This window comes from Lutra lutra, chromosome 9 (assembly GCF_902655055.1).
Source record: "Lutra lutra chromosome 9, mLutLut1.2, whole genome shotgun sequence".
Classification (NCBI taxonomy): domain Eukaryota; kingdom Metazoa; phylum Chordata; class Mammalia; order Carnivora; family Mustelidae; genus Lutra; species Lutra lutra.
This window is the reverse complement of record NC_062286.1, coordinates 63,034,837-63,179,015: the sequence shown is the minus strand read 5'-3', so window position 1 is coordinate 63,179,015 and position 144,179 is coordinate 63,034,837. Positions and strand designations below refer to the sequence as shown.

Below are 144,179 nucleotides of genomic sequence, written 5' to 3'. Positions count from 1 at the left end.
TACCTGAGCACAGAGATGAAGAAACAGAGCCAATTACCTTAGTGCATCTGACAAGCTTCCTTCCATGGACATTCAATGTGGAGCCATCTTTATCCAGAGGAGTAATAATATGAGGACATACAAGAGATGGCTGAGAATATCCCATCCTTTCTAGAAGAGCTTGCATAATATTAATGGAAAAAATCTCCCCATTGCTGAGAAGGAATGTGGGACAGATACGTGGGTTTTTCTGTTTTCCTTCTCCTTGGCTGAATTCACAGAGGAGCCCCTGCCCTTCATCTCACATGCTGTTGAGAAACTACAAGAGGTTTCCCAAAACTTGAAGCATCGTTGGTGGCCGCGAAGAGCTTTTTAAGAGTTTAGTTCCAGAATTTAAGCTACATGCCATGGAAGCCTCGTTCAGCCCCTGGGTGCCACCATGTGACAACACACCGAAGTGTTCAGACAGTACTGGGAATAGGAACAAGGTGCAAGATATACCACAGAGTTTGACGTTTACTGAAAGTTTCACCTTGCTCTGTCCTTGGAAATAATCATCTCTCCAGATCTACTGACTCTATTGAGATTTTGGACTAGTTAAGTCTTTGTCGTGGTGGTGGGGCAGGGGTCTGTCCTGTATGCTGTAGGGTGTTTAACAGTTCCCCCAGCCTCCACCCCCCGCAGAAGCCAGGAGCACTCCCCCAGTTGGGACAACTGAAAATTTCTCCAGACATAGCCATCTAGGGATGGAGTCAAAATTGCCCCCTCATTGTGAGAAACTCTGCTACGTACTCCTTGAGCTCTTTGAGCACAGAGAGCATATCTGATTCATCTTTATAACCCTGTGTCTAACACTGGGGAAATGCCGGACAGAGAGTAAATCTTCAATGAAGTTTTACTGCAATTATGTAAGAGTAGAGAAGCAAACATGACCAAGGTTGGAAGTGACTTCTTTAACTCTACATCTGAAAGAAGCTAAGGTTGCCTTTCTCTTCAACCATTCTGGCAGCATTCATAGAAAGACCGCCATGAAAGATCTCTCCTGTTTGTTTAAATTAAAACACCACTGTCACTGTCACTGTCCCTGAGAAGTCAGCTCAATAAAGACAGAGCAGGGGGTGCTGGGACAGAAGGAAGGGGGAAAAAGCACATAGACAATTTAATTGTGATGAAGTTAAAAAAAAAATCTTTGCCAAGTAATGAAATTATTAATTGCAGTTCGTGTCAGTTTTTGCGACAGCCATGTGAATCGATGGACAGGCTGTTCAGCAGTATTCCTGGAAGGAATTGTACATTTTAAAAATGAGGCATTGCTGGAGGAATCCTGTGTGCGGGGATCTGCAGAAGCATACACCCCTGTAACTTCACGAGGCCGTAACAGAGGAGCTGCCGTACTTTTAGACCAGATGTAGTTTATGGATCAAAAGGGCATCACGTTCACCCATGTCATTGTCCTCTGGAAGATCAAACTCTCATTATATGCCTGATGCAGTATCTCCTACGTGAGGCAGTTTACATATTTCTCTCTTCAAAAATATAGGCAGCTCCTTCCTTCTTCCTACAAATGCTCTTATCGGTTTTGAATTACAGAGATCTATTTTGAGATGAACACATTGAACAAAACCTCCATCCGTGTGTGCGTGTGTCTGTGTGTGTGTGTGTTTTTATTTCCCAACATGGCGGTAGGAGCTTATGCCCGCTATCTGCATAAGTCTTTTGTGTATTGCTAATGGAGTGCTGGCATTGTAGCAGCCCTGAGCGGGGAATACATGTGAGCAACAATATGCTGAGAGACCCCTCGGCGGAATCGAATCTGTTCCAGCTCATGCACTCCTCAGAAACTATTTAACTTTCATTAAACTGTGTTTGATATCAGCTAAATAGGATGCATACGGCTCCAATATAGCTCATATGGTCGCATTCATTCGATCACAGCAGTGCTTTTTTCTTATATTTCCCCCCACTTGTGTCAGTACCCAGTATAGCTGGGTAAATAGGAGACCTTTGAAGATGTAGTTAGTACTCAGATTTCTTTATTCTTTTGTGCTGGTTTCTTAGTGTTGAAACAGTGATTCATGTATGTCGCAGACAGCCTCCATTAATTTCATGTAATGTAGCTTTTATCTCGTAGCTGGGACAACTATCTTCAGCATTCTGTCGCTCTAGCATCCCGAGCTCTGTCCCAAGTCCCCTCTGCATTTCCTGTCTCCCTCCAGGTCCCCAACACTCTCCATAGCTCCTCGTTCTTCATGGAAAATTATGTTCATTTCCAGCCACATTTTCCCCCACCCCTGGTTGTTCAGCATAAGGACAAATGAGTAAACAGGTTAAAATAAGTAGGAAAAAGGAATGAGGGGTGAGATTTCCAGTCTGGGTAACCTTTCTGTCTGAAGGGAAGAAAGAAAAGCTACGGGGATGAAAACATCCATCCAAGCAGGAGAACAGTTTATGCCCCCATCCCCCCTACACACACACACACACACACACACACACACACACACACAGGCATTCTCTCTTTCTCTCTCCCTCTCTCCCTCTCTCTCAATCTATTCAGAGGACACTAATTTGTTTATGAATACAGCACAGTAGGAGTGTGTAGTTTCCCAGTTTCTGGGGAGGAAAGGGCCAGTGGATTTACAAACTGGAGCTGTTGAAAAGTTTTAATGATCAAGTATACATAACACACACACACACACACACACACACACACACACACACGGGGTGGGGGAACTGGGCATTTTACCAATATGCTATCAGCCAAGTAAACATCATTATTTACTTGCAAAACATCTTTTCTCCATAATAATGAGAAAGTGTTGAGAATTTCACCTTTAAAAATATTAAGGGGACATGGATATCTCTGTTATTCTCGCTGATATTTTTTCAATTATGTTTTATTAAGTCCAAAGGAATAATCACTTTTTTTTTTTAGATCACTTAAGAGAAACTACATGGGGTCTTTGGTACAGGGAACCCAATTATTTAGGATATTATTTTGTGAACCTTTTTCATTTTATTAGTATACCAGAGGGTTTTCACATTCTCAAGGAGAATCCAGCTATTATTGCTTTTTTGGAAGAAATGTCTCACTGGGGCAATTAATTCTATACATTAACACCAGTCACAGTTGTGCTGTATATTATTAAAATTATAAAGGCAAAACCCCACATTTTATCATTCAGTTCAGAAAGCGGTCATTTATATGTGTGTGTATTAGAGAATAAGCGGCTCCATGTGTAGCTCTCACTGCATAAGAACTTTGCAAAGCCCTGTGCTGATCTGGGTACGTTCTTTCCACAAACGCTGACCGCTCGCAGCCTCGCAAAATGGGGCTGAGAAAGGTGAATGCGCAGGCGGCTTCAGAGCCTGCCTCTGTCTGGTCTGTCTCTGCCACAGTTGAGGGATGTTATCCATTTAACTTTGTTGATGAGCACATGTAATTAAGACGCTGTGCCTTAATGTTTGATGCTGGGACTTGAAAGGGTGATTTAAAAAATTTATTTAGATAAGCATATTGACATTTTTAGTATATATTATTAATCTTATTAATAGTATTAACAAAGGCTAATTGAAAATGCATCATCTATAATTATATTAGTCTTCATTTTAGTACATTTTTGTCAGAGTAAACTAGAAAGGAGTAATTAATGTGCCACTGTTATTTACCCCTGTTTGTATTAAAGCTGGTGTTACACAATGTTAGAGATGAATATAGCCTGATTTCACTGAATACCACAGAGCACAGCATTCAGAAGCAGTAAAATAAGCAGCTGTGTTTTCCTGTACTTGAACCTAAAAATAAAATCAACTTCAGGATCGCAGGATAGGTGTGCAGGAGAGGAAGACAGGAAGTCTCGAGACTACACTAGCCCGTGCTGCTAACTCTAGGCTGCCCTTTTCCTCCCCTCAGTGGTAGGCTCAGGGATCCATGACCGCTCAGAATCTAGAGTCCTTGCATCTTAACAATTGAAGAAATAAATATAAAAAAGCATGCCTCGATGCTTTTGATCCTGGAGGTCATCGATGCTGATTCCTTTGGGACAGGGCAAGGAAAATGATTTTACATTCTTCAAGGATAAATTCACTAACCTTCGTAACACATTGGCTCAGTCTTTACAAAGAGAAAACTATAACAGTGGTTATCAGCGGATATCAGTCTCAAAAAATCCAATTCCCAAAGTTAGACCTGACCCTTGCAAGGCCCATACCCTGCCCCTGCCCGTCCGCCCCCCCACCACACACACACACCTTCACACAACACGAACACACACAGGAGTTTCCAAGCTACACGAGAAAACAGCCCCTTTTGGCTACCATGTACAAAAAACAACGAGACAAAAAAAAACCCCTAAAAGCAAGCAAGCAGGGAAGACTTAAGTTAATGTGGAATTAACCACTTGAAAGTTTTCTCCCACCCTGGCTTTTATGCTTGGCTTTCTGAGGTCAGCTATATCCTGAGGCAGGCAGGGTGAGCACAGCACGGGGCTGTGAGACGGAGGTGTGTGGGGCTGGCGATGAATGGCGCATCTTTTAATCAGGTAGAGCCAAGACCGTGATGGCTGGGATTCCAAAGCTGGGCTCTGGGCTTTCTCCTGAGCTCTAATAAAAAGCGTGGCATATTGGTTGCACGGGCTGCCAAGTGCTATGTCCGTGCCCTCTCCACAGTAGCCAACCACAAACATGCTAGCTAGAAGCTCTCAGGGGGCCCCGTGTGTGCTGTTCCTACACGGCTAACATATGTATTGACACCTGAAAGCTACAGCCTGCCACGTCGCCAGGACCCCACTCGCCTACCTTTGCTCCTTGGTCACCAAGGGTTAATTTTCTAATGGCTGCCTTGCCGCTGAAGCTGGCCAAGTTTTTCATCGCCTGCAGAGCACCACAAGCTGTGATTTGGAGCCAGAAAACACCATTAATTTTCTAAATAGGAAGGATCACATATGTAAACTGTCTGGTTCTGTAACGAGTCGGGCAGGTAGAAGATGAAGGAGGAGGAAGTGAATTTTTCCAGACACAGAGGCCAAACAGTCCAGGCCAACGGGCAGCACAGTATGCAGAACTTTGGGGGCTGTGAGGGGGCGAGGGGGTGGGGAGGAATTTCCCTCCCATCTTTAAATCGGTTTCCCCACCAACCTTCAGTGCTTCCACAAAAGGTCACGTTGGTGATTTATTGGGCAGTGTCAGGAATTTTTACATTAGACATCACAAGAAACTTATTTGTAAATGGAAGGAAAGATTAAGCAAAGTGCACCAGCAAAAAGACCACATAGGGGCTCAGGAGTACAAACTAGTGTGGTTAACAGGCCCTGGGTCTTCAGGGGACAGAGAATCAAAAATTCCCCAGATGGAAATTATTTAGGTAGCCACTAACCTGGATGTTGTAGACATTTGAAAAATGCATTTTTGCAGATTTTCCAAATCCACCTCCCACCTCCAAAAAGATGCAAAATCCTCCACTTGGGATTTACATGTATACCTGTGTGTGTGTGTGTGTTTGTGTGTGTGTTTATGTAGTTGAGGGGGAGAGAAGAGGGAGAGAGAAAGGGAATAAGCATAAGGAGTGATAAAAATGCCTTCCTGAGTTTTAAGATTCATTTTATCTGCCATATATATGTATCTCTTTCCAGGGTAATTATCACTGTTATCTTAGATACCAGAATAGTTCTAGACCTGAACCTATACGGTGGGCCTGAACAGGACACGAGAATGTTTTTCTGTCTTACGCTCTCCAGGATACCAACACTGAACTGCCCTCTTTCTGGGACCTTCTCTCTAAATGTCTGGTTAAAGAAGAACCTTCTCTCTAACTTCTAACATTCTGGTTCCATTCTTCAACTGCTTAAAAACAAACAAACGAAAAGCCAAAAACAAAAACAGAAATATCTCTAGCTAATGATAATATCTTCGTTCCCTTGTACCATACTTTTAGGCAAAAAATGAAAACGGGAGCAGGGGTGAATAAATGAATCTGGCACAGCTTTTCTGCTGCCTCATAGATGGAGAGCTGAATGCTGCTCCTTAATTCATGTCCCAGGAGAGCTCCTCACTCAGCAACGACTTGGCAGATGGGGTGTTCCCTAAGAAAGTAAAAAGGAGGCAAAGAAATTCGGGTAGGTTCCTGGAGTCCCAAAGTGTAAGTGAAGGAGAAATGGCATAAAGGGCTGTGTGATCTCATTTATGTTTGTCTGCAAGATGAGTAAGACATTTCCAAGTTTTCAGGAAAAAATGACCCTAACAAGGACATATTCAACTCCAGGGTTTTGCCATGCCAAAGTACCACAAGCTGGGTAACTTAGCCAATAGAAATTTATGGTCCTTTGTAGTTCTGGAGGCTACAAGTCTGATATGAAGGTGTCGCAAAACTGGTACTTTCAGAGGGCTCTGAGGGGAGAGTCTGCTCCAGACCTCTCTCCTTGGCTTGGAGATGGCCATCTCCTCCCTGCCTCCCCACATGCTCTTCCCTTTATGCACATCTGTCTCTGGGCCCGAATTTCCCTGTTGTATAAGGACACCAGTCATATTGGATTAAAAACACCCCCTTCTAGTGACATCTCAACTAATCGCATCTGGAAATAAGGTCACATTCTGAGGTTCTGGGGTTAGGACTTCAAATCTGAACTGGGGAGGTGCAATTTAACCTGAAACACAAGGTAAGAGAGAGAACTTCCCCAAGACTCAGCCAAAATTCTCATAATGCTTATCTAAGGCATATCCAAAGCAATGCTAATTTGCATTTGCTCACCCCTTTACAGACTCCTGAGTATTCTTGTTTCCAATAATTTACTCCAGTTAATTCTATCTTGATCTTGCCCAGGTTCTGCATCATCCCCCCTCTCCTGGTGGGGAAACTAAGGCTTTGAGAAGTTAAGTCGCCACTAAAAGGTTATCAGGTTCAATTGTCACACAGCCTCAGAGCTGAGGCTTCAACTCAAGGCGGTTCCTACCCCAGTGTTTTGCCCCCTAGTCTATACTGCCTGCTTTGTACTAACACACTTCACCACCAACCATGTAGATGGAGTCCTCCCACTAAATCACCAAGGAAAGTGCTCAGCTTACTTCCACAGTTTCTCTACCTTATTTCCTCCAAGCAGTTGGGGGAGAGGAGACTTAGTTCCTGTATTATTTTGTGTTCAAATAAATCCTACACCCTTCCATTCTGAGAAGGACAAAAACGGGCCTGAATCCACAAAACTCCATCGGATAGTTTTACTTACAGATATACATGTCCCACTTGGGGAGCCACACAGACACCAGGGCCAAGCAAATGACTCTAGAATTGGCCCAAAGTAGGCCCAAGCTGGGTGTTGATGTTGGCAATAGCCAAGCTGGGTGTAGAACAGCCATCATTTTCCAGCTCATTTTCTCTTTTTGCTTCCTCCCTTGCTCCAGGTAGAACATTGTTCATTACGAGCGCTGCAGAGCTCAGTAGAGCTCATTCTCGCCGAGATCGTCTCTCTGATCTTCTGAAGCCTTTAAAAGGGAATGAGCCTTGGCCTCCTTTTTACGGGCTACATTATGACCTGGCTTCAAAGTGTGAAAAGAGGTTCCAAGATTCCCTTTGTGCGGTGGAGTCTCTTAATTGCACTTTTAAACACAGTGTAATTTTTGTAATTAACATTATGGTTTCAGAGGGCAGAGAAGCCTGCACCATGCTAATTACAAACCCGCGTCTTCAGAGTGGGGGAATTTCCAAGGCCTCTGATATTGGGGTGGAATACAGTTTTTATGAAGGATTTCAAAGATCCTCTGTGGGCTGCGTTCTGAGTCATCATTAGCATTTGATAACATAAAGAAATTTTACAACATATGACAGATTTCCTATGTGAAGATTTTACCTGGTAACTGGAAAATTTGCATAAAGAGCTTCATTAGGTCTCCTCTCACATTACCAAAAGAGTAAGAAGTATGGTGCACTCTTTCCCGAAGATTGTTCTTAGAAGCCAAGGAATTGGTGCTTTATAATAAAATTTACAGTATATTATGAAGAGAAGTTGTAATAATCTTCAATGATGTTGAAAATCAGAGCATACGTGCCTTTTAAGGAGAGGGAGAGAATATGTATCAGAATTACCGTGTAACTAAAAACCTTGCAGTAAAGGTATATTGTACTGTTCTTTGCCATATAAAAGATCTAGTCCTGCTAGGCTGCCGAGTCAAGGCGAGAGCTTCACATATATAACACCCGGCGACAATAAGGTGTAATTTTTTCACTCTGTGAAGTCTGTTCACTGAGAAAAATTATCATCCTCTTATTGCAGGGGCAAGTTTATCTTACCTTTATTTTTCAACCCCAAGCTATCAACCAAATTGCATGTGTGCATGTTTGTGTAAAGATACACACACAGAGGCACACACAGACACAGACACACAGACACACACACACAGAGACACACACACACACACACACATACACACTTCCAGAGAAGCGGTGTGCCGTCTATGTGGGGTATTCCCAGTTTCTGCAAAGAGTAACTGGCCCTTCCCAGACTGATGCTGTCAGAAATTGTACTGTGGAGTAGGGACTGAGTCTCAAAGCCTTCCATTTGCTGAAATCCTTTCACTGAGCATGGATCAATTAAGCCAGTAATAGTGATAATTTCAGGAAAGCTTTCTGTCATGATGGGAACAAGAATTCATCATTATTCCATGCTGTCTTATTATTTCAACACCATACATGTGCCGTTGGATGTATAGCAGTAGCCCGCGGCATTATCTCAGTGGGGCGCATTTTCCTTCATGAGAGTCTTTTCCTTGGCGATTATGCAGATAATGCATAGCATTGTAATGACATCATAAATAGAGCCCAAAGTCCTAAGAAACAATTAGGGAAGTATATCAATACTTCCCTTGTAATCATAACATCATCTGACTTCCAGTGGGATGCCGGGCTAGCTCCCCAAGTTCTGTAATCATGTATGAGCATTAACGCCTGCCTCACCATCCATCCTGGAGTCACAAATCCTGGCACTGGAGGCAAATTAATATGCATTTTAGCCCACTGTCAAGAAGGGAAATCACACTGGGACTTTGATCACAGAGCCTAGGGTGAGATCCAGGCAAATAAAACCCAAGCCGGTACAAGCTGGACCCTCTGTATACTGACCTCCGGCAAAACCAAGAATAGACTAAAAAATAGAAAAGCCAATATCCTCTAAAAGTGACGGACCAAAGAATCCTGGCAGCAGATTGTTACGCTTTCCTCCTAATAACACTATATTTGCAGGTAGATTTTTATATCATTTCCCCATCCCCCCCACCCCATGGGGTTATTTTTCCCATGCAATGTTCCCCCCTCCGCCTAGCTGAATTCCCCTTAAAAGTAAACATGTCTCTTGCATGGGAGGGAAGGGCCGCTTTCTCTAATTGGTTAGAGACCTGTCAGTCACTTCGCCTGCAAGGGGTGCAGGGGTGCAAGCGGACCTTTAAAACCACATGGTGGATTTCACAAGTTCTTTTCACTCCTGCTGAGGGGACTGGGGCACAAGGAAGGTTCAATTAGCATTCGGAATGCCTTTCCCAATTTTAGGAAGGGGACAAATCTTCTTCTCTCTTAACTCTTATAGCTCCCAACACGCAGAAACGGAAATTTTAGATAAATGATCAAACTTACGTGGTATATAGCTTTTATTTTTACAAAATATTTGCTTCCAGCAGAGTGTATCTTAATTCACAAATGCAGAAATCTGTCATTAAGATCTGACCCAGCTGCATGGCATTGTCAAATGCAATAACGTATCTTTTAATAGTTTTATATCAAGTAAGGATATAACATATCATTAGTTTAAATGTATTTGCAAGCAATTACCCCCACCAGGATATTTGAGAATGCTCATGCAAAATTGATGAAATTCTGACATGCTTAAACATTGTTCATTTAGCTCAATTCCTTATGTATAGAAAAAATAGAATAAATAATTCCACTGCCATTTGCAAACTACTGGTAGGCATTTTTATTCCACTCAGGGCTGCAGCGCTGCCTTTAAACTATAGCCTTTGGTGATCATTTGAAAAAAAAAAGAAAAAACAGTTTCATATATGTTTAATTTTAAATAATGGACTAGATTTTTCATTCTCCTTATTATTGTTCAATGTAGTAATTTAAATATGGAGTAGATTTACTGCATGTCAGCTGCCTTTCTTTTACAAAAGGGGATAAATTATTAAATGAGCAGAGATTGTTTGACAACCAGTTTTCCCGTACTACACAAAAGAAAGGCCTGTGACATTCAGCTGTCTTTTGAAAAGAATAAAGTATAAATCAATTAAGCCACTATGCTGTGGATCAGAAATGCCATTCTATGGCATGGTTTTGCTTTGCCTCTCAGGTGACTTTCAGGCAGCTCCACCACCATATGGGGAACAGAACGACAGCCAGGCCGAGGCCCTCCGGGGTCCCTTCTGGGTTGCTAAAACCTTCTTTGGCTGAAACACACCCCACAGAAACATCAGACGGACACCAGAGCTAACAGGTTCCTTTCTGATTCTTTTTGACTACGCTAGTGAATATTATTTACTAATGACTGATGAAGAATTTTTTTCCCCTGCTTTTGGATCTTTTCTGCAATTTTTAACATGTTCACTGCGCCAGAGTAGAGAAATCTTGTGGTGAACATCTCATCATCGTTGATGCAAGCCAGGTGAGAAATTGCATTTCAATGCTTTTCTAAGCTATCCCTCAATACCATATTAGCATCTGTGTAATTAATAATACTTTGAGCTCTGTCAAAATGAAATCACTTTTATTCTTCCCCCAAAGAGAATCAACTATTAACTATGTGTGATCCCCAATACATTTTTCTTTACTAATGTCACTAGGAACTACACTTTCTGAAATATTAATCTATCTATCCAAGCCATAAAGACTGGTCAAATTAGTAATTTTTTAAAATCTATCGAATCATGGTGAAAAGCAGTCAGCCTGGTTATGTGGAAGGTCATGTGACAGGTACTTTTAGGTACTATTTCTGAGCATAGCACTGCTATGAGGCAGATTGAAACAAAGGAAGGAGGGCAAAACAAACAGATAAAAGGGATGGTATGGTCTCTCCTCTGAAGAAAATTAGAATCTAACTGAAGACAGAAGACCAGTGAGTTCACACAGAACAATTAGCGAGGCACACAAACCATCCATAATTGGGCTAACTGACAGAATATAATCGTAGTGGGAGGTTAGAGAAAGGAGACATCAGTAAGGACTGGAAATCTACATTTAGAAAAGCTTCATGGATGATGGGTCTCATACAATGAAAAGATTTAAATGGCTGGAAAGAGGGGAGGAGATTCTAGGTGAGGTGGTAAAAATTCTTTGAATATGCAAACTGTACTTTAAAAATTCTGAAGCAGAAGTGTTCCTGGAAAGTGATAGGAAACTAAAATAAATACACTGGATGATATCTACTTTGGGAACAACCCAGAAGTCAGTACAAAAGAAGCATTTAGACGGGTTACCTACATTAAGCAATACCAAGCCACTAACTCTTCTTGAGCAAGGATGGCCAAGAGGTGTGAAAAGAGGCAAGCGGGCTGGTTATCAGGCTGTTGGAGTAATCTAAGATTGGGTCAATAAATTCCTAGGATATGACAGGAAAGTGAGAACAGAGATGCTTTCCAAGACGCCTGTGAGCCAACAGATCATAGGGCATGGAGGTGAGGGAGGTACCAAAAGGTACTGGCATACAGTGAGTCAGAGGAAGCGAGATACTAATTGATGATGCTCCCCACAGGTGGATCAATAAAAGGGCCATTTCCTAAAGCAAATATAGGGAGAGGGAACGAAAAACTACAATTATTTATTTTTTTGGTCTTTTCAACCACTTATTTGGACACCACGCAACTTGGCAATATTGCCACTGTACCTGCAAACGCTCATTTCAGCATTAACCGCTGAACTTCACGAACCTCAGAATCCTTCTCACCATTGAATTCTGGGCAGCTACTGCAAATAAATCAGAACTAGTTTGCACATACACACGCACCCATGCATGCACGCACACACATGTGCACGCGTGCATGCACACGCACACAAATATTCCATGCCTGATTCAGAAGATGTGGCTTGAAACCACATTTAAAATGGAAGTGTACACCTTACTGTGATATAATATTTAGGAATAGAATGAAAAACAGAGAAAATACCTACTTGTACATGCACATTTTCACACACACACACACACACACACACATACACACAATTTTACCAGCAAGTCCTCTGTAGACACAAAATGCTTAAAGACTGGGGGGCTGCCTCAGTTAATTCAAGCTGATGAAAGAAATTCTAGTATAATTAGAGACCGAGCCCACCAGAAAATGATGGCCCGAAAAGAAACACAAACCCGACCGTCATTTCCCAGTACCACCACCATTAGGAAAACATTCAATGAGGATTCCAGGTGGCTTCAAGAAGCAAGCAGCTGGAGAGAAGGACCTAAAGGCAGAAAGAAAAAGGTGAGCAGAGAAAATAAGTGGGAGAAAGCTCCAGTATCTGTCTAGAGAAGAGGGGATTCTGAGGGAACTTAATAATGGCTTTCAAGTGTCTGAAGAGTTACTCTGCAGGGACTGCTGACCAGCTGTTCTCCATCTTTATTCAGGGCAGAACAAAAGGAGATGCACTAAACTGCAGGACGAAGGATTTAATTTAGACATAGAAAGAGTGCCTTGATAATGAGTGTCATTAGGCATTGCAATCAGTGCTGAGGTGGCCCTGTTCTTTGGAGGGCTTGCAAAATGAGGGGGATCTTCGCACAGGGCCTCGGGCCCAACGGAGGTGGGCATGGCCGGAAGGTGGTCGTTTAGGCCCACTTTGCTGCCCTGTTCTCCGCCAGCCCCAGCATCTAAGATTGCACCCCATCCACCCAGGTCTCCCAAATCACTCGGAGCCATTCCCAGGAACAAAGAGAAAGTGGGCCGCTCCCCAGCATGTAAACTTTCAACCATGTTTAACAAGGTGCCAGGAAAAACAAGCAGCCTGAGCATGGATTCCCAAGCCTCCTGCCTTGTTAAATGCAGTTTATGGTTTACACAAAAGTGCTCTGTCTTAATTTGCTTCTTTCCTATAAATGAAATGGGGTACATTTAGTATTCCTACGGGGCTGGTACATTGGCCAAGTTCATTCTGCCTATGGATTTAAAAAATGCCAATGCCAAGCAGAGATACCCACACTGAGAATCCTTGGATAGGGAGAGTAAGGAGCCACAGGCCCTGGTAACAAGTGTGCTACTGACATATGCCCCGTCCTTTGTCTTCTCCCCATCTCTGTTTCTCTGGCTGCCACTCCTTGTAAGATCAGGGATAGCCCTACATTAACTGAACATGAAATTTGAAATCTGCATTAATTTTTGAGACTCTCTTTTCCTTATGTAGTCCAAACTGAAGTTTTCTATTTTTTATGTTTAAAAGTGAGAAACTACTAGTATGTTCTAGTATTTCTTAATATCATACTTTGCACTTTTGGGTGTTAAATGAATGACTAGGGGCTCTATTTTTCACTCCCACACAACCCATATGAAAGGTCTCCTATTGGACAAGTACTTCAACAACTTTGCTCGCCTTATAAGATGAGTCACCGTTCTTCCCAACATCTGAGCTGTTCTCCTTTCATCAGTGAATAATCAGATGTGGTCAAGAACAGAAAAAAGCCCCAATATGTTATGCAGAGCTGGACGTGTTCTTCACTCCCCTTGAATGCTAAGGTCAGTAACAGGATCCCCTTCCTCTCTATTCCCCAAATTGTTTTACATAATGCTTTGGACATAAGGAATTTCATAAATCTCTGTTAGACAAAAAGAAAGAAAATACACAGAACACAGTGAGGAACCATAGTGGTTGAAGGCATGGTCTCTAGAATTAGGTTTGCTTTGGTTCACATCCCAACTCTGCCATTTATTGACTATGTGGCCTGAGGCAAAAATCCTTATAACTTCTTTGTGACTCAGGTTCCTCATCTATTCAATGGGGACTGTCATATTACTTACCTCATGGTGTTGTTAGGAGGATTAACTCTGTTGATATCTATAAGGCGCTCTGAATAGTATCTGATAAGTATTAATCAGCAAAGAAATGTCAACATAAATAAAAGGATGTTGGGGTTCAGGGATACACTCCCTGGATTTGTACCCCAGATCTACCAGCTGGTTAAAGCATTTAGCAGCTCTGCTTGATGTCATGTCTGTCCTTTCCCCCAAACCACTACAAAGACAATGCATGTGGTGATGGTAAGTCCCATGCCAGGTCATAAATGGTAGAAATGCTCTGAAAGTTCATACTGGAAGCAAGGACAGGAAGAGAAACAATGATTTGGTTGAGTAAACTTGAAAAGATAAACCAAAATGATCCACTTTGTCATTACTGAATGTCTACAGGCCTACTTGAAATTAGGATCAGAGTCTTTCATTTCCCCAGTAAGAAAGAAAGAAATGCTGTTCCTATTGATTAGCTCTGATTTCCATGGTGGACCTATGAGGTGAGTCCAAAAGGATCCCCAACAACAAGCTGAGCCTCAGCTCTCAGACCTGGTTTTGAGGTACGCATTGCAGCATCAGCAAATAAAAGACACATGCTTGCATCCACTCTCTGTGCAGACATGGTCCTCTTTCTCATTGGGCTTAAAAGCCTCTCCCTGTGCAACCCAAGGCCACAGGCAGACCCTGCACATAAACTTGACTTGGTACAGAGAGGAGATAAAGGGTTCAAAGCTTTGTTTCCAGACCCACAAAGTAATGCGGCAGCCGTTCTCAGACACCAAATAGGCCCATGTCCAAGGAATAAGAACCATGTAAGCTTTCTGAACATCCAAGACAGGAAATTCTGCCCCATTCTTATTGCCTGCTTATTAGAGACTATTTCTCCTCAGATGTAAATACTACTATTTCTTAAGACACCGTGTCAAAATGTGTTGATTTAACCAACCGTATATTCCTACTACTGTGCTAGGCAGAGTGTTAGGTTCATGTGGAGTTTCAGCAAGCAATTGAAGTCCTCGGAACACTTACAAGCACGTTGGGAAAGCAACATTTAGATGAATTAAAAATTTTTAAAAATATTCCAAAATAGTAAATGGTAATAAAATATAAAACTTTGTGGTTCAGGCAGGAACAGATTTTTAAGGAATGGAGTTTCATGAGGGCCAGATCAGAAAGGGAAGTAATAAATGTTACCAGGCAAGAAGTGGCCCATATGTTAGGGCCGAGATGTGGACTGGCAAAAGGGGAAAAGCATAAGCAAAATGCTCAGAGACGGAAGTGACAAGCATAGACATGAGGGACAGATCTGAATACTTCCACCAATGACCAGTTCTGAGTTTCCTATTATAAAAGTTCTGACAACACAAAAGCTTCCAAGGACCAGAAGGCCCCACAAGAATGCATTCAGACAGAAGGGTGAGTCTCTTCAAGGTTACAGAAAACTTCTACTGACCACAAACATCCACGCCAAAGAGTCCTCAGGAGTGGAAGCACGAGAAAGGTCAACCAACCAGTCTCAGTTATACAAACTCCTTCAACTCTGTTTTAAAGTATTGCTTCAAGAGAAAAGGTTAAATGAGGTTTGAGTGCAGTGTAATAAACCTTCACTGTTCATAAAGCGCTGAGTGATAAATGTATGTATGGTTACTGTATAAAAATATTGGGGTCAAATGCCAAAGATTTCTGAGGTTAAGGTTTTTTTTGCATGGATAGGTGAAGGGCCCCAAATTGTCAAATCTCAAGAAAATGGCAGCTTGTCAGTCAAAGACACAATCTGCTCCAGCTCACCAGAGAAGCCCATTCCCAAACTCCACTCAGCCAGACGTTATAAACATTCCAGCTGTGATATACAGCCACGATGGCATGTAATTTGTTTGGTTCCAAGAGACTAAGACAAGGGTTTGGAAGGTTCACTGCATTGTAAAAGAGATATGCCTGGCTGCAGGTTTTCACATTTGTAAATAAAAAATACCCTATTCCTCAATCGTACGACATCCAATGAAGAGGCATGAGTCGGTATCCATGGAATCGCTAAGAAGGAGAGATTTCAGCAGCTGCAGTGCACACCAGCGTCCACAGGCAAAACAAGAAGGACCTGCAACAAAGTCCTGTAAAGAAAGGCAGGGGTCTGCTTAGGAGTCACTTTGGCCTATGGCATAATTTGTGCCATATGTTTTTAAACAGTAAAACTTGGACTCCTGCAGCAGTGAGGGAGTCGTGCCAAAGTATCACGGGGCTCGTCACTTCTGCACAATGGAGAGCCCACTTTTACTTTAGATCCAATCCAGGCCTTGTCTTTCTCGGTAAAAACAAAAACACAAACAAAAACCCAAAAAACACCTTGGGTCACACATAAACCCTCTTCTTTGTACCACGGAGCTGTTACAGTAAAGGGGGTGGGAGAACCCAAAATCCATACATACCAAGGGAAAGGGAAAGTACCTTCAAGTAACTGACAGCCCAGAATGGGCAGAACATGTATTTAATAAAACCAAAGTTCTCTTTAGAAATCCATGGCTAAGGAATCTAAATTTTGAGCCCTTGCTGTTTCAAAGACTAAGAAGCCCTTGCAGGTAACAACAAAGTGTCTTGCTAACACATGAAGGGTCACCATCTCTGCATTCAGTCCTCCTAACAGCCTTACAAGGATCTCCCCTTTTTCCTCAACTGGGGAAACAGGAGCAGAGACTTGCTATGTACCGCCCACGTTTAGGCAGTTGGCAAGCCCACAGCTGGATTCCAGAGGAAGCTGTCTGACCCCAGAGCCCCGGTTCCCATCATGCTTTCAATCGTTTCGGCGGAGTGGTTGTATCAGCATGCGTTAGCAATTCCTCCAGCCCTGGCATGGCGTCCGAAACACACGCAGGATCTAACCAATGAAAGAGGAGTCAGAACCACAGTGGAAAAGACAGAACAGTCCTTAGCCTCAGCTGGCTACAGTTTTCATTAAATCCTTAGAGTTAGGTCTGGAGATAAACATCGTTATCCAGTATATTGTTTATAGATTGTTGTATGGATTTATTCTTATATTTACTACATAGTAAAGCAAATATGGTTCAGGGTTTCCACAGTCATCTCCAATTCTTCCTTTTACTGTCTTTATAAAGTCTCTCAAATAACTTAGATATTGTTATAGAGAGACACTGCAGAGTCTCTACCGTAACAGAGTCCACTATAAAAGTGGACTCCCGCTGACTATTTAAAATCAAGATCTAGGGGCCTAAAGTGAGATGATCAAGTATCACACTTTACAGCTGGTTTCACACTTTTGAGTTTGTTTCTGGCTGTGTAAAGCTGAGCCCAAAATACTTTTAATTAATTTCTGCCTACCCACCACAAGGTCATGAAGAAATTCCCCTATGTTAGCTTTACCTCTCACATTTAAGTCCACAAGACACCTGGAATTGATTTTTGTATGTGGTATGCTGTAGGAATCAAGAGTCTTTTTTTTTTTTTTTACTTACGGATATCCAAGTGACTCAGTACCACTTATTGAAAAGACAGTTATGTTCCCCACTGTATTGTCATGACATCTTTGTTTTACAGTAAGTATAATAGTAAGCACACTAACTCTTGATATCTGATAGTATAAACCTTCCAACTTCAGGATTTTCTTGGCTATTCTTTCCATGTGCATCTCCATGTAAACTTTAGAAACAGCTTATCAATTTCCATTAAAAAATCTGTTGAGATGTTTACTGAAATGGCACTCAATCCATAGGTTAATTTGGGAAGAATTCACGTCTTCTCAATGTTGAGTCTGCTAATCTAAGAACATGATAGGTTTTATTTAATTTCTCAATAATATTTTAGAGTATTCCTCATAGAGGTCTTGCAAATATTTAATCAGATTTACTGCTAAGTAATTGATCATTTGATGATGCTATGTTAAGTGGCACCACTCTTTACATTTTAATTTCTAATGGTTTGTGGCCATCTGCCTGGGATTTGACAATTTAAGGTCCTTCACAAATACACACAAGAAAACCTTAACCTCGGAGATCATTAGCATCTGATTCCAACATTTTTGTACAGTAACTGTACATACATTTATCATTCGGAACTTTATGAGCTGTGAAGGTTTATTATATTGCATGTAAAACTCAATTGATTTTTGTGATATTCACTTATTAATTCTAATAAGTTGTCTTTAGTTCTTTTAGATTTTCTACACACAAAATCATGCTACCTGTGAATAATGGCAGTTTTACTCCCTACTTTCTAATTATTATGACTTCTATTTCTTTCTTGCCTTGTCACAGTGACTAGGTCCTCTAGCACAATATTGAATAGAATTAGTGAGAGCAGACCTCTTTGTTTCATTCCCAATCTTGGTGGCAATCTTGCATTATTTCACCATTACATATGAAGATTTATGTAGATGTTTTGTAAATACTCTTTACTAGAATAAGGAAGTGTATTTTATTATCATGAAAGGCCGCTGATTTTTTCTAATGCTCTCTCTGCATCTATTAAAGTGATCATATGATTTTTCTCATTTGTTCTTTTAATGCAGTGACTTACATGGATTGATTTTCAATTGTTAAACCAACATTGCTTTCTTGAGATAAACCCAAGTTAGTTGTGACGTATTTTCCTTTTTATATATTAATCAATTCAACTTGCTAATAGTTTTTTTAGGAGTTTTGCATCAACGTCCAAGATACAAATTGGTCTGTAATTTTGTTACCAAATTTACACTGGCCTCAGAATGCACTGAAAATTGTTCCATTTTTTTTCCCTCTTATGCCAAAGAAATGATGTAAGATTGATTTTATTTCTTCCTTAAACAATTGGTAGACTTCACCCAGAAGCTACGTAAATCTGGATCCCTGGGCAAGACTATTTTCAACAATATATTCGATTTCTACAATGGATCTAGTATTACTCAGATTTTTTTACTTCTTCTAGTGTCAGTTTTGGTAACTTGGTAATTGTGTTCTTCAAAGAAACTACCCACTTCATCTAAATTTTAAAATTCCATGCCATAAAGCTGCTTCTGCTCAGCCTGGACACATGTAGTTTAGAGGCCCTCGCCAATGCCCATTTTGCAGCCTGACGAGGTCACCCCCAGAAACTGCAACCCAAAGCGGAATTGCCTTAGATGAGTTATAGGCCAATGAACAAAATGAAGGTCTTGTTTGATTCTGTGCTTGCTTTTTATGCAATAAATAACCAACGTGCAATTTATGTTCCACATAATTAATCCTCTCTTCAATTTATCGAATCTTCTTTGAAACCTCACTTTATTTTTTTAAAGATTTTATTTATTTATTTGTGAGAGAGAGAGTGTGAGCATGAGAGAGGGAAGGTCAGAGGGAGAAGCATATCCCCTGCTTAGAAGGGAGCCCAATGTTGGGCTCTATCCTGGGACTCCAGGATAATGACCTGAGCTGACAGTCGTTCAACTAACTGAGCCACCCAAGTACCCTAAACCTAACTCATTTTAGAAATTGTATTTATCTGTTTTTATATTTCTATTTGGCACTTTTTAATATATTCCATTTATATGATGAAAATCTCCATCATGTCATCTATTTTCTTGAATACATTAATCGGATTTTTAAAATGTCTTTGTTTAATCATTACAATACTGAGGTAGGTATGCTCCCATATTTATAATCTTATTATGGGATATAACTGATATAAAATAAAGTATACACTTTGAAAGTGTACAACTTGATAAGTTTTGACAGCTATATACTTCTGAAAAACCATAGCCATGATCAAAATAATGAACATATCCATTAGTCTGAAAAGTTTCCTCTTGCCCTTTTATAATCCTCTCTTGCTGTCCCTACCCATACCCACTCCAAGCCCCAGAAACCACTCATTTGATTTCTATCAGTATAAATTAGTTTACATTTTTAAAAAACCATATAGTATATACTTTTTGTCTGGCTTCTTTGACTTAGCATAATTATTTTGAGAGTCATCCATGTTGTAACATGTATCAATAATTCATTTATTTAAAAAAATATTTTACTTACATATTTGAGAGAGAGAATGAGAGAGAGACCATGAGCTGGGGGTAGGGGCAGAGGAAGAAGCAGGCTCCCCGCTAACTAGGGAGAATGATATATGATATGGGGCTCCATTCCAGGATCCTGTGATCATGACCTGAACCAAAGGCAGATGCTTAACCAACTGAGCCACCCAGGTAACCCTAGTTCATTCTTTTTTTTTTTTTTTTTTTGGATTCATTATATGGCTATATTACGGGTTTTTTTTTTTTTTAATTTTCATCTACTGATATGTATTCAATTCTAATAATAGTGTCTACTAGAGAACAGGAGTCTTTTTCGTTGTTTTGCTAAAGTCCAACTTGTCAATATTTTTATGTACCATACTTTTGGTATTCTGTCAAGAAATCTTTTTCTAAACCAAGAGCACAAAGATTTCTTCTAGATTTTCTTCTACAAGTTTTATAGTTTTAGGTTTTACATTACTCATTTGGGGTTAATATTTGTATATGTATGGGGACATGGATTAAAGTTCTTTATGCATATGGATATTATATCACCATTTGACTATGCTTTCTCACAGAATTCCTGTGTATCTTTGTCAAAAATTAGTTGCCCAGTATATACAGAGGTCTTTTCTGACTACCTATTCTGTTCCATTGATCTTTTTGTCCATCTTCATAGGGGGGTCAGTAAACAATGGCCCACAGGTTAGGTCCACTGCCTATTTGTGTGTATCTGCAAGTTAACAATGGTTCTCGTATTTTAAAATCGTTGAAAAAAATCAAATACTTTTTCATAACATGTAAAAATTATATAAATTTAAATTTCAGGTCTTTAAATAAAGGTTTGTTGAAACAACCACATTAATTCTTTATGTATTACTTATGGCTCCATCTACACTACAAGAGCAAAGCTAAGTAGCTGTGACAGGAACAGTAGAGCCCACAGAGCCTAAAATATTTACTATTTGACCTTTTACATAAAACGTTTTCATATTTCTGCTTTATATCAATAACATATTGCTTTAATTACTGTACATGTTTTGAAATCATATAGTGTTAGTTCTATAACTTGGTTCTTTTTTTTTTAAAGATTTTATTTATTTATTTGACAGAGAGAGAGCACAAGTAGGTAGACAGGCAGGCAGAGAGAGAGAGGAGAAAGCAGGCTCCCTGCCAAGCAGAGAGGCTGATGTGGGACTCGATCCCAGGACCCTGAGATCATGACCTGAGCCGAAGGCAGAGGCTTAACCCACTTAGCCACCCAGGCGCCCCGGTTCTTTTTTTTTTTTAAGATTTTCTTTTAGAGAGAAAAAGAGTGGGGGGAGAGGGAGAGAATCCCAAGCAGATACCATGCTGAGCATGGGGCCTGATGTGGGGCTCAATCTCACAACCCTGAGATCATGACCTGAGCTGAAAGCAAGAGGCAGATGCTTATCCAACTGAGCTACCCAGGCATGCTGCCCTTTTTTTTTTCAAAGTCGTTTTGGAAATTCTGGAACCTTTAAAAATCCATATCAAATTTAGAATCTACACTTCAATTTCCATTAAAAAAAACCTACTGTGATTTTAACTGTGGTTGAATTAGATCTATGGATCAATCTGGGGAGAACTGGCATCTGAACAACATTGAGTTTTACCTATGGGCACAGTGTATTTCTCCTCCCACTGGGTTTTCTTTTTCTCACCAATGTATGTAGACTTTAGTGTACAGGTGATTATTAGCAGGAGTACTCCTATTTTTCCAAGTATTCTAGATCTCATGAAAACCAGCAGCAGATTTTCCCTATGATCTATGCTCGTACATGTATCTCCCTCTTTCCAAAAGTTAAAAAAAAAAAAAGTCAGAAAGAATAATGGATTCTTTCACACAGTTTGCAAAGTTTTTTTTTTTTCTTTTGTTTGAGTCTAACCACAAAAGCTAAAACACATGAGAACTATAAAGTTCCTAGAATCAGATATAAAATCTCAAGGCATGAAATAAAAGCATACTGTTTCAAATGTCGTCTTCTTTTCTAAGGTGTCAAATTTTTTTTTTTTTTTTTTGTATGGCAAATAATGATCCTCACTGAGTGTACATCATAGGGGCCACCCATATCCTGGTTAATAAAGACATTCCACCAGTCAGCCAGCCACTGTTTAGAATGAAGTTGTTAGGACTCATATCAATAAATTATGGTCATAATGTAAATAATTTCTTTCAAAATAGGTTGTTGTTATGATAAAGGGTTATTTTCCTGGGGGAGATCATCTTGTGTTTCACCTCTATTGTCAAGTAGCAAGAGAGGTACGAGAGGTGCCTTCACATTTCTGGGTGCCCTGTGCAATTCCTCTAGATGCCTTTGAAATTCATGTCACATCTAATAATGGCTACTGGACAAAGTAGCCTTGGAGGCAAAGGACTTCCTCCCTGTGTGGATCAAGGACTGGCAAGGTCGGGATCTGGCTGTCTTACAGAGTGTGATGACCAGACCTATTTGGAGAGACTCCAAAGTTTGGTCTTTCACCATTAGGTGACTCTTATTGAAGGAAATTGTTTTTTTTGATGTTCAGCTCAAATTATCCCCTCACTCAGTTTCCTCTACTATTCCTAATCGGATCTCTTCAAATAATTCCTCTTCCTTATGGAGGGTTTTCAATCTCTCAAACCTTCTTGAAAATTCTATATTCCTCTTAGCTATGGCTAAATCAGGTTATATAGATTTATCCTTGGCTTAGTAATAAAAGAGTTGATAATATTTGTCTTACAATCATCAGGAAACTCCTTTTAAAAGCATCTCCTGGTGGCTCAGATTTGCAACATTCACATCAGATTTCAGTTTGTGGACTCCAGACTTCTAACTTTTTTTTTTTTTAAGATTTTATTTTTAAGTAATCTCTACACTCATCATGGGGCTCAAACTCACAACCCTGAGATCAAGAGTCACATGCTCTACCATCTGAGCCAGTGAGGAACCCCCAGGCTCTTGGCTTCTTAAGGAGATAAGAGCCACCTGAAACAGAAAGCCCTGCAATTTGACCTGGATGCCTGATGCGATCTTAGCAAAGGAAAAAAGTAATATAAGAAATGAAAAAGACAAAGAACAGTGTTAATATATTGTTAACCTGCATTGTGTAGACACTCCATCTAATTAACATGTAGCTCTCATCTAGGACTATGACCAGGACCATGAAAACCACACTGGAAAAAAAAAAAAAAAAAAAAAAAAAAAAAGAGTGGAGTACTACACCTTCATTCTGGTACTTAATATCTTAGGTGACATTAGATGACCAATTTGATAACTTGGGGTCATCTGTCTTCTGTAGTTTTCCTAGACATCTTACCAGGAGTGGAAAACTTAGTTAATAAAAGGGGCATTCTGTCTGTATGATCATACAGAATATACCACAATGAAATGAGGTGACCTGCACGTTGTTTGTAGCTTCCCTTCCCCAACGCATCCCATTTGCAGTGGTTTCCACTGCTGCACGGAACCAGAATTGGCCTACCTCTCTCCATCACTGTGGCCACACCCTTGTCCAAATCCCCTTCATGTCTCCTATCTCTCCTGCACAACTGTAACAGGCCCCTTGCTAAGTCTCCCTGTTGTCACTCTTGCCACCTTCCGATAAGGAATCCAATCAGAAGTCCGAGTGTTTTTAGGATTTAAAAGCATAAGTCATGTCACTTTCCCATTTAAAATGCTAAAAAGCTGCTGCATTGGACCTCTTGGTCAGTGGTGGCTACATGACTGAAAATCCTCATTACATTTGGGTAACTTTCTGTAGTAGAAGACCTACCTTTCCCAAGAGAGAATTGAAAACCAATCAAACAAACAAACAAACAAAAACCCCCCAAAAACAAAATGAAACAAAACTTATAATCCCAGACTCTCTTGCAGCTGTGGGAGTAACTTGGAGTCTACCCATCAAAACACACCTGTTGGAGACATGGTTTGAGGACTGAGCAATAAGAGAAAGAGCTCCATGCAGAGACCAATCCCCTGGCAAGCAGTGGGAGTGCCTGGCTCTCTGACAGGGAATGTGGCAGGACTTCTGGCATTTAAATCAAGCATTGTTGGTGCCAAGGGGAAAAGAAGTTTTCACTGGAGCAGTAAAAACTGCTCGTCTGTTTGGGTGTGGATTCCCATGGCATGGGTTCAGGGCCTAGCTCCCTAGCCTTCCCAAAGTTCTAGAAGCAGTGCCACCTTTAGACCTGGCCAAATGAGGCCTCTGTCTCAAGCCCTAAATTTCAGAGACATCCATGTTTTAGAAGACAGCTTTCATCCTGACCACACAAAAAAATTAAGATTAAATAAAATATGAAACACGTACACACAAAAAGTAAATGAATGACATCACAATCAAGCATATGTTACCTTATTTGGACAGGATATGGAAATGTGTGAAAACATCTAAATAAGCCAGCCAGTTATCCTGGATTAGACAAAATAGTTACCCATTTCAATAGCCCCAAATCCTTATACATAGTTAAAAATCACAGAAAAAAAACTTCATACATCCAACAGGTCCCACTTGTCCTACGTTGTCATCTAATTGACTAAGTATTAATATTTGCCTAGGGCCCATACTCCCTAGGGGTAGCTCTAAGAGCTACCTACTGTGTTTTTAAAACACTTCTTTTCTGCCTAAACTAGCACGAATGGACCCTTCTGTTGGCAACACAGAATCTAGATAGATACCATACACTATACGTACGTACGTAGTCCTCTAAGACTACGTACGTAGCCCTCTAAGACCACAGAATCTAGTACATGCTTTCCTTGATTCCTTTTATCTCATCCACTCATCCCACTGTTCATTCATTCATCCAACAAGAATATATTAAATGCCTACCATGTGCCAGGTCATGATTTAGAAGCAGACAATACCAAGTGGTCAAAACAGACATTTACTCTCATAGACTTTACACTGTTGGAAGAAAGAAAGTGAATAAGTGAAAGACTGAATGAAGCAATAAGTTAATCACAGACAGAGATAACTTCTGGGAAAATGATAAAAATCAGACTCATCACAGGGAGTACTTTAGATAGTGTGGTCAAGTTAAGAGAAAGTTTCATTGAAGCAGAGAACTAACTGATGGACAGGAGCTAGTCATGTGAAGAGTGTGAGGAAGAGTATTCTAGGCAGAGGAACAGAACACACAAAGGCCTAGAGGCAAGAGCAAGGCTGATCCGTCCAAAGAACAGAAAGACAATTGTGTTGCTGGAGTCTAGAGAATGAAGGAAAGAGAGACAGGACATCAGACCAGAGAAAGAAGCAAGGACAGTCCTTGCACGTATTTGCTCCCTCAACTAGATGGACCAATTCACTGTTTTATTATAATTAGAGCCATCATTTAGAAGTAATTTCATCCTTTGTGCTCTGGAGGACAGTATCCTCCAAACACCTGAAAAATTCCAAGAATCAAATGATAATGATACATTCTTGATTTCATGTTGACTGCCCTTCCTTGTGTCAAAAGCTGTTATGCTCAGTTTTCTGAAGGTCTTTTTCTTCTCCAGCTTATTCTCAGGAGGCAAGTCTGGACCCTAGAATTTTTCACTTCTACCAACTTCCATGAAGGATATTGGGCCTCAGACCTACTTAAGCTAGCTCCGTTGTAAAGTGAAAAGAGTCCGTTTTGGATCCAGCCATGGGATGTTGCCAGGGAAGCACATAACAGGATACGCAGTATCAAGGTACAGGAAGCAGGAGCATGAATAAAAGGACCCTATATCCCTTTCCTCCTCCATTCTTCCTCTTTACTCTCCTTGTACACATTAAAGAATCAAGGGGGAACAGTCTTTGAGAGAACTCTGGTTCATACCAAATACAAAAGCTCTGTTCTATCGTTTATTTTAGATTAACTTACTTACTTACTATTTTTAAAAATCGAATGTGACTTGAGTTCCCGCTATGTGCTAGGGATTGTATTAAATACAGGTACAGAATGGGGGACAAATCAGAGCTGGTTCCTTCTTTCATGGAGCTTATGGTCTCTAGTTAAGGGAAAATATTAAACCAGGGATCACAAAAATAAATATTCAATAATACAGGGGAATAAGGTAATGAAGCAAAAATAGACAAACTATACGGACAGTATATTGGGGGCAGTGGTTGTAGAGGAATAGTTCTTTACTCAGCCTTTCCAAGCAAGACCAGGCTTCAGTTTCTAGTCACCAGCTCTGCTATACGACCTTGACAGGCCCAGTTAATTCTGGAGACTTGAGGTGGTTTAACATACATCATTCTGAATATCACTCAGGTTCCCTTCAGTGGGGTTTTAGTGAGAATTCACGTGCAGCTCTATGGAGAGAGCAAGCCCCCTGCCTTATCAAAAGGGGTCCTCTTTGGAGAAGACTGTCTATTCCAGCTACCACTGCATTTTTTTTTTTTTTTTTCAAAATGTTTTACTAGGTTCATCCAAACACATCCCCACTGGCCAATTTCCCATCCACAAGCCATATAAGTGATAATACTAGCCATATAAGTGGGCTAAGAAACAGATAATTAGAACATTTCTGCTTACCATGAAAAGAATAAAGTAAAAAAACAGGCAACTCTGTCAAAGTACAACAAAGTCTTGCTCACATGCAAAGGAAAAATCTTAAAAGGGTCACCATTGTTTGAAATGACAGAGTCCCACCCAACATACTTTCAGTGGTAACCCATGGATGTGCAATTAGCAGTGCATGGTACATACTTCATATTTAAAGCCAACTGTTTTGATGCCTCCATTTTGAAAATGAGATTGGGGGTGCCTGGGTGGCTCAGTGGGTTAAAGCCTCTGCCTTCGGCTCAGGTCATGATCCCAGGGTCCTGGGATCAAGCCCTGGGATCAAGCCCCGCATCGGGCTCTCTGCTCAGCAGGGAGCCTGCTTCCTCCTCTCTCTCTGCCTGCCTCTCTGCCTACTTGTGATCTCTGTCTGTCAAATAAAAAAAAAAAAAAGTTGAAAATGAAATTGTTTTGACTTCCTCTCCCATACCTCCTGTTTGCCTTCTCCTGTTTTCCTCCTTTTTCAATATCCTTCTCTTCTCCACTACCTTTCACTTTGTCTGGTTTTCTGTTACCATCCCCAGTCTCCTCATGGCCTGTGTTATTCTCCTGCCCTTTCAAAATGTATGCGCTTATCTTTTTTGTGGGTGAGCTAGGAAATAAATACAAAATGTCATCACTTATAATGAATATCATGAGAAAAAATAATCAGCATAAAATAAAGCATAGCAGTCAAAAACACACACATAAATCTTTTTTAAAAAAACAAAACAAATTTTGATAGAAAAATCAATACTTCATGAAATATGAAAAGTCAGACTTTGGGAAAATGAACTTAACAGAAATAATGCTCATAAAAGAAGATCCACTAACATCTGGCACAATTGTTATGGATACAAATCTGATCAATAAATCAAATCTTCATTGTAAAATTTAAATGGAAAAAAGAATTGATTGTGATGAAAATAACTTCAATAACATGAACATTATAATGGAAAGAATGGAAAATGGTTTAGATGGGTCTTCCAGAAAATTGATCAACAAATTAAATTCGCTGAATGGAATGGGTTCCCTAAAACTTTCTCAACAAAATTTAATCAATGCTGACAAAATTCCAATTTGAATATGTTTACTCAAAATGGTAGTATCTCCATGTCCTTAGGATCCAAGTGGCAGAGTCAACATGGCACTGTGAAATGTCCTGTATTAATCCTAACAATTGATGTGGAGGTACGTTAACCAGTTTAGTTCACAGTAGCAAGAATTTTCACCTTAATATCCTAAAGAGACCCAAAGAGTCTAATAGGATTGTTACACAGGAGAAGGTTAAATCTTGGTCACTTGATATAACTTCAGTTTTCTTGAGATAGAGACAGACTGACTAGAGAAGCAACTACATAGCTCTGCCTGCCATCCTTTTCACATGAGACTACTCCTATTTTCTGTCCACATACAAAACCATCTGCCTTTTTCACCATTGTCTCTCCAATACCAACACTGTGCCTGGCACATAGTGGGTCCTGGGCAAATAATGAATGAATGAATGAATGAATGAATGATGAGCCTTCTGCTCAACAGTATTTTAAAAACATAAGTCAACCCATCTCTGAAAAATGCATTAGAAATTATCCCAGTTCAATTCCTGGTGGTATTGTTTGCTAGGCCTAGGACCTCCTCATTTAACTTCTCTGTGTCTCAGTTTCCTTAACTATACAATGAGAATAAGAGACATAACAACTCAATAGGGTTAATTGAAAGAATTAAACGGGAACCCTATATAAAGCACCAGGCAAAGAGCCTGCATGTAGTAAGAGCTTTCCAAATGTTATCTATTAATATTATTATCACTACCATCATCATCTTTAAATAAAAGTAACAATAAAAGTCAAATTGCCAGCCTTTTTAAACACTTTATATTTACGAGAAAGAGATAATAACAAGTCTCATTTAGCATGACAAATAATTATTTATTCAGTGGCAAGTGGCGATATGCTGAGAATACTGAGGGGTCAGTACAGATTCTACCCAATCTCTTTAAACTTTTGAAAGCAACCTCTACATGACTGAATAGTGATCACTGGTTTTTTAATAGTAACAAGTGCTATTCTAATGATAATCATGAAGAACTATAAAATTCTGAAGTGCCTTTGAAACCGCCAGTATAACAGTACAGTTAATAAGCTTTAATGTGTCCTAATTATTTGAGACATTATCATCATTTTCATGTGATTGAAGACACAGGGAGCAGAGCACTCTCTGTAAGCCCAGAAGTTCTTGGTTCAAATCCTAACCTCTCTACTTACTTGAAGTGACCCTCAACAAACCCTGTAACTTCTTCAAATATTTTAGCTAATGTGTAAAAAAGGGAAGCAATCCCTAACTTAAGAAAACTCACCAGGATTTTATGACGCTCAAGTGAGTTAAGCATATGGGTAGAAGCGTTATCTCATGAATGAAAAAAATGAGGTCCCACAGAGACAGGACTTACCAGATACCACACTCCTAGTTTTGGAGAGGCTGGATTTTGTAAAAAAAAAAAAAAAAAAAAAAAAAACAACAAAACAAAAAAAACTCCTAAAGAAAACATCTACTGGAACGCCTGGGTGGCTCAGTTGGTTAAGCAGCTGCCTTCGGCTCAGGTCATGATCCCAGCGTCCTGGGATTGAGTCCCACATCAGGCTCCTTGCTCGGCAGGGAGCCTGCTTCTCCCTCTTCCTCTGCCTGCCACTCTGTCTGCCTGTGCTCACTCTCTCTCCCTCTCTCTGACAAATAAATAAATAAAATCTTAAAAAAAAAAAAAGAAAACATCTACAAGTCAAGCTCTTTTGAGTAACTCAACTAAATTAGGTATTAAATAAAGGAAAACATGATTTCTCTTGTCTATTTGAAAAAAAGAAAGTTTTAGTTTGAAAGAGGCAGTGCATTATTCTTCTTGCTTTGCAACTATGTCAATCTGTAGTGATGTTTAATTATAATAATAATGTTTTAAGACCATGTGCCTACAGAACAAAATGAGTAATTATAATGATGAAGATAATGTAATAAGGAGCATGGTGACAGTGCCAAGGACTAAGTCAGGCACTTAAATATACATTATCTTTTTTGATTCTCACAACACTCTCGGGTATCTGTATTTTACAGATGAGAACACAGAGGTTCCGAAAAGGTTCAGCAACTTGTCCAAGGTGATACAGCTAGAAAGTGACAGAACCAATGGCTGAAACTCTTATTTTGGTCTGATGTCCAAGCAGCTGTTTCCTTGACACCAGACTGGCTCGTGGAAGACCCAGGCAGACCTGATTATCTGAAGCCTGCCTTTTCTTAGCCATTTCTCCTGGAGGCACATTTTCTCATCTGGGCCAGGCAACACTATGAGCTGCTCACTGTTAGATCTCACTCTCATTCTTTTGATTCTCTCCAGGTTCTGGAGTTCTATAAACCAGTATACAATTCACCAAACACCAAAGCCAGGCAGAGGCTACCTGGTCAGAGCTGGCTCTACAAAAGAGCCAGCTGCCCTACCTTCTCGACCTTCCCTCTGTGTGCACAAGACAGCCAAGGTGGAGGCAGCTTGCTCAGAAAGCCAAATAGAATGTATGTCACATCCTGCCTCCTCTAAGCCATTCCCTGCGCTACAGCCTGGTACCCACATATATGTGAAAGGACATCAAATTCTACTTTCAGGGCTTGCCAGATGGAAGTGTTTCAGATGCCAGCAGATGCTACTGGGCAAAGGCTGCATGTGTGTTGTGGGTCTGTCCCCATGACACCTTGGAGACCATGAATTTCTCTGAAGAACACAGCCTGGTATGGGGCCCCCCATAACACTCTTCCCACTGGAGGACCACCAAGCAGGGTTTCCCTTCTGATAACCCCAAGCGGACTTGTTGGACTTTATTGGTGTCTGCTACACAGCCTGGTCAGTGAAGCAACGGCAAATGCCTACACTCCCTAGTTCTCTTTTTCTCTCCTTTATTGTACAGGTGTTCTCTTTTGGCAGGGAAATGTTAACCAGCCCTTAACAAATCGAACTTTGAGGTTTTGGGGGTTTTTTGTTTTCTTGTTTTTTTTTTTTTAAAAAGGCAAGAAGAAAATCTACAAGAGTCCCCATTTGGATGGCCAAATGGCTGGATTGGAAAAGGTGGAAAACGCCATCATGGGAACCTTGCCCACTGCAATATTTTGGTGTTTCACTGGCAAGGGTAAAAGTAAAGTCTAGAGGACAGGGCTTTGTTTCCTGCTTTTTCACACAGAGACTGCTTTTCCAAGCAAAGAAATGTTGACCAAAGAAAATAAAGGGAAAGACTGCCTCATTCTTTACCAACACAAAATGTGTAGCATTGTTCTAATTGAAGCAATATGCTTCCGAGGGTGGAGCAGTGTGGAAATAAAATAACCCATTTTTTGTGACTTGGCTTTACCTCTGGGCCTTCTCACATAACCTAGGTGGACAGTTGCAACACAGCAAAGAATACTATAGCCTCATTGTTATGCACCCCCCTTTTACACTCTGACTTTAACCCACACAATGACACTGTGTCTTTCAGGCCACAGTATGATTATTGTTTGATGGACATAAAGGTTGGTAAAGAGAAGAAAACTATGGCTAGGAAAAGTAGTGCTTAATATTGACTGAATATCAGCAGATATTTTAAGATTTATTCCAGAAAATAAAGAAATGGGAGAAACCTGGTCAAATGTTGTTAATTAAAAAGAACTCAGGCTGAGGGAGTGGGAGGACCCAAGGGCATAAAGTAAGAGAACCCATCAGCTGCCCTGCAATGCAGGGAGGGGATAAAGGTTCACAGCAATGGCTGTTACTGTTTGCCTCCCAAGATCTCAGACTGCAATGATGACCTCAGAAGTGACACAGACATCTCCTCTGAGGCCTCTAAACCCACAGCAGCCTCTCAGTTCTGAGCGATTAATATTTGCCCAGCGCTCCGTGGTGCCCACCACTCCCCTCAAGACAGGGGTTAGAAGAGGTGCCCGGGAGCACATCAGGTCCTTGGAACAATGTTTCTCTTCCTGAGAACTTTGTTCAAGATGATTAAGAAGTCACAGATTGTTTCCCTTTTCTTGTTTACATACAGGTAAGGAAGATTTAATGAGTATCTACTATTTGCCGGCACTGTTGACAACTAGGAAGACAAATATGAATGCAACCTATTCTCTTCTGAATTCCTCACTTGCTTACAGCCTCTCCTAAACGCTGTCTTAGTCTAAAGTACAGTTTGGCTGGAACAGTTTTGTTCCTCCTGGTCCCCTTTATGAGGAACCTGGGAGAAATTATTGCATGGTATGGGAACTAAGAACAACCGTACATCTAAACAATCGGCTTACATTCATATTATGGACACTCTGAACCATGTAACTGACCAATTTCCCCTTCCTGGTGATGTGTAGGGACAAATGTTGGCCCACTAGAAGCCAGAAAGAAAGTCATTATGGTTTGAGTTTTCTGAACCTTATACCAGAACCATTTTCTTTTTATTTTCCTTCTTTCACTTCCTTCTTTTCCTTCTTTCTCCATCTTACAAAATTTATCTTTTTATTATATATTTCATGGATCCGTATAAACTGGTTTTAATTTCTAGGACATGGTGGGGTCTGAGAAAACAAATAGTTGTTTTCCCCAAATTCTATTTCCAGAGGCTCTCATTACAAAGGAATTATTTATCTTTGGAGGGTAAAAGCAAAAATAACTAAGTGACAAAGAGAATAAACAGATCAGACTTTCAGCAGCTGTCCATGAAGACATGGAGCAACAGATGTCAGGAAACCATGAAGTAGCCGCATCGTCACTCACACACAATGAAGCCAGGGCCCATTTGGGGAAAACATTCTGATGTTTCCCAGATTTTAAAATAGAAGTGATTAAGTAATCTTTAAATTTAAACCCTAAACTTTTCAATGTGCACTCTATCTACTCAATCCAGCTTTTTTTGGTCATTGACTATTTCCAGCCTCTATGGCCAGGAAAATCACCAGCACAGAAGTCTTAAAAACATAAAAAGAACCAGATCATGCATCTGCAGATTCAATGAAACTTTTGGAGTTTTTTTCACCTATTATTTTAATTGATTACCTCAGTGAATCATAGAAGCCCAGGTAAACAACACTTTAAAAATAATTTTTTAAACATTTATAATAAAGCAATAATTAGTATAAAAATTAAGCACTAGAAACTTTTCAAAATATTTATTCATTCACCAAATATTCTTGGGTACCTATATGGGCTAGACCCTGAGAATAAAGCATAAAACAAATTAAGTTTTGTTTTTACTTTCATAAAACCTACTAATTTGGGTAAGATAAATATCAAACAAATATTCATACTAATAAATTTATAATTTCCCAGTATGATCTAAGTATTACAAATGGAAAATGGTATTATTCCAGATAACTATTATGTTATCACTATCCACCTCAAACTTAGTTATGTAAAACAACAGCCATTCTGTTAAGCCCTGATTTTACAGGTCAGGAAGATGAGTAGAGCACAGTATGGATGGCTCAACCCTACTCCACAGTGACCTAGGCCTCAGCCAAGATGTCTGGAGCAGCTGGAGAAGACTGTGGGAAAATATGAAATAGGGCTATATGTCTGTGGCCATGATCTACTCTACCTCCCATTGGCAGGAAATTATAAATGTCCAGATAACTTTTTCACTTTCATGTTTGTCCCCTGGTCTGAGATGACCAGTTCTCTGTAGTCTTTCTAAGTGATTCACACAGGCTTCCTTGTACCCTGATAGTACTGGGGTAAACAAATTTTTTAAATGGAAGCTGGATTCCCTGGGAATGAGAATTCCAAAAGGAAAGACATGGGAACTGCTGATCTTTCAAGGTCAGGGCCCAAAATTGGAATGGTATCACTTCCACCATATTCTATTGATTGAACAGTCACAGTAACTATGAATATTCAAGGGGAAGGGACATAGACCACCTCTTACTGGATATAGTGTCAAAGATTTCTCCAGGTCAAAAAAGCCTGAAATAATGGAATAGTAATTTCAAAGTGCTAATAGAGAAAATTATCAAGTCATAATTCAATACCCAATTAAACTATCATTCTAGAGTAGTGCCCAAATAAATCAATTTCAGGAAGGTACAGAGGGCATGCAGAGAGAATTATGAAAGAATATTCATCAAGAAGAAGGAATTGAACACAGAATTAAGGTATACAGTACAAAAAACATGAGAAAGAAAATATGAATAATCAATAAGCATTGACCATATAAATCAATATTTTTAAAACTGATTAATTGGAATGCCATAAAAACAAGGTAGAACTAAAGTTAAGACATAATATATAAGATAAAGGGGCATGACCAGATCTCCAAAAGGCTTAGATCTTTTTATTTTTTAGGAGAATAAAAATATTAACTTTAAAGTAAGTTAAATAAAAGTTACCTTTGATAAAATTTAAAAGTAACTGCAAAAAGAATGAAAATTTAATGTATAACTCTTTAAATAATAGAGATGAAAAAACGGGACTACTTGACCAGAGCCATGTGAGGCAGGAAAGCTTTTTAAAAAATGAGAAATTATGATAAATAAGATGGAAAAAAAAACAAACCCAAAGTAAATCAATAATCACAGTAAATGTAACAGATAAGACTCACCATTTACATTTAAACATTCTTAAACTAGATCTAAAAAATCCGGCTATATGCTGTTTACTAAAGACCATTCTAAAAACATAAAAAAAGAATGAAAATAATGGGATTAAAAAAAAAGACATACCAAGAAATAGTATACAAAAGATATATGATATGGTATGTTTTAATATCAGATTAAGTTTGTGAGACACATAACCAGTAATTTTAAAAAGTCACTGCATAATAATAAAAGAAAAATTCATTAAGAATAAGTATCTGTTTTAAATTTATATAGACCAGGGACACCTGGGTGGCATCATTGGCATAAACATGATAAAATATTAACAAACTGAAGCCAGCAAAGTAAAAAAAAAAAAATCACATCACTATAAACATGGATAAGCAAATATTTTTAACATCATAAAATCTATATAATCAGAAATATAGTTTTTATATACCAGAAATTTTAAAAATACAAATTTCAAAAGATATCACTCAATCTAACAAGAGATATGCAAGACGTCAAGGAGAATATTACTTAACTGTACCGGAAAACAGGGTATTAATTAAAAGAAAATATATACTATGTTCATAAATGGATAGACTCAATAACATAAAATGCCATTTTTTTCACAAATTAATCCAAAAAGTAAATACAGCTGCAGCTAAATTCCTAATAAGTTACTTTTTGGAACATGATAAGTTGACCCTAAAATTTATATGCAAAAGCAAATAATAGACAATAATTAAGACAATTTTTGAGGAAAAAGAACAAGTATCAAAACATCAAGGCTTATTTTATTTTAGTAAGGCTTATTTTAATGTAGTATTAGTGGTAACACAATTACACAGTTTTGATTGCTTTTATGTATCAGATACTGTTTCAAGGATTTTATCATAGGCTAACTTATTGCCATAATAACTGTTGGATAGTTACCATTGCTTACTTCACTTTATAGAAGAAGAAACTGAGGCACAGAGAAGCCAAATAGCATGCACATGGTCAAACAAGAAAATACAGTGGAGACAAGGTTGAAACACAAATGCCAGACCTGTACACATCCCGTGCCACACTCCACAATCAATTTAATAACTGACAGTTGTGGCTTTGGTTCACAGATGCACAAAAACACAGAAAACCAAATTGAGAGATCAGAAATGGAACAAAACAATTATGGTAAATTGATATAGGACAGAGGTGCCATTACATATCAATAGGGAGAGAGTGAGATAGTCAATAGGTGGTAGGAAAATTATGTAACTGCCTGGGAACAAAGAAAATTAGACCCCAGCTTAATATCATATGTGCATATACAGCCACGTATATTGAAAGTTTTAATGTATAAATCAAAATGTTAAAACTTTTAGAAGAACACATAAGATAAAGTCTTCATGGTCTCAGGGTAAGGAATAATTTGTTAAACAAGATAAAATATATATAAATTATAAAGAACTGAAATTTAAATACTAAATTAAAATGAAATATTTCTGTGTGGCACAATATGTCATAAAAAATGGAAACTATAAACCACAGAATAGATAGTGGTATTTATATCTCAAGTAACCAATAATTTTTGGAAGTCAGAGTTCAGAGAGCTTTTATGAATGTTCTTACTGTACTATTAATTAGAGATAAACATGGTTAAATAAACAAATAAAATTTTATCATCAAAAGACTAAAGATGAAAATAAAATCCAGTAATACCAAGCATCAGTAAGAATGTGAACTCTTGACAACTTTCACATACTACAGGTGGAAATAAATTGGAAAGTGTGTATAGTAGCCTATGATAAGCCTTAGCTATATATTTCAAAATGAATAAATGCTAAATAGCCACATTGAGTAAAAAAAAAAAAAAACCCTAAGTTGTAGGGCACCTGGATGGCTCAGTCGGTTAAGCGTCTGCCTTCAGCTCAGGTCATGATCTCCTGGGATCTCCATGTCCTGGGATCAAACCCCAAGTTGGGCTCTCTGCTCAGTGGGGAGTCTGCTTCCCCCTCTCCTTCTGCCCTTCCCCCCAACTCGTGTGCACGCACACTCTTTCTCTCAAATAAAATCTTAAAAAAAAAATACACAAGTTGCAGAATGATACATGTAGTATGATAATTATGTAATAATACACACAACCCTATCCAGTTTATGGAATCCTATATATGTATAAAATTATAAAAACAAGCATGGAGAGGTTTAAAATCAAATCAAGATAATTAAGACCTCTGAGAAAGAGAAAATGGAATAGGAAAAGGGACAATTATAAGGGAGTTCGAAATGTATTTGGAATTTTTATTTATTTAAATAAAGACATGAAGCAAAATTTGACAAAGTTGGTTGGTGAGCACATGGATGCTTATTATATTATTCTGTATACTTTTCCATTTGCTTGAATTAATTCATAATATAGAAAAATTGTTTTAAATGATATACATAAAAGTAGGTTATTTGAAGGGAGACATCATAGGCAAGGTAAATGCATTTTATGAATTTATTAAATAAAAAAAGATGCAAACATATTACTTTTTAGGAGAATGGAATTTTGCCATAATTGCAGCTTTTTCTACATTGTGCTCACAAAATAAAAGTATATCTATCTATCTGGAAACCAACTAGATAATTTGAAAATTTCACTAATAAGAACTGCTCTATTTTGGATTGTTCCAAATTGGTGAATTACTGAATTAAAATAAGTTGCTTATTCTTTTTTATAAAAGTAGACTAGAATCTTAAATTACATTGAGACAACTTCTTTAAGGGTAAGTGGTTGGAAAGACTTTTCTTTCTGTCTTGAGTATGGCTGGACATAGCCAACTAGGGCCTTGGCAGTCTTCCTTCATTCAACAAATATGTTTTGAGAACTTACTATATTACAGGGCCCAGAACAAACAAGCTCCCCACTTTCTTGGGGCTTTCTTTGTAGTAGGGAAGATGGCAATTATCAGGTAGATAAATAAATATCAATTAGTGGTAAGTGCTATGAAAAAAAAGTGAAACAAAGTAATGTGGGGGGGGGATTTAGATGGGTGGTCAGGGTAGGCCTCCCTTAGGAACTGAGATCAGAAAGATAAGGAACAAAACATGCAAAAATCTGGCCAAAAAAGCCTCTAGACACTTCCCCCAGAGGCTGAGATACATACTCAGACTTTCATAAATTCCCTAACATCTTCATGTCATTGAATTGTACCTTCTCTATGTTTTATGGTTTTTTTTTTTTTTTGTAAAGAAATAAGACTATGTTTTGTAAAGAAATAAGGGTTTTATCACTTGATTAGAATTTCTGCCCACTCAAAGAGTATTCCAGAGCAACACAGCAGCCTTGAGATTCTAGATGTGGGGACTTAGAGGCTAGGACTTAAGCAAGGGTCTCAAAGCTCACGCGATCCAAATTTTTGAGACTTTGGATAATTTACAAAAATTAATCTAAACCACTGTCTCTTCCTCAATCCATAAACACACACACTCTAACACTCCTCTTCTGTTTTATTGGTGCTCTCCTTAATATTTATGACTCACATAGTATTGTTTATTGTCTGACTTCTAGAATAAGCTCCTTCAGGGCAAAGGTTTTTGTCTCTCTTGTTCACTACCAGTATAGTACCGATGCGGAGTAGGCAACCAATAAATACTTATTGACTGAATGAATCAATGTTAAAACACTGGACACCAAGGGTCTAACTCTACTGACCTGGACTGTGCCCCAATTGTAAGTCACCTAATTATATTTCTCTTTAATCATATTATAAGCAATTTGAGGACAGAAACTACACTTTATAGCACTTCCATATTCCCCCATTATACCAAAACCAATACTGGGTATATTCAGGCTCTGTCTCAATAGTAATTGTTCAAATGACTGTTTTCTAGGGCTGTGCTGACTAAAGACAGGGCAACGGAGAAAATAACACATTAACCTGATGGCTTGTAGTCCTTACACATCTAGAAAAGCTGTTAAAGACATGTTCGTGAGTTAGAGAAGAAACCATTTCACTGAATACTTGCAGTCCATGCAGAGACAGAACTCTCAAACAAGAAACTTATTAGTGTTTTGATAAAAAGTTACCCCCAAAGTAACCTAACAAATGCTGTTATAACTACAAGTCAATGTTCACACTGACAGGAAGTCTGTATTGTGTCCAAAGAGGTTTCAGAAGCTGTCAATGTTGATAAATAAAAGCTAATGGATGAAATGAAAGAAAATAGGAACCACAGAAACCAAGATGAGTATGAATGACTCCTGACCAATGAAGAGTTGCCTTATGTGTCCACCCACTGCTTGGTTTTGTTTGCTTAGTAACTAGGATATCTCCTCAATTTATATAGTGCCTATTAAACAGTCAGTGTTCAACTGAGCTGACCCAAGTACAGAAGACCTAAAGACTCATTTATCAAAACTTCTCCTACACTGACACGCTACTGACTCGCGATTTGCAGAAGAACCACTACTACAGGTTAAGTTTTTGTTTCCTGGAAGGCCTCATGGAATGAAAGCACACTCTTCAGAGTGGACCTTCTAACTCCCAATGGACTTTTCAATTCCTAGCCAAGATCAAAAAAAGCCCTAAGTAGAGTTGGAAGGCAGAGCTGGTGATAAGTTTAGTAGAGCAGGTGGGAAGAAGAGAAGGCCTAGGGAAATCCTTACAAAACGAGGTTGCATAAGCAACCTACATTAGATTCACCAAGGGATGCTTGGTTAAAATACAGATCCCAGGCCCCTTCCCAGACCTACTGACTCAGAATCTGTTGGGGTGCATATTAAGGCACACTGTAGTATGATAATTGGTGTTCTAGATAAAAGAGAAGGCAGGTTCTGGTATCTTCCCTAGATTACCACTGTTGGGAACATAGGAAGCTACAAACCTCAGGAAAGTGGGGTAAAAACGGGTAAGAAATGAGGCATCACTCTAAAGTAGGTATGTAAGATAGATGAGCTGGGTCAAACCAGAACACAACTAAGACACAGCATATAAGTGCAGACCACCAGATAATTAATAATGCAATCACTGAGATGACACTGTTGACCATGTTAGCAACAAGGCACCTGGTTGTCAGAGCAAGACAGGTGGCAAAATAATTCAGGGTCAACAGGACTGTTCCTGTAAGAGACCAACAGTACACATTTTTAGACTTTGTGGGCAGTATGGCTTCTACTGCAACTATTCAACTCTACTCACTGTTGTACCATGAACACCGCCATAGACAATACATAAGCAAAGGGGTATGGCTGTGTTCCAATAAAACTTTATTTATAATAATAGGAAGAATATGCCCTGCAAGCTGTAGTTCGCTAACCCCTGCCGTAGTTTATCTTAGGGAAATAAAAATGTAACCAGTCTTTTGCTTATATTCCAATCTGAAACTGTGTGGTTCTGTGTCATAGGTTTGTGCTTCACACATTCTCTTTATTTACATATAAACTGGAAGAAAGTAGACCAAAAACACATGAAGAACAATTGATTACAAATATTTTTTGGTTTTCCCTGTATTTTCTAAATTTTCCACTACTTTCTGGATGTAATTATTTTTAATTTTCCTTTTGGAATTCTTTTATGATCAGAAAAAATTACTATTTTAAGGAGAAAGAAGGAAACCAGCTAGTTTATATGTTCCTTGAGCTTCAGCAGAAAAGCTCTGCTTGGAGTTTGCAAATTTTTTGTGTGGAAAACAATCTGGCCTCCACCCTGCTTGCAGATAATGTAAAAACTCACTCCAGTCCTGCTCATTGGTGCAAGCAAAAGAGGAACAGAGAGGACAGGGGCAATTCAGCAGTTAACTGCACAAGCTTTGCCCAATGATCCTAATTTCCATGATTTTAATAATAATGAGTGAAACCCAAAGTGTTAAGTTGCACTTTCTACCTCAGCAAAACGGAGTGATAATTGTGCAGAGAATAATTTTATGGGTGAAGTGTGCCCTGTATTGTAAAAGATTAGAATAAAGTGCTCTAATACACAATGTCTTAGCAGGTGCAGGCACTTACCTGAGCAATTAAAATCTTCTTAATATACAAATCACAGCCAATGAGACTGCTGGCATGACAGAATAGATCTTTTAGGACACAATGTGTTTGTCTCAAACAGGTTTCCCCCCACCACCCCCCAGCTTTATTTATTTATTTTTGCTAGCAATCGTTTGTAGATCTTTTATTTGAAAAAGAAAATTGACCAAACATAGATAATTTGCTCCAAATATACCCAAGCACATTCATTCTCTTACAAATCCATTCAGACCACAAAAAAGCTATTAAATACTTACTATGTATGAGGCACTGTGCTGGGTGCCGAACAGGCTATTTTGGGACCAATTATAATCATCTTCCCACAAACAGAGGAAAGCACTTCTTGATGATGGCTATGAGTTACCAGGCTGGGGAAAACTGGCCCTTTGAGTCCCCTGCAAGTCGTTGGCATTCTAGCCAACTGGTTAAATTCGTGCTCTAGGACCAGGTGTCAACCATGCCAGACTAGCATTTAACAGAAGGGCAATCCTCTAGAGGTAACGGTGCAGGGGAGATGTTCAAGAGGAACCAAGTTAACACAGGTACCAGCTCCTCTCCTCCCTCATCTCTTCAGCGCATCTCAAACTGGCCTTTGTCTCTCTTCCACAGAAAAGACGACCCTGAGAAAGATCACCAATAACTTCCATGTTACTAAATCCGGTGTTCAATTATCAGCAGCCCTGACAGGAGTTTGACACAGCCATTCTTTCTTGCCTCAATATCCATCATTTCCTCGACATTGAAGATAATCACACATCTCACTATTCCTTCCTAGTCCACGTGGCTAATTCTTCTTCCTCTTCTTGCCCCATATCAAATGCCCCAGTGTTTAGTCTTGTTCCTCTTCTCAAATCTACCACTCACTCTCTCAGTGAGTTGTAGTCCCAAAGCTTTAAATTTGAATTATATGCTGATGACTCCCAAACTTATATCTTCAGTCCAGACTTATTTCCTAAAGTCCAGATTCATGTATCTAAAAGTTCATCAGACACCTCTACTTGGATGCTGAGAATGGCTGTTTCAAATACACATGTCCCAGGCTGGTCTAACTCACAAAACCTGCACATTCCACAACCTCCTCTCAATTTATTGCAGCTTCTTCATTCTAGGGGCTCAGGGAGAAAACCTGGGGGCCAAGGATGACCCCTTCTTTCTTTTATACCTAACACTCGATCCATCAGGAAATCCTGTTGGCTCTACTTCCAAAATATGGGACCATATTTTGACCTTTTGACCACCCCTGCTGCCACATTAATGTCTAAACTCTTATCATCTTTCAATTGGACCACTGCCATGGCCTCTGGCAATAATCCTGGAAATGAAGGGAGGACTATGAGTATTTCATCTCTGGTTCATTTTGATGTGCGGCAATCGGTTCAGGCTGCCCCAAAAGGTTTTAGAGAACACGTTAACCACAGTACAGTTTTGATAGGCAGAGAAAATAAAATGGAACAGTTTGGCCTCTTAAAACATTAGAAGATTTACAGGAAGTGTTTAAAACTCGCTTAAGTGACACTTCGTCAATGCCACAATAAGTCATTCTTTATATTGTAGACATGCTGTTGGGATTCATTTGTTAATTTTTTAAAGAGAGAGAGAGGGGGAGAAAAAAAGTAGTAGAAGATTATCCAGATTGCATGAATCAGCCTGTTTGTACGTCTGGGGGTAAATCTGTTTTGTTTAAAAAGATCATTGGCAAGGAAAGGATGACCACAAATATGTTCTTTCTCCTGGAACAATTCTGGCTTCTTCACATCGACACAATGATGACCACTATGGGTGGGCACAAAAACATTCTTCTGTGAAAAGCAGGGCTGTCTAGTCGTGTGAAGACTGCCTGAGCATGGTGGCTTGCATACCCCTCAATCACCTCCAGGGGTGGTAAGAATATCATGATCATCGTGACATACAAATGTCAACACTTTTCCATCAAAATGCCTTGCACCTTTGCATATGGGTACACAGGCCATTTTATCAGATGCCTGTCCCCTGAGGTAAGGCCCAGGCAATTTAAAAAGGAAACCCTTGGGGGTGCCTGGGTGTCTCAGTCACTAAAGTGTCCAACTCTTGATTTTGGCTCAGGTCATGATCTCAGGGTTGTAAGACTGAGCCCTGCAGTGGACTCTGCACTGGGTGTGGAACCTGCTTCAGATTCTCTTTCTCTCTCTCCCTTTACCCCTCCCCCTGACTTGTTCATTCTCTCTCTCTCTCTCAAAAATAAAATAAAAAGTAAAGTCAGCACTTTTGATGCAGACTGTCTGTAGATCACATATTTAAAAACTCTGACATAGCTGACCAAGCACAGGATTGGGTTTTAGGAGTCCTGAGCCCAAGTTTAACTAATTCACTGGGTAAACCCCCCCCCCCCCAATTCTGAGCCTTTGTTTTTACATCTATGAAAGGGAATAATGAGGTTCTAGCAAACATTATTTTCTTGTTAGGCAGCTCTGGTGAAATAACATGAAAATGTTTTGAAAACCCAAAATACTAGACAGATCTAAGTGACTATTTTTCATTCCTTCAAATACATTGCGTTGTTTTATTATTTCCGGTCTGATTTCTGGTAACATTTTTATCTATGGGCCAGTTTTATATCCATGAGCCCACTGAAGCTTTTCTTAGAGTGAAAAATGTATCTTTATAGATACAGAAACCAGTTCAAAATTAGAGATGAGGGGGTACCTGGGTGGCTTAGTGGGTTAAAGCCTCTGCCTTCAGCTCAGGTCGTGATCCTGGGGTCCTGGGATCGAGCCCCTCATCGGGCTCTCTGCTCAGCAAAGAACCTGCTTCCTCCTCTCTCTCTCTCTGCCTGCCTCTCTGCTTACTTGTGATCTCTGTCAAATAAATAAATAAAATCTTTTTTAAAAAATTAGAGATGAGTTTTATATTATATATTTCATAAGAAAGTAGTGAAAAAATTGACGTTTTCCCCCACTTTATCAAAAGTATGTGATGAGCCTTGTTTTCACACACAAAGTAATTTTTAAAAAAACAAGAAAAATAAATGTGACCCAAAAAACCCTTCACATAGCAAATCAGACAGTTTTGGGAAGTGCAATCCTATGTACCAACGTCTATAGGAAAAGTCTTATCAGTTATCAATCAACCCCATAATGGAGAGATTAAAATGCAGTTGCTTCTCCCAGCTCATGAGAGGGAGAAGCCAGTGTGGATACTTCTCCTGCTTTGGCAGAGAAGGCAGGACAGCTGGAGCTGGGTGGGCACTGATGTCAATCCCCATATGTTTGCCCACATCCATACTCCCTCCGGCTGGTGGATATTCTCAAGGACCAACATATCTTTTCTTCTCTGGCCTGGGGGAGCTTGGTCAGTGCTCATGCAGAGCAGCCCGAAAGCCAATGAATGAGGAATGGGAGTCAGAGGATGAACACCCCTAGGTTCCCCATAACTAGTTGAGATAATTCTATGGCACCAACCCTCAGAGGAGCCCCAGAAAGATGGAGCCCCAATTCCTCACAGTGGATATCTGCTCATCAATATACCCAGTATTGACTCCTATAACCTTGTCCAACTCTCCCCATAACCTCATGCATGCTTCCTGGGATCAACTCCCAAATAAACTACCTGCACCCAAGTCCCTTATCTCATGGTCTTCTTTTGTGGAAACACAAACTAATGCAACAGGCTTTGGGATCATTCTAATACATTCTAATCCTTGTTTAATCACTTGCTAGTTGTCTAGCCTTAAGCCAGTTATTTAATCTTTCTAAACTTCAATTTCCTTATCTGTAAAATATAGATGATAGTAACTATGCCAACTTTGTATGACTATTATAAAGATTAAATAAGATGTAAAACAAATAGTACAGAATCATGAACTTGATAAGGGCTCAATAAACACTGGCCATTGCAACTGTGGTTGTTAAGAAGACATTCCCAACAACCATACAACACTATTCACCTCCATCAGACTGGGAGAACATTACAAATTTGAACAATATTAAGTGTTGGTAAGATTATGGAAAAATAGGAAAATTCATATTCTACTGCTGGGGGAGAAGTGGATATAACTAGGCAAACAATTTGATAATAGTTAAGTTGGAAAAAATTATATCTATATCTATATGCTATGATCCAGTTAATTCCTATCCTGGGAATATGGCCTAGAGAACTCTCATGCCGTACTCCAGAAAACACATGTAAAAATGTTCATGGAGGCAGTGTTCATTATCATAAAAAAAAAGCAGAGATAATTTATATTCCTTTAATAGAGTAAAGGATAAATGAATGGTAGTACATTTATATATAGGATTACTATATAGCAGTTCAAATAAATTATTTCTACATTGATCAAAACATGTTAAAACTATGATCCAAAGCAAGATAAAAAAGGTTACAGAACATCACAACAAGATGAGACATTTTTGAGTGTGAACTTTTCAAAATGTACAATTGAATTCTACAAAAACAGGGATGCAGAGAATGACCTCATTTCATTAAAATGCTGATCACTGGGGACATACACTGGAGGATAGGTGGCTTAAACAACACAACTTTATTTTCTCACAATTCTGGAGGCTGAAAGTCTGAGATTAAGTTGTCATGAAGGTTTGTTTCTTCTCAGGCCCCTCTCCTTGACTTGTAGATGGCCATCTTCTCCTTATGTCTTCCTATGACCTTCAGTCTGTACCTGTCTGGATCCTAATTTCCTTTTCTTAAAAGAAGACCTCTCATATTGGACAAGAGCCCACCCAAAGGGCCTCATTTTTTCTTAATCACCTCTTTAAGGACCCTGTCTTCACATGCAGTCACATTCGGAGGAACTAGGGATCAGGACTTTAACATATGAATTTGGGTAGAGGCACAATTCAGCCTATAACATTTACTAACAAGAAAGAAAAACACCTACATGTAAATAACTAGTAAAGACCAGTTAAAAAAAAAAAAAAAAAAAACAATGAAAAGAGAACAGTGCAATTAACAAAGTAATAGAGGCTGCCCAGAAAAAAATACCATGGTTCAGACCGGCTCCATCTTTAATTAGACAAGAACTTCTGCTTTGGCCGTCTGCAGGAAACAAAGATGGGAGAGCATCCCCACGTTCTGTGATGGAATCACAGAAGAATAAAGGTTGGTCCTCTCTGCTAAGCTACTTCTAGCCAAACTCGTCACCTGTGCATTCAGACTACAATTATGCATTTAATTGTGGGTTGGTTGGTTTTGTCTGTTTATACTTGAGTACAGACTCCTTCACGAAGGATTTGAGTCAGTGCTTAAAACACATGGCGGCAATTTGAGGCTATGACCCACCACCCAAGCTGTACAGAGAGAAACCATAGAGAATGGAGGCTGTTGCATTTTTCCTTCTTGCCTGCCCTGTCTCTGACCATGGTGATGTTGTTCTGATGTTCTGCCAGCTGAGGCCAAGCGCCCCAACAGACTGTTCAGTTCCCTGGTGAAGGCTGATGAAATTCAAATATAGATACTTTTCAACTGATTTATCACATTTCCTCCTCCACAATGGCTCCCATTCTCACGCCACCAGAAGTACAAGAGCTGCTGTGAACTGGCTCACCTGCTCCCCTAAACCACACCGCAACAGGCCCCAAGAAGCTCTCAACTCTGGCTTCGCTGCACATCTAGCCTTGCCTTACTCAGAGGTAGGCACCCTCTGAGGAGGCACACAGCAGCATCAAGGAAACGTCTGCAACCACCCCCTCTCACTGATGCCAGAGACCTGTCAACTCGTATCCCTTCTTATCTGTTCAAATGAACTGCGTGAACCCCTGGAGGATCAGAAGGCAGCCTGTGCCCACCAAGGCACTTAGAAACTGAAAGAAAACCTTCAGCCTCCAGAAGCCATCCAATCGTGTCTGCCAGCCTGGTCAGACCTGCACAGGCTTCTGGACACAGCTAACTGAAGAGTCCTGTTAACACAACTTGCCTTCAAGAGGCACCTGCACAGAGCTTTTCTTTGCCAGTGCCTCCCTGTCCAAACTTCACAGAGACGACTTGACTTTCCTTGGGGAGTTCTGCCTGGCTTCCAAATCAAGGCAGGAGAGAGGCAGGGCCAGGGGGCCTCGAAGCATTTTAGCTGCAGGGTCCGGCTCCTACCACCCTGTCTGCTCCATGACCCAGCCAGCACTCATGATGCATTGTCCCATCACCTTCACCGTTTATAGCACAAAAGCTATTTAGTTGGTGCCTGCAACCCTTCAGCCTGCAGTGCCTTGACAGCAGAGGTTATAGGAAAAAAGAGAGAGAGAGAGGGAGAAGGGAAGAGAGAGAGAGAGAGAAAGAAAGAACAATGCGCAATTGGCACTGCATTAGAGATGGAAAAAGTACTTAAAGCCTGCAACATTCATCAAGACTGAATACATAAATGCCACATTTTGAATAAGCGAAGCAAAAGACAATGACAAAGGAAAGGCGCATTGCTTCAGGAATCTCTATCATTTTCATTTGCTGCTGTCAGGAACCTGTTTTTTGCCCCTCACTCTATCAGCCATTATAGCATTAATGAAGTAACCTCACATAGTTATTGACTGGCTTGTCAGAGGCCCTGCCTGATCCCTTAATAGAAACCATTGGTCTTCAGTTAAAAATGGGGTGAGCTGGGAGGTGCTGTGGGCATGTGCTGAATTTCAAGTGCACTCCTGAGGTTATCAAAAGCCATGAAATGCAAATTATTATATTTTTTAAACACACAGATTTCATGCAACTGAGCATATAAAATTGACTAATATTGTACTTTATGCATGCCTTATAATGTTTTCAAATATGCTCTGCATATGTTCTTTTCCCAGAAAGTTGTGGGTGGTGTTTGAATAAGCAGAGGTAGGCCTACTTTTATTTTGTTCTTGAGTCCTCTTCTGCTTGCCGTAAGCGGCACTTCTCTCTAGTGTAGAGCCATGCAGACGCACTGTCTACTCAAACACTACCACCAGTCCTTTGTCTGAATTTCAGTTTCAGATCAAAATCATTTTCTTTCATGGTCCCCCCCACTACCACCTAAAAGTATCCAGATCTTCAAACCAGGATATCATTTACTAGCAACCGCAGATTGACAGGAGGCCTGAAGAATAAATCCCTGTCCCAGAAGGCAGTAAATTGGAAAAATAATCCTAGATGTAGAGTGTTTAATTCCAGTACCGCAACACCACACAGCAGATATGTTAAAACATAAGCACCGCCAGACAGAAAAGGATAAAATATGAAAAGTCAAGGACAAAACATTTGGAAAGTTGGTTATATTTCTGAGTCAAGAGGAGCAAATACAATAATTATAGGGTCAAGCTTGAGGGGGTCTACAGAGACACTGATGAGAATGTGCACCTCGCTTTGTTTTTTGGACACATATCATGCTGGCTTCATATTGGTATTTCATTGGATCGTTCTCCTGGTATAAAGCTCTGACCTTTTCTCAGTTTCTCTGGGGAGGAAATGTGGTGTCTATGTCTGTTGATTTGTATCATGGCTCCCCCAAACTGGCTCTCTTTGACAGTAGATTATGTGCATTTCTTACCTTTGCGGTGATCCAAAAACTAAGAACAAGAAGCTCAAAAATTTCTTCTCTGCATATTTTATACTCTAATACCTTGTTGCTTCTCTTTGCCATCAACACTATCCCAACTCAGCTGCTTCCCCATGTGGATCATCTGTCGACTCACTGACAAAACACTGTTATTTTCTCTTTTAGGAATGAAATTAAAGACCTAAGACTTGGCCACCATCTAAATATTGATGGTTCAACTTCCAGAAGTTCAACTTAGTTGAGAGAAATATGGACTAGCTCCCATCTTTAGTCCAGTACATTCAAGCAACTGTTTCATTAACCTAGGGAAAGAATGAAAATGCATTTCCTTCTGAGCCATTTGCTCTCTTGTAGACTGGACCTAAAATTCTTCAAGAAAAACATTATTTCTTACAGTTTCTTTCACATGTCCAGAAAGCCCTCCCCAAAACACAAAATTGTTAGGGTACACACTCTCCTCGATCTCTGGCCTTGATGATGGACAATACTGCCTGCATTAGGAAGATATTTATCACAAGGTAGACAGTACAGATCTAGGTGTGAACAAGGATTACAGACTTTTTAAATGTATAAGCTCAAATCAAAAACAGAAATGTATCACTGATCGCTATTTTGAAATTTCTAGTACATTTTTTTGTATGTCAATAAACATATCATTATAAATTCACTCTAAAACCAGAAGCCACCTTCATGCAATTTTAGTTCGATGATCTCATGCTGGTCACAAAGAATACAGTGGCCCAAATAAGGTAAATGACTTGTCCAAGATCACAAATAAGTGACTGACATTTATGCATTCCTTTATTCAACACACATTTATTTGAGTACTTCATATATATGGGGCCCTGGAATAAAGCCTAGAGATATAAAAAATATAAATATACTTGGTCCCTAATCTCATGGAGTTTATGGTGGTGGGACTACAACCTGTTTCATGCTTTGTGATAAGTGCTCTAGCAGAAGGACAGAGATATTAGCAACCCGGGAGGGGAGCAATCAGAGGAGGCTTCCAGACAAATGGATGCCTCTGCAGAGACTTGAAAGATAAAATGGATTTAAACCATATGAAGATAACAGAGTTGGAAGACAGAGCTAACTATTAGGTATTTGGCCAAGCACACAGCATGTTTGAAAGTTCCAAGGTGAGAGGTAAGATGGTGCACTGAAGAAACAAAGTAAGATCACAAAGACTGGGATGTGGGCTGTGTGGTAAGAGGAGACTGGAAAGCTGGCAGAGGCCAGGTCACGAAAGGCCTGTGGATGGGGATAACATTACAACTGTGAACTTCCTCTGCAGAGCATTCTGACATCACTAAAGGTATTAAATGGGGAAGTGAACCAACCAAATGTGTGATTTACAGCATCAATCTAGCTAGTACTTGAAGGAGCGAGGGGGCAAGGCTGGAGAAAGGAAGGCCAGTTAGAACCACAGCAAGGTAAGAAACAAAGATGTGGGTGATCAATGACAATAGTTGAAGAGATATTTAGGAGTAAATCTGAGAGGCCCTGGTGATGATGGGGATGTAAGCCCCCCACATTTCTGATTGGGGCGAGATACTTGGTGCCACTCACTGTAATATGTCGGACTCACTTTTGGAAGAAAGGACATTATGAGTCTCACTTAGCTTAAATAATTAGCAGTCATTTAGGTCACCAAGTGAAATAAACAGGCAAAACCTCAAGCAAGAATGGAATCTGGGCCTGCAGACCCTCTTGGTCCGGTCCTCTTTCTCTGTACCTATATGAATGATCCCTTCCTCTCAAAGGGCTGAATGTTCTAAGCAGCTATCTAGAAACTCAGTACTGAAGAATTTTGAGACACAGCAGAGGGCTTTTTTGGAATATGCACTTAAAGATGTTTCAGTTTTCATTAAGTTTTATAGTTTCAGAAGTTATGTTACAACTTTCACCTAGCATATCAGTAATTATAACAGAAAAAAAATCATCTTACATTTCACGCAAGTTACCATGCAGTAGCTCATAAAGCACTTTCACAAATGTTAAGCTTACACATTTATCTCCTAAAGGAAATGTTCTCTACATTGTTTCTAGTCACTGCCATGACAGAGTTTGCCACAACTTCTAGTGAAATGTCCATGTCAGCCCAATGATATTTTGGGGGTACTCAGATCCTCAGCTAGCTGCCCCCTGGAAACTGCTCTAAGCACGCTCATCTGTAAATAAAGGAACTGAATTAGAACACCCTCAAGATCCCGTTCAGCTTTAAGTTTTGATGATGCCAAGCCTGCAGTCTGGAGTTCTGCAATATTGAGTTTTTAGTACTTTTTTTTTTTTTTTTGTAAAGTAGAGACATACATAAGAACATACATAAGAAAAAGCAATACAGACCATATCAGAATGCTCCAAGAGGAAAATGGTAGCAGGAGGAGAGAACTTCTATGGAGAGAGAATCACTGGGATGGTCAGACCCTGAAGCTGGCAGGAGAATGAGGAAGTCATGGGAAATAGGGGGAGCTGGGCACATTATTTAAACATCGTTTCCACTCAGATCCATTCAACAAATGCTCACCCTCTTTTTCCAACTTAATGTGCATCTATGTTCCTAGGCCAAAGTGTGCTCTTCCTTACGAGGCCACCATCAAAACTAGGATGGGGATAATTGTATTTTCATCCCACCGCCACTAAGAAGCAGTAGTTCTTATTTTTCTTTCTTTCATCATGAAGATTACCGTAACTAAGATTGTATTAATAGAGTTAAAGTAGGGGTAGTGATATATATCTTTTTTTCAGTGGACATATGCACATTACTACCTGCATGCCCAACACACATCTTTACCTATCTGTGTGCATCACACATATGTATGTATGCACATACCCACCACAACCGTGTGTGTGCATACAATTGTCCACACACATACCAGCACATTTCCTCTTTGCTTGGGCTGCACACCTGCTTCCTTCTGGTCGACAGGCCACTAGAAAGACCCTGAGGTTTGATCTGAGAAACAGAGTGGCTGGAGCTATACTTCTCTTGTTTATTTTTCTTAATGTGCTGTCAGCATCGTACTGCCAAGTGCTCTCTCCCTGTAATGGCATTACTGCCCACAGCTTTTTTCTTCAAAGGAGCAGAGAAATTAGTGGGCCATATAGTGTTCTGCTCGAGCCCATAGTTTCTGCTTTTTCTAAAATGTGTTTAGTGAGGAGATTTGTCATTTGCATAAAGGAACAAAGAAGTCAAGGGCACATTTAGATTTTCCATAGTAATTAGATGCTTGTTCCCAGGGAAGCGTTTGGGCTTTTAATCAAATCTCCAAAGTTTTGGTCTCCAGGATTAAACAACTCCCCTTCTCCCTGACCTGGCCCTGCTTTCATTTCATTATGTAGATCTGACCTTTACCTCACAAAGGTGTTGGCATTGAGAAGAAGAAAAGGAAAACTTTCTCTCTACCCAAGTGTTGAATTCAAGATGGCTCCCATGAAGCGGCACCACCATTATCAGTCCCAGCTCTAGGACTTGCATGTTCTCTTCTGGCCATCCTGGGATACAGATGCTCACGAATCCTGTCTCAGGTGGACCTCAGAGAATTTTCTAACAAAAATTGCCAGGGCCAGACAAGAATATCTCCCAGCACAACACAGCACAATAGAAAAGTAAGTCAAATCCCCAATGGCCTCCTGAAATCTGAGTGTGAAATAATGTCGCCAGCTTCCATTACATATTTTAAGCATGCAAATGTGCCATCTTTTCTTCTTGGTCTTTCTATTATTTTATTTTTAAAGATTCAGGAGTAGCAAAATAATTAGCATTCAGTCAGCTCAGAAGGGCATCCATTTAAGACTCTTACATGGGGGTCAAAGGACATGATGCTGCCCTGCCAGAAAGTTTCTTTACACAGAGGGGATATAGTCTGGAATTTGGAATAACCAAATGCAGCAAGACTTCGAATCCCTATGCTGGGTTATTTGAAACTCCAACAGACACGCCACTATGGGGAAATTACTTAATCTGCTTCAAGATTTATCGCTATTGTGCTCTATGCACCAGGTTAAAATAGAACACCTCCGAGAGGCCTTAGTGGGTCAGGAGTCTAAGTCGTACTGCAAGTATTTCACAGCGCATTACAAAGTTTCGGACAGAGCCTTTAATCCTCAAAATCATTAAATCCTACCTTTGCACTGATACGCATATAAAAACATTCTGCCAAATGAATCTGCTTTACATTGCTCTCAAAATATTGCCGTAACACAGAAAAGGGTAGGAATCTGAAACATTCTACGGCTCACAGGGGTACAGTTTGTCAAAAGGTGAAAGAGAGTTTGTGTAAAGCAAAAAAAAAAAAGGAACTATTGTGTTGGATTGATTTAAGACTAAATGTACGCTGTCAAAAAAAAAATAGATTTTTCACTTGTCAGGCAGTCATTTTTACAAATGTATGATACGGGTACTGATTAGTGAAAATGCTCTTTTCTAGATGAATTATAATATAACCCTTTGTGTCCTTGCCGTTCATCTCCGAGTTCCCCCTTTTGTGGGGCTCACTTGTATATTGTTTCAGTTTCTAGGGAAAAGGTTAAGAGATACATTCGCTGCGAAGTAGAATTGATCTTTCGAAACCATCAAGTAGGCTTACGGTGAAAGAGGAAGCCAGTACCTGGCAAAAACAAAGAAACTTCTGCACTGTGTGCAGGCTGTCAGCATAAGGCACCAAATTCCATTTTCATATAAGAAACACATGAGAACTGGCTCTCCTGACACCAGCGCTGACATTTCTCTGAAATTCTTATGACTTTGTCATCAACCCACATATTTTCAAAACAAATTGTCTCGCGTTTGTTTGCTTTAAAAACAAGATGCCATTGTCCTAGATGAAAATGTGACTTTATAGTAAAAATGTCAGCACGAAAACACAAGGAAGGGGAAAAAAAACACTGAGAGGAAAATAAAAAATAGAGCCTAAGTAGCCTTTTCTAAGGGCCTGAATATATGTGATTAAAAGTGATTTCAAAAACTATGGCAAATATATTCTTATAGCTCATAAGAATCCTGGGTGAATAATGATGGGATGTTTAAAAGCAATTTGTTTTTATGACACTTTTTTGTGAACTTGCAGAAATTAGTGACAACAACAACAAAATCAAGGGCTATTGACATCTCATAGCTGAAAAGCATAAGCTGGCATCATTTTGCAACCTTGTTTTCCTTGGTTACATGCAGAGTAAAAATAAAATATATCTGGCAGTTGAGAAATGGCAGGGTAATCTCTGGAAATTGTATTATAGATTCTTTACCAAATGATTTGTTTCTCTATATTAAGATGTGAAACAACAGAGCATAGGAAAGGCAGTGCAGATGTGATCGAACACCATAAGACAACCCCACCTCCCAACCCACCACTTTTCCACATAGGCCACGTGCTAGACTACAGTTTGGGTCATATCCCTACATCCATTTGGACAGAATCAATGACTCATGTCAGAAGCTGACCTTCTACTCTTTTCAGAAAGGCAGACTTGAGGAGAAGTGACTGAGTTAAGGCCACACAATCTGTTTTATCTTTCTTAAGAAAAAAAATATATATATATATATTTATAAGATTTATTTAATATATGCATATATATGAATGAATGGAAGTTTGGAAAATGAAAAAATCAGGTCATTGCATCTCACCCATTTATTTAACAATGAATGGAAAATTGTAAGGGGCAAGTATGTGACAACTTTTATCAGATATTTTTCAGCCCCAAACAACACATCCTAGAATTCAGCTACTAAAGAGAAGCTTCCTAAAAATAGACCTTGTGAGGGAAAGGAAAGAGAGCTTAGGAGGGCCAAGGGACTCAAGTGCTAGACCCTGAGCTCCTTCAAGGCAACGATGAGCCTATTTACTGCCTCCAAGTTTCCTCAGCTCTTTTTGGAAAGTCCAGCTGGCACAGTCTCTTCTGTAGAAGTCCCAATGACTGTAACAGACTTAATTAAGGCTACCTGTCAGATTTTATTTCAGTCGTCTTCAAAACTAATTTCTGAATAGTCAATGGTCAAATTATCTGTAGTGCTGGTCAGAGATTTTCAGGTGGGCCAAGAGCAATCATGATCTAGATGTCACCGTCCCTCCTCATTTCTCCATGAGAGTGGCTAGCTACTAAAACCTCCATGCTTTCTGAGGAATGAAGATGAGGTCACCTACACTCCATTTTCCTGTAGTGCTAAATACCCTGACTCTGTTGGTTCTGCCAGTAATAATTGGGAAGTTAAAAAGGTTAGGGGTTAGGAAAAGAGGCCACCAAGATAGGCCTTGCTAAAAAATAAAATAAGCCCAGAAGTTTAAGGAAATAAGAAGAGAAAACAAAATACAATGAAAGAACTCTGAAGAATCAGGGAATGGCCTAGATAGGTAAAAGGAAGGGATTTAAAACAAAAGCACAAAGTGTTGAGAATAAAATGTGTGGGGATAACAATAGTAAGACCATAATTTTCAAAAGCAATAAACACGCTCGGCTAAAGGTAACACATTCAAAGTGATGATTGCCAGCTAGGAGAACATGAATTCACACAACGTCTGTCCTCTCAGGTACCTATTTCCTATGGATGGCCCATCCCTGACGCCTACAGGAAAGAGGAAAAAAAGAGGCTCTGTTCACATCCAGCATTATTAAGCAGTCATTTGAATGCCAGGGCCGAGAAAGCCGTTCTAAGTCATATTTTTCCTTTTTTAATTAAAAAAGCTTTAACTCTCCCCTCATCACTTGTGGGCTGAATTGGTTTGATCCAGAGAGGCAGTTACGCATAAGAGCAACCACTCTCCATTGAATTAGGGGATCTCTCATGCAACACATCTCACCAATTACAAGGTAGGGATGCAATTCTATGATTTATCATACATTATACTGTTAAGTAATATAACATTATAGATACAATTTGTCCCTATCTCTCTGCAGATTAGAGAGGTGGCACGCGAAGAGAGGATCATTAAACACAGAGCAAGGGCAAGGGCCAAGCTCTTCTCTTTAACAAGCTGCTCCAAGTACCACCTCTCTAATCCGTGGAGAGGAAACAATAAATTGTTCCAGTAGCTTATTCCAAATTGTGCTCTTTGGGGTACAGGGTTTTATTAAAATGAAGAGATGCAGGAAAACATCATCTCTATGTATGAAGACAACTTTGAGTGTATGGGAATGATTTCTCTCATCCCAAAGGTGATGGAATTCCTCCCACAGGTATGAATACGGACACGTGTGCATAGACCCACATTACACTCGTGGATATCACATCCATACCCCATACCAGCAGAAGACATATCGACCTTCCAAATTATTGAAATGTGACTCTCAGATGACAGCATTTAGGCATTGCATTAGACCACTGCTATCCACTAAAAATATAATGCAAGCCATATATGTTATTTTCCATAGTAGTGACATTTTAAGAAATATAAAGAAACAGATTAAATTACTTTAATATTTTATTTAACCCAATATAACCAAAATACTATCATTTCAAAATGTAAACAATCTAAAAGCTCTTCGTGAGACTTTTACATTATTTTCCTCACACTAAGTCTTTCAAAGTCAGTATGCATTTTATAATTAAAGCACATATTGCAAACTATGCATTGATATGAGAACCACATGTGGCTGGTGGCCACTGAATCAGATAGCACAGCATTAGAACTATGTATATCTTTTGCAACTCCACAGTCTCTGTTATGGCTTTGCTGCTTTGTTTGGAGAAGAGCGTATTTTTCAGCCACTTTTTCCAAATAAGCAGAAGTCCTCATAAATACAAAATGGATGAAATGATATTTCACCACATTGAGTATAACTCTTTCAATTCCACGGAGATCTAGGCTCCTGCTGCTGAAAAGGTGAGTTCTTTAACCTATGTCTGCTCTATCTCCCCTTTCTAAGGTCAATAAGTGTGGACATAAATATCAACCTTAACAGACAATCCAGACCATTCTTATTGGAATACTCTATTTATAATATTCTTTACTCTATAAGTCTTCTGTACTACTGCTTCCAGCTTTATTAAACTCAATTGGACTCCCTTTTGCCCTGACTACACCCCCTTTATAACAGGAAAATTGTATAATCCACTTGAATGGCAGTAAAATGAGGTAGGCAAAGATATAAGGACACCGTTAGGCTGCCTCATAAACCCTAGCTTGTCATGGGACAAGTCATTGATTTCTATTGGCAATCTCATTGTAATGTCAGACTGTAACTTGAATTCATTCTTTGCTCCTCTCTGAGGTAAACAATGAGCCAAAGAGTAGAAATGGACTAGAGTGAAAACACAGTAATTACTCTCAGAAATAATTGGGAAACCTGACTTGTCTGATATCTGAGAAAGCATAGGTTAGTTGGGCCCCACACAACACCTGAACTAATTGCCCCCAAATTAGTATCTGTCTTTGGACCTTGGAAAAGGCAATTCAACTGTGACTTGAGTTAGAGTCAGTCAAGGAAAGATGAAAGGCAACTCATTTAGGGGAGGAGAAAAAAGGCAGAAGTTCATCATGTTCATGTTATCTCTACTTGTTCCACTTATTATGACATACAACTCTCATATATATATGACTGTAAGTTTGTTGAAAAGACCAAGAGTTGGGCAGTCAAATAGGTTTATTCAAAAACTTTTGCCTTGCTAGTTATTTGCCATGTGTTACTGGGCAAGTTTCTTAGCTTCTATGAACCTTAGTTTTCTCATCTGCAATAATGGCTCAGCACAGTGCTTTCCCAGCTACAAGGACCTGAAACACGTGTGTGCTCCCTCACATGATCACCGTACCCTCAGCTATATGTGGGCTAAGGAAAAACAAGGCTCAGTGTCTGTCAGAAATCAGGCATACAGTAACAAAGACTGAGAGCTAGACTGTTTTATCATTCTACACAGCTCCACATTACTCAGTTTCTAGCATCACTGCATCGACAGCAAGATCCCATCTGGGGAGCTATTCCACATATTTTAGACAATCGGTTGATCAAAAGTTCTTTGTAAGCATATGTCCGGCATTAGGGATAAGTGCTTGGGGGTAGAGTCAATGCAGATGATGGGACAGTGGCCATGTTCATGTGAACTCTGTCAGGGAAAGGGCCATAATAACTGTCCTCTGTACTCCCAAAGTCCTTTGTGCTCACTAGACTATGACTAGAAGCTATGTTTCTTGTCACTCCCATTGTTTTTTCCTTGGGGTATGACTGTCCTATAGAGCTCTTATACACTGGTATTATATGCATATAATAATATATAACTTATATTGCATGTGTGTATATATACATAAATAAAATTAGGTGTTCTGTAATTGCTTTCTGACATGATAACCCATTATATTTGCATAGGACCACAAAATGTTTAAACCATTGATCATATCATTTTACTTGAAACTCATAGCTGCTCAGTGAAATCAGTTTAACATTTCCATCCCCATTTTAGGCTCCTGATGAGCTAAGGTTATTCAATTTACACAGTTACATGGCAACCCAACTCTTGCCCTTAGACTAACGGTTCCCATTTACTTGTTTATGGGCCTATACTGACCCGTGACAAAATTCTAAGTTCACCATATAGACAATGTTCATGCCCTTCCAATACTTCTTGCTTGAAGAGAGTTCTAATACTACATTATTTCTATCTTTGTGTGGTTTTCAAAGATCTTTTTATTCATGAGGTGATGTTAGTAGATAAAAAGAGCTTTTTTAAAGGTCTTAGAAAACTAAAATGTTGACAAACTTATATCTATCCCTTATTAGAATGAAGAAAATTTTTTATAAAGGGGGGGGATTTTTACTTATCAGTGAAAGCAAAAACTGGGTACCACAAAGTTAAATAAATTGTGTTGCATAGCCTCTTTTATTATGTATTCTACCCTCTGTGAAATAAACAAGTCTGAGACAGGAAAGAATCAATGGACAATACAGTAATAAAGTATTCCAGCTGAAGAGAATCAGAGGGCTAGCTAATAAAGACAGTAACATCAAAGAAGCAAGGGCTATGCAAGGTTCAAGGCCTGAAAGAATTTATTAGAAATACCCAATGAGAAAAAAAAATTAAAACACTTCAGAAAAAGCCTTAGATCACACTCATCTTCAAAAATATGAAAACCTTGACCTAAGAAACAGAAGGAGGAGGGGTTCCATGCTATAGACTGAATGTCTATGTCCCCAAAGTCCTAGGTTGAAGTCTCATGCCCATTGTGACAGTACTTGAAGGTGGAGCCTTTGGAAGGTGACTAGGTCATGGCAGTGAGACTTTCATGACAGGATTTGTGACCTTACAGAGAGACTCCAGAAAGTTCCCCGGCCCTATCTGCCACATGAGGACAGAGTGAGAAGCAGGTTGTGTATGAACCAGGAAGAGGGTTCTTCTCATCAGATACCAAATCTGTGGGTAGTTTAACCCTGGACTTGCAGCCTCTAGAACTGTGGGAAAGCAATGCTCATTGTGTTCCAGACACTCAATCTATGGTACTTTTGTTACAGCAGCCTGAGCTGACTGAGACAACCCATTAGTCTGGGTATTGAGAGCATGTGAACAACCACAAGCTCTGAGGCCATTTTGCTCACTGCTCAGCAAGGTGCTGACTTTCTCTGAAACTTTGTTTCTTTCTCTGAAGATGGGGGAAGGTTGAACTAACAGATTTTACAGGCCTCATTCAGCTCTAAGACTTCTTTTTATAATGATAATGTTAATAAATTTTTATTGAGTAAATATTATGTGAGTAGTACCCTCCATCCTCAAAACAATGCTGCATGGTCGAGATCACTACCTGTTTTACTTATGAGATAACTGAGCTCAGGAGAGTCTGATCTGCTCAAGGCCTGAAGTCTGCCCAGTGGCAGACCTAGGATTTGGATGCAAGTCTGCCCCTCTCTTTATTACATCAAGTTGCTTCTCACCAGTCTAGTATGTCATGCAACCTTCATCCAAAACTAACTGTATAAAGAAAGAAATGGCTAAAATATTTTAAAAAATCCTATTTCATGGACTACCATAAGAATAAAAGAAATACTCAGAAACTACCAGAAAAGTCCCTTGGGCCCCAGAAAACACCTCACTGTCATATGGGCAACATTCATTGAGGTCATCTTACCAGTGCTGCACCCAATGGGAATTTTCTTTTGAGATGGATTTGCATTTAAAGCCTGGTCATCAGAATGTGACAGAATTGAGTCAGACTTGAAATTTCTAAACTAATCAATCATTAATATTTGCTATAATATGCCCATTTATAATTAAGTGAAGCAGAAATCCTGCCTAGGCCTGTCTCCTCATTCTCTTAAGAAAGGAAAAAAAGAAAAAATCAATACGGCTGTTGTTGGATTGGATGCTGGATTTGGTCATGGTCTCTCCTTTTCTTCATTATTTAAAATGCTCACCCCTATCAGCCACCACAATGGCAGGGAACCCCAGGCCATCACAAATGGTATGACAACTGTAAGGATTATCCTCTGCCAAGGTAGGGGTGACAGACAAATGCAGGGCTTCCGAGTCCACCACGGGTCTATCTCAGCAAAGTCCTCAGAAGTAGGAAGGACAGGGTGAAGCAGCCTGGGAGGGCTCAAGAATTTTCCAAGTCTGATCCCTTACTTTCCCCTACTCCCAGCTCTAAACTGTGGAGTTTGAATGGCCTGATGTCACCACTTCTGGTGCCCTTTTTTGCCAACAGTCAACATGGCCAACATGACCTCGCCCCTTTGCATCCCTCTCATCCTATCTCAGTTCCATTGATCAGGCTATAGACTGGAGGTGGGTGGGTAGTATGGGCTTGGAGCACAAAGCATTCCCCCAGGCCTCCCTGCGACTTTCCTCTCACAAAGCCAGAGCAAAAGCAACATGGCTACTGGCAGTGCCAAGAAGCCTCAGGGAGAACAGGAAACAAAGGAGGGCAGTTTCTGAGGCCAAGAAGATTCTGATTAAAGAACTTCTCTGGTTTCTCTCAGCCTGTGGCCTGAGGTCAGCACACAGATCTCAACCTCCCAGTCCTGGCAGAAAGTAGGTAGTCTGAGCAGACCCTGCGCCATCTCCTGACTTCAGAGCGGCCCTTGCAACACTCTCCCCGCTCCCTTCCAATTGTCAGAGATCATATTAGTGCAGTTGTGAGGGTCTGACATAAGGATGAACAGAAGGGTTGTTACTGGCTAGTGAGAGGAGAGAAGTTTCCTGTCCAAAGGAGGAAAACAATCCTCTCCTAATGAATAATGCTGGGAGTGGGGGAGGAGAGAGATGATCTCTTTCCCCCTCTCTCCCTCTCCCTCCAAAGTTAAAACCACAGAGCACAGGCAGGAGAAAACAGCAACATGTCCCCAGGATGAAGTTTTTTTCTCACCTGCAGAGTCTGCAGAGAGCTCACAGTCATGTATGGCAACAGATTGTCCTTATTTTGCAAGCCAAAGACATGAAGGTCAGCCTTCGGACAACATTTGAACATTCTGTGGCACAAAGGGATTCCACAGCTAAGCATTTTCCCAGCATCCCTTGTCCTCACGCCACCTTAAGCCACCATGATAAGCTTGGTATTACATGGTTATTGCCTAACAGAAGTGAGACCCATGGTTGATGGAGGAGGGAAGTGAGGAGTAAAGCCATGAGAGTCAAGCCTGGTTTCGATCAGAGTGAGTGAGTGCAAAGGAGCTCCCAGGTCCCGAGAGAGGGGGAGCTCAAGTGGTGCCAGTGGGGGCAAGTCACCGAGAGGCCAGATAAAAGGTCCTCACTTTGAAATAAAATGCTAAGCTTTCCCAGAAAATAAATTAAACAAATACAGTGACCCCTTAGGTTTGATATCATTGCATTAATAGTATAACAATAATAAGGCTGACATAGACTCACAACCTGTAATTTGCAATATTTAGCTCCATGCTTCATATTTGTATAAAAGTTAAAGCATATTTTTCATTAGTACCAGTACATACTGGATTTCTTTTTCCACCTCTACATTGACCTCACCCTCCATTCCCAATTAACTCTTCCCCTACCTTATTTCTCCAGGTGCTTCCTTATTCAGTGTTGAATCAAAAATCTTGACTGTCCTTCCTGGAGGGCCCTTGAATCCCACTTAACCTGGCTAGTGTGATGTGCTCTGCAGGAGGGAAGCAATGAAGCAGAACAGGATGATCACAAATTGAGAACTGTTCTTCCAAATAATAGAAAGGGAGAAATTAGACAAAATGCCTTTTCCATCATCTCTCCCATCCCTGTCCAATTTTGCATAAGGAATCCTGGGAAAATGGGAAAGGTATATGCTCTCTGCACTTGCATGATGACCTCTGAAGAGGTCACTGTCACTCCCAAGGCCTGTGTGACCCTGGCCATTCCAGCCTAGCCCCAGGGCAGGAGGCAGACTGTGCTGTGGAGGGTAAGGAAGGTCACCAGGTTGGCCAGAGAGTGTCTCATCCAGTAGCTGTGTGTTTTGGAACCAACCTGGAAACATTAACACAAAAGCCTGCCAACAAACTACATGGTGTTTGCATATCTTATATACACCGAAGGGACAGAAAAATGCCTGGTGGGAGAAAAAGAAAGAAAGAAAAATGAACTCAGCTATTAAGCAGCTATAAAATGTTTTGCTCTCTTCCCTGTTTCAAAAGCTTCTATAGCATAAATAGTGGTCAAAAGTTCAGTGAACTGTCTTGTAGTGTGGGCATCCATTCAAACGGGGCTATTTTCTGAGAGTCTCCTGACACCATATCTAATTTCCAAAATGAATATGCTTTAATTTTCCTTCTTCATGCATTGTGCTTTTTCCTCATTTAAAACAGCAACAGCCTCTGGCAGTAAAGGACATCACATTTCTGTGTGAGATGAAGCTTTTTTCCCTGTATGCAGGGGAATGGCATGGGTCAGGGGAGAAAAAATATATGCAAAAAACAGCACACCCCACTGACCCCGGTATATTTTACATTACAATTTTGCCATTTCCAATATAGGTTCATTTTGCAATGGACCATATCAACCATATTTCAGGGTTTAAAAAAGGGAGGGGAAGTGGTAGGCGAGGCATTGTCTGCATACAGTATGTCCTAGTACAATGCACCAATTGTCTGATTAGGGGGTAGTGTCACCTACAGAGAACATACACAGACACATACACAGCTCCAGCCACTCTGTGCAGAGTACATTTGCAAAACAGACACCATGTGTGGATCCTGCCAATTAAAGGAAGCATTAGGGGACTTCTTTGTGAATGTAGCCAAGAACAGCTAACTATTTTTAATGACATGAATGTCATATTCAACATCTCTAAGCTCAGTTGAAAGCACCAATGTCCTACTGCCTTATTGAGAAAAGACTACAAATGGAAACTAAGCATCTTGGTGATCTTAATACATTTATCTATACATGTATATTACACACATTGATGTATCTCAAAAGGATCTAAAATCAGAAACTTAGATAAGTCATCCTCTTACTAACTTGGCTATCTCCTAGAACTCAGCAGTTAAATAAGATAGAGATTTTACACGATGGTAATCTTACATTTTGACATGCATATTAATTATTTACCACAGATATCTGGAAAGATGATATATTTTTTTTTTTTTCTTACTGGGTCACTTCTTATCATGAACACTTACTCTTGCATTAGAGAATTTTCTATTAGCCAAGTCCTCATTCATCAATTGATCAGTAAGTATTTTTTGATTGAGCTATGTGGGAGTTGAGAAACAGGTATCAAACACAGCCACTGCCTTCCAAATGCTTACAGTTCAGCACATGAAATCAAAATTAGGCTTGAAATCATTGACAGTAAGCACAGGAATGTGTAAAATGTGTAAAGCTAGTAAGTTAGTTCTTACTGAAGTAGTCAAAGAGGCTTAATGAAACAGGTGATACTTCATCTGGACACTGAAGGCTGGACAAGACGATGGGGAAAGGAAGTGATGGGGGAAGGAGGGTCATCTGGGCAGGGAGAAGGGCAAATGCAAAGATGCAGGCCAGGCTTATGTGTGACCCTCTTCACAAGGGCCACGAGCACCTCTGTGCTTCCAACAGGTACACCATGCTTATAATAATGGCCCTCCCTTGGGAAAAATAATTGGTGGTCAGCAATATAGATTCAGGGTCCTAGAAATTTGAGCCCTAAGGCGCTTATAAAACCAAAGAGGATGACAGGGGACTCACTCCATTGAGTCCATATGCCCATGACAGCAATCATGTCACAGAATGTGCCTTGTTGCCCTGCAAGCTCCAAGTTATCATTCCATTTCACAGAGGAGGAAACTTTAGCTCAGAGACGTGGATCTGCCAAAGGTCACTACAAATGCTCGTGCTGAGCCCAGGCAGTCTACCTTCGGAGTCCAGGCACATTCACCCAAACCACACTTCCCTTCTAAGAAGGGGCGACTGTGAAAGATAAATAAACAAAAAAATGCATCTCAGGAAAGGCCAGAGACTCTTCACACAGAAGTAAATAATGGTCACGTTGGAAAGCAAATGATAAAATTGGTGAACTTTGCTTTAGGAAAACCCTATTAAAATCCAAACCTATTAAACAAGTATATTAGGGAGCGATTACTCATAAGATGGCAGTTCTCACCATGGGGTTACTTTAACCAGCAAGATCTCCTGGCACACTTAAAATAGGACTCCATTTACAATGAAATTCAGCCATGCTATAAAGAACAAAGTGAGCTGCCTAATACCAAAGTCTTTTAACCCAATTAGTTACAATATTACCTCACATCAATCTTGCTCAGTACTGTCCAGGAGAAATATAACGTGAGCCACATACATAATTTCAAATTTCTAGTAGCCACATTTTAAAGAAAAAGAAATATATGAAAATGATTTTACTACTGTATTTTATTTAATCCAATATATCCAAAATATTATCATTTTGGTAATTAATATAAAAATTGAGATACTTCATTTTTTTGTATTAAGTTTTCAACATCTGGTATGTATTTTATATTCATAGTTCTTGCCAACTAAGATTAACTACATTTTAAGTGCTGAGTAGCCACATGTGGCCAATGGCTACTGTAATGGATGGTACAGATCTAACTCTTTACATCTCTATTTTAAGGTTGTACTTGGCTCTTATTGGAAGACTACTGGGAACACATACTGGTACCTTAGTTCCAGGAAGAATCTGTAAACATGTATTTAATTACATATATTTAATTTCTTCCTAAGAGCCACCCAAATTATACTGACCTACATGGAGTGAAGCATTGACAGACACAACTTTACAGTAGGAATATAGCCAGGCCTTCCCTTCCCTTCTGGTATGACTGGCTAATGTGAAGTATGATCAAAGCTTGCCACCTAAAATCTTGAATATGAAGACATTTATTTCTTCCTTTATTACTTTTAATGAAACAACTTCCAAAAAAGTATTGGATACAATTATGGTAAGCAGAATGCAAAAAGGTAAGTAAGTTAATTGCACCAGGAACATAAGCATTAAATACTCAGTATGAGGGGTGCCTGGGTGGCTCAGTTGCTTAAGCATCTGCCTTCAGCTCAGGTCATGATCTCAGGGTCCTGGGATCGAGTCCCACATCTGGCTCCCTGCTCAGAGGGGAATCTGCTTCTCCCTTTGCCTCTGCCCCTCCCCGTCCCCATGCTCGCTCTCTCTCACACGCTCACACTCTCTGTTTCTCTCTGTTAAATAAACAAATAGAATCTTAAAAAAAAAAAAGCCATATGATACATTGCAAAAAAAAAAAAAAAAAGAAGAAGAAGAAGAAGAAGAAGAGGGAAAGAGGAAAAAAAAACAAAGAAACATGGCTTCACAGACTTCCTCTGTGAAGGAAATCTAATGTTACAGATACTCAATGAGAAGAGAAGTTTCTGCCATACAGATCAGGCAAAGAAGAAAGCTTTCTAAGTAAAACAACTCTATCCCTTGCTAAGAGATGTTTCAATTCTGTAGCTACATATAAAAATTTGGCCAACTTTAGTTTTGATCTCTTTTAGTTAGCAGCACCCAGAAATACTGTCATTAACCCTTTGTGATTGCCTTCCTCCCCTTCATTCACAGACCTTCAGCCCTGAGAATAATTGCTGGGCAAGTCAGAACAGGGCATCTACACCCAGGGATGCTGGGAGCAAATGACCTACTTCTCCAACGTGGACTGGATGCCATGAGAGTCCCACAGCACAACTTCATCCCTTAGGGTTCTTCCAAGGGCTTCTGATATGGGGGGACTCCCACATTCTAGCAGGTCAGCTAACCTAGAAGCATTCAGCTCTATATATGTTTAACCTGATAGCCCTAAAGCTCTTCAAAATAAATGAAACGAGTTTAATATTCTTAGGGAGATATCATTCCTGGAGACAAGTTGTCAACACATTCACCACACATTGTCCAACAAACCCTGGGCAGTGGGGGAAAGAAGGCAAGGCGATCCAGTGAAGCAGCAGCACCAGCACAACCAAGGATATCATTCCCCTTTTTACTGCCTATTTTGCTCATGGAGAAACAATAACGTTCTTCTAAAATCTCCCACCTAGCTAAAATAACTTGAAGGCCCTGGGGAACTCTATATTGGCAACAGTTCAACAATAAACAAAAGGAACAATAAATGAAGGTTTTAATTAGATCATTTAAATTGGGAGTGTAAAGAAACTATATGAGAGAGCAGATATTATAATTTATCAAATGTGGAGTCCAGATACAGACATTGCAAAACGAAATCAACTAAAAATATTGTATAGCTGGATCTTTTCCCTCAGTACTTCAAGTTTGCATTCCTTCTTCCCATGATGCCCCATTGATTTGCAATTTAAATCGTGGGATCTGTACCACATTTATCGCACCTATTGCTTATCCGCATATAAATCTATTTTAGAGCTGAGCACTAAGTTAGAAAGATTTGTTATAAATGTCTTATTTTAATATTTTATGCATGTACTATAATTTGATTCAAAGTGCTGTTTGTCTAAAATACATAACGATGTGTGCTGTGATCGGGCTTCTGTTCTTCAGGAAATATATTTAAGGCAAAACAATTAACTCATCTGTGCATAACACTCACAGAGTCTGCTCATGTTTTGAATCACTTTAATGTACATTCGTCTTCCATCCCCCCTTTCTATGGAATCTTGTTATATACTGGGGTAGGGGCATCTCATCTTCCCTAGGTGAAGATGAGAATCCCTTTAGAATATTCCCCTGGATCCCGCTTTCTATGGTAAAAGAAACCTTCTTTGAAAGCAGCAGGGTGCCTCCATGAAGACATATGATAAAGTGGCCCAAGAATCTGAATGCAGGGAAGGAAACAAATATTTACCAAGTTCCTACTACTGTTGGAGCATTACTGTCTTAGAACCTTCACATATTTCTTCACCGAAAACCTCTGAGGCGGCAATAATAATCTCCATCTTGCAGACAGAGTCACTGAGGCTCAGGGAAGCTATGTAAATTACCCAAGGGCCCCATGGACAAACGGTGGAGGCTCTCAGACCCCAGATCTCTGTTTTTTCCACACATCACGCTGCCACCAGTGTATTCTACCTTAAAGTAAAAACGATTCAAAATAGGACCATTCAACATAAAATCTATGTTTTATGATACATCACTCAGCTCTGTTTTCCAGCTCATTGGAAACATCCTCCCATGTCTGGTGAGTGACTGAAGAATTTGCATTTTTGATGCAATTCTTATAGTCTCCTGAAGATGATGAGTAAACACAGCTACATTAAAAATAGTTATAAATATGTACAAAAAATAGTTATAAATATGTACAAATAAATAAACAAATAAAATAAAAAGCAAAGAGAGAAAAGGACAGAATCAGTCTATTTAAGTTGTGTGCATGCATCCACATACTGATGCAAAGATGACCTTGGGAAACACAAGGTGGAAGGCAACCCTACATCCCCCAACCTGAGACCTCCAAAAAGCATTTTATTAGCAAAAGCAGGTATGTTAAAAAAAAAAAAAAAAAAAAAAAAGTCTTCCCTGATGGGTTAAATCCCATAATTTAACCTCTCACAGAACTTAGTAGCTTAACCCTTATCACAGTTGCCAATTTTATATTTGTGGAACTATCTGGTTAAATCTGTTTTCCCTATAGATTACAACGTTCTTTTTTCACCTTCTGTGGCATCCCTAGTTGCTAGCGCATGGATACTCAACAATCATTTCTTAAATGAAGACCAACTGAATGAATGAATGAATTGTATATTTCTGCCATTCACTTCATACAATTTATATCATGGAAGATTTAGGTCCATACAACCCAGGTCAGCTAGTAACACCACATCCCTCTTCCATATACATTGCCTTTCCTGGTCCTAGCCCTGTAACCTGCTTCTTGTAACCTGCCCTGTAACCTGAAAGCATCCTCAAGTTACAGTTTCAAAATGTGGGGCCTGAAGCAATTGCTCTGATTTATCCTACGTGGGAAAGGACTAGTGTATATGCATATGTGTCTGTATGTGTCCCTCTCTGTGTGTGCATGTATGCATATGTGGACCCACAAAGGTGAACTCTTGGGGCAGGAAGAATATCACGGCTGGCTTTCCCTTCCTGGTTACAAGCTAAGTCCTACCTATCCAGCGGGAACAGTGGTCACCCAAGGGTAAGAATCTTGATTGTCACAAAAAGATGGAAGAGCATTCCATGCTCAAGGACTGGAAGAATAAACATTGTTAAAATGTCTATACTGCCTAGAGCAATCTACACTTTCAATGCCATCCTGATCAAAATTCCACCAGCATTTTTCAAAGAGTTGGAACAAACAATCCTAAAATTTGTATGGAACCAGAAGAGACCCTGAATTGCTAAGGAAATGTTGAAAAAGAAAAACAACACTGGGGGCATCACGTTACCTGATGTCAAGCTTTACTACCAAGAGAGCATGGTACTGGCACAAAAACAGACACATAGACCAGTGGAAAAGTGTAGAGAGCCCAGGTATAAACCCTCAAGTACGGTCAAATAATCTTCAACAAAGCAGGAAAAAATATACAGTGGAAAAAAGACAGTTTCTTCAAAAATGGTGCTAGGAAAATTGGACAGCTATGTGTAGAAGAATGAAACTTGACCATTCTCTTACACCATACACAAAGATAAACTCAAAATGGATAAAAGACCTCAACATGAGGCAGGAACCTATCAAGATCCTAGAGGAAAACATAGGCAGTAACCTCTTTGACATTGGCCACAGCAACTTCTTTCAAGACATGTCCCCAGAGGCAAAGGAAACAAAAGCAAAAATGAATTTTTTGGACTTCATCAAGATCAAAAGTTTTTGCACAGCAAAGGAAACAATCAACAAAACAAAGAGGCAACCCATGGAATGGGAGAAGATATTCACAAATGATATTACAGACAAAGGGCTGATATCCAAGATCTATAAAGAACTCCTCAAACTCAACACACATAAAACAGATAATCGTGTCAAAAAATGGGCAGAAGACATGAACAGACACTTCTCCAAAGAAGACATACAAATGACTAACAGACACATGAAAAAATGTTCATCATCATTAGCTATCAGGGAGATTCAAATCAAAACCACATTAAGATACAACCTTACACCAGGTAGAATGGCCAAAATCAGCAAGACAGCAAACAAGTGTTGGAGAGGATGTGGAGAAAGGGGAACCCTCTTACACTCTTGGTGGGAATGCAAAGTTTTGGGAAACAGTGTGGAGATTTCTTAAGAAATTAAAAATAGAACTTCCCTATGACCCTGAAATTGCACTAGTAGGTATTTACCGCAAAGATACTGATGTAGTGAAAAGAAGGGCCATCTGTACCCCGATGTTCATAGCAACAATGGCCACAGTCGCCAAACTATGGAAAGAGCCAAGATGCCCTTCAACAGATGAATGAATAAAGAAGATACAGTCAATATATACAGTGGAGTATTATGCCTCCATCAGAAAGGATGAATACCCAACTTTTGTATCAACATGGATGGTACTGGAGGAGATTATGTTAAGTGAAATAAGTGAAGCAGAGAGAGTCAATTATCATACGGTTTCACTTACTTGTGGAGCATAAGGAATAACATGGAGGGCATTAGAAGAAGGAAAGGAAAAGTGAATTGGGGTAAATTGGGAGGGGAGATGAACCATGAGAGGCTGCGGGTTCTGAGAAACAAACTGAGAGTTTTGGAGGGGAGGGGGGTAGGGGGTTGGGTGAGCCTGGTGGTGAGTATTATGGAGGGCACGTATTGCATGGAGCACTGGGTGTGATGCATAAACAATGAATTTTGGAACACTGAAAAAAATTAAATTTAATTTTAAAAAATGAATCTTGATTGTCTGTCTCAGGAACCCTGTCTCTATGTATAAGTCTGGCATGTTGTAAGATCTCAGCCAAGGAATCATTTGAACTAGGTCCCTGGAGGGAATGTTCAGAGAAGCTGCCTGCAATTATTCAACTGGGTTAGGTAGGGCATCCTTCTCACAAACATCAAGCCAAAACAAAAATAGTTTCAACACCTCCATAGGTAGGTCTTACCCTAGGACCTGTCAGTTTCCCTTTCTCATACCTCCTGCCACACAGACCAAGAGCTTATGACTCTGGCAGAAGTGACACAAGTGCCAAACATTTGCCAAAGTCTGCATTCAGCCCACACTTCTTTTCTTCCATCCCTGCCATGCCTTGCTGGCACGGGACGGTAGGATGCCAGATTCATTGGTCTGAAAAGCCTTATGTTCGCCAGTAAGGAAATGCATCTGCTCGGCCAAAATCCATGTGAATACTGACGTTTTTATCTTAATTGTTAGTTAATTTTCTTCAAACATGCATTCACTAATGCTTTTGGCAAGAGCCTATGGTCTTTGCTACCCAATTGAATTCAGTGAGCAATATACTGAGTTCCTACTATGTGCATATAACACAGGAGACAAAAGAAAGAGATTAGTGTCTACTTTCAAGGAGGTCTAATAGGGAAGACAGATGTGTATGCAAATAACTACCACACAGCTACTTGTCTTCTGGGGGTTCCAGACTTTGATAACACACTATTTGTGCCTTGTGTGTTTTCTTCCAAGAAAAATTCTTAATACCGGGCTCACTCGCAGTTCTAAATGTCTATATAGAAGAGATTTAGGGACAAGAATCTGGAAAGCAGAGAGGGGCTTGATGTTGCATTAGATAGCTGTATATGAAACTAAAAAGTCAGCTGTGCACCTGAAAGATGAAGAAGGAATGCTGGAGGCTTGGTTTGAGGAGGGGATGGCTCTGAGCACCAACTGGATAAACTTTCTTTCCTGGTAATCATCACAAGTTATAATTACTTTGTTTATATTTGCTTGATGATCTGTCTTCCTTAGTAGAATATAATCTCATGTGAGCAAAGATCTTGTCTGTTCTGTTTACTGCTGCATCTCCAGCAGCTTCTGGCACAAAGTAGGCTCTGGACCAGTATTTTTGAGTAAATGTATGACAAACATCAGAGAATTCGGAGCTCATGAGAAAAAAATGCATGCAGTTTCACACTTGGTCTAAGCTTAATTCTATGAATAGAGACAGAGATAGATCCTGCCCTTGGGATAAAAAGGCACTGTGAAGGAGGAGTATCACCACTTTGCCTGGAATAATTATTTCATGACATGGCATTTCTGATGGACAATGGGGTAGTGATGGCTGTATCTTTATCATCATACTTAAGTGCCTCTGAATGAAAAGTACACAGTAAAGAAGAAGTAGAAATACCATCAGCAAAGGACCTATTTAGATGTCAAGATTAGTACCACTGGAAAACCACCTTAATCAGTCAATACTCACCTTCTAGAGAAGTAGGGCATGGTGCTCCTGACCTTCCTATGACATCCCAAGGCTTATTGGTCAGTGTGCTTGTATCTGCTTCACTTTTTTTTTTTTCTTAATATGTAAAAACTTGAAGAAGAAAAAGTTCCTGCTGAGACCACTTGTTTGGCATCCTGGGAAGGACTCAAGAGAAATGTCATGTATTTAGCAACAGAACTTTCCATGTTAACTAAGTTCTATTGTTTCATATACAACCTGATGTCTGTTATTTTCCCTCCTCTCCAAAGTTCTAGATTTCTCTCAGTCTTGAAAGCAAAGAATAGTAATTTCTCCATTTCCTATCATGAGTACTCAAGGGGATGTCTACCTCTGGAAATTAACTATGCAGTTTTAACTGGAAGTGATAATGAGAACAAAAACCACTTCTTTCCTCCAAGTTGGATCCCCATCAAGATAGTTGGAAAGCTTAAAACTGAATAGCAAATCATTTCTAAAAAGAAAAAAAAAGCAATTGAGTAATGATAGCTAATTCCTCTCATACTAATTATTTACATATGGGTTGCTCATTAAAAGTCTGTATTCAGGCTAGAACTTGATGCTAGAGGAAATAGGCAGCAGATTAAAACACCCCTTAGTCCAGAGAGATATGCTCCTTTCCACATCTAGACAGAAGCCTGAATGCCAGGTAGTCACTGTATATATAAATGCCAATGATTATGAGGTGAGAGTGGGTGGTTTTGTTCATTAAATCAGATAATTGTGGAAAGGATATTGCACATTGCCTAGTAAAAGGTAGGCTCATTAAATTGTTGTTCCATTATCCTCAATCCAAATCCATTCCAGAGAAAAAATTTTAAAAATATAATGCTTGTTTTTGGAATCATCTTTGAAAATAAAAGGCAGAAATCTTTATGTCTTGCCAGGAGTGGTCCATATCTATCTGGAATACATGTTGATCCAGTATATACCTATTCCTAGGCCTGTCTTGGCCCATACTTTTCCATCAGAGATCCATTCCCAGTCTACCATCACTGGCCAAGGCCAAGGAAGGGAATGAATGGGTCAGGGTGATATGGGATTTTTTCACTGTAAGAACAAAGGCAGTGCCCCCAGCAAAATCATTTGGTGTTAAAGAAAACACTTAAGCAAACTTCCAACGGATCTCCTAATTTTACTCCTTACTTAATGCCTTCATCGAAGTCATCTCAGTCTATAATTACTGTTACCATGTTTATTTATATTCACTCATTGATCATCTATATAACTACTCCATTACAAAGTAATCACCATGTGTGCAGAGACCTTATCAGGCCATAGAACCTAGAGATAATTGCCCATTCCTTTATTTCTGCCAACCCTTTATTTCTAAGACTTTCAAGTATGGGTAATGGAAATGTCTCTGACCATCCTTTCAAGTGTTATTTTAATTCCATTACACTCAGTGTTTTTTACTCACCAGCAGAAACCTTTATTTTCTTACTCACACACAGAAACTTAGACTCACTGTGCCCTAACTGGTTGCAAGGAACAGAAACCCTCTCAAATGAGGGAGGAGTCAAGAGGACGGGAAGTTTGTTGTAGGGACATAAAGGGGTCTCATGAGATCTGGAAAAACTGCTCAGGAAACAGAAAAACAGGCCACCTCAAAGATTCTTTCTCATGGCGTCGCTGCCTTTCTCTTTGCTCCATTGTTTTACCAGAGCTTTAATTTCTACATAACTGGCAAGCCACATTTAACCATACCCTTCTCTCCAACTCATTGTCTTTAAATGTGGGTACCTACTGAAAACTGACAACCATACCTCAGTACTCAATCACAGAATTGCAGAAAAAGGAATCAGACTGGCTCAACCTCGCTGTTCTTAGGAGTGTACCAAGACATGTCACCAACATGTCTATCTGGGGCCACACTCCTTCACCAGAGGTCCATCCTTCATCTATCACCATTGGCCAAAGTAAGCAGGGAAGGAAAGAGATCAAGGTCATGTGGGAGGCAGGGACTGTAGAAGAGCAGAGCCACAGAGAAATGGGTACCAGGCAGGCAGTACACAAACAGGCCAGGACACTCTCAGAAGTCCTATAAGCCATGCTGCTATTTATAAGTATCTTAGAACATATTCTCCGTAGCTAACATAATGCAATTCACCCTTATCTTCCATCTCCATAGGAAAACACAATGATTAAGAAAAACTGAATACACCTTTCACAACAGGTTATGTAGCATATGTGCTAGTATACTCTTACTATCCTTTTGCTGTGACTATATGATTATAGTAAGTATGTTGCTTTTGCCAATGATGACGATGATGGTGACAATAACAGCTAATTCTATGACACTTACTATATGTCAAGCAGTGTTCTAAGCTCTTCATATCTATTAAGAAATTTCTCACAAAATCCCTATTAGATAGGCATGATTACTAATCCAATTTTGAGATGAAGAAACTTAAGCACAGAGAGCTGAGCTACCATGGAGCTAATAAATCGTGGGGCCAGATTCAAAGATGGCTCACGTAAAACAAAAACAAAAACAAACAAACAAAAAAAGCAACTGGTAACATAAAGTGCCATTTGATTCTAAACACCCTTTTGATATGAGAAGCTTCACTAATGCTATGTTTTGATGACAGCTAATAATAAGTGCCAACTTTGTGCCTTGCCAAAGGATAGGTTATATGCAGCTTTATTTTTTTTCCCTTTGCATTTGCCAGTTGTTATACAGAATCCAAAGGGGGGCCCAGTACTAAAATACAGAGACTCAGGAACAATTCACTTCTCCCAGCTCTTCGATAGTTGTGCCTTGGTGGGGAAAGATGCCAGGTCTGAACCACCACCTCTCCGCATTGCGGGAAGAGGAATACTGACCAATCTCACCTCCGAGAGTCCCCTAGTCTGCCCTCCTCATTTCCAGTTTCAGAGATTTTTTATTTCACCCTCTTGATAAACAAAAACAGATTTCTGGGGGAAAAAATAGCATAACAACTTTATTTTTTTCCCCAGAAAGCCACTTTCACAGCAGATGGAACTCAGCATGCTATCTCCCAAATCTTTAGCAAACCTGAAATACGAAGAGTCCCTTAGACCGAGGGCCATGCGTTGTCCCATCCTCTGTCTCTTTAACTGACACTTTGAACCAGTGTACACTTCCTTAATCTGGTCCCATTATCAGCCTAATAATACCTCCCGATATTCATAAATGCCTAGCAAGACTTTCAGCTATTTTGTACAGAGAAGAAATATCCAGCTAAATTGAGAAGATTACCACATCACCACATACATCAGTGACAGGCTCTGTGCTATTACAGTTGATTTTTGTTGACAGTTGGCTGTAGGCAGTTGTGTTTCAAATGCCTTTTTTCCCTGGGAAATTAAACAAAATCCCATGCAAAATGCAGCCCTCCAGTTCAAAAACTGTAAATCCCAAATTAGCATTTCATACTTTAAAAGGTAGCATGGCACAATTTTCCATTGAAAGGTCTGTACAGTTGACACAAATGGGTCCTTCAGACATGACACTAATACTGCTGGTGCCTTTTAAGAAAGCCACCTTTTCAGAGAGTATTTTTCCTCTCTCAATAATCTGCATATACTATAGTTCTTGCCTATAAAAGAATAAAAAGGAGGAGAGAGGGGAAAATCTGACTTACTGCTTTAAGTAAATTATGCCCCTAGAAATTTCTAAACAATAGGTTAAATTGAAATGAAATGGGTTAATTAAACCTTCTTAAAAAGGAGAAGGGAAACCTAGGCATGGAAAGGTTAAAAGTTACTTCTTCCACTAAATAACACGAAAAAGGGTACTTGTATAAGCTGGAAAAGCCCCTGTGTCTGGAATGGTCCTGATAGAGGAGCTTCAGAACTTTTCTTTGAAACAGGTTAGAGCCCAATTTAACAAAATTTTAACATGTGGGGGCAAAGTCATAAGACTGACAGTGAATAAGGCCATTTGATTCCTAAGATTGGAAATCTATTTTTCTTCTCACCCAGGAGACTCTTCAGAGTGAAGGAGTTTTAAACAGCGCCATTCCTTCATCCAAAACAATTGCTGTTTAACTGGGGGGGGGGGGGAGACAATAGTTGTCAGTTGGCTATCCAGGACACAAATGTATTTAGAGAAAGAAATGTAATGTTTATTTCTGGACTGTGGCACAAGCATAAAATACAAGTCAGGCGATTTCACGCCAATCCCTTTGCAAACATTTCACCAACAGCACTTGACTCTTCACCATATAAAGTCAAATGTCCAGTAGTCAGAACTGCTGTGCTAAAGCCAAATGAAGATGGGTTGTCTTGACCTTGTCCCTTCACCACTTTCAAAATTTGAATGGAACAAAGTTCTATACTCCTAAAAATAAGAGTTTTTATCTCCTAAGTTTACATGTTCAAAGAAGAACAACTCACTCACTTCTGAGTGGTGAACATGTAAAAAGAAAAATAAATATCAGACCCCCCCCCACCAAGTAGTTTAGTAATGGCTAGCTCTGCCTTCTCCTTCACTCCAACCATAGTTTGACTCCCCACAATGGAACTCAACTCCAAGAAGGCATAATGCAATAAAAGGCATCATGCAAACTACTTCATGCTGACAAAAAGCAAATCTGCAATTGCCTAGGGAGGGGTTGGAATGGGAAGTGAATACAAAGAGACAGGAAGGATCTTTCGGAGGTGGCTGGAAATGCCCCGCACCTTGATTGTGGTGGTGCCTACATGGATTTTACATGGATACAATTTATCATATATATGGTGTACTTCAATCAAGTTGATTCACAAAGAAAAAAGACAATCAAGACAGAGATGTCCTCTCCCATGAGACAGAAGTTCATATAGAAGCATAGAGGGGGACATTTAAGAGCTCTCAGCTCCATAGTAATTTCTTGGCAAGGAAAATCTGAACACTATGTAGTTTGTACTCTTAACTGGAGAGTAATAAGCAAAGCTTAAATTACAGTCTTGCCCAGGTGAGAACAAGAAGTGTCCTGATAAAGTGAGGATAAATAACACCACAATCATATGAGAAATTAACTCTGGATCTGTTACTCTATCTGAAGTCAATTTCTAAACAAACAAAGAAACATACACATTTTGTTTTAAAAAGAAAAAGCAGTCCCCATTTCTTTAAGGAATTAAGATTTGTATAGTTTATCTTAGTTTAGAAGCAAGACTTCTCAATGTTCCACAAAGAATTACCTTCTTTACTGTGTCTCAAAGATTCAGACATCTGTGTACAAATCTGAAAGTTATCCTTTTCAGGATAGAGGTTGCATTCCTGAACAAAAAAATTCAACCTCCCACAGACAATAGAGGCAATTTAGTGGGGGACAGTTCTTCTCTACTGTCACTCAACAGTGACTGGCCAGGCAGAAGAGGAGACAGTGTCAGAGGGATCCAGGAGTTGCTACTTCATGAGATTGGTATTACAAGAAAATTCTAAATTATAAAACAAATTATAAATAATTGTTCCCTTCTAAAAGGATTCTGTACATTACAAAATGGGCAAAGAACAAAACTATGTTTTAAAATTAAATCTCCCTCAGTCCGTTTAAAATGTTATTTAATTTTAAATTGTTTGGAGAACACTTTGCAGGAACTTCTCAGTACATAGTAAGATATGTGTTTAACTATGAACTGGTATTTATGTATCCCCCAAAATGAATAACACAACTTTATTTTTAAAAATCGGCAGATACCACATAATTGCTCCAATTTTGGCCTCTACGACATCCTTAATGAAGCAGGCAATGGGAAATGCAGATTGCCCCATTTTTGAATGGGAAGTTAAATGCAGAGAGCTCAAGTGATTTTCCTGGAGTTACTCATCAAATTAGTAGAAATGGCCCAATAACTGATTTCTTGTTTCCAAATATAGTACTATCTCACTAGACAAATGCTTCTTTCTTCCGGAGTTATATTTGAAAAATATCACATTACACATGGTCTTTTCTTTTCAAAGAGCTTCTCATATATTATCCATTCATTCATTTATTCACTCAGTAAAGAAACATTTACTAAGAATCTACTAAATGCCAGTCCCTAGATGAATAGTACATGACCTCTTTTTCTTCAGGAGTCTTAGATTGTAGTTGGGGTGAAAGATGCATACACACTTTTTAATCGAATAGCAGAGTCCAATGATAACATAGAGAAGATAACACAGAGAAGACTTAGTTAAGCCAGGCTGAGGTGGGGAGGAGAAATTAGAGAATTCGTAGAAGATACGACATCTGAGCTGAGTCATGAAGACATTGTTAAAGTTAGCCAGAAGCAAAGAGTGGTAGAGAAGAATGTGTTTGTGTGTGTGTGTGTGTGTGTGTGTGTGTGTGTGTGTGTGTGTGTGTACCATAGGATAATTGAAGATAAAAATTACCAAATCCTAACAATTTAAAGGAATGAAAAAAGAGTATTTGCATTTGAATAATAAAAATGTAAAGCCTCAGAGGTGTAAAGCAACACACACAAACCTGTTAGTTGGTAGAAGTTAGTTAATTCTTGCTTTCCCTTAGCTCCTTTTCCATTATTCTTTCCATCGTCAGTTCAGGTAAAAATGGTAATTAAATGTTTCTTATTTCATGGAAAGATGGCTAGTTATTACATCTTATCTTAAAAAACATAAAATGCCAGGGACGCCTGGGTGGCTCAGTAGGTTAAAGCCTCTGCCTTCAGCTCAGGTCATGATCCCGGGGTCCTGGGATCAAACCCCACAACTGGCTCTCTGTTCAGCGGGGAACCTGCTTCCCTCTCTCTCTCTCTCTGCCTGCCTCTCTGCCTACTTGTGATCTCTGTCAAATAAGTAAATAAAAAAATCTTTATATATCTATATGTGTGTGTGTGTGTGTGTGTGTGTGTATAAAATGCCATATAAGAATTGTTATTTTTGAAAAGATTAATTTCTAGTTGGGAGCATCACCGTCCACATCATTTACATATCACTATTTTTTTTCCAAATGGTTTCCTAGATATTATTTCAAAATAACTCAGGGATTAGAAAGCAAAATTCCAGTTTTCATAGTGCAAATCTGAGGGGAGAGAAAGGCTATGAGAAGAAAAGTGACTCGACAAAACACATGGTAAGTGGCAGAGTGCAGACTTGAATCCAAGCTTTTAGAATTTCCAATAGGATCTTTCCACTAGAATGATGTACCTTTAAGAAGCATGTGTAGGAGGATTTTTTTTTTTTGGCTTAATACATAACTGTTCATTGTTTGTTACCAATTTCATATGTACATATTATTCCTTACCTTAAAAATCAAAAATATTATTACTCCGATTGGGGAAGGGAGTTACATGGTGGTAGAAAGACTCAGATACTTAGAACTTTCAAACAGGAAGCACTACTGATCATGTGAATGCAAAGCTACATAACCATAATATCATAATTAAAATATGCAAAAGGTAAAATACACTTCTGATTTTAGAAAATAGTATCTTTTATCGAAACTCATTCCAGACCTGTATATTCAATGGCTCCCTTTTATGACAAAGGTAGGGAGAAGGAGTTCGTGGCTTATTTCACTCCATATATTTGGAGGAAGAAACAATTTACCATGTTATTTTTCAATCACCCAGTGAAATTTAAGTTCTTTTTGACTCTGATGCTATTCCCAATTCAACATTGCTAAATTTTAACTATACTCCCTTTCAATTAGCTAGGTTTCTGTTTGCTTACTTTGTCCGTGGTTATAGCCTTCCCTCAAGGACCTAAGATCACTGTTTTCCTTTCTCTTTATGCTCTGTGAGCATCAACTATCATGGGGCATGCATGTAATTGTCATTCAGTGTGAAAAAGCCAGCTGGAGGTATCACAATCATGTCAATATACCAGTCAGCAAGAAAACCTCCAAGCTAATTGTTTTCTATTTAGATATAATATTATAAGGATTGAAAACCGCTGCTCCTACAAACTTCTGAGTGATATTATCATGCTTTTTATACTTTTATACAATCAACCAATAAAAAATGTGTGTATATACAAATATTGCATGTTTATACATGTGTATATATGTGTGTATATGTAAAAATATTACATACTTATACATATATTAAATACATATAAATTATACCAAAGAAAATAAAATGTAGATCCATAAAACATATACAAAATGAGGTATTATTTAATTACTACAGAAGATGGAATCTTTGGATTCTAAGAGACTCTGAGAGGTTAATTGCATCAGACCAGATCGCTGTCTTTAATAATTGCAATGAACTCCACCCAATGAAGGCTGCTATTTCCTCTCAGCAGAAATTCTCCAACCTCTCTTAAGGTCTAGCTTGATAATATGTCTGGTGTCCCATATCCTTTCTGGGTATCAATGTCTTGTTCAATAATCACTTAAGCTCCCTTTTGTTGCTCAAAAACAGTGAAAAATGAAAAAAAAAAGATTCATTATTACTATATAATAATCTCATGTACTCAGAGCTAGTAGCCACATACATAAGTGGAACTGAAAATGTAACAAAATGGAGAAAATGTTATTTTGTAGATCTTCTCTAGGGAAGAGAATTATATGTGGTAAACAAACAAACAAAAAAAACAACTTTGTTAGCTCTTCAGATGATGGTAGAAGGAAAAGTGAATGTTCCAGGAGGCATTCTCCAATAACAATAAATAGCTGGCAAGTTGCCCTCCAAGAAGATTCAATCTGGTCAGATTCAGAGGCTAGTTGTGCTGAGAGGGTACAAATGTGGAGCCAGAACTGGATTGTTCAGGATGATAGAAAAGGATTGAGAAGTGTCACAACAGTCTCCTCCTACCTTCCCCTACATAGCACAGTGCCTTTGCTCTAGCTCAGTGTTGAACAAAGGCACCATGTTATCATCCTGCTAAGCCTGCCTGCATGTACCAGTCCAGCTACCTCGCTGAGTAGCTGGAAAACTGGAGGACTTTGACTAAGGAGCCTAAAACTTCCTTGCCTAGTTGTGAACTACGCACTTGAAATGAATCATTGGTTCCTGAAAATTTTTAAGCCAAAAACTCTAGATTCAAATGAAAGCATATCATAAAAAAAACAAAAACAAACAAACAAAAAAAAAAAACCAAAAAAAAAAACAACTAAGGGTAACAAAGTCTGAGAGATTCTAGGTGAAGATGGGGGAGAGAGATCATAAAGAGGCTCAAATATTCTGAGGTAGCCCTAAAGGAATTCCATGAAACCCCAACTACTTTGGAGAGAAGGGTTATAAACTACAAGGCTACATGATCTCAAAAGTTTTCTCCAAATCTGAAACTGTGGGATTCTCATAAACCTTTCCAAAATAATTAAGTGGTTAATTTTAGGATGGGAGTATTATCAGCAAAATGGCAACAGACAGCTCTAGGCTCTCACTGCTCCACAGAAATATTGAAAAACAAACCAAAACTGTCAGAATCAATCTATCAGAACTCTGAAAAACAAAGTTTACAACAGACAAGTGAATGTGGCATCAAGAAAAAGGGAACTTCAAGATACCAAGAGAGCTTTGCAGCATTTTTACTCACCCATGCCTGTCCCCTCCCCAGAACGTGGCAATATTACTGTAGCAGCAGTCCAGATTTCCACTGTGAAGACCCTGGGCTCCAGTTCAGGAGGGAGCAAAGTAAAGTGTATCCACAAATGATTGTATATGTCTGTCTTAAGCAAGAGTGATCTGAAGGCCTGATAAAAGGTACTCATCTCTTTCACCTAACTAGGAACTCAGAGCAGAAAAGCAGTTGGCATTGTTCAAAAATCCTGCAAGCTACACTAACAACACTCAGATGCCCGTGACAAAAGATGACAAACAAAACCTACAACAGACTACTAAGGCCTGGGAACAAAAGCTGGGAAGAGTTTCTTCAGTAAACTAGAACATATAAAAGCAGTCATATACACAGGGAAATTCAGAAAACCATGTGCATACCCAGAGGATAATGAATACTCAGAAAAGGTTTAAGAATACATTAAGTGTTCACCTCAAGCTGATTCCCAGGCCCAGTGTAAGCCTAAGTATTGAAGGAGTGCGCATCTACTAAGACTGGGAGAGGTGTTTGTTCAGCTCCGGAATTCAAGGAAATTTCTATCAAAATACTAGCTGAACACAAGCGAAGGGACATAGACTTCAGTGGCCATAGATAACAAGGAATACAGTTTTTGCAAAAACAGTTCAGGAGAGTTGTTAAACAAATGAACTACTATAGCATTCAGCAAACAAACAAAAAAAAAACACAGCAAACCCTAGGAAAAGGGAGTACATATGTTTTCCAGAGTTACTATGTTATAAAATCTAAATGTCCAGTTTGAAACAAAGAATCACAAGACATACAAAGAAACAGGAAAGAATGGTTCATTTAAAAGAACAAAATTAATTAACAGAAACCATCTCTGAGGAAGTCCAAAAATTAGAACTGATAGACTTTAAAACAACTGTCTTAAATATAAACTAATAGTTTAAGAAAAACATGGCTAAAGAACTAAAGGAAATTAGGAAGACAATGTATAAGCAAATTGAAAAGATCAATAAAGAGACAGAAATCATAAAAAGGTACAAAAAAAATTCTGCTGAAAATTATAATAACCAAAATGAAAAATTCACTAAAGGGGTTCAAAATTATTTTAAGCCAGACAAAGAAAGAATTAGTGAACTTGAATATAGGACAATTGAAATTACTTAGTCTGAATAGAAAAAAAAAGAGTAAAATAAATAAATAAATAAATAAACAGAGCCTCAGAAACTTGTGGAATATCATCAAAAAACCAATCACACTTTCTCCAGAAGGAGGTGGAAGAAAAAAAGGAGAGCAGAAAGAATATTTGAAAAAATATCAACTCAAAACTTCTGAAATTTGATGAAAGACATAAATCTATTAATCCATGAAGCTCAACAAATCCCAAGTGATATAACCCAAAAGATGCACATTGAGACATTTTAAACTATCTAAAGACAAAAAGAAAATCTTAAAAGCAATGAGAGAAGCAATTCATTACATATATGGGATCTTCAGTAAGATTAACAGTTAATTTCTCATCAGAAACTATGAAGGCCAGGAGAGAGCAGGATGGTGTTCACATGCTGAAAGAAAAAAGAAATCTGTCAACCAAGAATTTTACATTTGGCAAAACTGTCCTTCAAAAGTGAGAAATGAATTAAGACACTCCCAGCTAAACAAAGGCTCAGGGAGTTCATTACCACTAGCCCTGCCCTATAAGAAATATTAAATGGAGTCCTTTAAGTTAAAATGTAGGACACTAGACAATAACTTGAAGACATGAGAAATAGAGATCTCTGGTAAAAGTAAATATATGGGAAAATATAAAATTCATTATTGTTGTGTTTTGGTTTCTATTTGTTATATCCTACAGGATTTAAAAGTCAAAAGAAATAATTGTAAATAATTATAAATCTTTACTGTTGGGTCCACAATGTATAAAGATATAATCTGCGACAAAAACATTAAGGGGGGGTGGAAAGACAAAGCTATATAGAAGCAGAGTTTTTATATGCTATTGAAGATAAGTTAGTATAAATTTTAATTAGATTGTTATAAATTTGGGATGTTAAATATAATCTCCATGGTTACCATAAAGAAAATACATTAAAAATGTATCAAAGGAAATGAGAAGGGAATCAAAATGGTTCACTACAAAAATATCAATCAAACACAAAAGAAGTTTGTAATGGGGGATATGCAGGACAAAGAAGATTAAGACATAGATAGCATATAATAAATAAGTCCTTCTTTATCAGTAATTTTAGTTATTTACATCTTCTTTCTTTTTTTTTCCTTTGTCAGTCTAGCTATAAGGTTGTTTACTTTGTTAACCTTTCCAAAGAACCAGCTTTCAATTTCTTTGAGTCTCTGTTGTTTTTCTGTTCTCTATTTTATTTATACCACTCTTATTTGTATTATTTTTTCTTACTTCTGCGAGCTTTGGGTTTACTCTGCTCTTCTTTTTCTAGTTCTTTAAGATGTAAAGTTAAGTTATTGATTTGAGATCATTTTTTTAAACTATTTTAATTCAATTAATTAACATATAATGTATTAATTGGTTTCAGAGGTACAGGCCTGTGATTCATCAGTCTTACATAATACCCAGTGCTCATTATATCACATGCCATCCTTAATGTCCATCACCTAGTCATCCCATCCATCTACCCACTTCCCCTCCAGCAACCCTCAGGTTGTTTCCTATGATTAAGAGTCTTTTATGTTTTGTCTCCCTCTCTGGTTTCACCTTGTTTTTATTTTTCCTCTCTTGATGACCCTTTGTTTTGTTTTTTAAATTCCACACATCAGTGAAATCATATGATAATTGGCTTTCTCTAACTGACTTATTTTGCTTAACATAATACCCCCTAGTTCCATCCACATTCATTTCAAATGACAAGATTTCATTTTTTGATCACTAATATTCTTGTGCATGTGTGTGTGTGTGTGTGTGTACATATGTGTGTATACCACATTTTCTTTATCCATTCATCTGTAGATGGACAACTGGGCTCTTTCCATAGTTTGGCTATTGTGAACATTGCTGCTATAAACATTGGGGTGCAGGTGCCCCTTCGGATCACTACATTTGTATGTTTGGGTAAATACCCAGTAGTGCAATTGCTGGGTTACACCGTAGCTCTATTTTCAACTTTTTTATTATTATTATGTTATATTCAACTTTTTAAGGAACCTCCATACTATTTTCCACAGTGACTGCACCAGCTTGCATTCCCACCAACTGTGTATAAGGGTTCCCCTTTCTGCACATCCTCACCAACAACTATTGTGTCCTAATTTTAGCCATTCTGAATGGTGTGAGGTGGTATCTCCTTGTGGTTTTGATTTGTATTTCTCTGACGCCACATGATATTAAGCATTTTTTCACGTGTGTTGGCCATTTGGATGTCTTCTCTGGAGAAACGTCTGTTCATGGCTTCTGCCCATTTCTTGACTGGATTATTTGTATTTTGGATGTTAAGTTCTTTATAGATTTTGGATACTAGCTCTTTATCTGATGTGTCATCTGCAAATATCTTCACCCATTCTGTCAGTTGTCTTTTGGTTTTGTCGACTGTTTCCTTTCCTGTGTAAAAGCTTTTTATCTTGATGAAGTCCCAATGGTTCATTTTTGCCTTTGTTTCCCTTGCCTTTGGAGACGTGTCTAGCAAGGAGTTGCCGCAGCTGAGGTCAAAGAGGTTGCTGCCTGTGTTCTCCTCTAGGATTTTGATGGATTCTGTCTAACATTTAGGTCTTTCATCCATTTTGAGTCCATTTTTTTACCTGATATTAAACAATGCCACCACCCTAAGGAAACCAAAATAGAGGGAAACCTCCTCACCATGATAAAAGGCATATATGAAAACCCACAGTTAACAACACACTCAGTGGAGAGGACTAAAATCTCTCCCCCTAGGATCATGGATCAGACAGGGATACTCACTTTTACCACAGCTATTCAACAGTGTTCTGGAAGTTTTAGCGAGAGTGATTCAGGCAAGAAAAAAAAAAATAAACAAAAGTCACCCTAATTGGGAAGGAAGAAGTAAAACTATCTCCATTAACAAATGACATGATCTTAATATATAAAAAAATCCAAAAGAAGCCACAGGAAAGCTAGTAGATCTAATAACAGCTTCAGCTAAGTTACAAAGTACAAGCTCAACACAAAAAAATTATTTGTGAGTCTATACACCTGCAATGAATAATTCTAAAAAAAAAATGTAAGACACAATTCCATCTACAATAGTATCTGAAGGATGAAATACTTAGAAACATATTTAACCAAAAAGATGAAAGACATGCACACTGAAAACTATAAAACACTTTCCAAAGAAATTAAAGGAAACTTAAAAAAATGGAAAGATATCCCATGTTCATGGGTAAGAAAGCAAAATATTGCAAAGATGACAATTTATCAAAATTCCAACAGCCTTTTTGCAGAAATGGAGTTGGATCCTTCAAATTCATGTGTTAGTACAAAAGGTCCCAAATAGCCAAATAATCCTGAAAAAGAACAAAGTCAGAGGATCTTAATTTCCTAAATTCAAAACTTACTACATAGCTAAAGTAACCAAAGCAGTTTGGTACTGACATAAGTGTAGATATACAGCATTAAAATAGAACTGAGAGTCCAGAAATAAACCCATGTTTCTATGACCAATTAACTTTTGACAAGGGTGCCATGCCCATTCACCAGGGAAAGACAAGAACAGTCTTTAACAATAGTGTTGGTAAAACTGAACTGCTACCTGTGAAAGAATGAAGTTGAACCCCCATTTCACATCATATACAAAAATTAACTCAAAATGGATCAATATCAAAATATGAGAGCTAAAAACCATAAAACTCACAGTAAAAAATAGGGATAAATCTTTATAGAATTTGGTTTGGCAGTGACTTCTTAGGTATGATACCAAAAGCATGAGAAACAAGAAGAGAAAAAAATAAATCAGACTTCATCAAAATTAAAAACTTTTGTGCATCAAAGGACATCTTCTAGAAAGTGAAAAGCCAACTTACAGAATGGGAGACAAAATTTGCAAATCTTACATGTGATAGGGCATAATTAATATCCAGAATATAGAACTAATTCGAACAACTCAGCAGAAAAGGACAAACAGTCCAATTCCAAAACTTGAACAGACGCTTCTCCAAAGATGATATACGGATGGCCCATCACATGAAAAGATGTTCAACATCATTAGTCACTAGGGAAATGCAAATGAAAACCATGATGAGGTACCACTTCACACCTACTAGAATGGCTACAATTTTTAAAATGGAATATAAGTGTTGACAAGGATATGGAGAAATTGGAATCCTGAGATATTGTTGATGGGGATGTAAAATGGTGCAGCTACTGTGAAAAACAACTTGGCAGATCCTCAGAAACTAAATAAAAAATTACCGTATGCCCCAGCAATTCAACCTAATGTGGAATATGTATATATATGTATATACATATATATACACATACATATATATGTGTATATATATATTTCTCAATATATGGGGTATAGGTGTATATGCCCCAAAGAATTCAAAGCAAATACCTGTGTACCAATGTTTAGTGAAGCATTATTTATAATAACTCCAAAGTAGAAATAATCTAAGTGTCCACTGACAAGTGAATGGATTAACAAAATGTGACATATACATATGATGGAATACTACTCAATCAAAAAAAAAAAAAAAAAGAAGAAGACTATAGTTCTGATACATGCAACAACATGGATGAACCTTGAAAACACACTAAGCGAAATAAGCCAGGCACAAAAAGTCAAATATCATATAATTTCACTTATATCAAATACCTAGAACAAGCAACTTCCAAGAGATAGAACATAGATCAGCTGTTACCCCCAGAGACGAGGGGGTAAGGGAAACAGGGAGTTGTGGCTTAACTGGTACAGACTCCTGTTTGGATTGAGGGGGAGAAAAATGGAAACAGATGCCTGCACAACACTGTGAATGTAACTAATGTTAGCGAATGGGACACTTCCAAGTAGTTCAAATGGCAAATTCTGGTATATATACTTTACCACAATATTTTTTTTTAAATAAAATGAGATCCAAGGAGGCTATTTAACATTTCTTAGCATTCATCTTTATTTCTGTTTTGTACCACTGGAAGGTTAGCGGTATCTCTTTAGCATATCCAAATATTTAGCAGGGCTCTATTTAAGTGGCACAATAAAAGCAATGAAAAACTAAGTTGAAGGATGGGTGTGTGTGTGTGTGTGTGTGTGTGTGCGCCCATATAATGGCCTACTCTTTTGCACTGAAAAATACAATTATCTATCCATAAAGCAACACAGAAATGAATAAAATTAACTTATAAGTATAAATACTACACATAAACATACAGAGCAAAGGGCAAAAAATGTTTTTGCTGCAATAAAGTCTCTGCTATTATAGTTCTGCACGGGTTTTCCTGCTCTTCACCACATGTTGTCTCTAATCTTTTCGTGTTCCCCCCTCCTCTCCTTGTTTATTCTTTGCTATAGAGTTAGAATGCTAAATATGACATCAACACCACTTTGCTGCTTATAAGCAATGAACTCCATTTAAAACTCTATTTCTTGTCTTATTTTGAAGCCTACAATGGCTAAAATGTCTCCTACTCCCCCCATCTTCTTTGGGCATTCTCTTTTTTGGTTTTCTCCGTGTGATCAATCTCTGATCTTCGCCTACCTCAAGCTACTCCTGATTTATCTGTTCTTTCTGAGTAAATAGGTTAGCAGCACAGAGCAACCTGACTTACAAACAGCATCATTTTTCTATAAAAAATACCATAAGATAAATAAAGTTATATCATTCAACACAAGAAAACCATCATTAGGAATACATTCTGATTTTCATCATAGTCTATATATCCATAGTGAGGTGAGAAGAATGAAGAAAAGAATCATCTCTATGACTTTGGCTCAGGCTACAACTGAATTCCGTCCTCCAAATATCTATGACATTTAGCAAACAGCTTTGGGAGGAGGCAGAGATCTCTAAAGCAGGGGACTGACAGGATGAACAGAAAGAAAGAGAGGAGATGTGAGAGACATTGGTGAGGGAACACATGACAATACCTACCAACTGGTCAAATGTGTGAGATACGGAAGAAGGAGTACTCAGAGGAAATACCCAGATTTCAGAGACCAGAGGAAAGGTTTGCTGGTGAAAGAAGCCAGTTGGTTTCACTATGGGAACAGGATGGAGGGAAGGGGAGTTTGAAGTTCCAAAGGGATAGACCCGTAAGTGGGAGGAGATGTCAAGCAGAACACTGGGATTTAAGAACTGAATCTCAGGAGAGAAGACAAAACAAAGGGGCAATGGGGCAATAAATGGCATGAAAAAGAAACAATTTTAGAGGTGTATAAGGTGGGAGGCATTACTTGGCTTGGCAGATAAGGGGCTACCGATAATATTAAAGAAAGTAGTTTCCTCATGGTAGTGATACCAGGAATCACACAGTAATGGTGAGGGGGCTAAAGTAGGCAGGGATGTCAACATATCAAGAGTTCCTTCCGAAAGGTTGATGCTGAAAAGAAAAACAGCAAGAGGAAAATGGCCTGTGGAGGTAACAATGTAGAGTGAGGGTTTCCAGCTTATTAATATTTTTTAAATATAAAGATGGGGGTAGAATTTAGGGAGGCAAAATAAATGAAGTCAAGGGAAAAGCAGGGCCAAACCGACGAGGCAAGGAGCTGCCGTCGAAGGGAGAGACTGAAATTCAGGACAAAGCTGAAGACTAAGCCTTGGGAAGAAGGATGGCATCTAAAACAGACACGAGAAATGGAAGCCAACATGAAAGAAGATGGAGGGGAATTACCCAGAATGACTTCCACAGCCTGTTGGGGGTGGGGTGGGGTCCAGTGTCCTCTGCTCAACATGAAAAGAGAAGAGGTGGGCTTCAGGGTTCAAAAGCAGTAAAATGACTCAAAAGAGAGAGTGAGCAAGATAAGGAGCGAGCAAGAGAGGACTCAAGTGACTACCAAAACAATAAGCCGGTGCCCTCTCTGGAAGCGATGGGAGCTCAGGGAAACCCTAGACTGCAGGGAAGCAAGTGCCAAGACACCGATGTATAAAATAAAGGAAGGATGGCAGAGCATTTGCTGATGATAAAAACAAGGTTCCCAATGGACAGGCAGAGGGCAGAACAGGAGAGCGAGCCAGGGGCTGTGTAGAACCCTGTGGAAGGAATGAGGCAGAGGTGTCTTGTATCTGGTAGGGAAAGCTGTGGCTACCTGATTTACCAGCATGACTCTCCCAAACTGGGTGGAATTTCATTAAATACGTGGAATTCAGTAAGGGAAAGGCTATCTGGTTGCTGATTGGCAAATGATACTTGCCACCTCTTCCCCTAGGCTCAGGAGAGGAATGTGTGGTGCTGAAAGGGACAGATTTTGTTTTCACTCCTGTTGGCTGCCGGCATGGGGCCCAGCAAAAGCAGAGTCACGCAAGTGCAAACTTGCTGCTTTTTCAGCAACGAGCTGGCAGGGAAGAACTCCTCTCTTTATCATGTATTTATTTATTTATAATTTGTATAGCATCCATATCCAAATGGATTTGAGGCAGTTTGCAATAAAAACACATGTACACATGTCACAAGATACTTAAAATAAAGGTCAGAGAGAGCCTAGAGAAAGGAGGATAGATCTGGCTGGAGCACGTTCTTCTGCAGGAAAAGTAGCCAGGGAGAGGAGACAGCCTGAGGACACAATAGGACAGCAGTCATTCTTCTAGGGGGCACTCTCCCACTGTTAATTTTGTGCATCGCAACCACAAGGGAAAACCTTTTGTCTGGACATGTGCCCAACACAGAGCTCTCAGGGAAAGCAGAGTAGGGTCTGGTGCACAGTGGGAAGATGCTGCCAAGTCTCCATGCATTGCTCCCCCTGCCCCCGGCCCAGGAGAGAACACTGCTGCGGGTATGCACGGTGATCCTGAATTCAGCAGAGGGGGCTGATCCACCTCTGTCTCCCGGAGACATCCAATGAGACTCCTGAATGCCAAAGTCAGTGTAAGCTAAAGGCAAAAAAGGTCTGGACCCCAGGGTCTTGGAATCAGCCCCATCTCACTGCTTCCTTTAGACACAGCCTCTTCTTCACGTGCACAAAAACCTCAACGGGGCTTGTTTCCAGGTCTTCACAAAAGACCATTTAGTGCCATCCAAGCCATCCTCGCTCTCCAAGAATCCTCACGGAGCAGCACCACAGTGACCACACACTGCGCAGGCAGGACGACCAAGCAGAAAGCACAGAGACCTGCCATCCAGACCCATTGGTGTCCATAACCCCACTTTGTGATCCTCCACAATGCAGCATTCTTCTGATACAGGACTGGATGCTGCTTTCAGGAATTTCAGAGAGAACCCTTCTCTTCTCACATGCTGCACCCCTGCCCAAGTGCACCTGTCACTGGTGAACCTGACTGCGCTACAGCATTAGCTCAAGGGCTGGGCAGAGTTGGGAGTGGAGCACAAGTGCTAACAATTTGACAACTCTTGTAGTACAGACCCACTCTCCATCCTGGGCTGTGACGGCAGTTTGCACTTGTTTTTTTTTTTTTTTTTTTTCAAATAAGGGGTGAAGTTGTAGTTGGAGGGGTCTCACTTAAAGGATTTTGCATCTCCTGCTAGTATTATGCAGAGGCAGATATGTTCATTAGTGAGAAAAAGAAAGAAGGGGAAAAATAACTAACGAGGCAAATGCAAGGAGTACTGACACCAGAGGAGATGGAAGTGTAAAAACATGCATTAGAAGCTGCAGCCCGGGGTAAGAGCTCGCTAATTTCGTTCTATTCCTGCTTTATTGAAGGAAACAGTTCTTCTAATTTAGCTTGGCGCAGCTGCGGCCACCCAAGGGGTCAGAAATGTCCCGGGAGAATATGCCTCTAGGAAATGCAAAGATCTAGGTGCTACCAGCCTAGAGAAGAGTCAAGCTTGGGCCCACTCATACTTTTTCCTAACTGGGGCCTCTTCTGTGACTGAGGAAAGGAGGCACAAGGGGATTGGCAAAGAGCGGTCAGTTTGCACCAGCCTCACCAGCAATGCCTGCCTCTGCCTGCCAAATTTCAAGGTCAAAGTGTTGGTAAGATGGGCCATCATAGTGTCTCCATTAAGGGGGCTCATTTTTGAGCTTCACATGTCCATGACATGGCATATAGCTCTGGCAGGCTGAGCATCACACTAATTCCTCATTCTCACAAGGGGATAAAAAGGGAGGGGAGAAGTTACAATCTCAGATGTCCATGGAAATCATCCACTGAAGCTATTTTTTCTTTCACAAGGGATGCGCTTCCTAACTCCCATTATTCTAGGTAATCAGGTATTGTCTCTTATCATATTTGGTGCACTGACAATTCTCTCCCAACATCTCCACCCACCCTAACGACTAGTTGAGTTCAAGTTCGAATACCTTGACATCAGTCTCCAGAACTTTAGGTTTTCTTCCTATTCAGCCTGAGAGAGAGACTTGCCTTCTCCCCATTGTCTGTCAGGATCTACAGTGATCGGTTCAAGAGGGCAGAAACTTGGTTCCAGCCTCCCTGATGCTTTGACTCACCCTCGTAAAAAGTTATTGGTGTCAGTGCTGGTCTAGCAATTGCCTCCCCCCCCACCACACCCCTTGGCTTCTCTAATTTCACTTCCCCCTGCTGCACTGTACAATAAACTCTAATGAGCTCTCATATTCCTTCACCAATCACCCGCCATCACCAAGTCAGACAAGGAGAGGAAAATAACTTCCTGCAGAAAATCCTCATGACCATGAAGTTCTAAGCAACTTAACCAATATACAGAAGTGTCAGCCCCAGTCCACCAAAAAGGGGGAAGAGAGGAGAACCCGGGGGGGGGGGGGGGTGTGGGGAGGGACCAAGAACAACTTAGGAACTAGTTAGAGCTAGAGCTAAAGCTGAGCTAGAAATAACTTTCAATGTTTTGTCCTAGGATTTGTGTTATATATTCCAGTATGTAACAAGAATCAAAATATATGTGATCTGTTCACAATTTTATAGTTATTTTCACCAGGAAATGAACCAACATTCCTTAGCCCCCTACTATGTGGTGGGCCCAGTTGATTATCTTGTATTATCCAAGAGTAGAAATACAAGTTTAAAATTATTTCCAACCCCCATACATATTTTCTGAGTAGTTCCATCAAATATGTGCATATCATAAAGATACACAGATACAAATGCACATTTTTCCTTTCTTACCTCTTCGTACCTTTCCCTAGGTCATACCCAATTGGTTTCAGTTTAGAATACTCCAAGGGCCACAGGAAGGACAGGTGATCAGCCTGGGGTACAGAACTACCACATAACCACTGTAGTGGTTATGTGCACGGAACGCCACGCAGGGACCAGGGAGACATTACTGGGAAGGTGCCAGCATGGAGCTCTCAGTGGAGACTACACTTTTCCTCCTTAGGTCTCATGGACACAATGACCCCTTGAGCACTCATTATCACTCTTTTTTAGCAACCACTGCAAGGACAGAGGGAGTCTATACAAAGGGGGAGACTTTCACATCAATACCAAGTGTCACACAGAGCAGAGCTGGGCAAAGCCAACTTCCAGGAGAAAAACTAACCATTGAGTCACCAGGGAACCTGAAAGGGCACAAGGAAAGTTAAATTTGAAGATGAGAAAGAATTACTGAAAAGCTTTTTGAAAAATATTGCTTTGTAAACTCTCACATATTTATTTCCTTCTTCATGTGTCTCCTAGTAGTAACAGCTGGAAAAAAGTCTTAGAACAGTCTTCAAGGGTTTACATACTTTCAAAGGAAGAGCCAACCCAGGTAAAAGTATTCTATATGCCCTGGACAAGGAAGTAGAGCATTCTGCGTAGAAGAACTAGAGATGGGAGATGCAGAAGGGGAGGAAGGGTAAGCCAGAACATTTATGTCATGGACCACTTAATATGTGAGAAAGTGGGCTCAGAAAGCTAGAAACTTACACATGAGCACACAGTTACCAATAGGGAGAGCAAGAGCATGAACACATTTTCTGATTTTAACTGCCGTGCTGTCTATGTTAAACTCCACCCTTCTAAGTTGGCCTCCTGGTCTGAAATATATTTTTTTTCACCTGGCTACCAGGATCATCATAGAAAATCACTTTCCTCCAGACATCACCCATTTGAAATTTCAGTAGCTCCAGGGCTAGTTATTTACAACAGAGACTCTCAGGTGTTTCTCCCTGCCACTGTGCATCTGATGGGTGCTGTTCACACAGATGGCACTGGATCTCCTGCATTTACAAAATTAGCCTTGTAGCTCTAAGGCTACCCCCTTTCTTCCCAGTCAGTGGTGGCATGGGAATGCATGAGAATGACAGTGACACTTCTACCCACTAACTGCTTACTTGCTTTGGTAGAAAGTCAAAGCCTGATATATGTCCTTTTCCATCTGATGGAGCCCTTGACCCAAGTACTTCTGGAGACCTCGAGAGTATCTCATAGCATCTGAGCTATTCCTTGTGCTTCAGTCTTTCCAGCTACTCTATGAAGCACAGCACTTGTCTTCTGGCAGCCCTATACCAGTGAGGAGATAATGTGGCAAAGTATTCTCTCCACAGTGTAGGGAATTCTGTCAAAGGAGCCCAAAGGCAATGCTCTTTGACTGTCAATGTGTGACATGTGTTTATGGCTTTATATCATGTCAGGGCCCATATATGGATCGGGGGCGGGGGGATCGGGCGAAGATTCCAGGAGCAGCCATTAGGAGAACATAGGTTCCTGTCTGATGATTTGGGCTCTGGCACTCGTTCATGCTCTTATGTTTAACATATTCTCCCTTAGATTTATGCTTCATCCCTATGTAGATGGATGCTGGGCATATGTCACTGCATGTTGCTCATTCTATCCCACCAAGTGGCCAAGGTGGCCAAGCCATGCCTAACTTCAAACAATGGACAACAGAAGACATTATAGTATACTTAGATCCCTATCACACATGACTATAAAGATAGCAACTTGAATTTACATAAAAATAAGTCAAAATATCCAGAAGTTATTTTTCCTAGAATCAGGCTACTCTGTTGTCTTGCACAGTGGATTACAACAGGCCAGTACACTGTAATACCAGAGGTAAAAGTGGCCCATCCTGAGCAGGAAAGTAAAACTGTCACCTGGCAATGCTGGCTATCCAAAGGGGACATGCCTAGCATCATATTCCATTACTTTTACCTTAGTGGCTGCACTTCAGTCCCATTTTGGAACACTGCCCTGACCCGACCTGTGATTTCATCATTTCTGCACCCCTCATTAATTAGTATCCCCAAGGCCTAAAAACACCCCCAGCTCCATTCCCACCCAGTAACTGTCCAGATGTGAAGGCCCCAATGCTGCTCCACCAGGACACATTCCCTGATGACACCAGCCCACATTCTTCACCTCAACAACACAAAGTCTGTATAAAATCCATAATGTTCTTTGGGACAGAGTCCGTACCGAATGACATGCAATATGCATCATCTGGTTGTTAAAATGCTGAGAATGAAGACATTAGTTGGTTATCCTGGGCCTTGTCACTTAAAGTCCAGAGTTGAATTTCATAATTTTGCTTCTTCTTTGTACAATTTCCCTTCTGTAGCGAGCAGCACAAAATACAATCTCTCACAATCATATTTATAAAAAAAATTCATAAAAGTGTTTGGACATTTTATGAATTCCTGTGTCTATCTGTAGGGATTTCACAGGCTCAATGTGTATTATTATTTTTTTAAATAAATGTAGGTTATACAAGAAACATAATTAATGCTTACAAAGTAAAAGTTGATAGGATAATCCCAGAGTATATAAAGTTATATATCTCTATTGATTTATCTATCCATCATTTATCTAAAGAGAAATCTAGTAGATTCATGGCTGGAAATATAACCCACTCATGCTCTGGGGTAAAGAAAAGAAACAGAATGTTCTATAAGGTAAGCAGGTTTCCTGAAAGCCAAGCAGATTCTCCATAATGCCCATTTTCATAGAAATTTATAATGCCATATGAATCCTAGTGGTGTAATAGCTACCACCTCCTCCTTATACTTCACACTGGAGTTGCTTTTGTGTCTTTCTTCTGGGAGAGGTAAATTTGAGGGTAGTAGCCACTATTTACAGTAAAAGGCTGTTACAGCATTTTTCAAGGAACCAAAATAAGAAAACGTTATAAGCGGGGGATGTGGTGAAAGCAAGAAACAGTGTACCTTGGGGAGCTTCTCAAGGGCTTTCAGGATTGAATAGCCTCCTTAGGGGATAAAAAAACTTGATGTGGGATGAAAGTAATGAGATTTTCTTGTACCTTTTTTGACTAAAAAAATAAAGGTAGTCAAAGGGACTGTGATTTGTTCCAGAGGAATACATCATCCTCCACACATATTTCTTGAGATCTGATGTCATTCTTGATCCCAGTCACACTGCTCTGAATCCCACACTTCCTGTATTGAGCTCCAGGTAGATGTGAATACCATTTCGTAGGGCCGCTGCCTATCTCCAGGATTCCTCTGCCTCGGAGTTAGCGGTCTTCTGAATCATGCTAGTGCTCCTGGATAGAACCTATCACCCAGTTCCGTTGCTTTGAATTCTTCAATTACCCATCAATACTTATTGAAGTTTTACCATAAGCAAAGCAGTTTAGACCTGAAGATGTCTGTAACTAGTGAGCGTTGATAAGCCGGTTGGGGGAATCCCATACTAGAATGCTGCTCTTCGGCTTAAAGAAAAAAGCAAAGGGGGGAGAAGAAGCAGGGAATGGGAGGGTAGGGAGGAAATAGATTTGACTATGAATCATGAGAAATCACTTAACCCCAGGTACACTGTGACAGGGTGATCAGAGGACTCATGGAGGAGGCAGCCAGGTTAGACTCGCAAGAAGAGCTGCACTGAAGTGGCCATGACCTCGCCTGACAGTCTGACAGTTCAGCTTCAACAGCATTTCCCAAACTGTGGCCTGCAGTACATTTTGTGGGCATTATGATGTTGTTCCCAAGAAGAGGGAAGGGGAAGGATGGCTGCAAATCATGTAAGATTGGAAATAAGATTAGAAAACCCTGGAATCATCTGACTTTTTTAAAGGCAGGATCACGTGGTCTTCTAATGTTCATTGTGAATAGGCAAGACAGGAGTATAGGAAAGAGTATTTTCTCAATTCACATAAGGCTAAAAAAGTTTTCTCAAGGCAGTACTTCATAAGATGAGTGTTCAGTAAGCCACATTGTGGGGGATTGTTGCTAATGCAGTCAGTGACTTACACGAGGACAGACAAGGTAGAAAAGTCATTCCCTTTAAGGCCCTCTCCTCGGATGCAAAGGAAGAAACTCTTGGGTCAACTCTGAGTCCAAGACTTCTTGAAACATAATCCTCAATCTGCCTCCTGATGTGAATTTTACCTTCTAATGTAAAACAGCTGAAGCACTGTTTCTGCTGTCCAATGAGGCTCCAGTTGCAGCAGAATGAGAGCCTGACACATACAACATTTGGGGACCTTCACAGAGCACTGCTCACTAGTTAACCTCTTGGGGCAGGTAGGAGTTGCTGCCCTAGGCATTAATATAGCTGGGAACTTGTCTGTTCTTAACACCATCAGGGTAATAAGAAAATCCGCTGAAGATTAGTTCTTTTAATTCAAGGTACCATCACACTGAAATGCTGCACAATTCCTGTGCTGCCTCCAAATTAAGTGACTGGAGGCAATTTTTATTCTATTTTAAATTTCAGCTTTTCTACCAATAACACAGGACATCCCTCACTGCTCCATTACCATGGACGGTGCCCGTTTTTGACTTTGATTTCCTACTCAGCTTTTTAAGGCATCATGTTCACGCAAGTGGACTCAAGGCCCTCAGAACTAGGTCAGGCATTTGCTGGAGGTCATTACAAGGCTACAAAATAGAGCATGCTTAATTCTGTTATTTCTGAAGATTTTTTTTCTTCTCTCTCATGTGCATAGAAGACAATCAGTACTTAATTAAATTTTGGAACTGTTCCTGAAAATTTCAGACTGTCAAAGATGCATGTGGCCTCCTTTCACCCGAGCCACCCGTGAGGTTTAGACAAAAGCATGTAAAAGGAACAAGGTGGGCTTGTCGTCCAAAGACATAAGAAACTATAACAATCGTTGCGCTTCTATTTTAAACACTGATGATCAAAAAGTTCCAGCAAGAAAATCCTCCGTACACAGAGTTCATAGATGGAAAGACCCAGTCACGAAATCCATCTCTCCATTTTTGATAGCAGCTGAAGTCACTTCCGTGAGGTGACTGATAATGCAGTGACACCCCAATAAATATGTGGGGTGGAATCCAATTAGCAGGAGCACTCGCTAACATTGGACAGTGAGTAGGCTCTGTGGTGACCAGGCCCTGTCCTCGGTTCCCCAGCAGCTGTGTCTGTGGTGAATGACAGCTGGGAAGCCCTTCCAAGAGCCCTTGGCTGAAGATAAACTCATCAAGGCCAGGCCCTGTTCCTGAAGCAGCCCAGATCCAATGCAGGCTCTAAAGATCATGCCCGCTGAACCACGTTGGGGGTGACTCACAGGACCATTCCTGCTCCAGGGCTTCCTCACGGATCAGACAGGGCCTCTGTGGACATCGCATTGTAGTCTACTACATCTACTCCTTGGAAGCAACCCTGCTCTCCTCACTTCTGATAGGTCTTAGTCCTGGAACACTCACCACTCAGCTTCTTTCATGGTAATTTCTATGTCAGAGCCTGCTACCCAGAGAACATCATTTGTAACAGTTAGAATTCAAAGCCCCCCGAGTATCTTTGCTGCCCCTAAGTCCAGAGTTGCGGGCATCCTATAGTACACAATCAGAATTGTGGGTTTTTTTTGTTTTTTTTATACTTCTGTTAAAGTTTCCTGATGGTAGAATTTGTGAAGGAAGACAGAATATAGCGTGAACAATTTAGAAAATGTCAAGAAGCAATTCCCTGGCCAGAGCTGTCAGTTCAATGGAATTCTCTCTCTCCTTCCCTCCTGGATGGCAACACGGAAATATGAAACGGACATAAGAAGCAGAAGACAATGTCTCATTATGGAAAGTTTCTTTTCAGTAAGTAAGAAAGAGTTTATCAAAGTGAGCCCCATCAACAATCAACCCTGAACTGAAGCCACCTTATTAATGGAGAGGGGACAATTTTTAATCTCCCTGAGATCTCTTATCAACTGATTTCATGTAATTTAGTGTGGGTTTTATTCAACAAGAGCTATGAGCTGTTTCTTGCCTGCTGAAAATTTTTTTATTGTGTGGCTTTTGTCCCCAACTTTGCCCTACTCCATGCTGACATTAAAACATGTTCAGACACTAGCCAATATTGCTTCATGCTGTCTTGACATTGTTACCCTATCTCCATAAACTCACACTGGCTGTGTCATTAGGTCATGAAAAGATGTGAATTCATCACCTTTAAGTAATGGAGGAATTAGCATCATGTGTAAAAAAAATTATGAAAAGCTTCTACATGGGTTTTGCAAAGCTAGCCATTTGAAGAGGTGGAAAGTAAAAAAGTCAAATGCTGAGAATTCCAGAGACTCCAGCATTGGTTTGCACGGAGTCATCATTTAAACCAACCAGTGGCTAATGTAATCATTTTAGAATAGAGATAAACTTGATATAAGAACCAAGGAACGAAACAGAGCATTCCCTTCAGGGAGGGAGAGTCACTAAAGAAACTCAAATGCATGTCGTAAGGATGCTGCTGGACACAGAATCCCAGGAAAAGCAGCTACATGTTCAAAGGAGGTGATTCTCCTGTGCTCAGGAAAACTGACAGATGGCCTTCATCCACAGAGGAAATACATATTTCTGGCTGATGAAACAGGACCTACGAGGTCATAGAAAACAAAACTCCTAGCCACTTTGCCATTTCTTTATTTATTTATTTTTTTTAATTTATTTGACAGACAGAAATCACAAGTAGGCAGAGAGGCAGGCAGAGAGAGAGGGGGAAGGCAGGCTCCCTGCTGAGCAGAGAGCCTGATGCGGGGCTCGATCCCAGGACCCTGAGATCACGACCTGAGCTGAAGGCAGAGGCTTTAACCCACTGAGCCACCCAGGTGCCCCCACTTTGCTATTTCTTAAAATTATTTTTACACAAGTCATATTTGAATGAACTTTGGTTATTTGAAAAAGCATATATAGTTATGGTTATTAAGCAAAAAGTAAATATATAGAATAATAGCCCTGCCTGCACACTTTGAACCCATTTTCCTTACCAAAAATAACCACAGTTATCAGTTTGGTTGTATCTTTCAAGGCTTTCTCTATGTATTTATATACATAGGTTTTATTTTTGTCTTCTTTTAACATAAATAAGACTCATAATGTATGGACTGTTCTGCATTTGCTTTTTTTTTTTTTTTTTTTTAAACAACAACAATAAAAAGCTTTGGTGATCTTTCCATGTCTTCTGGTACTCCCCACTGGTAGCCATTTGCATGATTTTACTTCTTTATTATCAACAACACTGAAATGAATTGTCTGTGTTTCTTTATATACACTAGCAAGCATTTCTCCCCTACGAGGTGTAAACTTAAAATAGGAATTGATGGGTAGAAGGTACACAAATATTACATTTTGATAGACACCAAACGGCCATGACAAAAGTTCATGTCAGGGGCGCCTGGGTGGCTCAGTGGGTTAGGCCGCTGCCTTCGGCTCAGGTCATGATCTCAGGGTCCTGGGATGGAGCCCCGCATCGGGCTCTCTGCTCAGCAGGGAGCCTGCTTCCTCCTCTCTCTCTGCCTGCCTCTCTGCCTGCTTGTGATCTGTCAAATAAATAAATAAAATCTTTAAAAAAAAACAAAAACAAATTGTGGTTATGTACTTTCAAAAAAAAAGTTCATGTCAATTTAATAGGGGATGATTTTATCAAATCTTCTTCCCACTCCTGCCCACTACTTAGAGTACTATATTATTTAACCTTTTAAATCTGTTAATACAGTAAATCTCCTTAATACACTTCTAAACATTGCACATCCTTGCATTCTCAAATAAACTTAGCAGATAAGGATGTATGATTCTTTGGAAGTTCTTCTGAATTAATTCATGTTTTTGCTTTATTATTTTATTTAGGGTTTTTACTTCTATAGTAGAAGCAATATTATAGTGTATATCATATAGTTTTATTCTTGTGTGCCGTTCTTGGAAGCCTGGTAAAATAACTTAGGTAGCTTTGCATCATAGAGAATACATAGGGAATTATCTATTTCTTAAATTTTTGGTAGAACACACTCTAAAACTTGCTGAGTCTAAAGTTCTTTTATAAAACCAAAACCTCGACACATTTTTCAGTAATTTATCTATTAAATTTTAAAAGGTTAAAAATTTCTCATTTGGTCAGTTTCATTGGGTTATTTCTAGAAAATCATCTGTTTCATCTAAACGTCCAAATTTATAGAAATAACACTGTACATAAATCTTTTCACAATTTCTGAAATCCTCTGCAGCTCCAGACACTAGAAAAGGCAAGGAAAAAGATTCTCCCCTAGAGCCTATGGAGGTAGCATGGCCCTGTCTACACTGTGATTTCAGCCCAGTGAAATTGATACTGGATTTTTGAGCCCCAGAAATGTAAAAACACAAACCTGTGCTGTTTTCAGTCACAGAGTTCATGGTGATTTGGTAACTAATGTAGTCCTCACTAGGACTGTTCACAAACACCAGTTCTCCTCCCGAGCCCATGGGAAGCTTGCAGTGTTTCTCTGTTTCTCACTGAAGCTCGTAGTGACCATGGGACGTGCTCTCACCAAAAAAATATGATCGAAGAGACAGGTTTGTTAGTTCTGAGTGGCAGATTTAAGAGTCAGTATAAAATACATCTCATTCCCTTTTTCCTTCTGTGGTGATCAAGATTTGGTGCCCGAGTAACTATGATAGGCAGAACTCCCTGAAAATCTATATTAAACATACATCAGAAAGGAGAAGTCAACCTTTTTTGTATCAAGGCTCTGAGATTTAGGGAATGTTTGTCACTGAAACATCACATAGCCTATATTGACAAATACTGATGATAAACTTTCTGCTTTTTTCACAGAACCATGACGCCTGCTGTATGTACACCCGACTACTCTCTCCAGCTTCCCTTCACATTCCTAAGAGTCCTGTAACCCCCATAACTCTGAACAAACTGCGGTGTACACTGTGGAATGATTGATGGAATGCCTGAAGCAGGTATCCTAAGAAAAACTAAAACTGAACTGCAACTTCCTTCTTACACCGCCAGGTCCCACCATTCTCTTTCACTAGACAATGGTCTTTGTCTGCCACCATCATAGAATTCTCTCTGTGTCCCTCTACAATGGCCCTGCATGATGCCAGTCTTCACACGGTGACATCAGATGACAAGGGCTCCAAAGCACCTAGACTTCTGTATCAGTCACACTCACTATCCAGTTATAGACTGGTACCTACGCGCTACCTCTTGACCTACCCTACGCAGCACCTCTTACCATGATTTACCTGCTTGCTTCTCAAACCCAAAGATCTGCTTTTCTCTGGGACCATCCCAGGTTGGCTATCCTGACTCTGACTTCTCGTCCTGAGCACTAGAGATTAGGATTTACAGTAAGTTGGTACTACGTAGAAGGAATTCAGGCAACAGCATTCTGGAGCTGAGACTACGGCAGCTAACCTTATAAACAGTGCCACCCAGACCTCCACCTGGACCACAGGCAGCATCTCCAAAATGTCCCTGCTCTTACGCAACTCTGACAGGGGGCTGTCCTGCGCCACGTGATGGGAACTTCTTTCCTCCAGGAGCTATGATCTGAGATGGCCTTAGGAAGCCATGGAAAATGTCAAAAACAAGAAGCAACACCTTAGCAAGACCCCACTTCATATTAAAGTCCTGCTTTTATTGGTGCAGAGATCTGCTAAAAGCTGTTATTTGAAATATCTGTAGATAGTTTGGATCTGTTAATAATTGCTATCCGCACATCTCAAATTCTTAACAGTTTTCTGTTAGACATATCTGCATGAGGCTATAAATAGTGAAGCAATGTCGCTCACTGTATAATACAGTCTCTCTGCTTTTACAACTCATCATGAACTTCTATGTAATTTATTTTTTATTGAAGAATTCCAATTAATGGCTTCCTGGTGATTTTAAAGCCTCAAATTATCAGTCTCTGAAAACAAAGCAGAGAACATAATTATCATAAACCGAGAATTTTTCATTTTGAAGCTTATCTGTTTGTGCTAAGTATCTTGTCTGTAAGTAATTAGTGCCTTTATTTTTTTTTCAGTAAAAATAATGACCATTCTATGCTACACATCCAAATTTTGTTAACTACTAGATGTACTGTATGTATTATATTCGAAAATGGACCACCTTGGACTAGTTTTAAAGTATTTCATCAAATGATAATAGCAACAACAAAATACATCTGTTTGTCAGAATAAATTATGTGGCACATATTTAAAAAACCTATTATATCCTTTTGCTTTCTTTCTAAGAATAAAAGCTTCACAAAAATATGTACTTGCCATTTATTACCAGGGCTGCATAACAAGAAAAGGCCCATTTTATCTTCCATTTATAATTCCTAACTGCTAATCAAATTGATCAGCCAATAGCTTGGTTGTAGAAGGTCTTTCAGAAGACCATTTCAAAATGTTTTACTAGAGATAAAACAAAATTCAATGAAATTAAACCAATTTGAATGACAATGTGAGCCAAACATTCCTGTAAGTATTCTGAAAACTCAAGTTTCCCTGATTTAAACACACATACACACACACATACACACATGCGCACACACGTGCGCACACACACCTGCGTGTGCACAACACATAGGTTCTCCTGATGAAACAGGATTTGCTGTATCCTGAGAGAGACAGGGCTGCTCAGACCAAATACTGTTTGAAAGCAGTTTTCCCATGAAGGCTAGGCAACTGACTTGGATCAAAGCTAGAGTCAATTTGCTTCCTCTTTAAAAAAAAAAAAATTACATTTTTTTCAAGCTATAAAGCTAATATGTTCCTTAAAAAATCTTGAAAAATAAATATAGCCATACATGATGTAAAGTGTCTATTTTCCCACTTTCCATATATAAAGTGCTCATTTACCTACTTGTAACATTTTATCATGTCTGTTCAGTAAAAAAAGAAGTACACACACAGATTTTTTTAAAGGATAAAGAAATATATAAATTTGTATCTTGTTTATTTTACCTAATATAAGCATTTCCCTGTGACACGAAATATTGTTTCAAAAGAATAAACAGCTGCATATTTCATAAAAGTGCTCTATATATCATAATTTAATAATTTCCCTATGTTGGACATTTATGTCATTTCTAAACTTTTTTCTCTGATACATAATGGTGCAATAAATTAGGTCCGTATGTAATTTTTTTGAATACATTTCTTATTATTTCCTTAGGATATAATCTTAAAGGACTACTATCAAGTCATAGGTTTGAAAATTCTGAAGTTCTTTGTTAATGTTAAAAATCTGCTGTACGGAAAGTCTTTATATTCCTATATCACGGGTGTGAGCAAGCCCTTTGCCTACAGTCATTACCATGATGAGTAATATAACATCACTGCTTACATTTATGCTGATTTAATAATAAAATGTGGCATTTTTTCAATTTTTTCTGTATTTTTGATAAGTCACAAGGTTAAATACATTTAATACACTTATCGTCCCCCCCATATACATATGATTATCTATATTTACTTTTCCCATAGTTAGAAGGGGAGGTTGATTTTTTTCTCATCCATTTTTTCTTTAAGATTTTTTATTTATCCGACCGAGATCACAAGTAGGCAGAGAGGCAGGCAGAGAGAGAGAGGAAGGGAAGCAGGCTCCCTGCTGAGCAGAGAGCCTGATGCGGGGCTCCATCCCAGGACCCCGAGATCATGACCTAAGCCAAAAGCAGAGGCTTTAACCCACTGAGCCACCCAGGCGCCCCCTCTCATCCATTTTTTAAGAGCTTATTATATACTAAGTATGTCTTTTGTTTTGCATAATTATTGCCAAAATTATGCCTTAATATGTCACTTGTGTTTCAATTTCATTTATATTTTTGGCATATAAATACTTTTTGACTTCTATAATTGGTATATGTGTTTTTATTTTTGTTTTTTTTAAGTAGCCTCCACACCCAGCGTGCAGCCCAACACCAGGCTTGAACCCTGAGATCGAGACCTGAGCAAAGATCAAGAGTCAGACGCTTAGCCTACTGAGCCACCCAGGAGCCCCATAATTCATACTTAACAAAGACCTTTCCCATTAAACGTATGACAAATATCTACTTACATGTTCTTTAATTCATATTTTAAAATGTATGCTCTTTAAACTATTAATGATTTATTTTAGTATAAAGTAAGAGGTAATGTTTTAAGTTCATAATTCTAAATTGTAAAGCAGTTTTCCTAATACCACTTACTAATCAACCACTTCCTCCTCTGGAGATTTGTGATATTTTATGTGTAGCTTCCTACATTTTCATAGATTTGTCTGGCTCATGGCTCCCTATTTTACTCCACGTATCAATCAGCTAAATCATTTTGACTGTTCTAGTTTAGTAAGTAGATGCAATGTCGCAGAGAGAATTCTCATCTCTTTACCCTTCCATTACAAAATATATTGTCTATTTTTTCCTACTTTTCCCCATATTAATTTCATAATCATAAATTTGTTACATTAAATAATATTCTTGAAACTACACTAAATTAATTTTAAAAATTGAGGAAAATTGACAGCTTTATAATAATCAGCCTTCCCATTCATAAACAAGTTGCATCTTCACACCAAGTATCTTAATGTCTCTTAGTACAGTTTTATGGTTTAATTCATATAGCTTCCCCCTTTTACCCCGTTCTCTACTAAATTCCCAGTGTTCAGCAAATCCCTAGCCTACAGAGCTCATATAATCATTATTTGTTGACTGACATAACACTCTGTCAGTTCAAGCCCTTACTCTACCACTGACTAGCTCTGCGATGTGGGATGAGTATCTTTTCATCTTACAGTCTTGCTTTTCTCAACTGCAAAATGGTGAAGCAGCTGTATCAACCTAGTAAAGTTACCATGGAGAGGAACACAGATTAACTCATCAACTCCAAAGAACAACTTACATATCTTAAGTCTCCATAAATATGAATGACTATTACAGTTATCTGGGAAGTACATTATAGGAAGAATCAACAGAACTGCAGCCAGAGACAGAAGCCCAGGAAAAATGAGGAACCGATCATGACTCCCAATGTTTCAAGGCTGATTCATATAGAAAAGTTAAAAAATAATGATTGACAGTGACGGAGAAGTATTTGTCTTTGGATTGTGTAAACACCAGAATTGCTTAGAAGCTTGCTTCTGTACACCTGGGGGATGTCTGCAAGTTGGGGAAGAGCCTGGCATGACCAGAGCCCAGGATGATCCCCAGGCTGTAGGGAGCTATTCCTACAAGCACTAGGTGTAACAACCACAAATCAAATGGAGGGAACACAATAGAGAAGTATCTCTGGGAAAAGAGAGTATGTTAAAACTCATCCTCAGCTCAAACATAAACCACATTTGCCCCACAAGTGGGAAATTAAGGAAATTATCCAAATAATTCATATCCTTTTCCAAAAACAACCCTCTGCTTGGCCTGCATTGGTCTGAACACAGTATACTTAGATATTTGAGCCCAACTGCCCAGCTGGATAATAGTTTCCATTCTCCACTTCAGTGTTCTGTAGACCCAGCCACAGCGCTTTAAAAAAGCCAAGGACTAACTTTAGCCACTGGTCCTGCTTTCAATAAAGCCTTATTTTAATAGAAACACTGTGTCTCTCTTCCAAGTCCCCACCTTTTTTAGGCAGCTTGCCAGCTGAAGGCAGAAAGAGATTTCTAGCACATTGTCCCCAAATTCCAGGCAGATCACAAAAATAAACTGTCCCAGAATGTATTCCTTTTAAGAAAAATTGCTTATTCAAGGCTTGCTTTTCGTGTTTGCCTTCCTTCTTCCCTTTCCAGACACTTTTTCTTCTAACATCATGCTGTAAAGTTGCCATCTGTCTCAAACACATACATACACAAAAGGGAAATCCACTTACAATGAGTACTGGAAAGAAGAAAAATAAGTTGGTTACAAGTGGGTGTTCTGCAGCACATGACTTTTCCAACCCAGTGGCCAAAATCTGAATTACCTCCCAGTCAACAGTCTCCTAGTTTGGTTTTCAAGACAAAAGTAAAAATAAATAATTTTTTTTAGATTTATCGTTGCACAACATTCCCAAGGGAATGCTTGGTTTTTACAATTCCTGTGACATAGAGATGGTCAGGAATTAGATTTTATAAAGAAGAAAACTAAGATCCCAAAAGGCAAGTCACCGCTGCAGATTACAGGTTGGCTGAAAATTGCCAAGTGTGCATCTGAGGGTGCCCTGCGTCAGAGTCACATGGGACACTCGTTGAAGTGCATCTCTTTATAGCATCAATGGGATTGTATCATTCTTCTGTTAAAAAACACTCACTAGTGGCCCATTCAGTTAGAAAGAATCCACAGTCAGATCCTCACCACAGACACAGGAGAAGCCCCTCTCCACCCTGAGACCTCATGGGCTGGTGGTCTTCCCTCAACCACTCTCTGCGCACCACCCCCTTCTTCGTGGTCCTCATTCACACATGGGATGCTCCTGTTCCTGGGTCTTTGCACAAGCTCTTCCCTCTGCTTCGTCCCTCAAATCTCCAAATGGCAGTTTCTTCCTCCTTATTTGCGTCTTTAAAAAGCCATCGTCAACCATACTAGCAACTGCAGGCTCACACAAGCATGTATCTACTTTATTTTTCATCTCATTGATCAATCTTTTATAACTTCTTTATGACATGAATATCAATTACCTCCCTGCCCACTCACACACACAGATGGACACATGTTTGACTCAAAGCTTCACAGAGGCAGTAACCTGTCTGTCTTATTCAAGACCTATTGTCAGGGGCCCCTGGGTAGCTCAGTTGGTTAAGCATCTGCCTTCGGCTCAGGTCATGATCCCAAGGTCCTGGGATCAAGTCCTGTATGGGACTACTTGCTCAGCTAGAAGCCTGCTGCTCCCCAACCTTGTGTGTGCATGCTCTCTCTGACAAATAAATAAATAAAATCTTAAAAAGTCCAAAACCTACTGTCAATAAAATGCGGCTTACTTGGCACCCTCTCAGACTGAAGCAGTTCCTATCTTGGATTAGGGGCTGAGGGACCTGAATTTTAAATACTCTCCTAGGTTATTTCAAAGCACTTTAATGTTTCAAAAGTCCAGATAATAAATAATTTAGCCAGGGCTGGACAGACACCTTGACTTCCCGGGACATGCTTTTCACTGCACCAAGCTGCAGTTTTAAAATCGCTGGTCTATTTCAAACAACTGCCTTAGCAGGGAAGTCATTTGGAGATTCATGCTGGGCTTTCACTGTAGATGCAGATTAAGTGGTACCTTAAACTGCTTTCCCAAAATTCAATATTTCTGTCTCTAGTGTAGGCTTGGGCTTTAATGGGAAGCCTCAGAATTATTTGTGCAGATCAAGGGAGAGAACATTCTACAAAGAGCTGGGTCTCATTCTCAGTTGACTCACTGACTGCTTATGGGACCTTGGGCAATTTTATTAATTTCTCGGGGTCTCATCATCCCCATCTGCAGAGTGAGGATGTTGAGTCTGATTATCTCTGCGGTCCCTTTGCAGTCAAATATTTTTATAATGCCAAGTCATTCCAATTAATGCAGAAAGAGCCCTTGAAGTTGCATTCAGTGTTGTGAAAGGACCGTGAACAGCCCAGCATCATGCCATGCAGCCCAGGCCAACCACAATCGCCCAACCCCAGTCTAATTCTTCACATCTTGTCCTGTGTCTTAAAGAGACAAGAAAATAAAGAAAAGACCCCACGCAATACCGAAGAAAGATGCATTTGTGCTGCCTCCATCTGATCCCACTTAGATGCCAGTAAGAGATGTTTTGGTCAGGCACCTGGTAGGATGTACAACAGTTCTGTTTGTTAGAAAATTCTAACATAGAACAATGACCCAAATAGAGTGACAGAATGTTCCCCTGCCCTTCATCTTACACACATACACACACACACACACACACACATAGATTTTAGAAAAACCTAAAAGGAATCCCCAATTGTTCTGAAAGGCAGAGAGTCAAGCTTCATGTTTTCACTTGAAAATAGGGTGGAATAAAATCATCCTGATGTTTCTAGAGGAAATAGGAGGGCTGTCTTTATTTGCCAGAACTGGCACAAGGCAGTCTGTGATATTCACTGCCAGGAAGTTCTTTAAAATAGAAGCCAACTGGTGTACAATGGATGGGGGAATGTTTTGGGCAAGGAGAGGGGGGTGGCGGGGTGCTAATAGAAGGTGCACGAGAACCTGATGAATGAGTAAAGCTATGACTGGGCTATCACATTCAGAAAGGAGGTAGGATAGATCGTTTTGGTTATATATGCCAAAGAGAAGAGGTTGCGAAAAAAAATACCAAAAAAAAAAAAAATAGAAGCACTGCAATAGAATTTTTCTCAAGTAAACTTTTAGAAATTTGGTTCTCCATCTGATTGTGATTCCTTTTGGTCTTCAGTTCCTTCTAACATATTCTACCCATGGTACATGAGATTGCTCCAATCTAGAAGGAAAACATTATCACCTAATGAATTACCAGTCCACTTCCCTTTCAGTGTCACTCCATATTTACATTTTAGATAACTTATATGTATGGATGCAAACATAAGATTCACGAGGTGTGAGTATAAGCACACTGACTTCTTAAGCCTCACACACAAATCTGTCTTTTAAGGCTCACTTCTTATGTAATAATACCTGTAATTATGAAATAATACTTTTTATGTAAATATGGTAAAATATATTTTACCATAGAATCATGTTCTATGGTAAAATATATGAATTATCAAGTGTTTTGTGTAGGTGCTTCTGTTTATCTTCTGATGCCTGTGGATCTTAGCTGGAAGGAAAAAAGAGGACTTGCCATAAATTTGATAAGGGCACACCACCTAACGAGGAACAGCAAGCCTTATTTGTTCAATAAATAAGCAGTGGTGTTGGGAAACAGACCTGGATCTCACATTCCCCAAACTACTAATGTGTTCTGCCTTGTAAAACTTAACCAAGTTGTTGACAGTTAGCCACAACATAGAGACAAGGTTCCATTAAGTCATTGTGTACTTTTCAATTTCAACAACTCACATCTTAGATGTGATCAAAACAGTCTGTAAACGCTATTTAAAAGGCTGACAGCATTTTACTATAGTGCAAAATGTTATCCGAAGAAAAATGACCACTCAAGATTAGAAAGGGAATTATTATACCCAATGGCTAGCAGCTAAGACAAGGAAATCCATTGCTCATTACCAGACAGTAGGAGATTTTCCTCCATCAGTCCTACAGGGTAAACTACTAATGTTTAAAATGTAAAAGTAAAAACTGCACAAAGATCTCATAATTTCAGAGTGTTCTTATCCAAGGCCTTTAAAGGCATTGTCCCAGGAAGCTGCCTTCTGTAGAAGCTACATATTATCAACACTGTGTTAATGGACCTTGCTAATTCACTGGGTCCTCTTAAAAACCGCATTTGCAGGTTGAAAAGACCCCATCCAAGGAGACAGAGGCTCTCATTTCTGATAGTTGTTCTTTGTGATTTGGTAATACCAAGGGAGGTGAGAGAAGATGGGTAGTAAACAGATCCAGAATTTTCTAGGAAGACAGTCTAAACAAGGCTCTAAGAAAAGTCACCGAAAATGTCAACCCAGCTGACAGAGAAAGGTTCAGGGAGCAGCAAAGGCATGGCATATACTTTTTCATCTATTCAATCTGACCCTGGGCCCACTGCCATAATCTTTTTTAAGGTTAGTGGTGGGAAGGCTGCCGCCTGAATGTTTGCAGAGGTCTCTAACATCCTCTGCTGAAGAACCCTAAACCTCAGGTACTATTTCAGAGGAAATGGGCAGCACAAAACACAGACAGAAAATTAGCCGCAGCAGACCCTGGATCTAAATAAGTTCCACTAGCTTTTCTGAAATCACTTAAAGGCTGGGGTTGTCAGGGGCAGTGATGGGGGTGAATGGAGAGTGTGTGTGTGTGTGTGTGTGTGTGTGTGTGTGTGTGTGTGTGTTTCCCCAATGTGGACCTTTGCCCAAATATTTTAATAGGTGCAGCATAAAAACAAGAAAGAAGGGAAAAAAATAACTATTTAGCTAAGCAATTTAAAAATTCTTTACAAAAAAAAATAATAAAAAGAAAGACTTTAACAAAATTGCAGCTATAGCAGGTCCTGCGAGGGTAATCGGTAAAAATACTCAGTGGATGGCTGCAAACCTCTAATGAAAGTTGTATAAGTGGCTGAGGCCAAAGTAGGCATTAATTACAATGAAAAATCAGTTTAGGAGTAGGCCACAACTAAATTGGAAGCTGGTCCTCTATGGTACAACAAAGAAAGGAACAGCAGCCTCAGATTTGATTACATGGCAATACAAGAAAAATGTGCTGTATGTTGTCTATTATTAAAGCTGCTTTGGGGCCCTGTGTTGGGGTGCCATCAGGGATTTAATAAAAACATTAGTAATAGGTCTGCTGCCCTGGCTCACTGTGGCTTTTTGGAGTATTTGTGGGTTCAGGGCTGTCCTGCAGTGCAAATTAATCATTTTAGACAAGCAGTCTCAGAAAGTGTTATGTGATAGCAAAGTTCAAATATGGCACTTTGACTCTAAAAGGACAGAACCCCCCACTGGAGGCTGATTTGGAGTTTCAAAGAAATAATAAAATTTCATCATAAGGAGGAGGAGGGGAGAAATGAGAAAAAAGAAAAGAAAAGAAGAAAAAAAGAAGCAACTGGTTTGTTTTTGTGTGTTCTTTGATTGCTCTTGCCAAACATTAGCCCTCGTATATAAACTACATGAGTGCATAAATATTGCCAGCGAGTGGGTTAGTAGCAGAGAAAGCAACTGTTAACCTGGGATTTTTCTCTCTCTCTTTCTTTTTTTTGTTTTTTTGTCTTTACAAATGTAACTCAATAACTCTTTTTATATTGATGTAGTGGTATTAATAATATTGTCTTTATTACTAATATCACCACTGGGTCCATGGCACGACCAATATATATCCTAGCCATGAAACATTAACAAAAGTTCACCCTGATTAAGAAATCAAGCGCATAAATCTACATTCTTTCAAAGATGAAAATGTCGGGGCCAAATTATTTTCTACAGACAGTTACGTGAAAAAGATATTCCCCGCATTTCCTCAGTATACTATAGACCTGATGGCTGGCATTTGCTTCCCTGAGACCAATAGTCCCTGGTCTTAGACTCCTGATAATGCTGTCCAGGTTCAACAGACTGAGATTGCTTCAGTAGGGGTGCATTTCCCACCTGCACCCTTGCCCAATATCTGAATAAGCCCATAAGGGAGATAGAATGAAGTGTTGACATATGATGGGTATAAAAAGTGTGCACGTACGTGAGCATGAGTATACATGGGTATGGTGTGGTAGTGGAAGCAGGGGACTTTGAATGAGGAAATAAACTTTTGTCTACATAATTAAAAAATTCTTTGTCATAATCATATTTTTAAGTTTAATTAACAAGGGAAATCCCACTCCATGCCCATGCAGAACATCCCTTGTTCCAGCAAACCAACAGTATCGACTATCAGGACTTGCCTAATCTGTGACAAAGGATCTGGTAGCGTAATTCAACAGATCTCAAGAAGTTCCAGGAAATCCATTTATCCCCAAACACCTTCTTCCCCTAGCTGATGACCATACCTGAAATACATGAGTTAGAGAGCTACTCCTTTAAGTAAAGCATTGACTGCTATTAAAATGTGGTTTTCCTGCAAAAATCTTTTTAACTTCAGAGTACACAAGGAACAGCACAGGCAGGAGAACAAGGGGCCCGTGAGATAGGGAATTGGCCAGAGAAGACTGGAAATAACCTTTATGGAAGCAATGACTTCTCTAAGGGTCATCTCTCAGAGCCTCAGACGTCCCTATTGAATCATGGAAAAGCTATCTTTCTATTGAGAACACATACCAGAGGATGAAGAAGGTGCCCTTCAAATGGGAAAGCACCATGATCTAAGACCACAGGGATCATGCAGACTTAAAAAGCAAACATGCCTCATCATTAGACCTATGACAAATATCTGTTAAACATTTACAAGGCATCAAACATTATTCAAGCTTCTGTGAAACCAGAAGTGAAAGACACAGCTCACTTTGTCATCACCCCCAGGTTCCCAATGGCGCAAGTCTCATAAATTTCCCCAAACTGTTGAAAACGTGGGGTCAAAAACCAAACAAAGGAGAGATAAATGTATGGGCAACATAAAGAAGGTGATAAGAGAGTCACAGTTTGGTTTAAGCACAAAAAGACTTGATAATACTAATGTACATTCAAAGTTGTCAGCTGGAAGATGCCAACAGGTAGCTTCAGTTCTTCCAGCACTTTGGCTGGGGTGATCATATCATATCTCTTTTCTGATTATATTAAAAGAAACAAAACCCCAATGGCAGTGATTAATGTGTTGTACTCCAGCAACAATACCAATTTCAAAACAAACTGTGCAGTATCATCTTGTACTGATAATACATTACATCATCTTAAATATTTTCAAAGTAGGGTACTCAGTTTTCCACAAGTTACATAATTGTGATAAGGATATTTCAAATGTATGTCTTCTTCAATAACAAGCAGGCTACTCAGTTATGAAATCCATATATATATATATATATATCCAGCAATCTCAGAAAGGAAAAAATCACATATTGAGATTTAAAGCAATGAAAGACTATTTATACACACACACACACACACACACACACACACATACATATATATATATATATATATTTTTTTTTTAAGACTATTTTTAAAGCTGGTCCTTTCAAAGTAAAATTTGTTCCATAATTCCTTATATACAGAGGACCTTAAAAAGTAAAACTTTCCAAACTGGGTATGTTTTCCCAGTGTTTATGACTCCTTTCTAGACCTGTGCCATCTGCACAAAACCTTCACACAAGGATTTGCCTAAGTTCACAGGTGCTCAGTATTTAAATAACAAGTATACATATTCCAATATTATGCAATCAGTTACGTGGAAGTCAAAAATACTCACTGAAATTTAAACTGAATTCACTGACTCCAGCCCTGACTCCAGATGATTTTGGAAAAAATACATTTTCTACCCACGTAAAAATGATAGAACTTCTAATATAACTCCCTCCCCTGAAGAATTCTAATTGTGAACTGTAAAATTCAAATGTTTAATATGTCATACGAAAAGGGGACAGATGTACAGAATTCAAGTTCCTGAATCTTCAACCAGCCCCCAAAGGCAAAGACCATGTCCATCTTAAGTCTTATTCAGGACCGAATTCCCATTACTCATGACAGTATTAGCACTGTCAATAAATAAATATTTGCTGACTGGCTGATGGCAGTGTCAGAAATATCCTGGTACACTCACTAAACATGACAAGATGCCATTCCTAGCACTTACAAACCTCAGGGTATAATAAAGGCAATCTTTATATGTCAAGTTTCCACTTTGTGACAACAGTCTTTGGAGTCAATGTGGTGTGTGTGTGTGGTGTGTGTGTGTGTGTGTATGTGTGTGTGTGTGCGCGTGCACGTGTGCATGCTCTTATCCTTCAGTTTGGCTTTTAGGATTTAGTAAAGCCCAGTCCTTCTCTTCAAGATGTTCATCATGCACCAAGTGAGAAAGACAACCCCAACAACAATACAGTGTCATAGCACAGTGCCACAGTATGACGAAGTCTAACGGAAGCACTGGAAGCATAGTGTTCTCCTCATGCTTCCTAAGGATGTAGAACTAGAACTGGGCTGAAAATGGAGGCCCAGGTCCCACTGAACTTGCCAATCAGAAGTCACAGGAAGTTTTATAAGCACTTTCAGAAACGGGGTTAAGAAGATGCCAAGAGCAGAAGGCTGAAAAGGGAAAAGAGAACACTTGTGAGTTATAAATAGACTTGTTTTTAGAAACCACTGTTGAGCAGGAAGGAATTTGGAGAGACTGGGTGTTTACCTGAGGAAGATATATGGCCACTCAAATTGAAGATACAAGAAAGAGAGAAGAAAAAAAAAAAGAAAGAAAGAAGGAAAGAAAGAACAAACGAACGAGCGAGCAAGCATACTTGATGGGATCAGGATCTAGGATGCAGGATACAGTCTCCAGGAATTAATTTAAAAGGAGTTGCTATATCTTCTTCTAAACCAATGGGGAAGGAATAAGAAATGACAAAGAACACAAAGAAACTTGGAACCCAGTGGAAAAGGAAGTTGGGAGCACTACTACTTAATAATTATAATAATAATAGCTCCAGCTGAGAATGTACTGTGTTCTGAACTTTTTTGAACACATCATGTCATTGAGTTCTCCTGACAAATCCTATGATATTAGTAAGGTTTTCAAAAAAAAAAGAAGAACATTAGAAGGACTAGGTCAAGGGTCAAAGTCACAAAGATGGTAACTGTTGAAGCCAAGATTCTGATTTAGTGAAGTCCAGAGTCCATTATTCTTCCAGCATATCAGACTAACATCCATGACCTTGCTTTTCTTTATGAAAGTAACAGGCAAATTGCCCACTAAAAGAAAGGACTAAGGGGACGCCTGGGTGGCTCAGTTGGTTAGGCGGCTGCCTTCAGTTCGGGTCATGATCCTGGCGTCCTGGGATCAAGTCCCACATCGGGTTCCTTGCTCAGCAGGAAGCCCGCTTCTCCCTCTGCCTGCCACTCTGTCTGCCTGTGCTCACTCTTTCTGATAAATAAATAATAAAATCTTTTAAAAAAAGAAGAAATAAAGAAAGGACTAAGGACAGAACTGGTAGTTAAAGAAATAATAAAATATCAGAAAAAATGCAAAGGGGTGGACCTGCCATTAACAAGTTATTTTTGGCAGCTTTAAAAGTTCTGTTAAGGTTAGAAATCATTAATTTTACCAATCAATGAAATCACAAGATTATTTCCCCAAAATTGTGGGGATGAAGTCATTAATAAACTGAAGGTATAAGATAGAATGTAGCTGAAACGACTGACTGCTATGTTCTGGTCAGATGGGAAGAAGTGATTACAAAAGCGAGGTGAAGGACAAGTAGAGAGATGAAAAGATCTTGAAGAATGAAAGGACATGAAGGCATGAGAGGGGAAGAGGGAAGAACTATAGACGGTATCCCAGAAAGGAAAAGCTCAGATTAACTGGTTAAAGTGGATAAACAATAACATCACAAAACAAGCCACTGAGATGAGTTGCTAAAGGACTGAAGGAGGGGAGAGATAATGGGGAAGAAAGAAGGCCAAGAAAACAAAATCAATAGCATGTTAGTACATTACCAAGATGGAGTTGGGGTAGACCTATGATAATGCAGGAAACTAGTTAGAAAACCCAAAATCCTAAGGAAAATTGAAGAAATTACTTGAAGATCTGTAAGTATATATGAGAAAGATACACGGATGGATGGACAGAGAGATGGATGGTGGATGGACACAGAATGAGTATGTACTTCAGAAAAGGAGATTTGTTGAACAAAAAAAGTATATTAAGAACATTGTCTTAATATACCAAAACAAATGGACTAATTATGCCACCATTTGTTTGTTTCATATAAGAAACATATGTTTCACATATCTTCTTAGAGGATAATAGGTGGGGACAACCAAAACTAAAATGTAGCCCACATAAACACAACAACAAAGTACAATAATAATAGTTTTCTTTACATAGTGGTAGTATATGATTTTTGTGTGATTTTTATTTCTTCTTTTTACTTTCCTATACAGCCCAAATGTTCTGTAGTGAACATGTATTACTTGCAATATGAAATATTGTAATGCATTTTAAAGGAACATGTATTATATCATATTACATCACACTACAGGCATAAGAGACACTACAATTTTTTTTTAAGATTTATTTTTTATTTTAAAGAGAGAGAACAGAAGCTAGAGGGGCAGGGAGAGGAAGAGAGAATCTCAAGGAGACTCCACACTGAGTGCAAAGACCTCAGTGGGGCTTGATCTCATGACCCTGAGATTACAACCTGCTGAAACCAAGAGTCAGATGCCTAACCAATTATAGTGCCAAAGACACTACAAATTATATGCATGCTTTAAGTCTTGTTGGAAGGCCTGGAAATTTTTTAAATTAATATATATAAGGCCTGTATAAATGCATATATAAATACATATAAATCATATATGTATATATGTTACATACATACACATGCATGTATATATTGTTCTGCATATACACATATATGTAGACATATTTTTTCTTTACATGCACATGCATGTGTGTGTGTGCGTGTGTGCACACATACTTAGTTAAGTTTAAACACAGACAGAGAGGACACAAACCCACATTACCCTCTAGGAAAGGAGTAAATATTAACTACTGTACTATTAACAATACTATATATTAACACTACTATAACAATAACAAAAAAATTTACCCAGAAAATTGAACTAATAGAACTAAGAATTGAACTAAGTATCAGAATTTCTCTCTCAAATTCTGTGGGTGGTCAGCTTCTGTTAAGGACTAAATACGTCTATATTGCCTCATGGTGTTCATGAGTAGCCAGATCCACAAAGCCTTCTAAACGTACCAATCTGTTTGCCTCTCTTTTGAACCACACACTATAGGTGGACTCTTGCTTTTCTCCTGTCTTTTGTAGGGGATTTTGGACTGTAACACCCATCCCACTGACTTACAGCACACTGCTTTCCAGAAAGGTCTGCTCAGGAAACATGAGGGCTAAAGGATTCAGATATAGAATGAGGCCTCTCCTTATGGAAACAGTTTGTGACAGATTCCACTTTGTTTGAATAACCAGGAAAAAAAAAAAAAGTGAAAGGAAGTCCCCTTCCGTTTGCAGGAGGGTTCCTGACAAGGTAGCCTGGAAAGATTGGTCAGCCCTGCTCAGGATGCTCAGCCCCACAACAGGGAGCCCCAATTTGTTCTACTTTCACATCTTTATGGAAGAGACAGTATTGTTTCTTCCACAAAGATGCTTCTGTGTGCACTAGTATCAATAAATATGCCCATAAGACATGTTTTCTTAGTCAATAACTGACATCACATATATGATTTTTAAACCGAAGTATATGATTTTGTACGGTAATACACTGAGGCGCTGGAAACATGGAGAGGGAACCAAACACGAGCTCAAACTTTTCAGAAATTTAGGATCAACATCAAACAAAGCTCACAATATGCCACCACCCCAATTCCCTCATAAGTTAGCCCAGAGAAAAGAAAGATGTGTAGATGTTCCCAAAACTGTTCTCACAAGGTTTCCTCAGACTGTTTCTTCCAAAGTCACCTGAAAGGAGGGAAAAGTGCACAAGAACAAAGTCACAGGAGAGCTACCTTTATGGGTATTTTCTAATCTCGTGAGTCCACCCTGCACACACCCAACTTGTTCACAGATAACCTCACCAAAAAGCTTGGTTTCATTCATTTGAGACCCTACTTATTTTCTCCTGGACCATCGTTCAGTTGGACCAAAGTGTCTGCTCTTGTTACTGCCCAACTACTACTGATGAACAAAAGGAGGGCTTGAATTTCATGAGTCTGAGATTTTCACCTTTCTTAAATGTATACTAAAGACTTCCTTAGTCAATATTTTCACAGGACAGTTGTAATTAATCCAGGTTTTACTTAAGCTAACAAATGACTCTCCTTCACAATAAGTAGTGCAAAGCTGATTCACGAATTTGCTAATGTCCTCCAGGTTGCTGACGGAGCCCACAGCTGCACCGTTAAGGGGTTGGTGTAGTAAGAAATGTATTTGGGTTCCTGGTACCAAGCTCCTAAATCCCTTTCCTGAGTGATAGGAGTGATAGGAGTATCTTTTGTCACTCCCAAGGAAACCCTCTGGAGCACACCTAAGATTATGCTAATGAGGTGACTTAGGAAGATAGCCTAAGTCCCTAGACAGCCTAGACAGCCTCAGTGATAGAGGGTTGCACCCCGCTCCCCCGGCTCCCCACCAAAAAGGGCAAGGAGGGCTGGAAATTAAAGCTCTATAAAAACTCTCAAACAATCAGATTTGATTAGCTTTCAGATTGGTTGTAGCATCCACATGTCTGGAGGGGGTACACCCCAGTTCCATGGGGAAAGAACTTCTCCTCATGTACCCCTTCATCTGGCTAGTCTTTTGTATGCTTTAAAATATCCCTTCTACTGGTAAACGTAAGTAACTGTTTCTCAGAGTTTGTCTGCAAGCCTCTTTAATGAATTCTTCCAGTGTGGGAGCCATGGGAACCTTTGATTTATAGCCAGCTGCTTAGAAGCACAGGTAACAATCTGGCCTTGTGATTGGGGTGTGAAGGGGTTGGGAGTGGGGACAGTCTCACGGGACTGAGCCCTCACCCTGTGGGATCTGATGCTGTCTCCAGGGTAGACAGTGTCAGGACTGTAAGCACTCAGTGTCTGCTGAGAACTGGAGAACTGCTTGGCATGGGTGTCTCCATGCATGGAACAGGGAAATCATGACAAACCATCAGACTCCCCTCTCTACTTTTTAAAGCAAAAGTGAAAACGTCAACACTTCTAAGGGTGCCAGGGACAAAGGGGATCAGGGTGCTAGGGGTGGGAGGTAGTTGCAGGGTTAAGTAAGGTGTCTAGGAGAGGTTTCGTGGAGAAAGTAAGTTCTGAAAAATGACTTGAAGATGAGGGAGTTGAAGGTATTAAGATGCAGGTCATCCTTGCTATGTATGTAGGGTAAAATCAGGGGGCATTGTGGCTGGAACAGAATGATGAAGGGAAGGACAAGTAGAAGATAAAGTCAGAACCGTGTGGGCCTTTGTAATAAACTTTCAATATGACCAGCTTGGATGGACCAGTTTGGTTACCAATTTAGGAGCAGATCAAATGGAACAGAAACCTGTTAAGATGCTACTGGAATCATGGAGGCAAGAGATGAAGATGGCTCCAGCTCAGACCAAGGTGTCACTGGAGGTGACGGAGTTATGGCTCTATTCTAAATGCCTTTTCCAGGTAGAGCCGACAGTATTTTCTCACAGATCAGATGTGGTAAGAGAAAGAAGACAAGAATAATTATAAGGTTTCTGACCTAAGCATTGGAAAGTTGCAGTTGATACCCACTGCGACTGGAAAAATCATGAATAGAGCGACTAGGGTGGGAGGAGGAGGAGGAGGAGGAGGAATTCCTTTCTGCATATGCTGGGTTCAAGTTATCTGTAGGATATGCAAGTGTAGAGGAGAGGTCTTGTGTGCAATTGGATATAAGAGTTAAACGGTTCAGAGAAAGAGGCCCAGGCTAGAGAGATTAAAATAAGGAACAGTGTGGTTTCAATTTTTTTTTCTTCTAACCACTCTTTAACAATTTGGAAAATTTATGTCTATAATTAGTACTTCAAGACCCCAATTTCTTTATGCAAAGGTATTTGGAGAGGAAAGGGGTGGGAGGAGCAGAAGGAAGGGAAGAAGGTAGAAGATTGATTGATCATTGGGAGATTTACAAACAGAGAGTGTTTATTTCCCTAGACTCAACGTGCTTCAGATACAGGGCAAACTCCTAGGCAGTTTAAGTCAAATCCCAAAAACCCTTAATCCTATTTTCCCACAGATACACATCTTTCAATGTTTCTAAGTCATTCCCAGTAGATTTTCCATTAGAAATGGTTTATAACATTTTAACTTGAAGTTTATCAGCCTCCAACCTTTCAAATAATTAAATATTTAAATGCTCAGGAAAATCTGCGTTTGTGAAGCAAGCATTGCTTTGCAATGCAAATCGTCATCCTTAATTTCTCTGCTGGTAAAGTAAGAGTTACAGGGATTGGTTTTGCTCCTGGTGCGTGAAAAACAGAATACCTTCCCCCATTTTCTGGACTCTGAGGTGGCCCCTCCATGTCAGAAGACACCTTCCACAGGAAAATGACAAGACAGAAAGGGAAGAGGAAGGAAAGAGAAAAGATGAAGGACCCCACCTTAATGGCATTGGGTACGTTTTCCCAAGCTGACTACTGGCCCTCTGCTTTACCATCAAGGGCTCGGTGAAGGCAGAACAAGTCTGGGGGCTTCTGGGCAGGTCTACAGCGTTGCTGGGGCAGGCAGGCAGGCAGGCCCAGTTCACAGGTGAGTCTCTGCGGCAGATGAGGCTCTCACCACCTGACCCGCGAGAAGCATGGAAGGCAGACCCCTGCCCCGCACCCCCAGTACCCCTCCCTGCAGGAAACCATGGGGATGTTTACATTTGCCAGAAGAAGGGTTCATCCAAGGGGCTGTATCTGCATCCACCTTTTCCCCTCCACTAAGACTCTCTTCATTACTAACAAAGGAAGAGAGAGAACTTTCTTCCCCTCAGATTTAGTTTTGCGGACTTAAATATATGCTCAAGAGCCAAGCGTGGACAATGAAGAAAAGAAAAGGTAGAGAGCAGGGAACTTCAGTACGAGGATTCAACGGGAGCCTTGTCTCCTGGGCTGTCTTCATCTGCATTAAATTGGTCATGACCTTCCAGGTGTCTTTAAGGTTGAAGTGTTTGCTGGACCATTTCGAGCTGAGCCGCGGGTCCACGTGACCCTCCTGACATCAAGAGGCAGGCTTTTAAAAGAACAGAGGCACCTTGTCAGGGCCCCGAGGTCACTAATAGCCTGCCTTGAGCCCTCTATAGGTCATGTTCGGCTTCCTCATCCAACACAAAGGGACTGGCGAGGGAGCTGGGGAGGGGCGGGGGGATAATTATCATTCTGGTGTTTTTTTCCTCAGGCCCGAGTTATGCTCCATGTCACTGTGTTAATGTGCCTGCAACCAGGGAGACACATAATGCTCCTCTCAGCCCTGTTTATTAGCAAGATCCATTTGCAAAAGGCCCTTCTTTTGTGCCACAATATGAATGTGCTTTGATGGCAAATAATTACGGGCAGTCCTTTTGACATGAAGATCCACAGGCTGCCCTAGTTAAGCCAGTAATTAGCCTGTCCTCCTTTTTTTTTTTATATTATTATTGAGAAACTACAAATTATCCTCATATGTGCACCGGCCATTGCTTTTTCTCCTTTCTATTCTCCCACTCTCCCCTGCTCGCTCGCTCTTGCTCCTTTCTCTCTCCCTCTCCCTCGTCTCCCTCAGCACTTTGGATAAACGGAATGCAGCTGCACAAAAGCAAGATAAAGCTCGACCATCAAGATGATGAACAATCTGGATGAAGAGCCTTCGAGATGAACACAAAAGCAGGAGAAGTGCAGGCGATGTGGGCCTGGACAGCTGAAGGATGCTGTGGTCTAAGGATGAATAGCCCTCATTTGTGAATATACAGATTTTCCACAATGAATAAAAACCGAGTGGAGGTCACAATAAATAAACTTTTTCCCCCCTTCCTCTCCAATAATAATTCAGGTTCCCGACACCAAACAGCTGTAAATTGAAGGTTGTGCTTAGTTTTCCCAACTCTCAAAGGGGATAATTAAGCTAAGATCACATTGTTTGATATATTAGTGTAATGATGAGCTGCTATATTCTACTTGTTTCAAGTTATTTTAGTTTTTCTTTCCCCTTTTTTTTTCAAACTACATTTCAAATACATTTTAAATGTAAGAACAGCAGTTCTGAAACAGAGTTTGCCCTCTGTTTGGATCTACTTGAAATGTATTCATATAACATTTAATTAAAGCGGCAACATCCCCCTTTAGAAAACGTGCGGAGGTAGAAATATCTATATTATCTGACTAGTTCTGACATAATCTTGCCAAAAGGCTGACTCTTTTTCCTTATTGGTGCAAGATAATTAGACCATCATTAACCTCCTGAAGCATCACTGTCAGTATTTCTTGGTGTTATAAAATCAGGATTTGGGAAGATTTTCATAATTTTGCTTAAGATCACCAAGAAGGCAAAGATCAGTTCTGAAACACGCTCAGCTTAGAAGATTTCTGAAAACCAGAATCTGCAAGCCTACACTTTATAAAGCGCCTCAGCCCACAGGAAATGCTACCAATGGTCTCCCTCTGCTCTTCAAAACACCGGCTCCTATTGGTGAAGTCTCAGCAATAAAAACAGTTAACCAACTGTTTGGTGTTTGGTTAACTTACGTTAGGTTGTCAGTTTCTCCCAATAATTTTCGATCTGAAAACGTACTGGAAAATCAGAATATCTGTATCAAATAAAAAAGAAACAGTCCATTTTTAGAAACCTTTTTTCTCTTTTGGTGGCAGTGGTAACCATAAAATAGCCTTGACTTCAAAAGCAGCCATTTATTACCAAATGTTTGGTGGATTTTGTTGTTCATTTGATTGGTGAGTTGACTGACCATTGTTCCTATGACCTTCTCTATTCTCCCCAGTTAGTCCCAACCCAGAATGGGTTCTACCATATCCACATTTAGGAAAATGTCCAGATTTGAACCAGGTATGGAAAACTATGTACGAGCAGGAACAATGACTAAGGAAAAGTATGGAGAACCCACCCCTGAGTCCACTGTGATCTCAGCCCCATGAAAGTAAAGGAACTTCTTAAACTTCTTAATGGTCATAACCCTGGAGACTTCCAGCTAAAGGACAGCCCATCCACTGCATGACGGGGCACCACCCTTCCCCGTGACTCCCCCAGTCCTCTCAGAGGAACACGAGAGAAAGGGAGAGGTTAAATGCACTTTGTGTGCAACAGGAAAAAGCAGAGGCAAGAGAAAACAAGACTGGAGCAATCTAATCACAAGAGTCCGGACCCACTCGCAGCATGTACCCGAGAAAGAATCCTTAGACTCACCAAGTTTGTTTTTTGTTTTTTTGCTTTGCTGCAACAGTAAACCAGCCAGAGACAAAGAAAAATCAAGCTGTGGGCCTCAAACAAAGGCAATTATTGCTACCTCTATTTGCTGCCATCTTGGGGCTGTTTTTTAAAGGACCAGCACATCCATTTGGAAATGTTATACAGGTTTAGTTTAGCTTAGTTTAGGAGTTCACCTGGGTCAAATGTGAAATAGTTTAATAAACTTTTAAGTGCTGGGAGCAGACCAGGCCTGGTACGATGTGCAGGCCCATCTAAAAATTCAGCTAATTAGCATTTCTCTCACCTTTCTCCTTAAGACTTATTAATTCTGCCTGCAATTTGTTGAATGCCTGCTACATCCTTGGCACTTTCCTAGCTGTAGAACCTCACAGAGAAACAAACCATGTCACATTCCTGCTTTCATAGAACTTACCTTTCCGTGGGAGGAGATGGAGAGCAAACAAATAAACAATAAAACAAATAAAATACAGCATACCAGGAAGTGGTAAGTGGTACAAAAAAGAAGGAGGTCGGAGGATGTGGAGGAAGGAATGTATTTTGCACAGGATGGTCAGGGTAAAGGCCTACCTACAAAAGTGACATTGACCTGAACAAAGTAAAAGAAGGAGTCATGCAAAAGCCATGCAGCTTTTGGGGTAGAGTCTCCCAGGTTAAAATGAACCCTCGGTCAAAGGCCCTGAGGCAAAAATACATTTGGCATGTGCCCCCACCAGCAAGAAAGGGGATGGGAATGAGGTCAGAGATGGGACAGAGGGCGAGATCATGCAGAGTATTTCACCACAAAGCTGAAAAAACCATGGTAGTCTACTGGCTCTGGACTTCGAGCTAATACGCTTCTATAATACAGTTTACCTATGTGAGGTACTAAAAGGAATATTCTTAGATGATAGGTGACTGGTTGACTCACTGTAGTTTCATGTTACAAAATATTAGGTGTTGATTAGCAAAAATACAGTGCAATTAAAAATTGCAAACACAACTCTCTTCCCTCCAAAAAAAGAAAAAAAATAGGCAAAAGATGGGAACAGATATATCTTCACCAAAGAAGATATATGGATGGAAAAGAAACACATGAAAAGTTGCTCAACATCATTAGTCATTAAGGAAAGGCATATTAAAACTATGAGATAACACCACATAGCTATCAGAGATGCTTCAATTAAAAAAGGAAATGACAATACAAAATCCTGACAAAGATATGGAGCCACTGGAACTTTTATATATTTCTGGCAGGAATGCAAAATGGTAAAACCACTCTGAAGTATAATTTGATACTTTTTTATAAAGTTCAACATACACTTACCATATGACCCAGCAATTCCTCCCTTGAGGGAATCCCACACCTGTGTCTTCACATATGGACACACAAACCTGTGAACAAACATTGAGAGCACTTTCATTTACAGTCACTAAAAGCTGGAAACTGAATGTCCATAATACGGTAAATGGATAAATAAATCATGGCATATTCACACTCTGGAATATTCAACAATAAAAAGGAATGATAAGAAACAATATGGATGAGACGCCAAAGTATTTTGCTAGGTGACAGGAGCCAGAAAAGACACACACTGCGTGATTCTGTTTATATGGCATTCTCAAAAGGGCAAAATTATAAGATCAGTAATCAGATCAGAGGCTCCCAAGGACTGGTAAATCAGAGGAGGTAAATTGGCTACAAAGAGGCATGAGAAAACTTTTTGTGACAATGGAAATATTCTCTCTTAATTGTAATGAAGGTTACACATTGTGTATGTTTGTTAAGATTCAGAGAATATACACCTAAAAGGGGTGAATTTTATTACATGTAAATTATATCTCCCCAAATCCCTGCTGCAATCGTGACACATTTTCAGCTAAGTACAGTAATCTAAAGATGATAGATTTTAGACAAACCATGAGAGACTATGGACTCTAGGAATCTAACTGAGGGTTTTAGAGAGGAGGGGGGTGAGGAGATGGGGTGAGCCTGGTGGTGGGTATTAAGGAGGGCACAGATTGCATGGAGCACTGGGTGTTATACACAAATAATGAATCACGGAACACTACATCAAAAACTAATGACGAACTGTATGATGACTATCATAACATAATAAAAAATTATAAAAATATTAATTTTAGTGCTCTCTATCTTCCCTACTAAAGGCACAATTAATTTGTTAAGTAAGCTATCCTCACTGATAGTCAAATCTCAGTGTCGAATGGGAAAACAGTGTTCGCATGGGGCTGTGGGCAGAGAAAAAAACCGAGATTGAGGCTCTGTGAGCAGGACCGTATGTGTCAAAAGCAGCTCTACTCCATCTCTACCACTTTGCAAATGTAGACATCTGAGTATTCTGTCACACTTGGGCAAGGTAGGGCTCCCCCCCCACCCACCACTATAGTTCCTGGGACAGTCTAGTGAGCTTGCAAAACAACACAGTCTCTTTGCTCTGGTTTCTACTCACTCACCCAACAAATCAAAGAGCCAGAATCAATCCAGATACTTATTAAGCGCCTAATATTTGCAACACACTTGAACAGATACACAAATGTGGTGCCTGCTCTTAGAAGAACAAAATTCAATTAGGTAGGGGGAAATATATATATGAAAAGAAACTAAAAAATGTAAAACAGTAGACAGAAAGTATCACTTAATTGGCACAGGCAATTACTATTATTCAAAACAGAAGTCTTGCACCCATGAAAATAACACGTATTATCATCATTCGTTGAAGAAAGCCTATTGCCCGCCACGCCCTTTACCTGGATCATCCCACTTAATTTTCAGAACGATTCTGAGATTTCAGTTTTATTTTTTAAAAGATTTTATTTATTTGAGAGAGACAGAAAGCAGGAGCTGGGGGGTGGGGGTGGGGGCAGCAGACAGGGGGAGAAGCAGACTCCCCACTGAACAGGGAGCCCACCCTGGGGCTCCATCCCAGGACCTTGAGATCATGACCTGACCTGAAGGCAGAAGCTTAAGTGACTGAACCACCAGGTGCCCAGAGATTCATCTTTAACCCATTTACAAATGAGGAACTGGAACCTCAGAGGGTTTGAGTAACTTGTTCGTGGCCCCTCGGCCATGGATTAACCAGGATGTGAACTCAGGTCTTTCTATCTGATTGCAAAGCCTGTGAGTTTTCCATTATCCTCAGCTGAGTTAGTTGAGAATTAGTCATGAAAGTGGTTGAATTTCAGCTAAACTTTATAGTATAGAATTCTATAGAGGCAGCAATGAGATCAAGGGTGATGGAAAAATCCAAGAATTGTTCAGAGGCAAATGAAAGCAACAGAAGCACAATGTCTACTTTGCAAATATTGTTAGATTGCATCCAGTATGGGTGAGCTCTCAAATATTTTATCATAAGTTTGGTGAGTAAACAGCTCCCTCTTTTTTATTTATATCTAGCCTCTAAATCAGGTCAAAACATTTCAAAAGTAGAGACCTCTCTTGCTGAAATGAATTTTCCACGTTAGGAATTTTCTTCGGGGAGGTGGTGGTGGAGATTTCATTCAAGTTGGCTTAGGTGAGTTATTCCCTACTATGAACCTCCCAGCTAGCTTTAAGAAGACGGAGAAATGCAATAAGACCCACCACAAACCACAAATAAAAATACTCACACTCTTTTATCCCTGAGTTATAGCTTTAAGATTAGACATTTAAAATCAGGATTATCTAATGCAACCTAGGCCTTTTTTTTAAAGGGTCACACTTCTTATTTTTGCACAAACATAAGGGCCTTTTTCTACACACGCACCCTCCCCTTCCCCATCTCGGGCTTCTGATGCTCAGACAGCATTGGGATAAGCAGTGAAAACTTTGAAGCAGTCATGTATTGCATCCCAGTGAGAAATAATTAGAAAAATGGGCACTCTTTTAGAGTCACCTTTTTTTTTTTCTTTTAAATAAATGGTCAGATAGTAAATCTTTTCAGCTTTGTGGGCCATAAGGTCTCTGTCGCAACTGCTCAACTCTGGGTTGAGTAACAGTAGATGATACTTCAATGGAAGGGTATGGCTGTGTTCCAGGAACACTTTATTTACAAAAGCAGGGATCTTCCCACTCTAGGACGGCAGTGGCAGTCTTGCTGCTGACTTGTTATACAGGTCAACAGACGGGACCTCAGGAATTGTGAACTGCAACCCACAAAAAATATTGCCCAACACTGCAGCTCACGGACCGGGCATGCTGCCTACTCAATTCTTATCCACTATGTCCTCCATTCCAAATTTGGTCTTTTTACTTGTCCAGCACTGAAACTGCTCATGGATTTCCATTAGCAGTTGTGGCAAAGGCAGTGGATTTATTAACTCTTTTTCTTCACTCAATATCCTCATTTATAACAAGGTGTTTTCTGGAGAACACAGAGCAAGATCAATAACCAGAATGGGGAGATGCACAGCGTTAGTTCCTCAGTTCTCTTTATTCCCCCACTTCATTTATGATCGTTTCCTCTCTCCCTCTCTCCTTCTCTCCCTCCCTCTCCCTCTCTCCTTCTCCACACTTGGATTTCCATTTAGCTCTGATCCAAAACAAAGTACATTTTGTTGGCTCCACATTAAATACATGGCTCAGTTGATTATGGTCAGGTTAAGGCAGAATTACTTTCAATTTATCATGAAGAGGCAGGAAAGCAAGACTTAAATCTACAAAGAAGGCTGTCTTCTCCTCCATTCAAACCCCAAGACTCACCAAAGACATCGTCAATCAGCAAGTGATTTTAAAATTCTCTTAAAAATGTTTTACTAGTTCACTTACTTGGCATTTTTATCACTTTGTATATCTGTAAAGTAGTGATATAATTAGTAAAGCTATTAATGTTTCTTATGCTTAGTATTACAAATGCTATAAATCTAGCTTATAGCAAAATAAATAATGATGATAACACTGTCAAGCATCTGTATAATTGCTGGATGGCTTTGTGTAAACCAAGGCATTAGCACTGTGAAACAGCTTACTCTGGGACCCTCAGCCACCCTCCCTTTGAACCATTCAAGGAACCCAGAGGCACCATGGAGTAAGAACTCCACGATTCCTCTCACATTTCATAGCACAAGATAGCCCCAGCCTTCTGACTCGATATGACCTTGATATGCTGCTTCAGGTGCAAAAGAGGTTCCTTTCATTAGGGCAGAGTAGACATATAAGATTCTAACTGTTCTATTGTGAAACTGAGGTGTTGCAAGCCCCCTGAACTCCCCATTATGAATATCTGCACACTTGCTGGGCTCTTAAAATTTTCTACTCCACAAAAGAAGGGATGTTCTAACCAACAGAGAACCCTACTTCTGAGCAGGGTTTCCCTAAACAAAAGCCCCACAAATCTGAGGTCAGAACCCTTTTCTTAGGGTGACAACAACTCCATTCATCTTGCTATCTGGCTCATACCCCACCACCTACCGACACAGAAGAGGGAAACTTATCTACAGGTTCTTCCTCACATTCCTGCTTTCAGTACGTAGAAAGGATTAAAATGAACAGCCCTGCACACAGGTCCTGAGTAATGGGCCTTCAAAAACCAAAGTATTAGACAAATATATCAGCTATGAGATAGAATACCAAGGGCTAGTTCCACAGTATCAGCATTTTCAACTTTCATTCTAAAGTGACTGGATGATAAGAGGGCACAATTCGTATTTTGAATTCAGGGCGAGAAGATCTTTTTAATAAAACTGTTTTTACGAGGTAGCTATATATCATTTCTTACCAAAATGCAAAACAAAGCCCGGGTCTTTTTTCTCCCTCTCTCGGAAACATCCATAATGATAGATTTCCATTGTATTTTTTCATCCTATGAATGAATTTTTCAAGCCAAACTTTTCTTGCTGCTGTTGTTGTTGATGACGCCAAAAGGTTTCAGGGGATCTTTCTTTGCTCAGAAAGCGGCCTGCAGACCCAGACAGAGAGGGAAAGGAAGTTGTTTGGGTGAATAATGAGGGCTGAGCCAGAGCCTCCCATGGTGGCAGGCGTGAGGCCAGATGAATAGGATAGCACTTTGTGTGTTCAAAAGGCAGTCTCTTTTTCTGTTATCCTTGGCCTGTTGCGCTGGCCCGCTAACCAGTGGACACACACTATCATTCATTAGCATTTTATGGCACTTTATATCTGCAGTGCCCATTACAAATCGTATTTGTTAACTTCACAACGTTCCTTTCGAGATCATCACCACCGATTCACAGCAGCCCACGTTCAAGGGGCTATGAGTGGTTGAGCCAAATTAAGAAGAGGGACATTCCTGAGTTTGGGATGCGATTCTAACCAGGATGGAAAGGAGGCTTAGGCAGAAGATACACCCGTGCTCCCGGCCAGCGACTCCACTCTCCATAGTTTCACTGTCTCTCAGATCTATCACCTGAGTTCATTCAAGCCCTTCACAAACCTCATCACCCTCAGACTTGTTACATGTTACTTGATGTTACTTGTTACTTGATGACAAGATTCATGTGTGTTTTGTTTACTTTGGTGGTAGCTTTTCCTTTTATTCCCCCCCCCCCCAATCTGGTCCTTTCCCATTTTGACATGCAGCCAGTTTCTGTCAGGAATGGCAAAGAACGCATGTTTACATTTCAGGACCTTATGTATTTTACAGGTCAAAACCTCTCTCTGGTTTGGTTTTTCCAGAACCAAGTCTTCTTCTAGAACTCTGTATATCCTTGCATTAATGCCCCTTTGGTGGCTTTAGTCGCCTTTCCTAATTTTCTTCTAGGACATGTACTATATTGACAATGTGAATGTCAGATTTGGACACTTAACCCTTTGTTTTAAGTCTACCATTATTCCTCCTGTTCCCAATGATCAAAAGGTAAGGCCCAACAAGCAAAAGGATGATGGTAGCTTCCAGAGCAGAATTAATGTTTGAACAAAACAGAGAGCTGTGGGTGGATCTGTGTCAACTGGACAATCACGCTGACTTCAGAGGAGGAGCTGGATTTCTAAAAACTGTCAGAAACCAACTTCCTGCTTGTCTCAAACTTCTTTCTCAAAGGAGCTGTGGAGATGAAGGACATACCATAGGGAGACAGTCAGATAGAAACCAGTCCCTGAATGTCCTTGCGAATGTCTAACACCCTCATGGAGCTGCCAGACCTCCCAGCAGAGGTACATACAGACACAGCACTCAAAGCTGCCAACCTCATCTAAATGACTGGCCCAGATTCAGGAAGATTCCCTCAGTCACAACATGATCTATTGAATGCCTACTACATGTATTTTTCTTTCCATTGTGAAATAATTTGATTCCCAAATGTTATAAAATTGACGTGAATTTATATATATATATGTATATATATATATATATATATATATATATATATACACCTTTCACTCAGATTCCTCAACTATTAACATCTTACATAACCATCACACAATTACTAAAATCAGGAAATTAGCATTGAAACGATGTTATAATCAAACCTAAAGATTATATTCAAATTTTGCCAAATATCCTATTGAAATCCACCCGCCCCCGCTTTTTTTTTCCAGTCCAGTCTCCCATCTTGGATCATACATTGCATTTGACAGTTCCTTAATCTGTCGTTTATCTTTCGTGACCCTGATATTTTCAAAAAGGATAGGTCAGTTACTTCTTTACTGTTAATGTCTCCCAATCTGGGTTTGTCTGATGCTTCTGCATGATTAAATTCAGGTTATAGATTTTTGGCAAGCATATCATAAATGCGGTGTTGTGTCCCTCTCAGTGCAACGTATCAGGAGGCACATGATTTCTACTTAGCCAATTATTATTGGATTGTGAACCTCATTATTAATGATGTTACTCTGATCACTTGACAAAAGCAGTTTTTGTCAGGTTTCTCCACTATAAAATTACTATTTTTCCCTTTGTAATGTCTATCTTTGGGGAGATGGTAAATACTCTGAGATGGTAAAAATATCTTGTTTTCATCATACATGCACACACTGACTTTAGCATCTTTGCATAATTTTATATGCCAGCATTTTGCTAACCACTTTTTTTTTAAAGATTTTTATTTATTTATTTGACAGAGAGAGATCACAAGCAGGCAGAGAGGCAGGCAGAGAGAGAGGAAGGGAAAAAGGCTCCCTGCTGAGCAGAGAGCCCGATGCGGGGCTTGATCCCAGGACCCCAGGATCATGAGCTGAGCGGAAGGCAGAGGCTTAAACCACTGAGCCATCCAGGTGCCCCTGCTAACCACTTTTTATGCCTTATTTCACTTAGTCCTCACATCCAAGACAGATATTACTATTATTTAGTCTCATTTTACCATTGAGGAATCTGAAGTTCAGAGTAATTAAGCAATGTGACCCAAGAAATATAGCTACTAAGTGATAGAGCCAGGGTCTGAACCTAAGTCTGATTCAATTACTCTAGCAAATGAGAGAAGAGGCCTACCAGCACCTAAAATCTCCATTACTTATAGCCTCTGGGCCATCATATTTTGCTACCATGAGTGTACCACTACTGAGAAGTATAAAAGTACATAAAAGTAGCCTATCGATGCTACAGTTATTGATATTCCAGGCCACAACAGAAGTGGGGAGGATGTTGTAGAGGGAATACAAAAATCTTATACTCAATTCAGCTGGGATTGGCACAATATTATTTTTTCTTCTTTTTAATTTTTTTCTTTTAATTTGAGCATAACCTTTTAGTTGGCACTGTACAAAGCAAGTTGATAGGAATGGCCAAATCCTTTAGAAATTTAACACTTAAATAAACCAAGACCAGTGGATTATGCCAGAAATCACAGGTTAACTAGCAGAAAAACTCTAAGAAGGAGTTAGGGATCTCTAATATTAAAACTGTGAGACAGGTATGTCCTGAGACCCAGATAAAACAAAGTCTTGAGAGAGATCGTAGGCATTGAATGTTTAGCAAATATAAAGCCACTGGAAAACTCTCTTCTCATTAAATAATACCAGTTTATATTATTTTTCGAGTTCATAAGTTCTTTGAGGAGAGAGACTATGTCTATCCTGTTTCTCAGTGTATCCCCAAACCTAGCACAATAACTGACTCACAGAGTTCAATAAATATTGAATTGAATGTTCTGGTCAAAGTATCATGTTTCAAAGTGTGTTCTTGGCAGAATGTATGGTGATAATGAGGTTTCTGAAGAAAGTTGGGAAGGTTTGCGTAGTAACTCACCCTGATAAATATATTTCTAAAAATGGATTTCTTGGGCCCAGTACCAATAAACATTTTATCTGGCCTTAATTCTATATGCTGCCATGTAGCTTGTCTTTAAGAGAAAAGAGTTAGCCAGGGTAACACACTCTGTTGTTGTTTTGTTTTGGGTAAAGTTACTACACTGTTTATAAGCTACAGCACTCACATAGAAATAAGTATCCTCCTTCCTCGAAACATTTCTATCATATCCCCCATCCCATACTAGTGAAATTCCTCCACTTATAACTTATAGGACCTGACTCAAGTTAATAAAGATTAAAAAAATTACTGGCCCACATAAATGGCTTCAGACACTGCTAGATACAGAACTCAAATGACGTCACTGAAAGATGTCTGTTTCTCTTGCCATCTCTTAGCTCTGCTTATCTCTTTTCAGCTCAAACTGGCTTTCTTCACACTGTGTCAGAAGAGCTGCTAGCAGCCCCACATGCACACATTTCCAGCCTGGCACGCCCAGTAGAAAGAACAAGTCTTCCCTCTAGCTCCACCAAGAGTGTTTCAGGAGGCTTTTGATTGGCTAGATGGAGTCAGAGGTCCATCTTTGAACCAATCAACATAGCCAAAGCAGTGAGATATTCTGATTGGCCAGGCCTCAGTCACATGCACAACCCTGTGGTAGGGCAGTTCAGCTGAATCAATCATGTGGCATGGCATTCTCCCACAGGAAAGAGAATTTTGTTGCCAGAAAGTGAGTGGAGAGAAGTAATCAACAACAGTTAAAAATGTTGTTCATTTGATGTTCATGAGAGCCGACACTTATCGGTGCCTGAGAATCTAGTGCCCTTGCTCTCAACAGCCTTTTTTGACCCGTCCTGGCACCATAAATGCTTTCTTTTCTGACCTCCAGTGGTGTTAACTCTGTAGTCATGTATGCCCCATACAACTCTGTAACTGGATGTGGCATCTCTAATGAAATGACAAGCTCTTAGGACAGAAATTCTGTCTTGTTTGTCCCAGGCAATGCTTCAGTTCTTGCACAGGACACCCACAATGACCACCAGAGTCTTAAATCAGAAACTTCTGTTATCATGCCAGCTCATCTGAGGCCTCCTTGTTGACCATCTGAAATTTAGTCCAATTTGGGCTTCTTCGCATAACGGGCATCTGAACTCAAAGCAGTATAGCAGCAAGAGTCTCTTTCTGTTTCGAATTGTGACAGAGAGCCCCATGCGGGGACCTGGGACCAAGATCAGGCCTGGCCCAAAAAAGTCCTTCTTTCAAAAGTTAGCAAAGACTTTCCCAACTAGATAGCTTAGAAAAAATTCTAAATGAGATTTTAGCCCCTGCCACTGATAGAAGAGGAGCTGCCATGTGAGACGTGGAAAAAAAGACAAAAATCCCTTGGTCCTGTAATGCCAGCCCCATTTCTGCCTCCTACACCAGCCGTTGGCTTCCACGGCCTGTTGACCTTGTGCCGGGAAACTGGTCACGTGCAGCTCAATTTATCAGACATCACCTGCCACGGTGCATGCTTCTGAATTCTGCCTGTGTTTCTATTACACAAATGCCACAAATTCTGTCTTTGCAAGATTGAATTGAAGATTGGGCTGCCTGAAAATCCAAAGAGGGGAGCCTCTCCTTCCCCTCTGCTCCAGCTGGAGCCCCAGGGCCAGCTTCTAGCACATCCCTAACTGCATGTGGTTCCCTGGAGCAGATCTGGAGATTTATGTTTATCCGAGTTCTCATGCCCGCTGGCCTTCTGAATCAAAGGTGGAGTTATAAACCAAAGAAATTTACTGCAAGACTCTAGCATGCGCTTGTGAAGCTGAAGCATTTCGCTCCTTTTTAATAAGGTTAAAAATAGTTACAAGTGGAGCATAGGAGTAAGGGCTTGAAAGAGCTCTGTGGTGCATCTGTGACTTAGGCCTGGCCGACATTTACAGCCCTGCCTATTAAAAAGCCCAGGCCTTCGTTGCTTCTGCTCCTCACCCTCACCAGGCACACTAAACACAGCCCACTGCCCATGGGCTACTCGACGTTTTCAGCCTAGAACAATTGATGAGGGCCAGCCAGCCTCTGCTTACAATTATGGGGGAGGCCACTTTAACTACCTGTTGGCTTGTTTCACGGTAAGGACAGCCAGCTAATGTAGAAAAGCTCTGGCAAAAGAGGAGAGCAAAACCTTACCCAGGGTTCAACTCAGAGATGGCTGAAAATAAACCCACCAGACAGGCGAGTCCATATGCCTGCTACCATCGCCATTTGGGGCTGAACAGAAAGAGGAAAGCAAATTAAACCCATAAAGCCTAAGACCGGGAAGGAGAAACTGAGTTAGGGATAAGACCCCAATCACCCGTCCCCTGCCCACGTCAAAGTCACACTCCGTTCACCTACTGAGCAAACCTGGGCACTTCTAAGTAGAAAGCGGCTGCAAAAGCCCCATGCCTCCTGCCGCAATCTGAACGGTAATGTGATTATAAAACCTCAGATCAAAGGATCGAAAGGATCCTGGCCAAATGCCAGGAGGAGTCATGGCTCCTGACAGAACTAAATCAGGTCCAATCTGGATCTGAGAATAATAAAGCAATTAACCACGAAGTGACAGAAGCTGAATTTCACAGTAAAAGCAGTGCTAACCAGCCATTTAGCATCATGAGAACAAGACCTCTTTCTTCAGCCACCTGCGGTCACCACCCCACCCCCTGCTCTATAACTTCCACCCCCCTTGCAACTCGTTGAAAGCAAAAGATTAAGCCCAGGCCTGCACTAACAGGCAGACAGAGGTGGGGGCAGTGGACAGACCCCTCATTCAGAGGCCTCCAGAGGACACGTTGGCTTGGCTCAGAAAAAAAAGAGCTTACTAACTACTCAGAACTTTCAAAACAAGGCTCTGGCTACTTACTTAATTGGCAGAGATGAAAGGCAAGGGTATGATGAGAAACGACGATGCTATCAGAAATGAAGGAGAAAAATTCTGAACAACAATCTTGGCCTCCATCACTAAAGAATCTCAGGAGAAAAAAAAACAAAAAACACAAAACAAACAAAAACCAAACCCAACTGCCTGGGTTTTTGAAAAATCACACTTAAGCATCCAGGTCTACATTGATCTTGAAGGTCTGACCATTTTGCTTTTTTGCCCCCAAATATGCACACGCGCACGCACGCATGCATGCACACGCGCACGCACGCATGCATGCACACGCACAGAGTATTGCTAAAATTCATATTTTAGAAGTGGGTTCTGTCTTGCCCACCTGCTGTGGCCAGGTAGTAGAACATATGGTCTGCCAGGCCACCCACTAATAAGAGCCACCTTCCTTAACAGCCGCAATGAACAGACTGGGGATAGAATTTTTAAATTACATAACTTGCTTATGAGTCCTTTGGTCAATTATTTTACACACAGGGCTTTATTTCTAGCTTTCCTTTTCCAGGGAATCCTAGAAGCGGAGACAAGAAAATATATAAGAAAAAAAGAAGAGTTTCTTAAAGTTCTAGACATATATCTCACACTGACATGTGTGTACACATAATAATAATGAGATTATTTAGCTCTAGATAACTCCTCTAATGTTAGTAGCACTTTTGAACACTCAACATGTTCTATCACCCTGATAGGTTTCTATGAATTCACTGTTACCTTGTTTTGTTTTTAAAAAACAAAAGGAAAGAAAAAATAATTTACCCTCTCCTCTTTAGAGAGAACTACATGCACAAACCCACAGGAAAGGTCAGAGAAACAAAATCAATTGGGTAACCCATCTGATAATTTCTGGGAACAAGAGAAGCAGGCAAAAGGGGAGGTAAGCTTTAATTCAGTACGTGCCCTTTCTGAGGCACAGTCCCAGCATTAATCCAGTCTTTGGTCAACCCACACATAATCCAATTCTCTCAACAGCATGGAAAAGCCACGGTCTCCGTCAAGTTGGGATGATGATTCTCCTTTGGAAAGATGTTTATTTTATCGAGGAAAATAGTTTTTAGGGATTGCGGGAAGGCTATTATACAAAATAGGCCCATCAGTCAGGTTAAATAAAAGAAGACCCGAAATGAAGAAATCACCTTTCCTTTTTAATGAGTATCTTTGAACATGAATAGAGTCAAGCTGGTGCACTTCAAATTTCCCCCTCTGTGAAAATAAACAGCACATACATGTATACATACATGCATATTCGGTAAACCTGTTATTTTTGTGTCTGTGTTTTAAATCAGATGAGAGTGGGGGTTTATAAAGGAAACATTGACAGACCCAAAACTAGAGTGGCATTAGCAAGCACCACCACAATAACCATTGAAGCCCCTTTTTTCTTGGAAATGACTGGCCCAACCAATGAGAACAGAGTAAACACGGCTGGCATCTTAATGACCTTTGAGCATTAGCAGATGGCCTTTTTATGATCACAGATTAGCAGTACATGGTCGTTTGTTAATGACCGATAACAGGTGCCAGCGGTCCCTCACACTCCTTTTTGTGCTTGTTCTTTACCTTCCCAGAGTAAATAAGGGTTAGTCTCTCAGTGAACCCGTTTTCTCTGTGCCATCCTTTGTTTCTCTTTTGGCTGCAACATGGCCTTTTCCCCCCAACCCAAAGGGGATGCAAGAAATCAACCATTTCCATGTCTCAATCTCTCTCTCCCTCGTCTCTCTCTCTCTCTGAAAACATCCTCCCCTGGATATAGGTGCCGAAGTCTTGCAGGTTTTGGACCACATGAGCCCAGCAGCAAAGCCAAAGCTATTGTAAACTAGGCTTACTTATAGGAGGTGCCTGGTACTATGGATAAAAATGACCCCAAAACACAGCTAAGGCTTCACCCAAACTTCATCAAATGAATCAGCCAAAGTGGGTTAAGCCATCTCAAGTCTTCCTTTCTGCCATTTACAGAGCCAATTAATTTTATCTGAAAGAATATATCTTTCCCCTCCCCACCCACACACCCCTCCCCACCCACACCCCTCATCTTTGGGATTGCTTCCCCCTCTCTGCCTACCTCTCACCTCCCAGTTCTTTCCTCCCCAAGAAGAAAATCAGCTCTATAGAGCCAGTGCCCAGTTTACATAAATGATTTTTCCACCCATATTTGGGAAAATATCCCTTTGGCCTAGTGTATTCCAGCACTGGAACAGATCAGGAGGGCAATAGAAGACAGAGTAATTTACCAGATTGGTTCTTCTGTGTTCATCTCTGGCTCTAGGCCCCTGGGGTGCAGTAGTCCCTAGTGAGCCCAACAAGCCCACCTTACAGGTGAAGCAGAAGTGGAACTCGGAGCACTTACAGAACAGGTAAACTGTGATGCCTGGGACCTGCAGACTGAAGGCCCTCTTCTCCCAAACCCAGACACCAGAAGGACGGCCAGAGGAGGCGGAGCTCCGTACATGCTCTCCTACACTGTGTACGTGGAAAGTGCCACGTTTCAAAGTAAGAAGTATTGTATCTCAAAATATAAGAACATACATTACTGGAAAACAGCCTGTTTTCCAAAGAAGATAAAATTTGGGTTTTTTTGTTTGTTTGTTTGTTTGTTTTTTGGGGTTTTTTTGTTTTTTGTATTTTTTTTTTTTTTGGTCTTTCTCAAAATGTCGCAAGGTTAGGAAATTATAGGCATCTTTTTCTTTAAATACATTAGAGTCCCCCAAATGGGAAGAATTTTTTATAGCATGAATGGAATTATAGACATTTTAAGGATTTTTTTTTTTTTATGGGTTAGGGACTTAATCTGTGTTTTGATGGGATTGTTCATTAAAAAAAAAAAAACCTATTTTCAGCTTTGAAAATCTATATGTTCTCAAGTGAATATTATATCTGTGGGGATATTTGTTGTTGTTTTGGGCTGATCACCTGTAGCGGGGTAAGAGGATTAAATGATTTTAGAGAGACTAAATCACAAAGTTAAATTTCAAAGTAACTCCCCTTCTCTGGCTTATACAGAAAAAGCATGACTCAAACACAGTCCCATAGCCTCTTATCCATCCTTCACCTTCTCCATGAGGATGTGTGCAGAGTCTTACTGAACTCCCAAGAGAGGTGTCTCTCTCAAGTCTCGGTCAAGTTTCAAGACCTGGTCTTGACTCGGATCTTCATTTTTGCCCTAGCCCCTCGTGCTCTGGCTCAGAGGTGTAAAACCAATTAAAAAAAAAAAAAAAAAATGAATCCCAAGGTGTTGACTTTCAAGATCCGGTGGGCAAGGCTGTTCTGATTTTTTCTGTTGACCACATATAATATCAGGAAACAACTGCATAATGGTTGAAATGAGGCTCAAAGTGTATCCCAATCCCTGGGCCTGTTATTCAGAGAAAATGCACAGCTATATCTCCCCACACCCACCAATTCTTTGGCAAGCAAACGGAAACAGATCGTTTCCATTTAGCCTGCTGTCAGAAAGGCCCGATGTAATATACACATATCCTTCCTTGGGCTTAGTCACATCTAGACCTCTGTATTGCATAGTCAAAAATATAAAATGAAAAATCCATTACTAATTAGACTGTTAAATTAAACTGCTTCAACTTTATTTTATGAGAGACATAAAGTATATAAAGAGAAGACGCAAAGTAGTACCAACGACCTTTAGAGGCAACCTGCTGCCCAGCCCAATGCTTTCTGAACCATTTACCTGAAAACTCCTAGATTCGCTAACAACCTCTATTCCCTCTCTACCACTTCTAAACCTGAAGGATTTATTTTTAACAGTCCCTCACCCACATAATGACTTCAAAATTCCTTAGGTTCATCCCTTAAAATACAGCGGAGAATAAGAAACAATACCAATTAATAGTTGAAGCTCAGAGGCACTAACAGAACTAGCTAGCCACTTCCTTCTGGAAAGCAGTCCTATGAACACAGGAGAACCGAACCACCCTCAGCTTTCTGGACTGTCGTGTAGGAGTCAACAAACTCTGGGCCACAGGCCAGACCCAGTCCATTGCCTGTTTCCATAGAGCCACAAGCTAAGAATAGTTTTTATATATATGTGTGTGTGTGTGTGTGTGTGTGTGTGTGTGTATTTTATTTGACAGAGAGATCACAAGTAGGCTAAGAGGCAGGCAGAGAGAGAGGGGGAAGCAGGCTCCCTGCTGCGCAGAGAGCCTGATATGGGGCTCAATCCCAGGACCCTGAGATCATGACTTGAGCCGAAGGCAGTGGCTTCACCCACTGAGCCACCCAGGCGCCCCTGGTTTTTATATTTTTAACTGGGTTTAAAAATCAAAAGAATTATATTTATTGACACATGAAAGCTTTTATTAAATTCAAATTTCAGTGCCCATAAATAAAGTTTTATTGGAATGCAGGCACACTCACTACATTTTATCTGTGGCTGCTTTCACACTACAGGGGTTGGACTGAGCAGATGCGACAGAGGCTCCATGGCCATAAAAGCCCACAATATTGATTATCTGGCCCCTTATGAGGAGTTTTTGCTAAGCATGGCTTCATAAGCGACTTTGCAATACGCACAGACGAGAGGAAATTGGGCGGTGCTTGTTCTAGGGAAAGAAAGTACAGAACGTTTAGTTCCATAAAAGTGAACAACCTTGTTACTCAGTGCAGCAAAGATCCTAGCAGCCCCCCCAAAGCTAGGACATCAGAGTAAATCAGCTCCCACATCTGACATTATCTTATTTGGTATTATTATATAAGTTGTTAACTTTGATACCTTTATATATTTGTGGAGTAGTGCCAAGTGACTGTTAGGTTTCCCAGCTCATTTCCTATTATCAGATGTTCTGCTGTGTGTACGCATCAATGAAGCCTCAATTGTAGCACCTCTGAGAAAGCTTGGCTGCCCATTGGTTACATGGATTTTATCTTCCATGATATTTCTCTTCCCAAGATTTTTTTTTTTTTTAAGGTCTGTGATATGCTCTAGAACAGGTCGTATCGGTGAGGAGCACTTGTTGTCTCAAACCAAGGAAAGAAAATGTGAATGTCGGGGCGCCTGGGTGGCTCAGTGGGTTAAAGCCTTCGTCTCAGGTCATGATCCCAGGGTCATTGGATCAAGCCCCGCATCGGGCTCTCTGCTCAGCGGGGAGCCTGCTTCCTCCTCTCTGCCTGCCTCTCTGCCTGCTTGTGATCTCTGTCTGTCAAATAAAAAAAAAAAAAATTAAAAAAAATTATATAAAAAAATAAAAAAAGAATTTAGAAAATGTGAATGTCTACAGCCACCTCTGGTCTGTGTTTGCCAGATGATCCCTCTTGATCCCATGGCCAGTCCTGATAGTTGCCTCCAAAATTACTGCCTGTATTAAAATGTTTCTTTTACATTTTTACCCCTATTTTCCTGTCCCTCTCTTTTCCTCCTTTCTTTCCTTCCTCTCTTTTTCTCTCTCTTCCTGTAAGCACGGATTTTGAAGTCTGAAAGGCCCAAGTTCCAATCCCAATACTGCATTTACCTCCTCCAGGAACAGCGTCCATCTGCAAGATCTCAGGCACAGTGTGGCATGTATTAGAAAGTGCTCATTATCATATCTGGCACATGTCTGGCATTCAATAGATTCTAAACCAGAAAGAACATAATACAAATGATATTTTTAAAAAGTACTGGGGAAGATGCAAAACAGAGGATAAAATGAGTTGGGGAGAAGGCCTTTGAGGGAGAGATGTGGCTTCCTAGAGGAAGTCTGGAGTGTGAACTGATGGAAACCAAGTAGAGCCCTGTTACAGATAGGACTAGCATGACGGATGAGAGCAGCCATCTTGAAGGATCAAACCAAGGCAGTGGTGCAGTCGAAGGAGCCAGACTTTGATATCAGACAGACCTGGGTGAGATTTTGATTCCTTCACTTATTAGCTGCATAAACTTGGGAAAGTAATTTAAGTCTCTCTAATTATCATTAACAAAACAATAATAAAACCTACCTTACACCATTATTGGCACATACAAATGTCAAGGATTTTAGCAGTCGCCATGGTATTAGCTAATGCCAGAGCACTGCAGTTATGCGTTGTTGAAGAGCCTTGAGTTAAAGATGGAAGCCTTTAGTTTTGAGCCCTTGCGAATTCAGCATCCTTCATGAGGAAGAACTGCCATGGAAATGTTAGTGATTCTAGGGTTGCGTCCCTGGCCTTCCTCTCATCTCAAGGTTGACCAGCTCTCCTTGGGTGATATCAGGTGGGTCCAATCTATATGGAAGCCGTACAAAAGGTTAGTTACCTGAACACCTGGGAGCCACTGATGCCTCCTGTTCATCCCTCACCAACAACCCCCTTCCCAAGTAATCAGTTCTTCTGCTTCTGTCAATTCTACCTCTTTAACAGCTTTTGCATTTCCCCCTTTTCCTCATCCTCATTGTCACTTAGCTCACATCCTCCTCATCTCTTCTGTCTTGTAAATTCTCTCCCTGTCCTGCCCAGCTGCAGTTCATTCTCCCCGCTGCACCTGCACCCAAGCAGTCTCCCTCAAAACAAAGCTGGCCATGCTACTTTCCTGCTTACAATCCTTCAATGGCTTTCCACTACCTTCAGATGGAAGTTTCAGCTTTAGTGTGAGGAACAAGATATTCCACAGTCTTGTTCCTTTTGTGGTTAAACTGGCTTTTCATACCTGTGCATAAGGTGTAAACACACGCGCGCGCACACACACACACAAGGGATAGCTTACTGATTTGCTTGCAGTTCCCCAAATATGCCTTCTTCTCTCTCTTTCTTCTTTTTCTTTTTCTTTTTTTTTTAAGATTTTATTTATTTATTTGACAGACAGAGATCCCAAGAAGGCAGAGGCTTTAACCCACTGAGCCACCAAGGTGCCCCTCTTCCTCCTTTTCTCTTGCTACTTCTCTGACTAAAACACTCTTTGTTATCCTCCTTAGCCTAGCAAACACTCACACATCCTTCAGAACTCAGTGTGGATGCCACCTGCTTTGGGCAAACTGTCCCAAATGCCCTTCCACTTTCCACATCAAGCTGGATATCCCAATTAGGACTATTCATCCACTTTGTATAAATTTTACTTAATCAGGGATCTATCTTCTTCCTCAACTCGACTAATCTCTCTATTATGGACAGAAGCCATGTCTTCATCATTGTGTCTCTAGAAAAACAGTGAATAAATGGAGTATGTAGAGGACCCCATAATTGATGGTGGATAGATGGATGGACTGATGACTGGATGGTTGAATAAAGAAAGTTCAGTTCTAGAGCTGTCAACTGAGGTGTTTTTAGGTCTTGAAAGTCCATTTATAAGAGAATTACAGCAAAGAAGAAAGAAGACTGAGGTTAAAATTTTGAGAGATGACATAAAAGAGTGGGAGCAAGAATCATTTGCACTCTCTATAAGTACAAGTTAGAGCGGTGTTGGAATGGTTCTTATGTAGGACTGGCTGCTAGGTAAACAAGTGCAGGCCTCTGCACAGCAGAGGACATTTTAAGAAATGCACATATTCACTGACCGGTTCACCTGTTGAAGGAATAATTAGAAGAGTAAAAACAGAATCAATCTAAATACCTACCTACAGGAATGCTTAAGTAACTTACGATGTATCCACATGATAAAGCATCATTCAGCCATTTACATATTATACTAAAAAATAATGTAAGTCAACATTTTTAAATATTCCCTATACTACAATGTTCAAAAGAGAGCTAGGAAAATCAGGATAGTGCCATGGTACAGAGAAACAATGGAAGAGAAACTGCCAGGGAGAGGGGGTGTCAGTGCAGTAAGAAGACAGGGAGGGCAAGGAGGCCAGGGACAGGTGATTAGAGCACAGAGGACTTCGGGTGCCCCCTCCTCTAGACTTAACCCACTCTGTTTTACAGTAGCACCCATGTGTCTGCCCTTCTCCAAACTCACTAGCTGTATTTATGCCTAGTATAGCTGGTGCCTGATCACGAATGCCTGGTACTCTTCCCACTGTGCCATAATGTCCTTCACATTACTAAGTAGTTCCCAGCCATCTTTACTATTGCTCTCTCCCTACATCTGAGATGAGGTTATCATTGCCATCATTTCACAAAATCACAGAAGGGTTAAATAATTTGTCTCCTTCAGTCACATAGCACCACCCCTCCACCTCTATTCAGAATCCTGGCCTGTGTCTCATCAACTGAGCTATTCTTTTCACCTGTTTAGTAAGTGTGGTTAATTATTTGATGTTCATGCAATTTCTATGGTCTCTGTGTTTTCCCTATGTGTGTTACCTATGCTATTACCAGGTGTCTATGCCCCTAGAAGGCAGAAGCTATGGGTTTTTAAAAACTTTTTCAGTAGTGCCAAGCTGAGTGTCACTGTGTGAGGACAACAATGCCCCTGGTAATGACAGAAGAGATGACTCCCATTATTCATTGCTCTTTTCCACATTTCCTGCTCAGACATACGAGCCCTTTGAAAGCTAGTCTAAGAGACATGAGGAAGCCTAAAGGCTATTGAGTCATCAAATGCAGACGTATACCCCCATGGCCCTCCCTCCAACAAAGGGGACAGGAGACATGTAGTGCTGAACCACAGGACTCTCAGTATAAGGACAAGGATGTTTAGCTGAAATAAAAAGTGATCTAAAAATATAGGCATTGGAATCACTCCTCGGCCTTTCGGCTAAGATCAACTATAAAAATACATGTATTGGAATAGGGGGGTGAAGAATCTGGGACTCCTGGAGAAAATTTTCGTCAATAGACAGTATGGTAAAATAAAAAGTAAGTATCTGGTTTTTGTCTCAGGTGGTTCCTTGCACACAGGTCCTAAAACCCTTGGGATCTCTGGAGTGATAAGTGTCTTTAATATGCCAGCGAGAGGACTATTGGTGAGGTGCCCCAGATAGTTTCAAGATGAGAGCTGATCACCAGAAAGAGCCTTTCAGCCCTATCACCCAACCTTTAAGGAGGAGAGAAGCTGAAGATAGAGTTAATCACCAATGGCCAATGGTTTAATCAATCATGCCTATGAAATGCAACCTACATAAAACCCCTAAATGATGGGATTTAGAGAGCTTCTGTGTAGGTAAGCACACTGAGGTGTTAGGAGAATTGCACACCTGGAAAGATAATGGAAGCTTCATGAACCCTGCCTCCCCATACTTTGCCCTATGCATCTCTTCCTCTTGCTGTTCCTGTATCTTTATAATAAACCAGTAACATCAAGCAAAGCACTTTCCTGAGTTCCGTGAGTCATTCTACGGAATTCCTGAACCTGAGAGGTGAGTGGATCATGGGAACTTCTAAATTTATAGCCAGGTGGCCAAGAGTAATGGAACTTGGGATTGGTATCAGAAGGGCAGGAGTGAGGACAGTCTTGGGTGACTGAGCCTTTAACCTGTGGGTCTGTGCCTACCACAAGTAGTATGATAACTAAATTGTTGGACATGCAGTTGGTGCTGAAAAATTGGATAATTGGCTATAGGTGTGGAAACCCCCACATTTAGTGTCAGAAGTTCTGTGACTATAAACAGCTCAGGTAGTATGGCTGGGCAGTGGGAGGACAGTAGTCAAAACAGTAGAATGGCCAGGATCTTAAGAGAGCCAGCAGCTCCTATATTCCCATTTTACTGAAAGAAACCAAGGCACAGGGAAGGTGAGTGGACACCTCACAGTCACTCTGTGGCAAATCCAGATGGCATCTGGATATCGCTATTTCTCACGAACAATTTTTGCCCCTACCCCCACACTTTTGAGCAAGACTGATGAACCTAGAGAGCAAATGGGCACTTGCTTCATGATCTTCTCCAGAGACTGAAGATGAACACTCAGTTTCCCCACTGAGGCCACTCCTTGGGGTGGGCTGGGGGGGGGCATTATATGGTACTCATGAAATCAGTTTAATCCGAGGCACTACTTTCAACAAACATCATCTTCTAATATTATAGTAAAGTTCCCAGTCTGAGAAATTAATTAAAACCTACCAAGAAAGAAAAGGAATTGAGAATATAGAAGTTAGCATGGAGGGAAATTTGTGTTTCAAAATAGCTAGAAGGGTACAATAGGTTTCATGGGAAATTTGCTCCAGGGCACAGCCTCCCTGACCTTTCAAATGTGGTTCTCCAGGGTGAATCTCACTGGGATTCACTTTCTTTCTAGGTCACTAGAAATCTCACTGGGATTCACTAGAATCTCACTGGGATTCACTTTCTTTCTAGGGTCACTGCGGTGCCTCTCTTGACATGGTTTTTCAGTGTGTGCCTCTCATAAACAACCAACTGTAATACAGTGAACCTCATTCTGGTAGGAGTCCTAGAACCCAACTCACAGATGGTGTCTGCCATTGGAAGCAGTGCAATGTCTAAACAAGGCGATGCTTCACTCCTTTCAGGACGTGCCAAACTCCTCTTTAGGACAAAATTTAAACTTCTCAGGATAACCAAGGTAAAGAGATATGCAGGAACCAATTCCTATTCAGCTCTGCATGTTGACAACATCACATCTATATACTGAACCTAGTCTCCAAATAAGTTAAGGGGCCACCCTGGGTCTGGCTTTTATGGGTTACGCTTCTCCATGGTAGTACATATTGCTTGAAAATCCAATGAGAACATGTTCTCTCTACACGGTTGAGAACTCAGTGGTGGTGTACATGCACTCACCAGCTGACCTCAGTTAAAGTGCTGGGTTTCTGTGAACCTCAGTTTCCTTTTTGACATACAGACTAGTCCCATACCTGCATGCCATATGATTCCTAAAGAATCAAATGGGGAAACATTGGAGAATGTATTTTATAAAACACCTTAGGAATTTATTGGATGTTTACCATCAACATCATCATCATCATCACCTTATTTCTAAGTGGGTATTTCTGACTCCACTATAACTTTTTTCCTAAATATCACTGTTATAATAAAACT

The 144,179-nt window shown here is 39.9% G+C and overlaps 1 long non-coding RNA gene across 1 annotated transcript; it reads right to left on the bottom strand.

Annotated features, from left to right (window-relative positions):
- Positions 1 to 60,409: 60,409 nt before the first annotated feature.
- Positions 60,410 to 122,686, bottom strand: LOC125109417 (uncharacterized). The gene is made up of 3 exons (XR_007130229.1): positions 122,618 to 122,686; positions 120,618 to 120,679; positions 60,410 to 60,507 (listed from the first exon to the last, which is right to left on the bottom strand). It is a non-coding gene; the product is annotated as an uncharacterized LOC125109417 (long non-coding RNA).
- Between the last annotated feature and the right edge of the window lie 21,493 nt (positions 122,687 to 144,179).